A 103,696-nucleotide genomic window follows, 5' to 3' on the forward strand; every position below is an offset into this window, starting at 1 on the left:
CATATTCAGGATTGTCCTTCACATTTATTTTTTAAAAATTCAAAAACATTAAAAAATGCTTAATCTAAATTAAATGAATTTTTTACTTTTTTGATTCACTGAAAAATTTTCTTTTTAGGTTGACCCAAAATGATTTTTTCCCACAGTTTTTCAGAATTACCAGCAAACTGTGAAATCTATTATTTGTATGGCTCTAAACGTAATTTAGGGAACAATCCTGCCATCTAAAAGGTGATTTCCATTTCTAGAATTATCTGTTGCTTTTTTTTATTTGTGTGGTTTTAGAACTATGCCATGGTGCTTTTTCACAAGATTAAAGCTGCTAATTAAATGTCCTGATGAAATTTCAGTGTGCATTGGTCTAATATTCTGCTTATTAAAATTTAATTGAAAATGTCAGTTGTAGATAGTTTAGATCAGGAGGTGAGACTATCAAGTGCACTATTGATTACCATATTTCACTTTAAAGGATGGTGGGTGAAGTGATCCCATCAGGTCATATTTTACCTTTTGTCTTTTTTTTGTTTAAAAATCTCCTTGACATCAGTAGGACATCTGCATAAAGAACAAGGGTGAAATCATGTCTGTAATCTGTAAATCAAATAGTAAAGTTTGAAACATTTTTCGTGTCCTTAAAAATGCGAGATGTCTGAGTACTTTTATATTATGTGATTTAATTCTACATTCAGATGTGTAATTTACTTATATGGAAGCCACCTCTGTGCATCCAAGGTCAGAATTTGGCCTGATGTAGGATATGAGTGTAAAACATACCTGATTTATAGTGCCTAATTGGGTGTGTCCAGATCGTATGCTTCATATAATTTCCACCCCAAAACCATATAACCCAGGTACCCTAAATGTAGTAATTCTGTCATATGTTCAGCAAAATGGTGACCTGAACTATTTATAATGTACTGTATACTAATCTTTTTAAAATGTCAAATTGAATATTTTTGTTACTGCCAAGGTGGGTAATCTATAACATAGACTAATTTCAGTCCTCACCCTTAATTTACACATGTGCACAATTAGAACAACAAACCCCATACAAAATAATGGAATTAACAAGACGTTTAACTCCACCATGCAGTTACGCTGCTTTTTATTTCTCCGAACACTCTATTACTTACTGTTCTGTGTTAAGATTACAATTTATTTGTTTGAGACCTTCTCTTTATTTCTGTCTGAAAAGCACCTAGAATACTATTGATACTATACATAAAATAATAATTTAGTTATTTTTATTGTAGTATGCAGGTGGCAAATTGCTTTGATCAACTTCACTTTTTAAAAAAAGCACTTTTGACAAGCTGAATGTTAGAACTGTGTGAAACTGCAATCATTTTCAGAAAAAAATCATCACAATTTCATTTGAGGTGATTTTGTATGTGTAAAATGTTTTTGTTGCTTTTTTCATAAAATTTCACAAAATGGAGTCTTCTAATGGAAACATAGAATCTGATCGTCTTCACACTGCATTTCAAAAACATTGGAATTTTCACTCAAAATAGTTATTTTTAAAGCAAAAAAAAATCCACAATCTTTTCCATGATTTTTCACAATGTTGACATTTTCACAAAATCATAATTTAATGAACAAACATCAATTCTGATGTTTTGAAATATTGTGCATAGTCCTACTCTATATTATAGGTGGTGCAGGTTGCCTGACACTTTCCGTTATATAACCCTGTTTTCAGTTGCTTATAACTTTGCCAAATGTAAAGTTTGAGGCTGAAACTTTCTATGCTAACGGTCTGCTTAAAGCTGAATACTTTCGGACAATTTCAACTGAAACAGTATGTCTATTTTCAAGAATAATCTTAGAGGAAAATACATTGGCAAAACAATGTTAAAAATATTCTTACAACTGTTTCATTGATAAGGACTAGTGTCTCCATGCTTTGGAGCAAAGGCTTGAAATTTGACAGGAAAAATTGCCCCATTGTTGGAGAAGTGCCATTTCTCACCCCATGAAAAACTGATCACATTATAAGTCTCTGAAAAAAAATCAGTTTGCACATGCTGCTTATTAGACTTTGGCTGCTAAATTCTCTGAAGAATTCATCTCCACCGAGCATGCTCCAGTCTCTCTCAGATTTTATATGCTAACCAGATTGCACATTTGCCACCCCTGCAGAGTGAGTGAGCATACTCCCTTCCAGGGCTGCAGGGGCCACGCAGGACTTTCAGTGTCACTGCTCCTCCTGGCCGCTGGGGGGCTGCTGTGGTGCCAGGCACTAGAACTGAGAGCAAGCAGAGAGGCTGTCCCTCTTGTGCTTTCAGTGTTCCCCAGCTGGCTCCCAGGTGAGGAGAAGAAGAAGCTGCCTGATTTGAATGCAGTGGGGGCAGGGGGAGAGAGGTTGGGCTTGATGGAGGGAGTATAGGAGCCTGAGGGGGAGGAGAGGTGTTAGGAGCAGGAGCTGGGTGGGTGGGACAGAAGCAGAGGGCAGAACAGAAGACAGAAGAAATAGGAACAAAAGAGGGGAGTGGAGAGAGGGACGGGGTGAGAGATGGACAGGAGTGGGAGATAGGGACGGGCAGCAGCTGGGAAGATGCCAACAGAGAAAGGGACTAGGACTGGAGCTGAGGAGGGGGGAAATAGGAGCAGAAGCTGACAGAAAGATACTCAGCAGGACAGGAATAGAAGAGTCTGTAACCACTACACCACACTCCACTCCAGAACTTGGAATGGAATACATTATTCCTAAGTCTTAGTACTCCTTTGTTTCTAACAAATAGGTGTGAAACTCGCTGGCTAAGTGTGTGTGACTCTATCCCTCTCTAATGCCAGTCAGTATGGAAGATAACAGTCTTCTACTGCCACTACTTGCTCCATTAGTTTAAGTGGTAGAGGACTGTGCTGTGAATCTAATGATCCCAACTCTGCTGATGATCCATGTGAAAAAAAATGTAATCATCATGCAATTAAAGACTGTGTCATAATGCAGACACACAAGGAGGCTGCATTAAGGTTTGACAGGCAAGCTTAATTTTGGCTTTCCTACCTTTTGAGTACTTGTCTGTGTGACCGTAACTTTCCCTTAATGTAGGTTGCTTAGATGTAATTTAAAAACAAGTTACACATTTTGGCTCATGATACCATGATGCAATGGTATGGTTACATATTTAAATTAATTGTGTTCAGTATACAGCACTAATGTTTTTGCTAACTAAAGGGTATAACTTACTGGTAGTGTTATCCAGGGAAAGCTATTAATTAATTAAATCAGGCCAGAATTTGAAAACTATACAGAATGTACGACATGGCTACAGCCAAGAGCACAATTTTTACATTTTTGTGAGACTCTACTAAAAGATGTGGAAGAAACTAGATATTGAAATTTGATCTGGGGAGAGATATCTTTTTGTGCCCAAGTGTAAAAGGCTTATCAGATGGCCTTATAAAAGTTGTTGTTCAGGCAATTAGAAAGTTAGTTATGTGTTGTACCTTCTCTATATGCAGTTTTCAATCTTCAGTGATTGGGAGTTTGGGGCATTTCCACTTCCTGGGCACTATGTGTTTTGGCTGCTGATCTGAGAATGCAGATCTTATAATGATTTAAGAGAAGAGTTGAGAATAAGATCTGTGGAGCTTTGAACAAGACCCCAACACCAATACTAAGGTGCCAGAGGCTCAGTCCAACAGTCTTCTTAACATTTTGGCCCCAGTCCCTCAAAGCATTTAAGCATATGCTTAAATTTACCATGTCTTTAATGGGATTACCCACATCAATAAAGTTATGCACATTTTAAAGTGTCTGCAGGATCAGGCCCTAAAGATTTAATTTGGGTTTCTCTAAGTGAGTACTATTTTACATAACCCCGGTCCTTATTTTTTCAATGTCAGATTTCATAATTAGTATCCTTTTCTCAAGCTTCATAAATATTTAGGCTTTTCTTGACTGTAACAGTCAATTTCACTTTGAAAATAATATACTGTAAATTTGTAACTAGTGAATTTTTATCTGCTCTTAAGATTGGAGAAGGTATATTCATTTTATTAATTATTATTATTTGGGTCTCTTGTTGCTATTTTACTTCTCTAAAAAATCTTTTCTTTTAACGCTCAACTGGATCTTTGGTAAAATCAGCAAAACAGAGAAAGAATCCCTCTCTTCCTAATGCTTTGTAATACTAATTTCATTACTTCTGCAATTGTCATTATTTTTATAAACCTACCACTTCATGATGATAATTCATATAGATTTGTGTCCTTCCCTTATATTGTTTTTGTTGCACAAAAATGCAGAATCCTACAAAAACAGAAGAATGAGCTCTCCTGTGACTTGTGGTAAATCTATAGAAGTGATGCCAAAAAATACAGCACGAAAAGATTTGAATCCTTGCTATCATTGTTATTGCATTGAAGTTAATACTGGTTAGTTGTTCTCTGATCTGACAAACAAAAGTTTCCTTTACTGTTTAGCACAGTCTGAGGGGAAACAAGTGTAAAAACTGAAAAACACTGAAATTCTCCTGTGACAGTGGGAGAATCGCTGGAGAACTTACTGAACTACTAGGAAGGACACTAATGTTTTCTTCAGTCCTGTGTTCCTGCAGTATCTGGACAGTACGTTTCAAACAACTACAAAAGAGTACATTACAGGATGTGTGTCACATAGCAGCCTTTTGAAATCAGTTCAGATTCTTACTACTAGCTGTACTTAATCCAGTGCAATTATTTTTTTTAAAAAAGCCATTTGTTTCATTTGTGCACCACACTGCACTAATTTTCCTATATAATGGCTTTTATTTATGACTCCCTCATCTGATTTTTTTGTATTTAATGGGCTTGCTGGAAATGCAGCTGCCCAAGACACACATACTTTGCACATTCTTTACTTAAAAACCTGGCCCAAAGACACTAGACTAATCTTGCTTCTGCAGTATAATTGTCTCAGTAGTGACTTGCCATAATTTTCCCTTAAACAGAAGTTGGATTAGCAAATGGATATTTAGCCTTCTGACCCAAATTCATCTTTATTTTTATTTCTGGACCTCAACTCTTTGATCCCCTTGCACATGACACATTCTTTTGCCTGTATTTTGATTCAAAGCTAAGGAATACTGAGAAGTGAATGTATTAGTTTGAAACATCTATAAGCATTGTAGAAAGTATCAGTGCATCTAAATGCCTTTTGGGATCCCTGTTTTGAGCTATCTTTTACATCTGGAGTAGATCTGAGAAGTGTTTCCAGAGCCTTTGGAAATAAAATATTAAAGTCCCATTAGTTTTCCTCCCATGTGAACAACAAAAAGATGCATTCAGAAGAGTTTCTGGTTTCCTCCAGTGAATTACTCAAAGATATAATTTTCCCAGGAAAAGTAGTTTTTAAAGTCTCAAGGGGGGAGAAACTTCCCTTTGCACAGGGATTACACAGTCAAAGCAAACAAGTGCTATCTTTTTTTCGACCTGAGCGGTTCGTCAAAATTCAGGGTCCTGCAGGTTGTTTCAGTTAGGAGGGGAAATTGATGATGGAGTCCAGGTATTTCTTTGATGTAATCTTGTTTATTTACAAAGAATGTATACAAAAATGGTTACTTACCTGTACTGTAATTGCTGCTCTTCAAGATATGGGTGCAGACAAATATTCCATTCATGTGTGCATGTGCCCAGCATATTGAAGACAGAGAACTTTGTTTAAAAGTACCTAGTGGGCAGCACCTCCTAATGGCCCCTCCCTAGGGTGTTTAAAGGCAGTGCCGCCCTGACCCTCTCCTCAGTGCCTTTGTACGAGAAAGCACGAGTGGGGACTCTGATGCAGAAGAGACAGAGGGTGGGTTATGGAATACATCTGCACCCACATCTCGAAGCACAACAGGTACAGTACAGGTAAATAATTTTTTCCCCCTTCTTTGAATGGTTGCAGGTGTGTATTTCACTCAGGTGACTCACAAGCAGTAACAGAAGGAGGTAGGACGTAGACTCTACTTAAAGAACATCTGCAGAATTGCCTTTCCAAAGTTTGCCTCTGATCCAGACGTAGTCATACTAGCATAATGTTTGGTAAAAGTATGCCCTGAAGACCAGTCATCAGCCCTGCAAATGTCCAATATAGAAACATCACTGAGGATTGTGATTTGAAGCCGCTTGGGCCTTCATCGAATCAGTGACAAGTCTCTGTGGCAATGTGGTGTGAGCTATCCATATGCTGTCATCATGCAGGAAGTGATCCATCTGGAAATCATTTGTGTGGAGACTGCCTGATCGTTCATCTGATCCGTATATGAGACCAATACTTAAGGAGTGACCAAAATGGTTTAATTTTCTCCAGACAAATGCCAAGCATCATCTCACATCCAACATATGAACACACTGTTCATTTGCATTTTTGTGCGACTTAGGAAAGAATACAGGTAAGTATATTGTTTGATTAAGGTGAAACTGTGAACTCACCTTAGACAAACATTTTGGATGTGGCCAGAGGGCCACTTTGTTTTTGAAAACCTGCACATATGAAGGCCCTGACATTAGGGCATGCAGTTCACTTACTCTCCTTGCAGATGTTATGGCAATCAAAAAAAAGCTGTCATTTGGCAAAGGAGGGACAGAGAACAAGTTAGTAGGGGATCAAACAGAGGTCCCATATGGGTGGGCAATACAGTGCTAAGAGCCCACAATGGACAGGGTGGATTTGATTTAAATCAAATTGATTTAAATCACTAGACAGGAAGACTCGATTTAATCATAGATTTCTAATAAAAGTGCATTCTTGTTGGTTGTTATAACCTTAATACATATTCTTCACAACTCAGAGATAGATGTAGGTTTCATTTTTAGAAGGTACACACTACACATTTTTTTAAGTGATTTATTTTGAAAACTTTTCAGATTAGTTTTACAGCTATATCAGAAAACAAATGATTGTTTGGTTATTTCTTTTGCCAAAGGTAATTAATTGAAGCAGATATTTATGAAGTCATTGGGAGGTGAACTATCTCCAATTCAACAGGTTAATCATTAATATTTGGAGAATTTTCTTGCTATGCTGTGTTAGGAGGAGAACATCACCAGACACACACTTATATTGTTTTATTTAACTAAAACAACAACGTTATGTATTCTGGATTTTTTTCTTCAACAGCAAACATATAATATGTTAACAAAACAAGCATATGAATTTTTGAATTTAGTTACACATTCAAGTTTTTTAAAATCAGGTTTGTTTTTGTTAAAATTGTTTTTTATTAAAATAGTAAAATGAAATATTAAAAAAAATTAAATCTACTGTGTCAGCCAGGTCAGCATGAGAAACTTAAAATATTGGCTTCTGCAGCTAATTCAGTCATCTTCACCTTCATTTTCCTGTTTGTTCGTAATCCGGAAAAGGAAAAACAAGCTTTCCTGTGTTTTCAGGTCCCAAATGAAGATGGATCCCTGGATGTTGCTCTTCAGAGACCACTCATGATTCTGGGAGAAATTCCTGTGAGGTGATCAGCCACGTGGTTCTAAACAATTGGTAAATCATTGGCTGTTGGAATAATGCCTTCCTTGATACAGAAAAACCACAACTTTGTTTCTTCCTGACAGAGTTGGTTGGAGTAGACCACCCCTTGCGTGTTCATATAAATGTGGTGGTATTGTCAGCAAGTATGTGGACAGCAGTACCTTTGATTTGAGTGCAAAAGGCCCTGCACACCTTTTAAATTGCTCGGAGTTGAAGTTCCAGCATGTTGATATGAAGTAAGCTTTCCGTTCTATCCACATGACCTGAACTTCCAAAGTCTGTTGATAGCAATCCTTCCACAATAGGTTGAGGAGTACAACTATAATCCTGGTGGGTGAAGAATGGATGAAGGGCACACCCTCACAAACATTGTTTTGAAATGCCAACCATTGTAGGGAGGCCAGGATTGCTGATGGCATTCATAGTAGGGTGTCCAACAACTGACAATTTAGGAGATAGACCAACTTTGAAGATTGTGAAGATGCAGTCTCGCATGCTGGACTATGTAAGTGCATGTAGCTATATGACCTAACAACTTCAGGTATATACAGATCATGGTTGAAGGCTGTTAGACTAAAGGCAGAGACATAAGTGCGAACTCTTTGAAATCATTCTTTTGGCAGAAGAGCCATCAAACTCAGAATCTAGCAGGAGCCTCAATGAACTCAACTTTTTTGTGTTGGAATTAAGGTTGACTTTTCCTTGTTCAAAATTAGGCACAGTTGATCAGAGACCTAGTGTAAACTGAATGTGGCAGAGGAGCTGAACTTCAGACTTGCCCCTCACTAGTCAATCCTCCAGGTAAAGAAAGACATGAATCTCCATTTTCCTGAGAGAGGCTGCCAATACAATCATATATTTGGTAGATACATGTGGGGCTGTACTGTGTATTAATGATGTTGACATGCCACTACAAATCTCAGAAACCTTGTGTGACTTGGGAAAATTGCTACATGAACACAGGCATTAAGAAGATTGAGGGCAGCAAATCAGTCATTGTGGTCCAATACGGGGAGAATTGTAGCTGGGTTACTGTCTTGAATCTCATAGTTGATGTACTTGTTGAGAACTTGGAGGTCAAGAATAGGTTCCACCTCTCCCTTAGAGTTGGGATCAAGAAAAAAACAAGAATAGAATCCCTTTCCCCAGTCCTGAAGGGGAACTTCTTCTGTGACTTCCAAAACACAAAGTCTGGATCTGCTGAAGTGACTTGTGAAAGGGGTCCCTGCAAAAAGATGGAGTGGGAGGGTAAGGAGAATGGATGGACAGGAATTGGATGGCATAACCCAATTCCCACAGTGCTTATGACCCATTTGTCTGTGGTTATCATTTCCCAAACCCTGTAGAAGTGGGATAGCTTGTCCTCAAACAGAGGAGAAAGGGCCTGGCTGTTGACAACTGGCATGCTGTCCTCTAAAGGAGAGTCAAATTTACTGCTTGCCCAAAGCTGGTGGAGGTGTGACTTTTGTCTCCTTCTGGAGTTTTTCTGCCTAGTGGACCAAATCAGCTGTCTAACATACTGCTGGGAGTATTGGCAGAATTGTTGTTGCTGACCTCAATAATGATACCTCTTAATTGCTAGGGTATAAACGTCCAGTGACTTTAAAGTGGCCCTAGAGTCTCTAAAAGAATGCAGCATCTGATTAGTTTTTTCAAAAAAACAAGAACTAACCATGAAGAAGGAGGTCTTCTGTAGTCTGAACATCAGGAGCAATCCCAGAGTTCAGCAACCAAGACACTCTTCTGATTGTTACTGCTAAAGCCATACTCCTGGAGGAGGTGTCCACTGCACTGAATACTGTTTTCAGTGATGTCTTAGCCACTAGAATGATACAGTAGTCTGGAAAGGTTGAGAACTGCTACACTAGATGACTCTCAGTAGGAAAGCCTTAAATTCTTTCCTGGCATCTTGAGGAACTTATCAGTAAATTTAGACGTTGTGTTCCAGTTCACAAAGTCACACTTAGTAAAAGTGTCTGCTGATTAGCAATACACATATGTAATGATGATGGAGAATACATTTTTCTCCCCCATAAAATCCAATCTCTTGCCGTCTTTCTTTAGGTGTCGACTTAGCTCTCTCCTTTCTCATTAGCAACAGTTACCAAAAGAGAGTTAGGGGCTTATGAGTGTAGAAACATTCAAACCCTTGCCTGGGGACATAGTATCACTCATTGGTACATTTTGGAGTAGAGACAAAGAAGCTGGCATTGCCACAAGGACTTTGCAGGTCCAAACAAATGTCATTTATATGGAGGGGTATCTAATGGGGAAGTTAAATTAGTGGACATTCTTCATGGGCATTCTCTTGGACAAACTCAGTTTGAATGACCAAGGCTGCAGCTTAGAAGGTCCTGGTAAGACTTAACATCTTCCAAAACTGGAGAGGATGAGCCTAGGATTGTGGAATCATCCTGTGAAGAAGACAACAAAGGAGAGCATGGAGCAAAACACCTTCTTGAGGAAAACCTTGTTCCTGCTGCAGTGTCAGAGAGTAGGAGCAATATCAGTTTGTGTCTCCAGAGCAAGTGGGGTGGGAGGTGAAATAACTGGAGGGTCTGGTGATCTTGGTCAGGAACTAGCAGATGACTGAGATCTTGAAGAATGTGGCTATCCCACGGATTCCAAGGAAGCCAGTGTGGAAATGAGTATGGCACCGGAGCCAATAAGCACTGGCCTAAATACTCCTGTCCCTAGAGTGGTTTTGGTACCGATGATGATCTTCTATAGGAGATCTGGGGGACTTCTGAGACCAGCACCTGGAAGGAAAACTATGACTCTAAGTTTGAGTGTAAGGAGCTCCTCCAATAGTCTGCAAGCAGCAGAGGGCCAAACCTGTTGGGATCCCCAAATGCCACGATCTGGCAGACCTTCAGTGAGCAAACTGTATCTACACCACAGATGGTCCAATAGTTACTGCTGACACCAGGTGTAAAATTGAAGCTGCACTAACATTCAAAAAGGGTATCTGTACCAGCGCTGAGATCAGTACTGGGGCCAAGGTTGATCTTGCAGTGCAGATGTCAAGATTGGTACCGAGGGAAGGATGTCTTGATGCTGATAGTAGAAGCAGATTCACCTCTCTGGCAGGTATTCTCAGCGGTACCAAAGAAGGCAACTGTTCTTAATCTGAAGCAACCAATCTGGACTGTGTTGGTACGACCAGAAGTGTGGCCACCACTGAGAACTCTTAGGAGAGGAGAGTTGGGACTGGAAAGGCAGAGTAGATCAGCTGCTGCCTGATATGCCACTTGGGTTGATACCATCAGGGCATAAACAGATGTTGGTACCTGACTCAATGGACATCTGACAGATGGTGCTGGAGTCACAGTACGATGTTGCTCTGATCCTGTTTGGGTACTGGGGAGTAGGTAGATGGCCCTGCTCTATCATGAGTACCTGAGAAGATGCTGCACTATCCCACACTCCTCACTGAAGATGAAGAATCTCTCTGAGCCCTGGAGTGGCTCTGATTAGACTTGAGCTCTCTTCCTCAGGGGGCCAGAGGAATGAGACTATTCTCATCTTCTGCATGGAGAAGAGTCCAAATTTGGCAGTCTGTCCAAACTGCATACCAGCTCTGAAATCTGAGGGGCAGGGCAGTCAGAGAAAGGTCCCAGAGTTGAAGCCAGCCTCATAGCTTGTTCCATGGCTCCCTTCAGATATTCCTTCAAGCATAAGTCCCTGGTACCCTCTGTCCTCTTCTTGAAGAAACCGCAAATGAAGCACTTTTCTTTAATGTGCTCCCCTCCTAAACACAACAAACACCAAGTGTGGGAGTCACAATTCAGGATAGCCACTCCAAACAAACGTGTCAAAATCCTGGGTAGGCATTTTATCAGATAATCACTGAAACAGCAACTAACCACTTAACTAACAACTACAAGGGTACTACTAAGTAAAGTAACTCATTACAAAAAATCACAGAGAATTTGTGCAGTAACTGGTGAGATAACAACCCCCAGAGGAAGCTCTGACTTAGGCCACAGGTGGTGAGAAGGAACTGAGGAGTGGCAGTTGGGGTGCCACTGTCCTTAAATGGCCTCGGGAGGGTCCACAAGGAGGTATGAGGGTGCATGCGCTGCCCAAGTAGTTCTAAGCAAAGTTCTCTAGCTTTGGTGCACTGGGCGCATGCTCCTGGAAGTGAAATACATATCTGCAACCACTCAAAGAATAACTCCTATATCCCTGAACACAACAGGAATCAAACAGGAGTTTGCTATCAGATCACAGTGGAAACCCCTTCAGCTTCATGTGGCTTTGTTTTGGGCAAGGGACCCTGTTGTTTCAGCTCTCTCTTCCATACAGGAGCTTAATTCTCTTTTACATTTATCCTCCATGAAAGGCAGCTGTAACACCCACCATCTTACATAAAGTTTAACGCAACACATAAGAAAAGTAAGAATGTTCAGCTAGATCCGGATGCCAGATCTAGGCTTCTAGGCTGAGATGCATCTGGGTCTGGAGTTATTTATTTATTTATTGGTGCATTAGGGGCAACTATACTTGTTCTCTGTTGATGCCATAGAATTTCAAGGGTGGGGGCCAAAAATTGACTGGGTATGGCCAGATTCAGGTAGTGGATCTAGGTTTTTGTGGTGCTGGTATGCGAGGATGTGCCAGGATCAAGTATTTTTTGGTGTTGTAGGAAGGGCTAGACTTGTCCTCTATTCAGGGGTTTAGAATTTGAGGAATTGGGGGCTAAAATGTGCCTGACTTACCCACTATTGTGCTGAAATGCATCAGGAACCAGTTTGTGTGTGTGTGTGAGAGAGAGAGAGAGAGAGCAATCGGAGCGTTTAGATTCGTTCTCAGTTTTTGATGATACACTTTGAGGGCTTGGGGCCAAAGATGGGCAGGATCCAAGTGGATCCGCCTCTCACCTTTTCCCACCTCCAGAGCAAGGGAGCGTGGGGACCTCTCCCCTGCCTCCTGCCTTGCCCCTCGCCGGAGGGGCTCCACCTCCACCCGCGCTCCCAGGGTATTTGTTGGTTGCGCGCAGCCCAGCCCCAGCCGCACTCGCTGCCTGGCTCGGAGAGTAACGGGGCGCCCCTCGGCCGCGCTGTGCTCCCGGCGCCTGCTGCCATGGGACCCAAGGCCGCCTCCGGCTTCTACCTGGGCAGGAAGCCCGCCGCCCTGCTCGCGCTGCTGCTGGCCGCGCTGCTGCTGGCCCTGGCCGTGCTGGGGGCCCTGTACGGGCGCTGCCTGCAGGAGGTGGAGGCGCTGCGGGCGGCAGCGGCTCCCCCCTCGCCCACAGCCGGCCCGAAGGAGGAGGGCGCCGGCTGCTGCCCCCCCAGCCCCGGCCCCGGCCCCGGCCCCGGCCCCGGCAGCACGCGCCCGCCGGGGGCCTGGGACAACTCCCGCCTGCCCCGCGCTCTGCTGCCCCTCCACTACGAGCTGCGGCTCTGGCCCCGCGTGAGCCCCGGCCAGCCCGGCCCCTTTGTCTTCTCCGGGCAGGTGAACATCACGGTGCGCTGCGCCCAGGACACGGCCACCGTCGTGCTGCACAGCGCCGAGCTGGAGCTGTGGGGGGCGGCCGTGCGGGGGCCCCTGCCCGAGGGGCCGGCCGGCGGCGGCGGCGGCGGCGGCGGCATCGAGGTGGCGGAGCTGTGGCTGGAGGAGCGGCAGGAGTACGCGGTGCTGGCGCTGCGGCGGAGCCTGCGGGCCGGCGGGCGCTACGTGCTGCAGCTCAGCTTCAGGGGGCCCCTGAGCGAGGATCTGGACGGGCTCTTCCTCACCCGCTACACGGACCAGGGACAGAGCAGGTGAGAGCGCGCGGGGACAGGATAGCTCGGTGGTTGGAGCATTGGCCTGCTAAACCCAGGGTTGTGAGTTCAATCCTTGAGGGGGCCCTTGAGGGATCTGGGGCAAAAATGGGGGATTGGTCCTGCTTAATTAAAGCAGGGGGTTGGACTAGATGACCTTCGGAGGTCCCTTCCATATGATTCTATGACATGCTGCAGCAGCTGGGCGCCCGGGCAAGCGGGCAGCTAAGCGCTGCCTGGGGTTTAGTGTAGGGCAGGTGCCGGACTTCAGCTCCCGGCTCTGAGGATGTGGCCCCAAAGGGCGCTGTGCGCCGGCCAGCCCCAGAAGAGTTGCTGGCTAATTCCCGAGCCAGTTTCTGAGATGACCGCCCGGGAAAGGGCTTGGGCACTTCTGTTCCGGTCAAAGGCTGGGACACCAGCTCCTCCTGGCTTTAGAGGCCCTTCTTTTTATAGTGCCATCATATGAGGATCAGAGGGCCCAATCCAAACCCACGTAAGTCAATGGAAAGATTGTCCTTGACTTCAGTGGGCTTTGGCTAATCCCCTAAATCAGTGGTTTTCAACCTGTGGTCTGGGAACCCATGGGGGTCCGCAGGCTGACTTCCACTTGAAAATTTTTAGGGGGTCCGCAAATGAAAAAAGGCTGAAAACCATTGCCCTAAGTGCTTGTTTTGGTGGGTTTTTCGGGGGGGGGGGGGCACACAGCCAGTTGTCTCTCTTCTTTCCTCTTTTCCCAAAAAGGAATTATAAGCTTTTTAGAGATGGAGGAAGCTGAAACCGAAAGCTCAGATCTGATCACACCTTGCATTTTAGGAAAATCAATACAAATGTGCAATCACACACACATCTACTTAGTAATGTCCTCTAGTGGTATCTCTATTTTTGTATCTGATCTTAGCTGAAGAAAATTTCTCCTTTGCCGATAACTTAAGTTCTCTCTTTGTCTGTTATGTGGAGTTAAACAACAAAAGCACTTTTGTAGCTACAGAACATATAAAAGACACTATAAAAATAATATAGTCTTGTCTGACAACAGGAATATCCCTCCCCTAACCTCTGCCTTTCAGGTTTACACAACCATACGGTTTGTTATTCGATAATGGGTTAGCAGATCCTCTATGAAGGACAAAAGTCACAGCAACATACATTCATTCACATCCTTAACCTGTTCCATGCTTTTTATTTACCAAGGTCACAAAGCTATTAAATAAGACTCTGTAGGTTCCCTCTGCTGGCTTGCAATTTGTAGGTCTGGTTCTGGAGCCCTTATTCTTGCTGAGTAAGGTAGCACTTATGCAAGTAGTTCCATTGACCTCAGTGTGAGAAAGTGCAACTCAATACAGTAAAGGTTGCAGGATTGGGGCCTTTGGGCCCTATATATTAGCTGTGTTTTATGGTATGTCTCTTCCTTTCTCTCCCTCCACAATTACATTGTGACTCATTATGAAAAACAGATTTGGCAAAAGCTTGTGTCTGTTCAAGTTAGCTGTTGCTGGATTATTGGCACTAGTATCCTCTCAAAAGAGAACTAAATGGTCAGCACTGTTGCAGTTATATAGAAGCTATAGTGGCCTTTCCTGTGATTATCTGATGTTACAAATAAGACCAACTAGTTGATGGCTTGCAAAAAGATGCTGGAGACCCTTATTTATATTAGCCCAGGTGTCCACCATAGAACCAATTATGTGGCCAAAACTATAGTGCAAAATGCAGCTCAAACATCTTTCAGCATTCTGTAGCTAAAGAACTACAGTCCCCATAAAGTACAAGTTTCTCGCACAAATTAGCATAACAGCTCAGAGAAAGTCAATATTCAAATTTTAAAGTGAAATAGATGGGGAGCTGTTTTTCTAGTGTTCATCCATACCTACTCTAGGTCTGCAAAGACAAATCTGAACAGCACAGATTTGCTGGCCACTTCTATTCTCCCAGGCTGCTTCCCCGGTCTCATCTCCCTCCCTAGTTTACTGTTACAGCCTGTACCCTAGTTGCCACAATGCCTTCCCACTCCATCATCCATGATTCTTGTCATTCATGCCTCCTTCCCAGGCTCTGAGTTGTGTTGCCAAGCTCTCCCTTGGCAGCACTATTCCTAGTCTCAAGGAATTCCACAGGCTTGTCAGAGCAGGACCCCCACCCCCCTTCTGGCGAATCACAGGAGGCTCATCCTAGACAGAAGAGCTCTGTAGGGGAGCAACAAGCTCCACATCACTGATGCAATTAGCTTCCCTGATCTAACCCCATCACATGAACAAGTGGTACAGACACATGCTTTGTGCTAAAGATGACAAATGTGGACCTTCTTGGTCTGCTTCCAGTTTTGCTCCCCAGCCTTCTTACAATTCTGCATGTCTCCTTCTCCCCAACCTCTCACGCTTGCTAAGCTTCCCAACGCTACTTCTAGTCCAGTAGACTTTCTTAGGTCTCCCAGAGTGGGGCTCCACTCTGGCAAACCATAAAAGGTTTGTCCAGTGGAGCAGCTGCCTCAACAGAGGCAAGCTATGCTGCTCTGTGCTCTGACTGCTTCAGATCTCCCCTTCCATTAATGTTAATATGAGGGACTAGGACAGCACACACATCCAATGTATCATCGTCAGACTCAAATGCAAAACCTTAACTCTGACCTCAGATGTTTTCATGCACATATGACACATTATGCACTTCACCTGTATGTCTGTCTGTAGAGAATATATCTTAATTGAACTAAGGTTAGAGTTCAGGCTGTGTGTTCGAGTGGGGTTTTTTTGTTTTTGGATTTTTGTTGTTGAGGAATTAGATGCATGAACTGCAGGTGTATGTTGGAATAAAATGGTACTTAGGTGTAGAGTGGAGGAGTCTGTGACTGTTGTTGTTAGGTGGTATGAATGTTAGTGTTTGTTTAACTGCAACTATAAGAGTCAAATCACCAATGACAGTGCTTTACACTTTCAAAACTGTGCACACAATATAGAGACACTATCAACTTCAACTTGGCCCAGTACAAGTTAAATAAACACAGTCATTTTAAATAAATTAACCTGCAAAATTGCAGTTATGTGCTTACATGTTTCATAGACTTTGTGCTGGCAAATTTCATGCTAAGAATCTGGAAACAAAACTCATTAAACAAAAGTGAAACTTAATTAATTGATTTTCATTGTCCAAACTGAGATGCACGAGGTAAACAAAACACATCAGTAAATGGGATTTTTAATTTTTTTCACCTTTACTAGTTTAAGGAGTAGTGAATTGTTCAAGGTCAATAGAGCTAGAATTAGAATCCTGGCATTCTTGGGTCCTAACCAACTGATTAGTTCACTAGATTAAGTTGTCTATCAGCGGGTTGGATATTACAAGAATGTGCCAACTAGATAATATTCATTTTGCTAAAAAAAAAAAATCCATTCATGCATGAACACACACCAATAATAAAAAAAACCTTAATTTTTTTGTTTTATTGAAACAAAAAGTGTCATGTGACTTTCATATAACCAACTCCACTAATACCAAATCTGGAGATTTAACTTCCACTGACTGCTTTTTTCTTTGTTGTTATTTATTTATTTATTTTGAGAAGTTGGTTGGCATGAGAGAAGAACAGTAAGAGTTTTTATTTGGACAAATATCTTCTATTTTTTCCTGCAATCTTCATCCGTTCTTTCATGGATCTCTTTATACAATGGTATTTGTCTAATTATGGAGTTTGAGGAAAACTAGAAGGTCATAGTGGATGCCTTTGTTGCAATGGGATTCCTTAACTGTGATGGGGCCATAGATGGAACCCATATCCCTATCTCGGCACCAGAGCACCAAGCCGGCGAGTACATAAACCGCAAGGGGTACTTTTCAATAGTGCTGCAAGCACTAGTGGATCACAAGGGACATTTCACCAACATCAGTGTGGGATGGCCGGGAAAGGTACATGAAGCTCGCATCTTCAGGAACTCTGGTCTGTTTCAAAAGCTGCAGGAAGGGACTTTATTCCCAGACCAGAAAATAATCTTTGGGGATGTTGAAATGCCTATAGTTATCGTTGGGGACCCAGCCTACCCCTTAATGCCATGACTCATGAAGCTGTACACAGGCAGCCTGGACAGTAGTCAGGAGCTGTTCAACTACAGGCTGAGCAAGTGCAGAATGGTGGTAGAATGTGCATTTGGACGTTTAAAAGCGCGCTGGCGCAGTTTACTGACTCGGTTAGACCTCAGCAAAACCAGTATTCCCATTGTTGTTGCTGCTTGCTGTGTGCTCCACAATATCTGTGAGAGTAAGGGGGAGACGTTTATGGTGGGGTGGGAGGTTGAGGCAAATCGCCTCGCCGCTGGTTACGTGCAACTAGACACCAGGGCGGTTAGAAGAGCACAGGAAGGCGTGGTACGCATCAGAGAAGCTTTGAAACCAGTTTCATGACTGGCCAGGCTATGGTGTGAAAGTTCTGTTTGTTTCTCCTTGATGAACCCCCCCCATACACACACACACGCACTTGGTTCACTCTACTTCCCTGTAAGCTGACCACCCTCCCCTCCTCCCTTCAATCACCGCTTGCAGAGGCAATAAAGTCATTGTTGCTTCACATTCATGTATTCTTTATTTATTCATCACAAAAATAGGGGGATAACTGCCAAGGTAGCCCAGGAGGGGTGGTGGAGGAGGGAAGGACAAGGCCACACAGCACTTTAAAACTTTAAAACTTATTGAATGCCAGCCTTCCGTTGCTTGGGCAATCTTCTGGGGTGGAGTGGCGTGGTGGGGGGCCTCTGGCCACCCAGTTTCTGGGCATCTGGGTGAGGAGGCTATGGAACTTGGGGAGGAGGGCGGTTGGTTACACAGGGGCTGTAGCAGCAGTCTGTGCTCCTGCTGTTTTTCCTGCAGCTCAGCCATACGCTGGAGCATATTAGTTTGATCCTCCAGCAGCCTCAGCATTGAATCCTGCCTCCTCTCATCACGCTGCCAGCACCTTTCAGCTTCAGCCCTCTCTTCAGCCCGCCACCTCTCCTCCCGGTCATTTTGTGCTTTCCTGCACTCTGACATTGTTTGCCTCCACGCATTTGTCTGTGCTCTGTCAGTGTGGGAGGACAGCATGAGGTCAGAGAACATTTCATCGCTAATGCGTTTTTTTCACCTTCTAATCTTCACTAGCCTCTGGGAAGGAGAAGATCCTGTGATCCTTGAAACACATGCAGCTGGTGGAGGAAAAAAAAGGGACAGCGGTATTTAAAAAGACACATTTTCTAGAACAATGAGTACACACTTTCACGGTAAACCTTGCTCTTAACATTACATACATAGGACATGTGCTTTTGTTCCAAGGTCGCATTTTGCCTCCCCCCACCATGTGGCTAGCCCCTCGACCCCCCCCCCCGCCCCATGGCTAACAGCGGGGAATATTTCTGTTCAGCCACAGGCAAACAGCCCAGCAGGAGCAGGCAACTCTGAATGTCCCCTTAAGAAAATCACCCTATTTCAACCAGGTGACCATGAATGGTATCGCTCTCCTGAGGATAACACAGAGATAAAGAACGGATGTTGTTTGAACGCCAGCAAACATATGCTGCAATGCTTTGTTCTGCAATGATTCCCGACTATGTGCTACTGTCCTGGCGTGGTAAAGTGTCCTACCATGGTGGACGGAATAAGGCTGCCCTCCCCAGCAACCTTTTGCAAAGGTTTTGGGAGTATATCCAGGAGAGCTTTATGGAGATGTCCCTGGATCATTTCTGCTCCATCCCCAGACACCTTAACAGACTTTTCCAGTATCTGTACTGGCCGCGAATGCCAGGGAAAATTAATCATTAAACATGCTTGCTTTTAAACCATGTATACTATTTAAAAAGGTACACTCACCAGAGGTCCCTTCTCTGCCTGGTGGGTCCGGGAGGCAGCCTTGGGTGGGTTCGTGGGGTACTGGCTCCAGATCCAGGACAGACAGTTCCTGGCTGTCAGGAAAACCGGTTTCTCCGCTTGCTTGCTGTGAGCTATCTACAACCTCCTCATCATCATTTTCCTCGTCCCCAAAACCTGCTTCCGTGTTGCCTCCATCTCCATTGAAGGAGTCAAACAACACGGTTGGGGTAGTGGTGGCTGAATCCCCTAAAATGGCATGCAGCTCATCATAGAAGCGGTATGTTTTGGGCTCTGACCCGGAGCGGCCATTTGCCTCTTTGGTTTTCTGGTAGGCTTGCCTCCGCTCCTTAAGTTTCACATGGCACCGCTTCAGGTCCCTGTTATGGCCTCTGTCCTTCATGCCCTGGAAGATTTTTTCAAATGTTTGGGCATTTCGTCTTTTGGAACGGAGTTCTGATAGCACAGATTCCTCTCCCCATACAGCGATCAGATCCTGTACCTCCCGTTTGGTACATGCTGGAGCCCTTTTGCGATTCTGGGACTCCAATATGGTCACCTCTCCGGATGAGCTCTGCACTCACCTGCAGCTTGCCACACTGGCCAAACAGGAAATGAAATTCAAAAGTTTGCTGGTCTTTTCCTGTCTACCTGGCCAGTGCATCTGAATTGAGAGTGCAGTCCAGAGCGGTCACTATGGAGCACTCTGGGATAGCTCCCAGAGGCCAATACCGTCTAATTGCATCCACAGTATCCCAAATTTGACCCAGCAAGGCCGATTTCAGCACTAATCCCCTTGTCGGGGGTGGAGTAAAGAAATCAATTTTAAGAGCCCTTTAAGTCGAAAAAAAAGGGCTTTGTCTTGTGGACGGGTGCAGGGTTAAATTGATTTAACACTGCTAAATTCGACCTCAACTCCTAGTGTAGACCAGGGCTAAGTATATAAATGAATACCCTGTGTATGTATTCTTAGTACTCATTTACATTCTGTTCTTTATGTTGTGACTTCATTTTATGGTACAATCTCCCTAAATAGCTTAGCAAAGTGGCAAAAAGATTTATATGAATTGTTCCATTCTATCCTTGATTTACCCTGAAGTAACTATGGCATGTAAGATTGCAGTCTGGTGAAAAGATTCCAGTTATGTCCAGACAGTAGATTAAATCAAAGGAAGTCTATGGGTTGCAGATTTAACATGTTGCTTTGCTTTTCTGCTCTTGTCTGCATTCTTGATGTTCTTAAGTCAATTTTTTGCATATCTTTCCTTATTTTAAATGACTTTCTCTGAACTTGATCCATGCAACACTATTTTGTAACTTCTCCTTCTTTGAGAGTGAAGTCTTCAATCTTGCCATAGTAGCAGTTTCCTAGCTCTGAGTCTCTTGCAGTTGTGCTGCAGAAACTCAAACCTCCTCCTGCAGTATGCATGTATTTTGGGGACATCATTTGTCAGGTCTAATAAGGTACCTGACAAGGTTATTTTAATTATTTTAGAAGACTAATTCTAGTGGATGATTGGATAGCTCAGGCACTATGTAATAGGGCACCTTTCACCTCTAGGTCTTCAGTTCAAATCTAGGTTGATAGTTGTTTTGGTAAAGCCACTGTACAACTTGCAGAAGATAATGGTTTTCTATCACTTGTGCTAACAGTTTCTCCTGCTCAGATGTCCACATAGCTGTTGGCAGCTTAATAGAGGCGAAAGGCTTAATTGGCATTGAGAATGAACTTCTCTGACACTTTGTCAAATCAGAGTTTAGGCACATTGGTGAACTGGTTTGGAAAACCTGTGTCCATCTGTGCTAGAATCCTTATAGAGCGAGAGCTCTCTAGTCCTCTCACAAACACTAAACTCACAAATAAGAAAAAAGCAATATGAATAACAACACAATAACCATTAATGGTCTGTTTGATTATAGATAATGGCAAGTGATCTAAGTTACACACTTAATCAGGTCTTGAAGTGTGTGGGGGAGGCGGGGGGAGGGAGGAAGGAAATGAAAAACGAAGGCACTATTTGTAGCCACTATGGAGTACATTTCTGCAGTGCTTACAGCACCAAAAGGAGTCAAATATAAGCCTGGCCCCACTTCTGGATGCTTTGCACTGGTCAGACAGTACAAAGTAGCTCAAAAGCTATCCTTATGGGGGTCAAGCTGTGGAATCCATGGGTGGCATGTAGCTAAGAGAGTCATTGTCAGGATCGGGGGGGCGGGAGAAAGGTGTTTTAAAGACACTCTTATCTTCCTTCTTCCTACTTCAGTTGTATTGGATTAACTCCGTGGAATTTGGGAGGCATGTTTTACCGTCAGACTACATGCAGAACTTTCACTGCTGTGAATTGAGTGCTGTGTGCTCAGACCAAGAGTAGTATATGTCCCTATAGAATTTATACTAAAGTAGTGGCTTAATTTCATGTAAATCTTAGGAGTTTTGAATACTATCCTAATCAGTGCAATTTTTTTTAGTACCCATTCTGTACACAATACAGTCTTGCCCTCTGATAGCAAATGTAGCTGATTCTTGAAGACTCACCAGTTATTTACTCCTTCTCATAACACAAGAACTAGGGGTCACCAAATGAAATTAATAGGCAGCAGGCTTAAAACAAACAAAAGGAAGTATTTTTTCACCAGCGCACAGTCAACCTGTGGAACTCTTTGTCAGAGAATGTTGTGAAGGCCAAGTCTATAACAGGGTTCAAAAAAGAACTAGATAAATTCATGGAGGATAGGTCCATCAATGGCTATTACCCAGGATGGGCAGGGATGGTATCCGTAGCCTCGGTTTGCCAGAAGCTGGGAATGAGTGACAGGGAATGGATCACTTGATGATTACCTGTTCATTCCCTCTGGGGCATCTGGCATTGGCCACTGTCGGAAGACAGGATACTGAGCCAGATGGATCTTTGGTCTGATCCAGTATGGCCATTCTTATGTTCTTATGTTTTAGATGAACACTGGTAGGTGTAAATGGGCAATCCACTGCCTGTTCTGGTGGTTTTTTTTTTTAAATTGTCTGTATTATGTCAATTGATAAGGACTAGAAACAGGACCAATATGGATTACCGAGTACTAACAGTTACATACTAAAACCTGTTGTCTACCCTAAAACTAAGATGGTTTACACTAAGCTATCTTCAAGATTCAGTCAAATGGTTCAAATGAGTTCAGCATGGTTGTAAGCTTTTTAAAATTTGTAGTTGTGTGTAAACAGTGTTAATGATTTCAAAAATGTTACTTCCCTAAACAGTTGGGACATGGGGAGGTGGAAACTGTCCGGTCTCATCCTAATACTATTATGTTCTAGCAAGAGGGCTGTTAATAGGAGTTATTGCAGAAATGCCAGCTTATCCCCTATAAACATGAAGTCTTTATACATGATGAAAAAGATTTCCAGTGTTTTAAACTTAGTTCATTTCATATGAGGTGAAATACAACTTGGAATAGCTGGAGTAATCATGCCTTATTCTTAAAGAGCCTGTTAACGGTCAGGTTGCCATTATTTGGGAATACTCTAATTCTGATTTTATTTTGCTAACCTCTGGCATTGTTATACAACAGGGATTGGCAACTTTTGGCATGCGGCCCAGCAGAGTAAGCCCCCGGTGGGCCAGGCCGGTTTGTTTACCTGCCGTGTCCACAGGTTCCGCCGATCGCAGCTTCCACTGGCTGCTGTTCGCCAGTTCCACTGGCCGTTGTTTGCCACTCCAAGCCAATGGGGGCTGCGGAAAGTGGTGCGGGCGAAGGGATGTGCTGGCCACTGGTTCCCGCAGCCCCCATTTGCTTGCAGCGGCGAACCGCGGTCAGTGGGAGCTGCGATTGGCCAAACCTGCAGACACGTCAGGTAAACAAACTGGCCCAGCCTGCCAGGGGGCTTACCCTGGCGGGCGGCGTGCCAAAGGTTGCCGATCCCTGCTATACAACATTTCTTAAAATAGTTCATAAAAAGGTTCATTTTCTACAAATTTCTTTGAGCAAAAAAGGAAAGTGGGGGGAGTTAATTTGTCTGCTTATACAATGCTGGGCCTTAGGAAAATAAAATTCCATTTGGACTGATTTGTGTCAAATGTGGTAGATTTGCAATGTGGAATAAAGTTTACTAGCAATTCAGTCACATTAGGATCTTTTAAAAATAAGCAAACAAACAGTGACTCATACCACTGCCTGACCTGTGGTCCTAGGGGTGAAACACCCACTGTTTATGTACAGTAGATGAAGCATTTTCATATATATTTTTTTTTCATGTGGAAATCTGCTGGAAAAACAACCTTTAATTCTTTTTGTAATAATGCCTTGGCTAACATGTGTTGTGCTTTGTAATGAAAATTATTTGCAGGCAGTGTGCCAAATTCATGCAGGCTCTCTGCTAGCTTCAACTGGCACAGATTCTGGCATGGTGGGGAGGGGGAAGGGGAGGAGGGGAATAGAAATTCCACTGGGGTTGGGGAGTTTGCAGTGATGCAACATGCCCACAATATCTCCTAAGACCAACAGCAAGTGCTACCCCAATACTGGGCATTGCTGGTTGGGGAGGGTCATGGTTAGGGTGGCAGATTTATGCATTGATATACTCATTCGGTCCACCCCCTACATAGCCTATGCCATTGCAGCTCCTATGGAATCCATAGAGATTAAAGGTGCTCTCTAACTCTGTGGAAACTCTAAGGGAGGGCTATCATAGTTTGAGTGTAACTCATAGACTCATAGACTCATAGAATATCAGGGTTTGTATTCCTCCTCCGCGCTCTCTTGAGGGCACCCATTTAAAGATTTCTGGCTCCCAGGCATTACCTCTTGGGCAGAGACCCATGTCTCACTCCACCCTGACTGGGGTTCTTTAAGGCTGCACAGCTCCCTGCATTTACACTGTGATATCCCCAGCAAGCCAGACTGCCTAAAGGGCCACCAGCTGTACTTTGTTTTCTCTCTAGAGAGGCTGTGTGTTGCTTGTAATTATAGGTTACCACAGAGCTCTTTCTAAGCAAGCACTTGTATTCTAACAGGGAGAACATTAAAAACAATAGAAGATCTTTAGGTGAGCAAAAATGCTTATCAGAGATCACCACCAACTCCACCCTCAAGCTCTGGTCAGTCCTTCAAAACCCACAACTGGGTTTGCCCTGTTACATGTTCATGATAATCTCAGATTCAGAACCAGACCTCTGGCTGGGCAGTTGAGCTGTTTCTTTATACAAGCCCTTAATCTCCAGTCTCCAAGAAGAGGTAATCAGCAGACAATGACTCCTTCCTCAGGGCTTAGTTTCAAAAGGCTGAGTTTTTGCATAACTGGGGATGGGGAATTTGCATTAACCTCTCCCTAAGTATTCCTTAGGAACTCCACTTCACACTTAGCCCTGGTCTACACTAGGACTTTAGGTCGAATTTAGCAACGTTAAATCGATTTAAACCTGCACCCGTCCACACAGTGAAGCCCTTTATTTCGACTTAAAGGGCTCTTAAAATCGATTTCCTTACTCCACCCCTGACAAGTGGATTAGCGCTTAAATCGACGTTCCCAGCTCGAATTTGGGGTACTGTGGACACAATTCGATGGTATTGGCCTCCGGGAGCTATCCCAGAGTGCTCCATTCTGACCGCTCTGGACAGCACTCTCAACTCAGATGCACTGGCCAGGTAGACAGGAAAAGAACCGCAAACTTTTGAATCTCATTTCCTGTTTGGCCAGCGTGGCAAGCTGCAGGTGACCATGCAGAGCTCATCAGCACAGGTGACCATGATGGAGTCCCAGAATCGCAAAAGAGCTCCAGCATGGACCGAACGGGAGGTACGGGATCTGATCGCTGTTTGGGGAGAGGAATCCGTGCTATCAGAACTCCGTTCCAGTTTTCGAAATGCCAAAACCTTTGTGAAAATCTCCCAGGGCATGAAGGACAGAGGCCATAACAGGGACCCAAAGCAGTGCCGCGTGAAACTGAAGGAGCTGAGGCAAGCCTACCAGAAAACCAGAGAGGCGAACAGCCACTCTGGGTCAGAGCCCCAAACATGCCGCTTCTATGATGAGCTGCATGCCATTTTAGGGGGTTCAGCCACCACTACCCCAGCCGTGTTGTTTGACTCCTTCAATGGAGATGGAGGCAATACGGAAGCAGGTTTTGGGGACGAAGAAGATGAGGAGGAGGAGGAGGTTGTAGATAGCTCACAGCAAGCAAGCGGAGAAACCGGTTTTCCCGACAGCCAGGAACTGTTTCTCACCCTAGACCTGGAGCCAGTACCCCCCGAACCCACCCAAGGCTGCCTCCTGGACCCAGCAGGCGGAGAAGGGACCTCTGGTGAGTGTACCTTTTAAAATGCTATACATGGTTTAAAAGCAAGCATGTGAAAGGATTACTTTGCCCTGGCATTTGCGGTTCTCCTAGATGTAGTCCTAAAGCCTTTGCAAAAGGTTTCTGGGGAGGGCAGCCTTATTTCGTCCTTCATGGTAGGACACTTTATCACTCCAGGCCAGTAACACATACTCGGGAATCACTGTAGAACAAAGCATTGCAGTGTATGTTTGCTGGCATTCAACCAAAATCCGTTCTTTATCTCTCTGTGTTATCCTCAGGAGAGTGAGATATAATTCATGGTCACCTGGTTGAAATAGGGTGCTTTTCTTCAGGGACACTCAGTATAGCCCATTCCTGCTGGGCTGTTTGCCTGTGGCTGAACAGAAATGTTCGCCGCTGTTAGCCACAGGGAGGGGGGAAGGTTGAGGGGGTAGTCACGCGGTGGGAGGAGGCAAAATGCGACCTTGTAACGAAAGCACATGTGCTATGTATGTAATGTTAACAGCAAGGTTTACCCTAAAAGAGTGTAGCGACTGTTTTATAAAATGTGTCTTTTTAAATACCGCTGTCGCTTTTTTTTTCTCCACCAGCTGCATGTGTTTCAATGATCACAGGATCTTCTCCTTCCCAGAGGCTAGTGAAGCTTAGAAAGAAAAAAAAACGCACTCGCGATGAAATGTTCTCCGAGCTCATGCTGTCCTCCCACACTGACAGAGCACAGACGAATGCGTGGAGGCAAATAATGTCAGAGTGCAGGAAAGCACAAAATGACCGGGAGGAGAGGTGGAGGGCTGAAGAGAGTAAGTGGCAGGCTGAAGAGAGTAAGTGGCGGGCTGAAGACAGGGCTGAAGCTCAAATGTGGCGGCAGCGTGATGAGAGGAGGCAGGATTCAATTCTGAGGCTGCTGCAGGACCAAACCAGAATGCTCCAGTGTATGGTTGAGCTGCAGCAAAGGCAGCTGGAGCACAGACTGCCACTGCTGCCCCTCTGTAACCAACCGCCCTCCTCCCCAAGTTCCATAGCCTCCACACCCAGACGCCCAAGAACGCGGTGGGGGGGCCTCCGGCCAACCAGCCACTCCACCACAGAGGATTGCCCAAAAAAAAGAAGGCTGTCATTCAATAAATTTTAAAGTTGTAAACTTTTAAAGTGCTGTGCTTAAAGTGCTGTGTGGCATTTTCCTTCCCTCCTCCACCACCCCTCCTGGGCTACCTTGGTAGTCATCCCCCTATTTGTGTGATGAATGAATAACGAATGCATGACTGTGAAGCAGCAATGACTTTATTGCCTCTGCAAGCGGTGATTAAAGGGAGGAGGGGAGGGTGGTTAGCTTACAGGGAAGTAGAGTGAACCAAGGGGCGGGGGGTTTCATCAAGGAGAAACAAACAGAACTTTCACACCGTAGCCTGGCCAGTCATGAAACTGGTTTTCAAAGCTTCTCTGATGCGTACCACGCCCTCCTGTGCTCTTCTAACCGCCCTGGTGTCTGGCTGCGCGTAACCAGCAGCTAGGTGATTTGCCTCAGCCTCCCACCCCGCCATAAACGTCTCCCCCTTACTCTCACAGATATTGTGGAGCACACAGCAAGCAGTAATAACAGTGGGAATATTGGTTTCGCTGAGGTCTAAGCGAGTCAGTAAACTGCGCCAGCGCGCCTTTAAACGTCCAAATGCACATTCTACCACCATTCTGCACTTGCTCAGCCTGTAGTTGAACAGCTCCTGACCACTGTCCAGGCTGCCTGTGTACGGCTTCATGAGCCATGGCATTAAGGGGTAGGCTGGGTCCCCAAGGATACATATAGGCATTTCAACATCCCCAACAGTTATTTTCCGGTCTGGGAAGAAAGTCCCTTCCTGCAGCTTTTGAAACAGACCAGAGTTCCTGAAGATGCGAGCGTCATGCACCTTTCCCGGCCATCCCACGTTGATGTTGGTGAAACGTCCCTTGTGATCCACCAGAGCTTGCAGCACTATTGAAAAGTACCCCTTGCGGTTTATGTACTCGGCGGCTTGGTGCTCCGGTGCCAAGATAGGGATATGGGTTCCGTCTATAGCCCCACCACAGTTAGGGAATCCCATTGCAGCAAAGCCATCCACTATGACCTGCACATTTCCCAGGGTCACTACCCTTGATATCAGCAGATCTTTGATTGCGTGAGCTACTTGCATCACAGCAGCCCCCACAGTAGATTTGCCCACTCCAAATTGATTCCCAACTGACCGGTAGCTGTCTGGCGTTGCAAGCTTCCACAGGGCTATCGCCACTCGCTTCTCAACTGTGAGGGCTGCTCTCATCCTGGTATTCATGCGCTTCAGGGCAGGGGAAAGCAAGTCACAAAGTTCCATGAAAGTGCCCTTATGCATGCGAAAGTTTCACAGCCACTGGGAATCGTCCCAGACCTGCAACACTATGCGGTCCCACCAGTCTGTGCTTGTTTCCCGAGCCCAGAATCGGCGTTCCACAGCATGAACCTGCCCCATTAGCACCATGATGCATGCATTGGCAGGGCCCATGCTTTCAGAGAAATCTGTGTCCATGTCCTGATCACTCACGGGACCGCGCTGACGTCGCCTCCTCGCCCGGTATCGCGTTGCCATGTTCTGGTGCTGCATATACTGCTGGATAATGCGTGTGGTGGTTGATGTGCTCCTAATTGCCAAAATGAGCTCAGCGGCCTCCATGCTTGCCTTGGTATGGCGTCCGCACAGAAAAAAGGCGCGGAACGATTGTCTGCCGTTGCTCTGACGGAGGGAGGGGCGACTGACGACACGGCTTACAGGGTTGGCTTCAGGGAGCTAAAATCAACAAATGGTGTGCCTGTACATCAAGGAGTATTTCAGGCAGGACTGCACGGAGGGTTCCAATAAGAAATGGTGCACCAAAGTTATCGTTGTTATTGGAACAAGGAGGTTAGCCTGGCCTCTGATTGATACATGGCTAGATTAACCTCGCTGCGCCTTCTCTGTGAGTGACTGCAGTGTGATCTAGACAGGGGAGGAGGAAAATGAGTACAAAACAAATCTGGTCTATTTCTTGTTCTGACCCACTCCATCTATCCTTTACATCTTTGGCTGGCAGCAGATGGTGCAGAAGGACTGCATGCCATCCACATCTCATGGCTGCTTGGCAGAAGATGGTACAATACGACTGCTAGCAATCCTCATCTCTTGCCTGCCTGGCAGAAGATGGTACAGTACGACTGCCAACAGTCCGTATCGCCTGCCCGCTCACCATAAGACGGTTCAATAGGACTGCAGGACTAAAGAGAATGACCTGGTCAAGTCACTCCAAATTTAGTCCCTGCGCCCATGTCTGCCCAGGCGCTCCCAGCCGACGTGGCCAGGAGCACCTCGGACACGACGAGGACGACTACCAGTAGTATTGCACCGTCTGCTGCCAGAAGGCAATGGGTTGCTGCTACTGTGTAGCAATGCCGTACCGCGTCTGCCAGCATCCAGGAGACATAGGGTGACGGTTACCTGAGCGGGCTCCATGCTTGCCGTGGTATGGCGTCTGCACAGGTAACTCAGGAAAAAAGGCGCGAAATGATTGTCTGCCCTTGCTTTCACGGGGGGAGGGAGGGTGGGAACGGGGGCCTGACGATATGTACCCAGAACCACCCGCGACAATGTTTTAGCCCCATCAGGCATTGGGATATCAACCCAGAATTCCAATGGGCAGCGGAGACTGCGGGAACTGTGGGATAGCTACCCACAGTGCAACGCTCCGGAAGTCGACGCTTGCCTCGGTACTGTGGAAGCGCTCCGCCGAGTTAATGCACTTAATGCACTTAGAGCATTTTCTGTGGGGACACACACACTCGAATATATAAAACCGATTTCAAAAAAACCGACTTCTATAAATTCGACCTAATTTCGTAGTGTAGACATACCCTTATTGTCAAAAAGTTTATTCTTTTCTGGCACGTTTGAAATATAGTCCTTTGAACTACCAGACTTCACATCACATCTGCCCTCTAGAGGGGTTACATATAATCCCAGCTCAAAATAATACATAAACTTAATACTATAAAGATTTTCAAGGATAGTGCAGGAAATTGCTATCTGTTGGATCTCCCCTGCCAAAGTGGGTGTAACTAGGGCTATGTCTACACTACAGCTGTCTGAAAAATTTATGTCGCTCATAATATTCCAATCCCCTGAATGACATAAATGACACCGACATAAGCGTTTGTGCACACAGCGCAGTGTTGGTGGGAGAGCTTCTCATGCCGACATAGCTTATGCCACTTCTGGAGGTGGTTTTTTATGCTGACAGGAGAGCTCTCTCCTGTTGGCATAGAGCATCTTCAGCTCGTGCGCTGCAGTGGCTCAGCTGTATCAGTACAGATGCAGCACTGAACATATAGATATGGCTTAGGATGGTTGACCTGCACCCTAGGGAAACCTATTGTCTTATTTCCTGGACAGGGCATCAGCAACCAAATTTGCATTCCCTTTAACACAAGTCATTTCCATCTTAATCTTGGAGCACTAATCTCTATTTTAGCAATGTGGCATTTGTCCTTTTCATTTGTTGTAGTCAGGTGAGTGATCACTGCATGCAATGGTCACATGTCATCCAAAAGAGTACTGCTGTAGTTTGCTGAGGGCCCACACCATAACCAAGCATTCTTTTTCCATTGTTGCATAGTTGTTTTTCCTCAGGGATGCAATTTCTTGGTCCCACACACTGTGGGGTGCCTCTCCTCTTTTCATCAGCTTGCATCAGCACAACCCTGAGCCTGTGTCAGAGGCATCTCTGAATACCATGGAAGCCTTTTCAAAGTTTGGATATACCAGAACTGGATCTGTACTTATGGCTTCTTTCAGTTCACAGAAGTTGCATTGACTCTGTTTGGACCAGATAACCTTGTCTGACTTACTCTTCTTACACACAGATCAGTGAGGGACAACCTCTGCTAATATCTGGCCATCCCAGTAAAGAATTGTACCTGGTTTTTGTGTCTGGGGAGTGGGGCAATTCTTAAACTCCACTCTTGCAGGCTCTGGTTTTATGCAGCCCCTCTCCACTCCATGGTCAGAATAGCCCACTTCGGCCACCCCCATTTTGCATTTTTCCACCTTTACAATCAGGCCTACTGTCTGAATGCTATAAAGCATCTTCCTTAACGGGGTCACATGCTCTTCCCAAATCTGACTGAAAATACAAATGTTATATTTTTTTGCTGGAGAAAGATTGTGACATTTTCCACAATGTCAAACCACTATATGCTCAGGATTTGGCACTGACAGCAAATGTGCAGTGCCTCTAACACTGGAATGAGCATCATAACTTGGTCCCCTGTACCTATGTCAGAGCACATGTGGTGTGATCCTGCCAGGCTTTCTGTTTCTTCTAAGCTCTAGATAGGTTCTCTCAGAGAAAACCCAGAAGGTCAGTGAGTTGTTTTTTTCCCCCAGAAACCCAACAAGGACTCCACCATGGACATTCCCTTGGGAGAAGCTGTACCTTCCCACTCTGCCCTCGTTAGGTCCAGGGAGCCCTGTACCCTCCTCCAATAGAGAAGTTCAAAAGGGGAGAATCCTGTGGATTTCCAGAGAACCTCCTAATAGGCAAATAACAGGTCAGGTAAATATTTATCCCAATAACCAGGCTGTTGGTCCACAAAGTTTTCAATATAATTTTAAGGATTCCATTAAATCTCTCAACCAGTCTGATAGCGTGGGGGTAGTAGGGAGACGACCAAAATTGTGGAACCGCACATTTCTCCCATAGCCCTTCATGTAGGGCAGACATAAGTTTGCCCTGCGATCAATTAAAACCTCAGGGATAACTGCCCTTGTCCCTGGATGAATGTTGTTAGCAAGGTATCAGCCAACTTGTCTGACTCTATGGAGGACAGAGCTACTGCTTATTGATAATGGTACTACCACCAGAATATACTTTTTCTCCATATGGGTAGTTTTGCTAAGGGGTCCCACAATATCCATAGCAATCCTCGGAAAGCATTCCTCTATAATGGGAGGAGGAATCAGGACAGCCTTGCCCTTATTCCAGCCATTTTCCACCCTCTGACAGGGGTCACAGCTCTTTTGGCACTGCTCAAAAACCCCAGCCCCGTAGAAATTCTGGAGTAAGTGCTGTTTGCTGAGCTGTATTCCCAAGTGTCCCAACTAGCCTGAGTAGTCTAAGATGGTACTTTTGTGATACCACCAATTGTCTCTGTATACTCCATGGCTCAACATTGTTAGGGAGCATCCACTCTTTATAAAGCTACCTCTGATCCCAGAGAAACCTTTCCACGTACCATCCTGTCTGGAAGTTGCCTGGGGAGTCTGCTGCAGCCCTAGGTTTTCCTTGAGGGGTCAGTTAATTGTTCCTGCATGATTTCCAAAGCAGAAACTGGGAGAGCTTAGGCTGATCACTGGGGCCCACTTACACAGACCTCAGAGGGGGAATCAGGAGGACTCTGCCTAGCCCCAGGCCATGCATTCACACTGTCAGGCAGCAGCTCAGAGCCGTGTGCCAGCTTTCAGCTTGGTCTGAGGCAGGGGCTCTGGCTTTCTGCTTTTGGCTCCAAGTAACCCTACAAGTGGCGCAGGCCCAGGACTGCAGGTCATTTCCCAACAAGACCTCTACTGGTAGTTCGGATGGTACCCCAGCAGTGCTAGGGCCCTGATTGCCACCCCATTTCAGGTGGATCGGAGCCACAGGGACATGGAAATGGGGACCTATTATTCCCTGAATGGTCATGAGTCTATCTGGAATGATCTATGAGGGGTCTGCTGCTCATGGGCATACCAGTTACTTGGGTTCCAGTATCCCGCCATCGTTGGGCCATTTCCCATCCACCTCCACTGGGAAACAGTGTTTAATTGATTCCCATTTGGAGTCTGACAGAGTCATATTCACTGATGGGACTAGTTTTGGTTCCACTGATGGTGGAGTCATTGCCACCTGGACCTGCTATGTGCTACAACTAGCCTCTGATCAGCCTAGCACCAGGCAGTATTTTGTCTTATGACCACTTTTATGGCAATAAAAACGTATCAGCTCCCCAGGTTCCCTTTTTGGGCCCTTGTTATGATTTGCCTCCTAGCCATGTCTGGATTTAGCCCATTCTCCCTTGGGGGGGGGGAATGGGAGGGGGAGAGCTTGATTGGGTGGTCAGATTTGTGCTATCTCCCTTGATTTTTTTTTTTTTAACTGCCAAAGGACTGTCTGCATGTTGGTTGGCCATTTCCCAGATACGGTCATGCCTCTAGGATCTTTGTCTATTAGCCATTATTTCAGGTTGGGGTGGAAGAGTTTAAGGAATTGTTCTACGTCCATTAATTCATAGACCTCATCGACCCTGGAAACCGTCCAACCAGTTCCCCATTTTCTTACATAGCCCCTAATTTGAGTTGAAACCACAGATCATGTCCCTTTTTTTCTGAACTCCCCAAATCTTCTATATGCAGGGAGAAGTTTAAACTTTGGCAAGAAAGCTTGTTTATGTTGCCCATGATCTTTATATTTCTCTCTGTCCATAGGGGGGAAAATGTCTAAGTCCTTTGTGATAGTAATGGAGCCAGGCACCAGACCATGTCCTCCTGCCCTATCTTATTCAATTCGCACCTCATTTTAAAAGCATTTAGAAACACATCCATGTCATCCCCTTCCTTAAAGCAAGGAAATAATTTGGAATCTCTGCCACTCACTGGGACAGGTGCGTGGGTGTCTGGTTTCACGTACTGGATTAGGGTTTTGTGGGTGCACTCTGTCATTTTCAAGATGATGTTGACATTCCACGTCCTCCTCTCTTTCCTCATGCTGTCAGTGGCACTCCTTGTATTCTCTCTCACCTGGGTGATACCCATCTTCAAGCATCTGGTTTTCAAAACACAGGTGGTTCATCTCCAGCTGTATCCTCTCATGGTCTACCTGTAGATCTGCCTCCAATCCCTGTTACGTGATGCATTTGGTTTGTACAGAGAATGGAAATTGCCTCTGTCAGCATCTTCCCTGCTTCTCTCCAGTAAGGATTTTCGTCAACTGTCTCAAGTTGGGCACCCAAAACCAGTGGACGCTTTTGAAAATTTGGCCACTGGGTCCACTGGCTTCTCCCCTGGCCCGCTGCACTCTGCCCCAAAGCCCTCATCCAAACTACCACAAGCAGCATCTTGGAGCAGAGTTCTGCAGCATGCAGGTGCTACAGGGTCCCCATAAGCATTCTCTCCATGGTGTTCCCCAGTGCCATGGAACTGCTGCTGTAGGGTTCTTCTGTGCCTGGTTTGGGTGGAGATGAGGGGCACGTTTTACGCATAAACACTTCCTATAATTCTTAATCCTTTAATAAACTCTACCTTTTTTAAAATAAGAAAGTTTGGATTAGAGAGAAAAGCAAGCATCCGCATCGAATCTACTTCTGATAAAATATGGGTGGCTACATAATTTCTGAGCACTTGACTGCTGTAAGTGGTCTGAACTATGCGTGAGACTTGAACACCATATTAAAAATCAAATAAGAAAAACAAAACCAAATATATAAAAATGTGAACTCTTAGAACTCTTAGTTAGAAAAGAAAGACATGGAAGAAAAGAATTAGCCATTAAAATGGTTAAATTAAACAAGGCGCAAATCTGCACATGGATCTCTGCGGGGGACAACGGAGTCATAAATTTCTCTAAATAATGACTAACCCTTTTCTAAATCCACATATGTATATGATTTACCTTTTCTTTTTCTAACTTGGCAGATTTTGTGCACTATATAATGGTTTTGATCAGCTACAACATGCTGGATTAACCATATCTGTATTTCCAATTTAGTATGCTGATTGCATCACAGCTTGAACCAACATATGCCAGGACTGTTTATCCCTGCTTTGATGAACCTGCCATGAAGGCAACCTTTAATATCATAATTGTCCATCATCCCAGTTACGTGGCCCTTTCCAACATGCCTGCTATAGGTAGGTTAAAAAATGGACATCTGTATTTCTCCAAGTTACCTTAATAAAGGTTTGAATTTACTTGAACAGTGTATAATCATAACACATTATTTTACTGTATCATCCTGTACTATAGTGGTCTGTTATTGATGGGCTAAAGGCTCAAATATATGAAAATTCTGTTCAATTAACATGTTCTGTCCTAGCAATACAGAGCAATAATACAGAGCATTGAAGGGAGGTTAACTGTAAAAAAAGAAATGTAAGTGGAAGGAGGTTAGCAGAACATGACGTTGCAAAGACCAGGTTCTTAGGTATGTGTGGGAAGACTTTGAATGGTCCTATGGTAGTCCTTGCTGGTCAAAAGAGTAATTTTGATACATTACTGGAGGGAGACTCCTTCTCCCAAAAGGAGGCGGTTGCTGCTCCTGTTTGGGGACAGAAAGGGTTAGGGTTTGTCTACATGGGGAGTAGGGTGGGGAACACTGCTCCCTGGAGTTCCCCCCTTGCATAATGTGACTGGTCTCCTCATTTCCAGTGCCTTTTGCAGGCATCTGACTCTAACAAGATCTTCCATGGCTCAGCCTTCCGGCCAAGACACAAAGTTCAAACCCTTTCTGAGCTAACCGAAAGGTCCAAATGAAAATCAAAACAAGTCTGAATAGATTTTTTGCCCCCTTGGGCTATGTAAGTCTTCTGCTTCCACTTACAAACCCTATCTCAGGGTTCCCTGACACAGCAACCTACTCTACTCCCTGTGGGCTTTTCTCCAAAGAAGAGTCCTGCCACCTCTGCAGTCTCTCCCTGGATATTGCCCCCATTTCAGGCCCACCACAGGGATTGATTCTATTTCTTCTGCCTTCCTCGTGAGAGTGAACTCCCTCCCTCCCCTCTCCCAGGTCTTCTTCCCTCAACTGAGCTCAGCTCCATTTAAGTTGTCCTCTGTGGCTGGGGTCAGTCATTCTAACTCCATTACAACCAGCTGGGATCACTAATTATCCCTACCTGGCTAGATCAGAGGAAAGGTTGAAGGGTAACTGCTAGGTCATGGGCAAGGCTCAGTCCAGCTTACCTTAAAGGGCCAACCAGCCTGAGAGAGGGACTTATTTTGGAATAATTATTCCTGATTAACTCCATGTGCAAACTCCCCCCAGTCCCCAGAATATGAGTGCCTTATTTTGGAATGAGCATCTGCACATTGGGTTAATCAGGAATACTTAATCTGTTTTGAATTCATACCCTACTGTTGTTCCAGATTAACTTTCGTGTGGTAGGCAAGCCCTAAGAGACAAGGGTTGTTGAGGCAGGAAGATTATCTAATAGGTCTGAAAAAAAAGTCAGAGAGGGTTAGTAAAAATCTATAAATTCACAGGCAAATATGCACAGTCACAGTTTTGAGAGGTGGGTGGTGGTGGTATTGGGTCACCTTTCAATGGTGACATATCCATGTCTGGTAGCTGTGATTGATTGCACAACAGTTCATGTTCTGAGTCTTACTATACAGTGTTTACTCAGTATATTTTACTACATGACTTTTACTTACTTCTGAAGTTGTGGTGTTGTATGTGTGAGAGCTATACTTCCGTTATTTAAGGACAGGGGTGGGGGAGATTGTGTGTATCTTAAAAAAAAATTCTTGGGTGCTTATGAAAACTGCCTTAACAGTCACATAATTGAAATCTTCTGTTAATCCACAGAATAGACATGACAGGGTCAGCAGCCATGCAAGCTATTATATACTGCCCTGGCAATGTTTCTCACCACTGATTCTCACCTGATGTGGGATGCTGTGTGTGACAAAGACGCCACATGAGGGACAGATAGTATTCATGCAGGAACCCTAAAAAGCTGTGGGATTCCTTCCTTTCGTGTGTAAATATCTCTTTTAATATCCTTATTGTCATGATTCTTTATTTCTCAAGTACATAATTTTAAGTAGTAAAAGTCAACGGTTACCAAATCTGTGAGGCATGTAATGTAACTTTGGGACTAAAAGAGGGGAATATCTGTGAAGGTAGTCTGCAAATATTTCCTCTCTCAGAACCTCCTTCCATGGGTTTTTCTCTGGAGGGTCTGATTGGGCCCTTTATTTGAAGCATGTGAGATTTAAGCATTTGATAACTCTCAGGCATGTTTGATATTTACTTGAGTGATATTATGAACATACATATTATAGAAGTGTAGCATGGGAGAATATTTATGATGCTTGTCCACATCCCAAAACCAATTCACAGTTTGATGTGCTTCATAGATTTTGATGAAGAAGCTGAGGAGTGGAATAGTAGAGTCTTTGTATTTTAGGTAATAATTCAAGTACATGGAATGAGCTAAGTGGGAAAGTTGGCATGGTGCTATTGCCAAAATATATGTAGCCAGTGCTGTCATACAGAGTATAAAAGACTGGTTTTAAAACACAAACTCTTGTTTTATTGTATAGTAGTGATAGTTTGTTTCTACACTAAAATTGTGTTTGTTCTAGATACATCTGAAATGAAAGATGAGAATGGAAGCCTATGGACTGTTACCACATTTAACACGACACTGAAAATGTCAACTTATCTAACTGCTTTTGTGGTTTGTGACTTTGATTACATCACCAGGACTGAAAGGGGCAATGAGGTAAATAAGAGTACTCATAACTCATTAGAGCAGCTAACAGAATAAATTGGTTCTATGGTGCACCATATGTTTGATAAGATGTAACTTGTATTGAATATATGTCCTATTTTGAAAGTATTTGATTACATGGCAAAACTGTTAACATTTATCCAATAAATACATGTGCAGAAAAATCTCCTTCATAACAATTAGTTTATATACGCTGTACAGATCACTACATAAATAAATTCTGCTGTGAATGATGAGCAGAGTAAAACCTTCTGAGAAGTTACTACCCTGAAAGTATTTTTTGTAATTCAAGATCTCCTTAGCCCTTTTCATTTAAAAAGTGTAAGTCTGTTCCTGCTCCCACTGAAATTGGTGACAAGACAATAGGAGCTAGGTGAAAATATATATATATATATCCATATAGCCATATGTCAGCGTATTTAAAGTTAAAGCTGTCACTATTATTTTAACTCTATCCTTTGTGTCTGGGTATTAAAGAACACAATGGTGTGCTGATTTGAGACTCTTACAATACATTGGCAGAAAAGGGGAACTCAAGGTTGGAGAGACTATGTTAACTGAATACCTGTACCTTTTCACTTTAAATTAAAACCTGGAGATCAAATGCCTCTAAAACTGTGCCCATAAATTTTGCATTTACAACCACTTGCATGTGCAGAACTCACATCTGGGTTCAATTTTGCAAACTGCTATGTATTCAAAACTTGCTGGCTAAATTTTCAAAGGGTCTCAGATTAATGCGTGCACCCAAGTGGACATATAGATGGGGTAACAGTATATTTAATTTATCCATTTATTCATGCAAATACCTAAATTTTCTGTCCAAAAGCTCATTTCTGACCACAGACTGGTGCACATGCATTTTGCTGGTACAAGTTAAGATATCACTTTTAAAAATGTGGTCTTCAATGTTATTATGTTTTAAGGTGGTGTTTCATATTTAATAAAAGAACAACTAGGAAACTATCTATATACATTTAGACTCAAATCTTGGTCCCTTTGAAGTCAGTGCCAAAACTCTCAATGACTTCAATGGGATTAGGATTTGCCCATTAGTTTGTTCGGACAAGTGATAAATTGATTTTTTTTTTCTTGTATGAAAAGTTTAATTGCAGGATCTGATACGGACAGACAGCATTTCCAAAACAGCTATTCAGAAATGTTACCCTCACAGAAGAGAGGTGAAGAAAGTGAAAATTTAAGTAGTCTAAAGTAACATTTCCTTGCTTTATTATAGATACGTATTTGGGGTCGGAAAGAAGCAATTAAAAATGGGTATGCTGAATATGCTTTAAATATCACAGGCCCACTCTTTTCATTTCTGGAAGATTTATTTAACGTCAGCTACCCGCTTTCAAAAACAGGTGAGGTACCTTCCTTTCATTTAAACACAAATGGTTGCTGATGATGTAATATCTACAGAAATACTGGGTCCTGTCTTGCCAGACTCTTACTTTAATCAGTGCAGGATTCAGAGAATACTAGCCCTAGGGTTGCCTACTTTCTAATTGCACAAAACCGAACACCCCTGCCCCACCCCTTCTCCAAGGCCCCACCCATCCACTCACTCCATCACCCCTCCCTCCGTTGCTTGCTCGCTCTCCTGCACCCTCACTCACTTTCACTGGGCTGGGGCATGGGGTTGGGTGTAGGGAGTGAGGGTTCTGGCTGGGGGTGTGGGTTCTGGGGTGGGGACAGGGATGAGGCATTTGGGGTGCAGGAGGGGGTTCAGGGCTGGGGCAGGGGGTTGGGATGCGTGTGGGGGGTGTGGGCTCTGGAAGGGAGTTTGGGTGTGGGAGGGGACTCTGTGCTGGGGCAGGGGGTTGATGTGTGGGAGAGGACTCTGTGCTGGGGCAGGGGGTTAGGGTATGGGGAGCGGGTTTGGGGTGTGGGGTCCTGGTGGTGCTTATCATGGCTCCCAGGAAGTGGCCACCAGGTCCCTGCAGCCCCTAGTCCCATGGGCAGCCAGGGAGGCTTCACATGCTGCCCTCACGCCAACAGGCGCCGCCCCTGCAGCTCCCATTGGTCGCGGTTCACAGCCAATGGGAGCTGTGGAGCCGACACTTGGGCAGGGGCAGCGCGCAGCGCCTCCTTGGCTGCCCATGCACCTAGGGGCCGCAGGGACCTGGCAACTGCTTCCGGGAGCTGTGCAAAGCCAGGGCAGGTTGGGAGCCTGCCTTAGCCCCGTGCCCATGCTGCGCCGCCGACCAGACTTTTAATGGCCCAGTCGGCAATGCCGACCAGAGCTGCCAGGGTCCCATTTCAACCAGGCATTCCAGCTGAAAACCAGATCCCTTCTTTCTGTGCAGCATCTTTCATTAATCTGTAAATCAGTGACCTCTCCCCACACTGATCTTGCTTTCTCTGAAATATCGTTCCTAACGTAATTAACCCACACCTCCCCAAAATTTCCTTGCTTCCTGTACTATGTCCCCATCTAACTTGTAAATTACCAGCATCTCTTTGCACCTTACTAGCTTTTGGTGCAGTGTCTTATCCTAATTTGTAACTCACCAACATCTCCCTGTATCTTCCTTCCTGGAAAAAAGTCCCCTGTAGGCAAACTCTATTTCTGCTTAGAAGGAAACGTGCAATAGCCATTTCTTAAACCTCATTATCTTAGTTTTATGTATACCTTGTGCAAAGGTTGTAGACATCATTATGGGTCCTGACTCACCACTGAATTTTTCCAGTTTTACACCAGTATAACTTAATTGATTTCAACAGAGTGACACAGATATAAACTAGATCAATGGAGTGGTGACATAGGCCTCTTAGTAAAAATTTCAGCCTTGTGATGACATTGGTTACTAAGCAGACTTCCTTTAGACTTCATTTGAGAGTTTGGCTTAAAAATCCATGGCATGATGTGACCCATTGTGAATGGTTTCATGTAAACACTGAGCACATTTGTTATGAGCTCAAAAACAGAAAGTTAAAAATCAATACATTTCAGTTTAAAAAATTGGGCTCTTCTTAATATATAAGAGCTAAAGAAATCATTTTTAACCACCAGTTTCCTTTTATTTTGTACTCTGACAATTTAAAATACCTAAATAATTTTTTAATAGTCTGGAAGATGAAATTTGCTCATTAGTTACCACCTATATAGTTTTAAATTAAATATCCCTTGTTGATATCCTTGATGTCCATTCAAAATCTTTCTTCATTTTCTTCAATGTCCAAATCCAGGGTGGATAAAAATTAAAGATCTTTTTTTTAAAAAAAATTGAAATTGGATTTTTTATTTAAATTTGTATTTAAACTTTTTTATTTTTAAATTTTATTGAAATTATACTGTTTTTCTTTTTAAAAATAAACCTGTTTAAAATGACATCTGAATTTAATACAAAGGCCTAAACTTATTGTAATTTAGTTGTAAATGTGAAACATCTTTTCATAAGAGATGTTTATGAATCCAAAATATTTTGTTTAATAAACATTTTATATGCTGTGTTTTGTGTTTAATTAAATCCCAGTTACCATCCTAGACACAAATCATGAGCAAAAAGTTAATTAACTAGTAAATAAACAATATATTATTCACCATTTTCTAACATACAAAAATATACAATTAATAAGAATCTGAAAATATTAAGCTATATAATTCCTTAAATAAATGTTTATAATTATAGTGTACCTCCTCGGTAGCAAAAAGATACCAAATCTAGTGTAAAGGCTCTATTTAGTTGTAAATCAACATATTCTTCAGATAGTGTCTCTGTGCTCCATTTTGCGTACGCCTGAGCTCTGTGCCTTCAATCTAAGATTTTTTCGTAGGGGTGCTCATCTGGCCCACACATGTGCCACACATATCCTCGTGTCTAGCACCGAGACTATATGAGGCTGCATGGGTGAACCACCCTCATTCCTTCACAACCGCCATTGGCTTGAGACAGTGTCTACTGTGTGCCTGTTCTTTGATATTTAGCTTTTTTTCTCAGATAGTTAGTTACCTTATGGTTGGTTACCCTTTTGTGTTATAGTTACTGGAAAAATTATTCCATTTGTTTTGCTTTTCTTTCTCAAAAAAAGCAAAAGCAAACAAAAACCTCTTTTTATTCATATAGTTGTGTAGTTAGGAGATTTCCTCTCCTAGGGGTTAAATTTTCATTAGTTTTGCTCACGAATGCTGGGATCCCCAAGATTCAAGAGGTGTCTCTCCTGTCATGAGGCTATTCCAAAAAGTGACAGACGCTCCCAGTGCCTCCGCTGCCTGTGTGGTACTCATATCCCCAGTATGTGCAAGATCAGCACTTCCTTCAAGGGTAGATCCTGAAAAAATAGAAAAATTAAGTTTAAACTCCTAATGATGGAGCAAACTTTATGTTCCGCTTCAGATCCAGGGGTACATAGACCTCCCAGTACAGCTAGTACCCCATCCACACTGAGATCTTGGTCACCAGAGACGGGTAGCAAGGCAGGCAGCACCATGGAACTGAGTACATCTACGGTGCTGAAGTTCTCATTCATATCTGCCTATAAGCAGAAGGAGGTAAGGAGTAAATCTCCAAGAATCTCTCGGTCACCATCTCACAAGAAGGCTACAGGAAACCTCAGGTCACAAGGGTAGTTCCATGTAGGCTCCCAGCGAGGCTGGTACTGCAAAGGCAAAGAGAAGTCAGTCCTCTAAGACAGACTCCATATCAAGTTCAGATTCCCATACCCAGAGAGCAGAGACATGGTTGAAAAGACCAAGCCGATCCTGGAACAATACTTGGTACCGATAACAAGAAGATAAATAATACCAAAGACTGCTTGCCTACCTGTGGTACTGAGGGAATCGGAACCCAACTCACTCCCATACTAAGTACTTGGTACCAGCTGCATCAGTACCAAACCCATCCTCCACAGGTTCCCACTAAGCCCAATCTTTGATACTGTTGGTACTGCAAGAGTTTAGGTATCCTAAGGATCTGATAATATCTTGTGAGCTGGAGTATTTTCTGTGAATGAGTGGAGGTTTGTCACTGTCAAGATGCTTTCAGTGACCAACCCCTCTATCACCTAAAGCACCACACTCACCTTCATCTACTCTGCAAGTGGAACAGCTGTCCCCCCTGTCCCCTTACAGTATATGGAAGAGAACATATCAGATTCTCAAATTTTGGTGCAGGTTCCCCTATCTGTTCTGGGACACATCACTCTCCCTGCTATACTAACATATTACATATTACAGGAGGATAGACTTCAAAGGATGCCCATGTGGCAGGAACACAGATGGCTGCCTCCACTTTTGCCATTTGGGCCCCCTCAGTGCCCTTGCTGAGATCTGTGGGCCTTCTATCACTAACAATTTACATCAAGGTCTTTGTAACATCGGAGGGAACAGAGAGGGACCCATTCTTCTCAACCCCCTTTACCACCACATATGCCAGAGGAAGAGACCTTTGAGGAGCAAGAGGCAAGGGCTGATAAGGAAGTGACACCTCTTAATAATATTTCCTCCACATCTCATGATGAAGTTGTCATGCCTCCATCACCTTCTGTGGCAGATGACTTCAGGCAATTTCAGGAACCAAGGAAGTGGATTTCTGACATGCTGCAGATTCCCTTAGTGGAGGTTCAGTAGTCCTACCATAAACTCCTATATTTTACACACTTGATATCTATGAAGATTGCCATTCTGGTCAATGAAACTTTTATGGAGCCTGCTAAGATGGTTTGGCAAACTCCAGCTACCACACCGCCTACCTGCAAGAGGGTGGATAAAAAGTATTATGTTCCAGTTAGGGAATTGGAGTATCAATTTTCTCACCAAGTTCCAAATTCCCTAGTAGTGGAGGCCATTGATGAAGGCAGACAAACATAGCTCAAAGTCTACCCTGTACACGAACAACCACAAGAGGCTTGATCTTTTTGGTCAATAAATCCTATGCTTCAGTCACACTTCAGTTCAGAATACCAAACCATCTGGTGATCATGACCAAATCCAACAATTCTTTTATTGAGCATTGAGCACCCATAGTTCTTTATTTTCTAAAGAAAAGTGCCTTTTCATTGGTTGATATAAGGAGAAGTTACTCACCTTGTGCTGTAACTGGAGTTCTTTGAGATGTGTGTCCCTGCAGCTATTCCACTACCCATTCTCCTTCCCCTCTGCTTTGGAGTCTCCCTTGTGGGTCTTTGCAGTGGAGAAGGAACTGAGGGCGGTTTACTCATGCAGCCCCATGTAACCTCGGTGCAGGGCGCAAGCATGTGTGGGGCACATGTGTGGGCTGAATAGGCACTGCTACCAAAAACCTCCCTTCATAGACACAGGTGTCCCTGAAGTGGAGCACCCACAGGGACACCCATCTCGAAGAACTCCAGCTACTGCACAAGGTGAGTATTCTCTCCTTTTTATGGTTATATCAACCAGTGAGAATGGACCTTCCTTTAGAAAATAACTGACACACAAATGGTGAAGTTGATTAAAATCAAAGATTTAAATCAAGGCCTTGATTTAAATCAACCCATCCTGCCAAAATTTATCTGAATCATAGATGTGATGAGCTCACTGCTTATCAGGCACAATGGGGAATACAGGGAAAACAGTCATGGTGGAGTGAGACTTGCTGTGAGGCGAGAGAGAAGGTGTTTCTGGGGCAACTTGATCCATGCAAAAGAGTGGAAATGAGCCTCTCTGCTCACCCAGGGATACAGAGTTTGAGAAGGAGCCTTTCTTATCAGTAGCCAGGAGCCTTTCTTATCAGTAGCCAGGATGCAAAAAGCGGGGGAAATTACACGCCTAAAAGCCATGAGAGAGAGAGAGAGGAAAGATGTCTTTTTCTGCTCCCTCCCTCCTGCATGCTCCCATAACTGTGGCAAAAGCAAGACAGAGAGAATGGAGAGCCAGAAGTACTTAGGAGTGAGGACAGTTGACTCTACTCTCTCTCAGCAGCTGGGAGGAAAATCCCTTTATCAAATATTTTAGTTCAGAGTGTACTTTGGTACATGAAACTGTTGATGGGTTTGGCTTGGACTTAGTTGATTTTTGTTTTTCTGACGGAAAGGGCAGCATCACTAGAGAGGCATAGCAGTCTCATAAGCAGTTAAAGACATGAAAGAAAACAATTCCAAAAAGCGTTTTCTAGTTTATTGCAATGGTACAGCAGAGAACCACTAAAATATATATCTTGTAATTGCACATTGAGTAAACATAGAACAGTCATGTAAGCCTCTTACTCTTGAAAATTTTAAAGATTTTTTTTTCTGTTTAAATCAATTTAGATCTGGTTGCACTGCCTGATTTTGGAGCAGGTGCTATGGAAAACTGGGGGCTAATTACTTTCCAAGAATCATCCTTGATGTACATCCCAAGTGATCAATCCGGAGGCAAAAAGGCTATGATTTGCCTAATTGTTTCACATGAGCTAGGACACCAGGCATGTGGTAAAACATTCTGTATATGTGTTTATCTATGAAGTTGCTCTTTTCCAGTTTATATAGATGCAAAGTCACTATTTAATATGGGAAAATAGCAACTTACATGTAGGGGTGTAACAGTTTTGATGGTAACTAGAGGAAGGAATGCTACAGTAATAACCAAAGCCATTGTTTCAGTTGGTTGGAAGATACTTTGGTTATAAATTAACTTGGCAGATCAATATAAAAAACAAATTTCAGCATGACACAGGAACTTCCACCCAATATCTGTTTATCTTGAATGAAATGCTGATTTTGGAAATACTGATGACAGTATTACCATTATTTGAAAAGTTGACTCAAAGGGGTCATGGATATACACGTCTACTAATGAACCATTTGTTTATTTTCTTACGAGATACTTGGCTACCTTCCAAGAAAATACTCTACCCTAGCAATGAACATGATATGCATATCGAGATAGAGTAATAATTCCCACAATGCATTGATGGGAGAATAGACTCCATAAACAATGTTAATTTTTAATGGGGATAGATGTAGCTATCGAAGAAGGTAAATAGTGAATGGGCTATGGAACTATAGAATGAAGGCAAAGTAAACACATTTTTATCTGTAGCTGGAACTGTTTACATAATGACCTTCAGAATTTAAAATTATTTGGTTTGGAATGATAAAATAGTTTCACTTCATTTTTTAATATACTTCATTTAATAGTACTTTTGTCAAGAGAAAGTATTTTAAACAATAAAGTTAGCAAAAAGAGTTTAACTTGGCTAGTCCACATGTACACCCTCCTGACTATGTCTGTTCATCTGACGGTCTGAAAAGTTAGTGTGTTTATTGAGGGCCAGTAAAATAAATATTACTTATTAAACATAGTTTTTACATAAGGTAACAGAGCTTAAGGATCAACAAATAACATATAATGAAATCACAAATCCCCAAATGATATATCAGATTTTTGTTAAATATAAACTGCCAACTATTAGTACATCACAGCTGTTGTGGAAGTTTTATTGCTCATCAGGATATGGATTTGCTGATTTTGGAAGTGGCTGTTTCCCCAGTTCTGTTTATCATCTACTTGACAATTTCCTTTTGTTAAGAACAAGGAAAAACAAAATAATATTATTTAATTGGAAAGAAGCTATTTTGAAAATACTTTTGTGTATTATTTGAGAAATGTCATATTTTCAAATTGTAGTCTGGCTTTCTCTGCTAGATTTACAAATGTATAAGTGACTGCTTTAATTTAAATAGAATGGCGAACTGTTTAAAATCACTGTATATGCTTATGTTATGAAATCTGAGACCAAGGAATTAAAAAATATACAACCACTGACCTGCATCTGTGTGGCTTTTCTCAAGTTGTATCTTTGCACTACTGAATTTCCACCAACTGGAAAAAATTATAGCATTTGATTTGTGAAAATGTATATACATTAAATAAAGTCACACTGTTCTCTTGATCATTCATGTCTGTTTAACATATAGGAATGAAAGCAGCAGTTCAAAGAAATGCAATCTGAGACATTTTTTCTTTTCTATTTAAGTGGTTTGGAAATCTGGTTACCATGAATTGGTGGAATGATCTATGGCTCAATGAAGGATTTGCATCTTACTTTGAATACGTTGGTGCTAGCTACATGGAACCCAGACTACCACTGGTGAGTACCAAAGCTGAATGTTAACGCTTTCCCCTTACAACCTATATTATTGTCCTGATCCTACACCAGGGAGGTGCAGTCAATGGGAGCTTTCCTGTTGTCTTTAATGGGCTCGTGGTCAGTTCCAGTATAACTTTAAATGAAAATAATATAGATATTGTGTATAGAGTGGTGTGAATAACTGATTTTTCGGTTCTCTGGCTGTTCCAAAAAGTAAAAATAAAATTAATTTAGGATCAAACAAAATATTTAATTTGACCTGAAACCTAATGTTTCATTTCATTTTAGTTTTTAGAACATTTTAAAATAAAATTGAAAAATTTTTGAATGAAAAGTCATTTTGAATCAAAAAATCAACGTTTCATTTCAACATTTTCTAAATGAAACCTTTCAATTTTTTCAGATTTTTTTTTTTTAACCAAAATAATTTGGCACATTCAGCATGAATGCACAAAATGTTTCTGCTGACCCAAATCTGCATTTTTTTTTTGTTTGGGGGAAAAAAAAAGTTTCAGCCAAAACATTTCACCTATCTCTAATGGTTTGTGCATATAATATAGAGACAAATGTTGGCTCACAATTGCATCTGCTCTTTCAGCAGCACAGAGATAACATTTCAGTATTTGCTTTGAATCTGTCTGTTACTGTACATTCATTTTGAAATGATATTCACTATACCTAATTGATATAGGTGGGTTTGGTTTTATGTACTCTGTTTGTACATATCTGTGCAGCTTGTAATAATCTTTCTTGCACTCATGTTATATTAAGTCAGATAATAGGACATAACTTTTTAGAACGTGTCTCATTTATTCACAATAATCCAATATGATTAATCATGACTGTCAAAAATGCAAAACTGTAAATGTAATGTAAATTTGTAAAATGTAAATTTTTCTTTACTGTGTGAGGTGGGGGTACTCCACATACATGATTCCTGAGAAGCTGTTGCTTGTTTAGGTTAACTATGGGGTACAATGAATGTAATTCTCTCTCTCTCTCCTAGTTTAGTATTCTATATGTAAATGACTCCACAGCTGACAATGTAAATGTAAACTTCTTGTGTTTGAGACTATGGAGACATTGATGACAACTCCATAGTTAAGCTTGTGTTGAGTTTTTCTTTTTAAAACAGGATTTCATTCTCTGCTAGGGATGAAAATTAGTGTTTGTGATCACCAAAATTACCACTTGCTCTTTAAGCTTGTGCTTAAATTAATCCACCACTTAAGTTCTTTGCTGAATTGGAAACTACTACAGGCATGTCAAATACATTCTTGGGAGGATCAAATCTGATTTTTAGGCCATGGAATCTACTAGTGTGCAACTTTGGATGTCCAGAACAGTTTACTGGTTCTATATAAAGCAGAACTTAATACCACAGGAACGTATAAAGGACTAAATTTTAAGAATGAAGCCTTTGCCTCTCTTTTTGTAGCTGCAGTTTGCCTTGTAAAAGTCTGCGCCTGTAACTTCGTGACACAAAATGTATTGCAAATCAAAGCACTTAACATCATTAGTTATATGTACAGCTACAGATTTGTGTCTCGAATCCGGTAATTGCAGATACCTGCACTAAGGGTTTTCACCTACAATTTAAATGCAGTTAAAAAATTACAAGCACAAATTGCATCTGCAACATTTCAAAATTTGGCTCCCAAAATTGTTTGCAAAATACAAAATAATCTGTAACTAAATAAGTTGACTACTCTTAAAAACCTGTCTCCTCCTCTTTGGTAGTGCAGGTGTTCAAAGAGACCTGCAGTGTTTTAAAAACACATTAAATAAAAGAACACCTACTTGCAGACCCACATTAGTAGCTGAACCTCCAGGTAGACTTAAAATGACAAATACATGTTCAAAGAAATCAGATGAACGTAAGTTTCTTCTTTACTTTCCTGAGTATGAGGCTTGGCTTCAGGTCTCTGGAGTGACAGCTGTAAATTGTCACAATTTCATTAAAATTAAGGGAACTAAGCTGATTTACACCAGCTGAGGATCTGTCTCTCCACATTTGCTATCCAGGGACATCTGAAGCACCTAAAACTGCACTCCTTTGGATGGCTATTGTGTTATTTAGTCTTTCAATATAGGAAACAGAGAACACTGAATGTGTCTTGCCAGATAAGTGAAGCAAGAACTGATTGTACTCGAAATGTAAATATATAATTCATTTTTACATTTTGCAATTTTTGTTGCATTTAATAATTTTTAATTTTTTTCTTAAATCGTAAAACTTTAGTGCTCTTCATGAGACCCAAACCTGCCATCCTTCTGTGTGCAGAACTCCCACTGCTTTCAATGGTAGTTCCACCTGTGGAGGATATGCAGGATCAGGCCCCTGACGCCCTTTATTCGGCGGGGGGGGGGGAGTTGCTTCCTTTTGAGGGGGAAAAAATGAGCGGAAAGGAAAATGTTAGCTTGTATGTAGTCTGTGTGGTTTATACAATTGGAATTAATTGAAATGAGAGTCTATCTTTTAATTTTCAGAATAAAATCTTTTATTATCACATGTTACAACCTGTCTTAAGGGAAGATAAAGAAATAGCAGCTCGGTCATTATCAGCAAGAGAAGAAAAAATCAAAGGAACGTTTTCACTAGTTGGCCTATTTGATATCTTCACTTACAGCAAGGTAAAAAAGAAAATCAAATATTTTGCTTTTATGTACTTTCCAACAATTTTGTAAAACACAGATTTAAAAAGAACCAGCAAAATATTTTATTGCAAAACTTACAATCGTTTAGTTATCTTTTCTTCTAAGATTTAATTTCCATAGTTCCATTTTTCATTTAGTTATAAACACAGGTACATTGGGTGTTGCAAAAGTGTTCATCTACAGGAAAGCATGAATATGAATGCATTTGCTATCTATCCTAAGTATTCAAAGTCAAAATAGAAATGATCAGTGTCACTTATGAAAAATATGGCTTGAATATCAGTCATTGAATGGTTAAAGTTTATTTAAATAAACTCATGTGTTCAAACATCTTTTTTGTTCCATAGGGGGCCTCCATTATCTGGATGCTTTCCAGCTTTCTGACTGAGAGACTGTTTAACAAAGCACTCAATGTGAGTTTAGAAAACTAAACTTCTTCATCTGGGTTTATCAGTTTGAAAATAACAATGAGCATGAATGAGTTTCTCTTTTTCTGATTTTTTAATTAAAGCTTAATGAACTCTGATGTTTATATTTGTTTCTTTGCAGTCATACCTGAAAGCATTTTCGTTTTCAAGTGTTAACCAAGATGATCTGTGGACTCACATACAAATGGTACTTACCATGTCTTGTTAGTACTTTTGCTTTAATGGTTGGAATGGGCCAAATTAGGCTCATATACCAACTGTGGAACTTTGAAGTGGAATTTCCCTACTCCTAACCTAGTTCCTACACCCCACCCCCATCCCCTGAACTCACTTTGCAGGCCTTTTGTGGCAGGAGATTTGATGGGAGAGATGAGGGACGAAGGGTATGTCTACACTGAAATTAAAAACCTGCAGCTGGCCCGTGCCAGTTGACTTGGGCTTGTGGGGCTTGAGCTAAGGGGCTGTTTAATTGTGGTGTAGACATTTGGGCTCATGTTGTAGCCTGAGCTCTGAGACCCTCCCACCTCACAGGGTCCTAGAGCCTGGAACCAGACTGAGCCTGAACGTCTACACTGCAATTAAAGAGCCCCTTAGCTTGAGCCCCACAAGCCCAAGTCAGCTGGCAGGGGCCAGCTGCAGATTTTTAATTGCAGAATAGACATACTCTGAAGGGCCAGAGAGGAGGTCTGTGCACTTGCCTCTGCCTACACAAACTCGCATAGATTATTCTTGCTCTGAATACATTTTGTCATCTTTCACTTGGCCATTTAATTGGATAATCTTTTCTTACAGAGAGACAAGGTGGGTGTGGTAATATATTTTATTGGACCTTGTGTTGGTGAGAGAGACAAGCTTTCAGGTTTACATGGGGCTCTTCTTCAGGTCTAGGAAATGTATCACAGCTAAATACCAGGTAGAGCGGGTTTTTTATCATAAGTAGTAAACATATTTTAAGGGACCATTCAAGGTGAAGTGGCTCATTAACAGCTCCCCAGTCATAAAGGGGAAATAAAAGCTGGGCAGTGGGGGTTTAAATGGGTTATAAATTGTTGTAATAACCACCCCTCAGCTTTTTTCTCTCTCCAACAGAAGTTGGTCCAATAAAAGATATTACCCCAACCACCTTGTTTCTTTCATAGAATATCAGGGTTGGAAGAGACCACAGGAGGTCATCTAGTCCAGCCCCCTGCTCAAAGCAGGACCAATCCCCAATTTTTGCCCCAGATCCCTAAATGACCCCCTCAAGGATTGAACTTACAACCCTGGGTTTAGCAGGCCAATGCTCAAACCACTGAGCTATCCTTCCCAGGCTCTAACACAGCTATGGTGGCACTGCATATAAGCTTTTCTGATCTTTATTTCTGTGTAACTTTGAAATCTTTTTCTTTTATATCTTCACTTTTATACACAGTAAATATTTTGGCTTGGACAATATTTTAAATTTAGTTTATTTATCATAAGTCACTAAAGGGTCAGGATTTATCCATGGATATTACTATGAGGGCCCAACACTTCAGGGAAACTCCCCACCGTCAGCACCTTTAAAATTTGATAAAAGTTTGAATAAAACTGGACCCTAAAAAACAAATATTAATAATGGATTTTTATGATAATGTCTGTACCAAAATTACTATGGAGAATGATTCCATCATGCTACAACAGAGTCTTACCTTAAGAACAGAGGGTCATATTCTCATATGGCATAAATTGTTGTAGGAGTATTGAAATCAATGGAGCTATGCCAGTTCCCACTAGTTGAGAATCCAGCCCAGAATCAGTTGTCAGGTGTTACATTATTTATTTAATTAGTTAGTTAGTTTTCATAGTGTCTATCTTATATTCTAGGTGCTTTACATGAATTGAATAAACATCCCATACCACAAATTGTGTCGATCATTAACCACCCAAAGGTGCGGATATATTGAAATGAACAAGAGAAAGGTAAAGAATCAAGTTACAAAAATTAGAAATGTCATTGCAATTCTTTAGATTTCCCTAAAGAGTTGGGTCCTCTATAGGTTAGGGACAATAATGCTTTTTTTTGGTTAGTTACAATGATTCTCAATATAAAATACACATGAATGAAGATGAAGTCGTTATAATTTCTCAAATACGTTACTACATCCCCCAGTGTGTTGCTGGGATCAGTATAAATAAACGTTTCATAAATGTTTCTAATTCAGCCTTTCTTGAAGGTTGTAGATGCACAGAATGAAGTTCAGTTGCCTGCATCAGTAAAAAATATAATGGACTCCTGGACATGCCAAAATGGGTTTCCAGTTTTAACATTGAATCTGTCCACCGGCATTATCAGTCAGGAACAATTTTATAATAAAAGGACAGAAAACAATACTACTTACAAGTATGTTTAGTTCATATTTTTACCATTTAGCATACGTTTACCTTTTATTGCAGAAAAATATTGCATTAGTACATTATGTTTTGAAGAGCTGTTTGTTTTTTCCCCTAGAATTGTCAAATGAAATCCATTTGAGACATGAGTTTGAAGTGGTATTGCATGCAATTCCCTTTTCCAAGGAATTACTTCCCCCCTGGGTAGCAATTGTGCAAGGCCATTATGTGGCTGCAAAAGACAGACACGGAGACCAAGATCTTCCAAAATGGGTGACTAACTTTAGTAGCAGTAGCTTTGGTGCCCTTTTGCAGAAGGCTGGTGTGCTGCTCAGTGAGCACCCGGAGTCTCTTGTCTGCACAGAACTCTTTTGATCAAACATGTTTCTGAAAAAAGGAGTTTTACAGGTGCCGGGAAGGGAATGAAGAGTAATGAAAGGAGAGAATGTAGGAGGATAAAATCACTGTTAGAAGAAGGAAAGTAATCCACAGAGAAAGATTCTACTATCTGAGGATCTGCCAAAGGATTATAGGCTAAATCTTGGCCCTATTGAATTTAAAGCCAAAACTCCCTTTTATCTTCAGTTAGACCAGGAGTTGATCCAACTTGAGTACTAACATCAGCAAAGATACAGTGCATCAGATAGGGGAAAGGAGCAGCTGGAATTTTAAGAAATTACTTGCAATCTTATTCAACATCAGTTTAGAGCTTGTTTCCTTAACTATAAGAATTAATTAAATTGTCCAATTTTGTTTTTTGTTAAGTAACACATGGATTGTTCCTATTTCTTGGATAAGAAATGGATCTGCACAACCCTTAGTCTGGCTAGATAAAAGTAGCAGTAAGTAATGTTTTTGTTCATACATGTAAAAAAAAAAAGCCTATAAGCTTTTATAAACATGAGCTATATTTGAATTAGATAAGAAAGGATAAAAAACTCAATAAAAAACTCCACATTAATCTGCTTTAGTTATATCACATGTTAAAATAAGTACATTTTCAAATAAAGAAAAATGATGTGCAAAAATCTGTTGTAACTGTAAAAGTACTATTTTAATCACACAATAGACTGGACATCGTGAGATAAGATTTCCATAACAACTTGAAGTCTGCTGTTTTGTACAGAGAGACAAATTCTGAGGTCCTATTCAGGTTTTACTCATTCCTTACTCAGGCTGCTTCCACTGACTTCAGTGGGAGTTTCTCCTGGACTGAGGAAGGACTTCAGGATTTGGCCATTATCAAAGGGTCATAATCATATAATACCTAAATACTGTAAATAACTCGATGGTGTAACTCAAAATGCCACATTTGTACATCTAAGCAAACTGAAAAGGTGCAGTTTCAACAATACTTAATTTAATTTGTTTATATAATTTTAAAGAAGGAGCAGAATTAAAATTAATCTTAAAAAATGAAACTACACATGCATCCTCAGTCATAAAAAGGTGCAATTCCTTTTCATTTTACTATTCTGCGATAAACAGGTCCACTTAACCAGAGATAAGGGTGTAATCACTGCTACTTTAAACAAAAAGAAGCTTCGTTAGATTATTGCCATTCTAAAAACCTAAATATTTGAAAGGTTGGACATTTTGAATTAAGGTTCTAGAAACAGCCTTCATTCTAACCTTTACTCCACCACACTATGAACCATCTATATGAGGCAGACACATGCTTCTTCAAATACTTTTTTCAGTTCCTCAGTACATAATAATGATAATGTAATACACTGTATACCTATGTCAACTCTCCTCTGTCCTGTCTTTGGAGTGGGTGTGGTAAGGTCAAAAGCTGTTAATCTATTTTGTATAATGAGAGATAGGGCTATCATAGAATATCAGGGTTGGAAGGGACCTCACGAGGTCATCTCATCCAACCCCCTGCTCAAAGCAGGACCAATCCCCAATTTTTGCCCCCGATCCCTAAATGGCCCCCTCAAGGATTGAACTCACAACCCTGGGTTTAGCAAGCCAATGCGCAAACCACTGAGCTATTGAAATGAGTATCTAGCCACAGGTGGGTGGAGGAAGCAGATAAACAAAACAATATTTATTCACCCCAGAGAACACTTGTACTTTTCAATTTAAAATTCAATAAGCCGCTGCATGAGTGACAAGTTAGCAAATTAGGGCTGTTGCAGGAAAGGGGTGCTAAGCAGTGGTCACTTTGAAGGTGCTATACTAAGTTCAGTGCTATGGATTAAACTTGTTGTAGGGTTAAAGAAAGACTCCACTCCCTCACCCATCAACCTGTCACACATTCTCCTATGTGCAGCTCTTAGAATGACCAAACATCCCCATGAATTAGCATTTGGAGCATCTGTCTGAAGAAAATAAAATACTGCACATATTCAGTAGTTCCTTTAAAAATATTGTAACTTGTACTTGAAAACCAAATGTCTTCAAATCTATCAAAGTCAATAGGCCTCATTCAAGGCTACTGACACACCAAGTCTAAAGTTTTAAAACAAAGCCAATTCTGATTTGCTGTGCCAAAGTACAAAAGAAAGTGACTGAATGTTTTCTTAAAAGATTTTCTTAAAAATACTTTTTCGCACAAAGCACTCAGATAGCTAAATTAATTATTATGAAACTTATCCCACACTTACTCACCTAAAATAGAAATCACTTCTGGGTGACACCAACTATAAAAATTTCAGCTGAAAAGTGTTTTGTGGAAATAGTTTAGGCAGAGGCCACTCAATACAATCTGCTACTCTAGGTAACACTTCTGTGTGCTGCCCCCCACAATACTTAAATTTGGCCCAGCCACCTCCCCATCATGACAGGGGGTGGGGAAAATTTGAGCAAGTGGTGTTACAACCTGATACATGGAGTCACAGTGCTGCTCAAATTTGGCTCAGACACCACTTCATCATGATAGAGGAGCTATGGCCCTAGGCAGCTGCCCAGAAATCTGCCACCCTATGCAGCTGCTTAGGTGGTCTATAGCTAGAGTGGCCTCTGGGTTTACACATGTGAAAGTAAGGGTTTAGGATGGAAGTGAAGTTTCAACTTTAATTGTAGCACTGTTTACTGTAATGGCATAACTATGTATTAGGAGTAAACTTTTAAAAAGCACTTACTTGACTTATTTCAGAGTAACAGCCGTGTTAGTCTGTATTCGCAAAAAGAAAAGGAGTACTTGTGGTTAGTCTCTAAGGTGCCACAAGTACTCCTTTTCTTTTTACTTGACTTAGGAATCTGTTCTAAAATCTTTCACATGCTTCTTTCCATCCTTTGTGTTTTGTTTAGTGACAGTGTTTAGGGCCCAATCCTGTATTCCCCACTCACTCAAAACACCCATTTAAAACCTGATTCTGCCGTCCTTATTCCCGTACTTACTCTCATACCACTTGCATCAGTACTACTCCATGATCTTATCTAGACGAGGGGAAAAGATTGGATTTTTTGTTTTGTTTTTGTTTCTTTTAAATCAGGTTAGCTTAACTGCAGTTGAAACATTTGAAGCACCTTGTGTAGGTGCAGTTTTAACACCTTTTAAAATTGTTTTAGCTGCTTAAGGTCTACCCTAGACTCCAGCTAGGTAACTAGTTAGGTAACTCAGTTTTTTAAACCACACTTTTTTCCTAGTCTAGGAAGACCCAGATGAGTACCGTTGGCAGAATCAGGCCCTTGATGAGTGATCAGACTGTGTAAGAACTGAAAGATTGGGCCTTGTATTTACAACAAAACTATTTAGTTGGATGTTTGCTACGGCTGCATAAGTTTACCCATTCTGATGCCCCCACAATTGTTTGGATTTATATTTGAACGCTGATAGGGAGGCAATTCTAACCTAAGATAACTGTGAGCCCTGTTATGGCTTGAAGATAGAGGCCCACAGTGGGAGCAGTGTGGAAGCACGCTGCTCCAGGGAAAAGTCCAGAATGTATTGAGCCTCAGGTGGACAGAGTTTCTCCCACAGATCTCGGCACACAGGCAGAACAAGTCTCCATCCATTAGGAGGATGAATCATTAAGTCCACAACACTGTCAGCCAGCCAGCTCCTTTAGTCAGTGAAGGAGCAAGGTGGGTCCATGGCTCTGCCTCCTCCCTGCTTCCTTTGTGAAATTCCTTAAAGGGATAAGTTTTTGTGTTCTGGAGAGCACAGAGAGTGCAACTGGGCCTGGTGCATGTGGGGGTCTCCTTGTGCCCCCGCCCTCCGCCACTGTACCAAATCAAGGGACGGGCACAATCTGGCTCCACATGTGAGCTTGTGACTCATAAAATCTTGAGAAACTGGGTCAGCTTTTTTGCCTCATGTATAGTAGCAATATAGTTTAATGGTGTGGTGATGCACATACACATATATCAGATTAAAACTGAGCCCATATTTCATAGCAGTGTATAACATTCTACATACCTGCATTAGTGATTGGTAAAATGATACAGCCTTTCCATTTTCAAATGTCCCCACAGAAATGTTTCCTGAAATGCAAATATCCGATTCAGAACATGACTGGATTTTGTTAAATATGAATATGACTGGGTACTACAGAGTTAATTATGATCCATTACATTTGAAGAGATTAGCACAACTGCTTGAAAAAGACCCAAAGGTAAGATAACTTGTTTATCAATGATGTAAACAAATTCTATACAACCAATTTCTTATTGCAATCATTACCAGTAGTTACTTTAACTGATAATTGAAAACTAGTGCATCACATGCAAAGGGGCCAAATCTGTGCCCATTAAAGTTACTGACAAAATTCTCTTTGACTTTAGTGGGAACAAAAGTGGGACTAAAATAACTTTTCATTTCAAGTGTGTGCTGAACATTTTTTCATTAACCTAGGACCAGATTCTACCTGTAAAGCTGTCTTAATCAGTCCTGGAAGGATCTCCCAGTGTAAGGAGGTTCTTCCATGACTTCAGGCCATTGCAAAGCCTTACCATTGTATGGGTGTTGCTGGGATTTAGCTGCACTTAGAGCTGATGGAAAACATTCGGACAGAACACTTTTCCCATCAGAAAATGCTGATTTGATGGAACTGAATCATTCCACCAGAATGTATTGATTTCATCAAAACTTCTGATGAAACTCTCCCTGACTCCCTAGTCAGTGGTCTCTGAGTCTGCTCAGTTCGCTGTGGACTTGGGCAGACCTGAGAGGCAGCAGCCTGGGGAGTTGGGTCGCCAGGAACAAGCTGAAAAATTTCCATTGGGGTTCTCCCAAAATGGAATTATTTTCAGAGTTTTTCCTCCTATGAAAAATTTCAGTTTTTTTGCAGGAGGAAAATTCCGTTTTCCAGTCACTTCTACCAGTGTTCTGCTAATCCCTGGTTCTCATTTCAGCACCTTGTGACCAATGACAGCCAATATAACTCAGAGCAGTTTCATGCTGCTCTAACTTACATCAGAGAACTGGCTGAGCACAGTTTGGGCTCAGGATAAAGGGAGCATAGAGATGAGCTTTAAGGCACCTTTACATTCTGCATGGTGTAGCCCAACCCAAATGGATTGCTTTTTAATTACACAGTTTTGAAAATGTAAAGACCAAGGCCACTTAAAATAGTTCAGTAGGGCCAAATCAACCCCTCTGCTTCTGCTACAAAGTATAGGAAACAATGGCTAATATTGGCATGGAAAGGGGAAATGCCTCCTATTGGTATCGCTTTCTTGACTTTATGGAAACTGCTCTGGAGGAGTTGCAATCCAGGGGTGTGGCAAGATTGGTGACAGCAGGGCTGAGAGTACAGCCGTTCTAAGCTGCATACTTTTCCTTTCCTTCAAACCTGTATGGATTTCCTGATCAAGCAAATTCTGAAAGTCAGCATAAATTTATGTGGGCTCCCAATCCATGCTTTGAATCCTCTGTTGGCAGTCATCATTGAGAGAAGCCATGGGAACACGACAGAACCATTCTGCTATGCAGGCAGGAGAGAGATAAACAGGGGCCAGGAGTTTTGACACAAATGGACCTGGACTCTGGTAAATGCTAGATTCACCTGGATTTCAGGGAATTCAGATTCCTTGGACCAATCCCCCACCCCCACACAAGTTCCTTTGAGGCTGTTGGAGAAACTCTACCAAAGGAACAGTGTGAAAGAAATTTGCAATTTAATTCCATTATATAGGTTTAACCCACAAAATTGCCCAATGACGTTTATGCTAAGAGATATAATAGGCTTTAAATATCTAGACGCTACTCCTGTAACTAGAAATAGGGAGGAAAAATGCATGTGTAGAGGAGAATCATATAGTAAGAGGGTGGGCAGGTTGTGCACCTACTCTGCTTCCTGGTTGCATAATTTGCATAATATGCATAAATGATGGCGGGATAGGTGTCTTTTCCACAGCTGCTGGGTGCATAGTCTGTTTTGCACCAGAATGAGGAGCCTGTAGTTCTTTTTACATATTCTGGTTACAACATAAATAATCTTTGCACTCCACATAATCCAGTACAGGATAAGACCAAAGATTTATTCAATGGAGAACAAAATTACTAACTGCTTATGGTCTCCTGTAGCCAGAACAAATGAAAGACACTCTAGTCTGGACTGGTGTGAGTACTTGATTATGAATTGGAGTCTCAAAAAGGAAAAAACTCATTGTCAAGCTGAAGAAATCAGGAATTATTTTAGATACTGTAGAGCTTCGTTACTTTAATTTGCAATATTGCACATACTTAAGAGGATTTTTCATGCTTAGCAGTTCATTAGCTGTTGCAAATGGGTACCAGATGTAGAATTTTTTAAATCTACATACACAGAAAAAATTTTTCTTAAAGGCACATCGAGTAAATTATTTCAGCTCAAAATATGGGACCAAATCCTGCCATCCTTACTCGGGCAAAGCTTCCATTGAAGTCTATAAAGTTTGGCTTGAGAAAAGACTGCAGCGTTTGTCCCAGACTTTCAAAATGTAACTAAGTATGCTTTCCCTCAAAATGATATGTTTAATCTACTAATACCACATGAGTGCTTTCTGCAGGCTATTCCAGTTGTCAACAGGTTACATTTGATAGACGATGCTTTTACATTGGCACAGTGAGTATATTTTGAGTCTATGATAGAAAATTATTATTAATACACTATTACATGACACTGTTATACTTCACATTCCTATTTTGACTTCACTCCTTTGTCTCCATAAGTACCCTGTAAAGAAGACAGATTTCACCAGGGAACAGTTTAAAAAAAACCATTAGGTCATCGTCCATCCCCTGGCCGGTGCTGAGTAGTTCCTTGTGGTATCTTTTCTAACCATTTGTCCCAGCTCATGTGTTTCAAGCAGTGAAGCTGCCATAACTTCCATCAGGAGACTTTTCTACAAGCTAATATAGATCCCCATTTGGAAAATTTCTTGATGATATGCCTAAATTTCCTTTTTCTTACTTCATCTCATTGTTCCTAGCTATTCCTCACTGTATTCAACAGTTCCTTTCTGTTCCTGATAAGTAATCTTCCAACTACTTGTAGATATCCCTCTTTCATTATTGACACTGATAGAAACAGTTCGGGGGGTGTGATTGCCCTGACAAGTGTTGGGATTCTGCAAAAAAAATAATAAAACTTAACTTACCTGCACAGCTCCCTACTCTTCCACTCCCCCTGGGAAAACTCCTTTAAGGGATATCCAGGTCCTGCTTCAGGTGGGGGCATAACAGTTTCATTGGAGCCATGCTGCCAGGGAGCTAGGGAAAACAGTAGGGAGCCCAGGAGTCAATGGTTGTCCCTGTGCCTCCAGCAGATACCTGAGATCCACAAAGGTATCAGAGTCACTGTGGTCTACAGGTGGGCAAAGCACCCCCACAACACTGGAGGAGTTTGGAGGGAACCCTGCGAGGGGAACCTTAGAGTTCCCCCGCCCCCCCACTTTCTGTAAGTTTTCCCACCAGAGGGCACAGTCTGGCCTGTAGTAAGGAATTTGTAAAATGTGCTCCTCATATATAATTACAGACAGGGCTTCCCATGGAGGGTCTTGGATGGGCCCTCTGCAAAAGAGTGAAGTTTAGCCTAGTGTGTATTGGTGACATTCTAATGAATGAATAATTAATTAATTAATAATTAAAAAATATCCCTGAATTACCAATTGTTTATACTTTTCGGATAATGGTTATTCCCCAAAGCATTTTTTAATGAAAATCTGTTTGAATATTTTAAAAAGACTATAAATAATGTATCTCCAAAATGTTATTACATAAAAATATAGAGGGAATCTTCACTTTATCCTGGTGAGGATGTTAAGTGGCGCGATCCTGCTAACACACCTTAGTGTAGTGTGCTTAATGTTTTGAGTTAGTTGAGTAGTCCCATTGACTCTTGATGATAACACTTGGCTCAGCAGTATGTCTTTGCAGGATCAGACTCTTAAACTGGCCACTGTTGTATTATATTTATTCTTTCATAGACCCCACGGTATCTAGATGTTTATTCATCCGTTATCTAAATATACTGCTGTTCAAATGTGTGTTTGACTTGAATACCTATGCTCAGTTCTGTATTTTTTTTTTTAAATAGGGCTGGATATATTGAGATTGAGTCTGTATTTGAACTAACAAAGTACCTTGCCAAAGAAGATGAAATGTTTGTGTGGTATACAGTACTGTCAAACCTAATACCTGACAATTTGGAAAATATTCTGAACAACTATGAATTATATCCATTTTTAAAGGTATCATCTTCCTTTGTTAAATATTGAACACTTTAGACCAGTGGTTCCCAGACTTGTTCTGCCGCTTGTGCAGGGAAAGCCCCTGGTGGGCTGGGCCGGTTTGTTTACCTGCCACGTCCGCAGGTTCGTCCGATCGCAGCTCCCAGTGGCCGCGGTTCACTGCTCCAGGCCAATGGGAGCTGCTGGAAGTGGCAGCCAGTACGTCCCTCAGCCCACACCACTTTCCATCGGCTCCCATTGGCCTGGAGCAGCGAACTGTGGCCACTGGGAGCCGCGATCTGCCGAACCTGTGGATGCGGCAGGTAAACAAACCGGCCCGGCCCGCCAGGGACTTTCCCCGCACAAGTGGTGGAACAAATTTGGGAACCGCTGCTTTAGACCATTTAAATGACAGGATCCCACAAATCCTTTATAAGTGTTTAAGGATACACAAGGTACATTAATTTTGGGGAAATTTTATTCAGCCTTTTTTTTTCTCTTAAGAAATGGAAGCTAATTATTTGATTTGTCTATTAATCAGTCAAAAGTACATGCACATGCCCCAGTTTTTACAAAATGGGGGCCTAACAGCTGTCACTAGTCATATAGAATGTAACTGTTCGCTTGCAAAGCAGTGCTTCTCCTAGGCGCTGACTCTGTGGGTGCTCTGGGGCGGGAGCATCCACGGGGAAAAATTGGTGGGTGCTCTGCACCCACCAGCATCCAAACTCCCCCCCCAGCTCACCTCCGCCTCTTCCCCTGAGCATGCCGCATCCCCACTTCTCCTCCCAGGCTTGCTACCGCAAAACAAGCTGTGGAAGGGAGGCGGGAGGAGCGGGAACTTGGCACGCTTAGGGGAAGAGGCGGGGAAGAGGCTGGGCCAGGGTGGGGATTTGGGGAAGGGGTCCAATAGGGGCAGGGAGGGGGCGGAGTTTGGGCGGGGACTTTGGGGAAGAGGTTGGAATGGGAGCAGGGAGGGGCACGAGCACCCACTGGCGCCAGGAGAACTTGGCGCCTATGAGCAGAGATTTTCAAACTATGGTCCATTAACCACTAGTGGTCTGTGAGCTCCATCAGGTGGTCCGTGGATAGTTCCCTCTAGGGTACACTCCTGGGTAGCTGCACACAAGAGCGTGAAGGGCCACCCACTTAATTAGGCATGGCATATTTTATTCATATTTTAACTGATATTAAAATATGAGTTATGTGCTTTTATTTGTAGAACAAAAAAACCATTAATTATTTTTAAGGTTTTTTTTTAATATAGCGCTTTTATCCAAAGCGCTTTACAGTAGTTAGCTAACGGTACAAACAACATTTGGAAATATCATTAAGTGGTCTGCCGAGACCCTCAGCAATTTTCAAGTGGTCCATGAAAAAAGAAGTTTGAGAAGCTCGGTTCTAGAGAACACACTACACCTGTGATTTGTAACGGCTTCCAGTTTCTTGTAACCTGTCATGTCCTATATAGTTTAGGTACAAAATACTTCAGACTGCCACTCGCCCTGTATGGTAACCAGGTGAGATCATTTGTGGAAATTGAGCTAACAGTTCCCTTATTTAATCCGCAATTCAGCAAGCACTTAGGCATATGCTTACCTTTAAGCACTTGAGTAGTGCCATTGACTTCAATGGGTCAAATTACATGCTTAAAGAAAAATGTGATTTAGTACTTTGCTGAATTTTTAATATGGAGGAGGCAGGGAATTTTTCCAGTATCCTCCTTCTCTGGGACTTGCTTTCTTAGTTGTTCTTCCAGAGTCTGAGCTTAACCTTCATGTCAAGTTCCAAAACTCATCTTTTCTTCCAGGTCTAAGGGAGCTGTAATGGGAACACCTCTATGTGAGTGGTTCAGGGAGAATTTTGTATTTTGGACATTGATTCCAATTTTTATGTTTTATTTAAATTTTGCACCTGTACTAGAGTTCCAATTTTAAAATGACGAAAATAAATAAATAAGTAGAGAAACATACAGCAATATATCTAAATGCAAGTAATTTCTCTTTCTCTTCTTTTAAAAGAAATATCTGTTAAAGAGAATGTTGCCAATATACCATTATTATGCAAGTATTATTCGTCAAAATGTTGATGCTTTGGCAGATGACTATTCTGATCAGTAAGTATTTTTTTAAAAAATTCAAATTTGAAGTGAATTGATTTGATAAAGACTATAATGCAAATTGAAAACAGTATACAGGAAATATTTTAATTAATTTCAGTGTAACTGAAACATTATTATTAATAATGCAGTACCATAAATGTGCATGATATGTGAATTTTAAATGAAATAGCAGCAGCAAGATGGGCTGCCTGTTTTGTTATCAGGATTGGGGGAGGGGGTTAGTAAATTTAGTACTAGAGAATGATAGTGATTTAACACCCTGGAGCATGATATCCCTGATTTATCCATAGAACTTTTGCACCATAGCTATTAGCAGGGCAAGTAGGTCCCCCTGCTCCTTTGTACCTCAGACCTGACCTAAAGGAACGACTTCTAAAGATTAAAGGTAATTCAGTTTGCATGGCCACTGAATCCTTAACATCTCTGCTGAGACATGACTGTTATAGCAGTAGGGTCAGATCTCACAGTGGCAAGTGCAGTGTAAGAACATGGATAGATAGGTTTATGGTGGGACTAGAATATATTTAAACCTTGCTAATCCCTACAAACATCTCTGTGCCATCTCTGAGACTGCTATTTGGTTATGTTTTTATTATTGAACCTGCTGTTATTAGCAGAAGACTTCCTGAGATGTAATGTCATTTGATAAAATTATGTTATAGTTAAAAATTACTCATTGGGATAATGCAAAATGTGTAATATGTGTCCTTTTTTTACTTCCCTTCAAGAATTTATTTGGAAAAACTTATTAATACAGCATGTTGGCTGGGTCTCCAAGACTGTTTAAACCTATCTTCTGAACTTTACACTAAGTGGATGGAGAACCCTGACAATGAGTAAGAATGACAATGTAATATTATAGATATGTATATATGGATGTGTAAGTCAGATTTAAATTTAACAGGCCATTACATGGGCAGGTAGTGTAGGGGAGGTTCCTTGTGCAGCGGAGGTTCCTTCTCTTCTTCCTATACAGATTGGTAAGACCTAAATTGTAAAAACGTAAATTGATATAATATTTAGTGCTTTTTCAGGTAAACTTGACTTTCATGAAGGATGCAGTTTGACGGCCCTGGAAATTGAACTCTGTCTAAGCACCAAAGAGGCAAAGTGCAGATAAGGCTGTGGAAGTATCCTCAGCACTCTCTCAGTTTGCCTCAATTCTAACCTCTGGGTATTGTCTATACCCATTTAATCTTTAGCTGAGCCAAACACTGCTAGTTGTGGTGGTGGTTTGTGACGTGGGCACTTGCCCATATCAAATCATTTCATATGTGCTACTTAACAACTATTCACTGTAAATAGCTTTTAGCCATTACAAACCCAGGGCCTGATCAGGCAAAGGTTACTCTAAATTGAAGTGTCCTTGATTTCAATGAGTCTCTAAGAGGGCGTGTAAGCAGCACATGACAGCTGTTGGCAGGACCAAGGTTCGAGGCAGGATTTTAATAAGCAATGCAGAAGTACCAGTCTGCCATGACATCCATTGCCCTATACAACATTAAGGTTGAAAATGTAAATGAATAAAAAGGCAGGCAATTCAAAAAGCAGGTTCCCACAGAGACATTAACTTTGTTACATTGCATATACTGTATATGTTACCGTATGACTTTCACAGCTTCAACAGTAGTGTAAACTGTGACATACAGCATCACTGTGGGAAATTTTACAGTTGCATATGGCATTGTTGTGGGGGGAGCTTGACAGTTACAATGTTTTATTTTGATAGGTTTTTATTAAGGCTGTATAATATGGTAAAAACAAATAAATCCACAATTAGAACATATCCAGAAGCACCCTAAATGGATTTCACAAACTGAAATCAAAAGTGCATGTTGGACTTTTATGTAACTAAAGATGGCCTATATTTGTCAACAAAACCATGTTAGAGTATTCCATTGCAAGAAAAGCCCATATGGCATATTGTAATTCTCACTTCTCTTTTCCTCCCTCTTTTCTTGTTTTTCTATGCAATTATGATAGTTTTGGCACCGGTGAGTCTATGTTCTGTTTATTATTCTTATCCTTTTTATATTTTTATTTTACCTGTTGTAGTATAGTTACTAAATGTGAACAAAAATGTTGTTGGCTCTTATTTGAATCTATGTTCATAAAATCGATGGCTAAGTCAGCTGAACTTGTAGTATTTATAATAAAGTTGGGGGGGGGGCTTAGTAGCTTTGTAATGACTGAACTCATAAAACTTCTTTTAAAGGTAAACTGAAAAGCTTTAAAATGTTAATCACTATTTAGTATCCAAAATAGAATATTCTTATTATTGTGTAATGTCAGCTGTAAATACTGCAGTTAAGGAAGCAAGGTGATTTTCATCATTATCTCCTATTTTCAGTTGTTCATAATTAAGGCTACAATTTTGGCACAGACATTTTTAGTAAATTTAACAGCAGAGGTGTGTGTGGGGGGGAATAAATTATGGAAGGATGAGGATCACCAGTAATTTATTTCTTGCTACATGCACCTACACAAAAGCTTTTAAGTAGCAAAAGCAACTGTTGTTGTTAATAAGGGTGAGGCTAAGGTTGGGGATAAATTGTAGAGTGAGCCTGCCCCACCCTTAATCTGGAGTGGAACTCCTGTCCCACTGGGCTGGTCCTGGCTCCCCACTTCAGGCACTGCAATCTGGTGCCCCTTGAACCCTTCACAGATGGAGACAAAAATTGGATGGCTCAAACCTAGTGGCACTGCAACCCATATATCAGGTCACAATGCTACTCAGTTGAGGAAGCGGGGGAGGAATCAAATCTGTTTTAATAACCATTGCCAAGATTTCACAGACTTTATTCAAATTCATGATTGCCATGACCTCTCTAACAAAATCAATGTCTTATTCATAATTTTTTTGAAATATTCATCTTCCAGGCTGAAACTTTCCATGCTTAGTCTGAGTCCAAAATTGCACTTTTTCAGAAGTTTGAGTTTCTGTTTTTGAGTTACATGGAAAAAAATATACTTGTTCTGATTTCATAATGAATAAGACCATTCTTTCTTTGCATACAGTTAGTTCACACAACAACTAGTCTTTAAAACTTCACGTGGCCAGTCCTCACTAAGGAGTGGCTGCCATCTATATTTGAAAAACAAGTGCAATTCTGAAGCTATAAGTGATTCAAATATGTTCACTACTAAGTTTTTAATGAGAAAAAATAGCATGGGGCAAGGAGGCTCCCTACATTTCAGTTCATGGATTTTTTTTCCCCACAGATTGATCAATATATAGGGAGGCACAATTTTTCTACACACTGAACTGGAAAACACACCAAACCTGTAACAGACACAAGATCTGCAGAGAAATCCTTTTGGGTGCTGAAACAGTGCATTCATGCTACCCCCCAAGTTCCTTTTCTCCCTCCTGACAGCACAGTTCACAATGCAGTCATTCTGTCATAGGCTGACAATGTCATTATCTTCCATAGTGACATCCCCACAGGCTTGAAAGGGGATATTGCTATGGAGAGCGACCATCCCCCGATGGTTACTGCCTAGGTGCACTTACTGCCTAGGCGCACTTCCTCCTGACCCATGAAGCTCCAATCAAGTGGACTTGGGGTAATGGGTTTTTATAGGATCTGTGGAAAGAACATGCTGTGGAGCCCCTGCTCCCCTTTTCCCACACCCACCAGCCAATATCTTCCAGGTTTTTCTTCCTTTTACTCATGGGAGCAATATGGGCCTAACCTATTCCCTGTGGCATTGGGAAACTGTGTCACACGACAGCTCTACAGAGCTGTGTGTTGCACATGTGTATAGTGCTTTAGATAGACTCCCCTCTCCCCCTGCATTTTCAGAATGGTTGAGGTGCAAAGCCATGGAGCTGTGTAAAACAAAATGATATAACCCTATCATGCCAGAACTAGGTTTCCTGCCCCATTGTTTCTCCTCAATTATTTTCCTGTCCATGGTGTTCCTTTTTTCTGTTTTGCCCTATTCTTTTAGAACAAGGAAATGAAATTTTAAAAAGCCTATGCTAGTTTTAATGGTAAGTAAAGTAATGGTAAGTTAATACAGAGACATTAGGAAAATAGAATGTTCAGAGTCTTATAGCAGTGGGTCCCTTCCTGCCATAGGGAATCAACCAAAAAATCCAGTTGATATAAAATGTTTGTAAAGTGCATAGAGATCTTCACATGTATGATATGTTATTATTTCAGTAGAATAGTTAATATTGCTAACAACAAGAAGATTTAGCACCCTGTGCTGTTTTAGTGTTAATGACACTTTTGACTGTTGCAGAAGAAACAAATATTTTCACTCTGGGCTCAGCATGTAAAATGTAGCAGTAGACGAGCCTGAAGGTATTTTGGATTTGGGTTTTGTTGCAAAATACATCACTTTGTAGGTACCATCCTCTGAAGTGTGAGTAGTGGGAGACAATCTGCTGCATGGAGAGGCAACCATTCTCTTTCTTCATCTTGCATTCTCAAAACATATGGCTCTCTTCTTGAAATGGATAGTGTTTTCCTATCACCTGCACTGCTGGGATAGGCCCTTCTCAGAAAGGCCTTTTGGGTGGTGTTTTCATGCAAATGTCATCACATTAGGATGTGATATCACCATATTGTGATGTGACACAAGGATGTTAATTATGTTGGCTAATATGAACTGTTTGCCCAGCCATATTAAAAAAGCTATTCAGTTCACCTTCAAGCATCTCTGTTGTGGTAATGCTTGAATAATAAATGTAAAAATGCAGTCCTCAAATCTAGTTGCTTTTCAGATTTTTGTTCTGTGTTTAGTGCTCTTTTGTGATTATTTTATATTGTAATTGGTGAACATAATATATAATTTTCTGCCATATTTTAGCTGCTTGTTTTCATTTTATAGCAATATGATGTCAACAACTATTATTCTATTTTACAGGATTCCCTTTACTATTAAAAGAACAATCTGTTGTTATGGTGTTGCAATGGGAAGTGATAAAGAATGGGACTTTGCATGGAAAATGTTTAATCATAATAATTCCAAAGAAATAGATAAGGATATAATGCTCTTTGCCATGAGTTGCACCAGAGAGTCCTGGTTGCTTTACAGGTGACTTTGCTCAAATCATATTTTTAATGTATTTAACAGTAAATCATTAATTTCTTGGTTAAGGGTAAAAATAGATATTAATTCAATAATAAGTTATCCATTGTTTAAAGTGCAGTCCTACTCCTAAAAATAGCTTTATAAACATTGCATTATTGAGTCCATAATTACTATAATTATCATTTCTCAATGGCTTCAAAGAAAATCTGCTTAGCTTATAAGTAAAAATATAGCGAAGCTGGATTCTATGATTGTTTATGTCCACTTTGCACCACTGAGAAGCATAAGATAGACAGGCAAGCAGAGCATCTCTCTCTTATTGGGGTAAACTCCATTGGTATAAAGCTTGCTGTGGCAAGCCACTCCTCCGCCATGGGGGGCATGTCAGGAGATGGAAGGAGTATATCGAGGGCGAGGGTGGGAACAGAAAAGACATGATAGAGCAGAGCACTGCTATGCTGATGCTCCATTGTTCTGTGGTCATTTAAGGACCTTATGGCACTTTTTATAAGTTAGAGCTTGTCCTTACCAGCTCTAACCAGTTCCGGGAACTTCCCCTGGCTCCCTGATGGCCCTCTCCTCCCTTTGCCTGAGAGAGTGAGAATCCAATGCGTTTTTCCAAATGGCAGTCTGCAAAGTCACTTAGGAAGAGGAAAGTCAAGATGGGCTCGTTCTGTCTCGCAAACAGTAAATATTCTACAATTAGAAATTAGTTAACAATCCTGTCTCTGTTGCTCAGCCAGAAGAAAATTTAGGTGACCTGCACCTGCCTTATGCATGTGGCAACTACCAGTGGGGAGCCTCTGAGAACACAGCTCCTTTGGCAGCCCCCAGACGTTCTGGTTAAACTTGGATTTAAACTTGGAGAGTGGTCAGTTTGGATGAGCTATTGCCAGCAGGAGAGTGAGTTTGTGTGTGTGTGTGTGTGTCCCGGGGGGGGGGGGGGAAGGGGGTGTGTGAGAGAGCCTGGATTTGTGCTGGACATGGCCCACCTTGATTACCATGCACATTGTAGGGAGAGTGGTCACTTTGGATGAGCTATTACCAGCAGGAGAGTGAGTTTGTGTGTGTATGGGGGTGGGGGGGGTGAGAAAACCTGGATTTGTGCTGGAAATGGCCCACCTTGATTATCATGCACATTGTAGGGAGAGTGGTCACTTTGGATGAGCTATTACCAGCAGGAGAGTGAGTTTGTGTGTGTGGTTTTTGGAGGGGGATGAGGGGGTGAGAGAACCTGGATTTGTGCAGGAAATGGCCCACCTTGATTATCATGCACATTGTGAAGAGAGTTGTCACTTTGGATGGGCTATTACCAGCAGGAGAGTGAGTTTGTGTGTAGGGGGGTGGAGGGTGAGAAAACCTGGATTTGTGCTGGAAATGGCCCAACTTGATGATCACTTTAGATAAGCTATTACCAGCAGGACAGTGGGTGGGAGGAGGTATTGTTTCATGATCTCTGTGTGTATATAATATCTGCTGCAGTTTCCATGGTATGCATCCGATGAAGTGAGCTGTAGCTCACGAAAGCTCATGCTCAAATAAATTGGTTAGTCTCTAAGGTGCCACAAGTATTCCTTTTCTTTTTGGCAGCCATGTTGCTCTGGAGGGTGGGAAGCATTCCTTAGGCACTAGGGACTTACCCAGGAGATCTGTGGCATTTCTGTTATCTCTATTTTTCACTAAGAGGGTGGTGAAACACTGGAATGTGTTACCTAGGGAGGTGGTAGAATCTCCTTCCTTAGAGGTTTTTAAGGTCAGGCTTGACAAAGCCCTGGCTGGGATTATTTAACTGGGAATTGGTCCTGCTTTGAGCAGGGGGTTGGACTAGATGACCTTCTGGGGTCCCTTCCAACCCTGATATTCTATGATTCTATGATTCTATCTTGACATACCCCATTGTGGCATGAAGGGTCCTGCTTCCTGCTCACTCTGCAGCAGGGCAAACCGCAACCTTGCTCCTGACAGGATGAGTCCATAGAAACTAAGAATCTATGGATTTTTTTTCTGTGGAAGGGATAATTTGCCCCTAACATTTTCTGAGTAGTGCAAACATAAGGAAAATGAATATGCCCATACTCTGTGAAATGCTTTTTCTACATTGAGAACGTAAACCCAGTAAGTAATGAATGGTTAATGTTTATATTAAACATAAAAAGAAAAGGAGGACTTGTGGCACCTTAGAGACTAACCAATTTATTTGAGCGTAAGCTTTCGTGAGCTACAGCTCACTTCATCGGATGCATTCAGTGGAAAATACAGTGGGGAGATATATATACACAGAGAACACGAAACAATGGGTGTTACCATACACACTGTAAGGAGAGTGATCAGGAAAGGTGAGCTATTACCAGCAGGAGAGCGGGGAGGGGAGGAACCCTTTTGTAGCCCCCCGCTCTCCTGCTGGTAATAGCTCACCTTTCCTGATCACTCTCTTTACAGTGTGTATGGTAACACCCATTGTTTCATGTTCTCTGTGTATATAAATCTCCCCACTGTATTTTCTACTGCATGCATCCGATGAAGTGAGCTGTAGCTCACGAAAGCTTACGCTCAAATAAATTGGTTAGTCTCTAAGGTGCCACAAGTACTCCTTTTCTTTTTGCAGATACAGACTAACACAGCTGCTACTCTGCTATATTAAACATGATACTCTAATGATACAGGCAGCTCATAAGGTCAATGTTTGTATTCTAAATAGTTATATTTTCAATGTATTTTTCCAACAGATATTTGCAGTACTCACTCAACAATTCATTATTGTCTTCTAATAATACGGCCATAATCATTTCAAATGTGGCATCTACTGAGATTGGCCAACGCATAGCTTGGGAATTTGTAACAGAAAATTGGCTACTTTTAAATGAAAGGTATGGTGAGCAACCAAATGATGTAATTCATCTTTATTTCTACAGTTGTTTCTCTGACTCTCTTCTCTACCTTAAGTTTGAGCTGTAGAGCCCAATTGCAGATGTTCTACTCCAGAAGTGCCTGCATTTCCATGGTGGTCTAAGTGATTCCTACATAGAAAGGATAGAATTATCAGAAGGGCTCAGTTTTCATTAGGGCACCAAAATAAGTGCCTGGAAGAGCTCAACAGAAGTATGCTTGTGTCCCCGTAAATGTTTCAATGGGAGCTAAGGGGTGCTGACCCGCTTTGAAAAATCTGGACCCTATTTTGGTGACTAAATGGGAGCTGAGCTTTTCTGAAAATCTGGCCCCAACTGTAAGATGGTGAGCATTTAAAAATCTGACTCATAGTGCTACCTTTTAAAGTGCTTTGTGGCGAAAAACATTTAAAAAATGTGAGGGTTTACTGTTTGTTAAATAGCATGCAAACTGGTATACTCCAGAGTTCCATACACTCCATACAGCACAAATATTTAAATTGGAAGCACTGGAAGGTAGTTGGATCCTATAACTCATTGGTAAGAGTAGGAAAGGGTATGGTCCAAATGTTGTGGCAGGAGAATGGCTGGTCATCTATGAATGAGATGTTGGGGGCAGATTAAAAAGGAAGGATTGGTATATGTGTAGTATGATTCCGGAAGCAAGGAGAATGAACAGAGGAGGTTTAAAGAGTGGTCAGACATGGTGGGGGGAAGGGTGAGTGGGCAGGAACGCTTTTGGATCAGATGGGCATCCAAACTTTCAGATGGAAAATGCTATTGCTCTTTCGTTTTATCCATCATGAGTTTATCAAGGCTATCAATATAATGGTTTAAGACAATACAGGCTTCCTGTATATAAATATGAAACTTTCCAGTTCAGCCTCTTTACCGAGTAAAGCCTGGGACAAATTGTATGGCAAACATGCAGTCAGCTTTTATATAGTAGGAAAACGCATTCTTATTTGGAAATGTTAGATGCTTGCATAGGGGAGTCCTGCATGGCATAAAGCTGGGATAGCCTCATTTACACCATGTGCTACTAGCCTCCCCAGCACAGGAGGTGGAACAAAAGTGGGATGGGATGTGGTTGTATCCTTTTGCACTCCTGCTATCCCTTGGCTGGCAGAATGGTCCCAAGAGGACCATTACTGTGGTATAACGTAGAGCAGTCATTTGATCTTGCGTGTGTGCAACATAACTTAGTCCCTAACGATAACCCAGTGTAGGGCCAGTTGTGGCATCTTTTGCCACCACCACCTGTCCCCTGGCAGAATTTTTGTGCCACTGTGGATCACTGCACAATTATACTGATGTGAAATCTGTTGTGAATCTGGTCCCCCACTTTCAAATGAAAACCCCACCAATAGGAATATACTGAGATATCTGAAACTACATTTTAATCCTACTAGGGCAAATGATGAAAGGGGCATAACTCCCATTGAATTAAATGATTATTTAACCTTGCTTACTCCAGGGCTGGATATAGTCCCTAGTATCTTTTATATCATAATATGCCATGGCTCTGATTCAATACACTGGTATTTCTCTTCCTCCTTCAAACTCTTGCACCTGATTATTTGCATGTGACTGACAATGGATGAGCATACTATTCTAGTCTCTTCTAACTTGATTATGATTTTTAGCTGTGTATAAATGGCAGAGTTTACCCGATTAGAAAAGTCAGATGATTCCTGTCTATTTACCCTAGAGTGAGAGCAAATCTTTTATAGAAAGGAAAATTATTTGTAAACTGCACTCTGCATCCAGCATAAATATTTGCCTCACAAATTTAAACTCTGAGAATATTTCTTTAAATGATGGGGGGGAGGAGAGAACTCAGACTACTAAATTTCAGTTTCAAAGTTTCAACATAATAATAGATTAGGCTTGGCGAATATGCTTGCAGAAGAGGAACTCAGGCTGATGGCATATTTACCAACATATTATCAAAATGCTTCTCTTCCTGACTGATATTTATATTACTTTATAGGCATGGGAATGGAATACTACAGAGATTATTGAGAATTATGGAAAACTTTGTCAATACAGACTTACAGATCCAAGAGGTAAGTTACTTATATGCCATTGGATAAATAACTAATTTAAATCTTGCTGTCAATTTGTAAATAGTATTTTTTAAAATTACATATTTCTTAAAAAGAAATGGAAAACATGAATTGTATTGAATAAATATATGGAAACTCATTGTGGTTTTTGTTGAGACATAGAGATAGGGGTGCAACCAGAATTTTCCTAAGGATGGGGCACAGAGCTCTCCCTCCCATGCCATGTACCCAGACCAAATCCCCCACTTTCTCTTCACGCAGACCTGTTTCTCCCCCGTGCACCTAGCTCTACACACGGACCCCTCCTGCTGCCCCACACCCAGCCCTGTGCTTTCCCCCCATATTGCCATGTCCCCAGCTCCAAGTTCTCTCCCCTGCACCCAGCCCCATGCTCTTACTCAGTGAGACATCATCCTCATCAGGAGGCAACTGTCATGGGAACCCTTGTCCCCATCCTCTTCCTTCATATCAGCTTCTCAAGGAAGCACCAAAAGCCCAGATTTAACCCGCCAACATTCCTCCCTCTGGCCCCCAGTCCCAGTCTCCTTGCCTTGCTCCCCTGCCCACCCCCCAGCTTCCAATCCTAGCCTCCCTGCCTAACCAATCTCCAGCTCCCAGTCTCATTGCCCAACCAATCACAGCATCCTCCCCTGGGCTCCCAGGCTCCCCATCCAACCTGTCCTTGCCTCTTCCAGCTCCTAGACCCAGTCCCTTTGTCCAACCTCTTCCAGGCCCCCCACCAATTCCCAATCACAGTTTCTTTTCCTATTCCAGTCCCAGTCTCACCAGACTCCTTGTGCCAGTCTACTCCCTTTCATTCCTTGGGTCTGGGTTTTGTCCCCTGTGCATTTGGATAAGATGGCTTCCTGGGCCCAGTGGAGGTCCATTGATACCAAAAGAGAGACAGGTTTCAGAGTAGCAGTCATGTTAGCCTGTATTCGCAAAAAGAAAAGGAGTACTTGTGGCACCTTAGAGACTAACAAATTTATTTGAGCATAACCTTTCGTGAGCTACAGCTCACTTCATCGGATGCATTCAGTGGAAAATACAGTAGGGAGATTTATATATACAGTGAACATGAAACAATGGGTGTTTTTATACACACTGTAAGGAGAGTGATCACTTAAGATGAGCTAATACCAGCAGGAGAGCGGGGACGGAGGGGGGGCGGGGAACCTTTTTTAGTGATAATCAAGGTGGGCCATTTCCAGCAGTTGATAACGTCTGATGAACAGTGGGGGGGGGGGGTAAACATGGGGAAATAGTTTTACTTTGTGTAATGACCCATCCACTCCCAGTCTCTATTCAAGCCTAAGTTAATTGTATCCAGGTTGCAAATTAAGTCCAATTCAGCAGTCTCTCGTTGGAGTCTGTTTCTGAAGTTTTTTTGTTGAAGAATGGTCACTTTTAGGTCTCTAATCGAGTGACCAGAGAGATTGAAGTGTTCTCCGACTGGTTTTTGAATGTTCTAATTCTTGACGTCTGATTTGTGTCCATTTATTCTTTTGCGTAGAGATTGTCCAGTTTTACCAATGTACATGGCAGAGGGGCATTGCTGGCACACAATGGCATATATCACATTGGTGGATGTGCAGGTGAACAAGCCTCTGATAGTGCGGCTGATGTGATTAGGCCCTATGATGGTGTCCCCTGAATAGATATGTGGACACAGTTGGCAACGGGCTTTGTTGCAAGGATAGGTTCCTGGGTTAGTGGTTCTGTTGTGCAATGAGAGTCTGCTGAATTGGAATTAATTTGCAAACTGGATACAATTAACTTAGGCGTGAATAGAGACTGGGATGGGTCATTACACAAAGTAAAACTATTTCTCCATGTTTATTCCCCTCGCCCCCCCCCCCCCACACTGTTCCTCAGACGTTCTTGTCAACTGCTGGAAATGGCCCACCTTAATTATCACTACAAAAGTTTCCCCCGCCCTGCTCTCCTGCTGGTATTAGCTCATCTTAAGTGATCACTCTCCTTACAGTGTGTATGGTAACACCCATTGTTTCATGTTCTCTGCGTATATAAATCTCCCCACTGTATTTTCCACTGAATGCATCCGATGAAGTGAGCTGTAGCTCACGAAAGCTTATGCTCAAATAAATTGGTTAGTCTCTAAGGTGCCACAATTACTCCTTTTTTAAAAGAGAGAGAGGTTCCCTGCTCTCAGTTGTAGTACCTGATCATTAGAGGGAAAGGTCAGCTTGGCCCCTGTAGCCCTGGGCTGGAGCATGCTCATTAACTCTGTGGGATGGCACATGCTCAGTTTGGTTACAGGTAGGAGCTGTGAGAGGCTCGAGCAGGCTCAATGAGGATGAAATATTTGGAGAGTTAACTGTTATAATCAAAGTAGTATCTACTGAGCAAATGCCAACTGATTCCCTCCTCCCCTAAAGGCTTATAACTTGGCCTTATCTAAGTGGATTTTCATGGAGACAGCAAAAGGCACATCCCTGATACAAAGACCCCTCTGCCAAATTTCAAGTCCCTGCTCCAAAGCATGAGGGCACTAGAACTGTTCAAAAAAAGGTTGCTAGAAATTTTTAACATGGGCAAAATAATGTATTTTTTCCTAACCTCGTTCTTTGAAATGGCGAAATGATTTTGGACGAAATTTTCCAAATAATTCAGTCTGAGGCAGACTCAGAACATGGAAATTTTCAGCCTAAACTGTTCAAGTTTTACCAAGTTGTAAGCAACTGAAAACAGACACAGGGAACCTTTTTTAACAGGTGGCACTAGGAACCTCCCCTATAATGTATTTACCTGTACAGACAATACGATTTCACTACGGAGGAATTTTAAGATTGCAGTTAGCTTTTCAGTTAAAACTTTTGTTAGGCATAAAAACAAATATTGATTATTACAAAAATGACAGCATTTACTCCCAATCCTTGTCTACTGTAGGATTCCCCCAAAATTTCCACCAATGCTAACTCCAGTGCAGCTCGGTTGGTAGGAACAATTCTGGGAGCAATTGTGATAGGGTGACCAGACAGCAAGTGTCAAAAATCAGGACTTTTTTTTTTCAAGGGGTATAGTTGCCTATATAAGACAAATCCCCTAACATCAAGACGTCTGGTCACTCTAAATTGTGTAGTCAGGGCACTAGTAGCTGCTGCTATTTTTAACAACATGTTGTGTAGAGCTGCTGTGAACAGGCTGAGATGACACGATGGTTAAAGTGTCAGTGGCTGCCAGAAGCCGAATCTAGGATTGTGCGGCCCGTGTTACTGCCGCCAGTGGAGCTTCTGTAATGGTAGGAAATTATTCCAGGAAAAAATCCTAGAGTGGACAAACTCATAGAGTAAAGATTGTATTTTCCAGAAATGTACAAGTAAATCCATTCAGGAAATTAGGAGTTCAAAGAAATTGACTCCATCTTACATTCATGGCTGCAGACTAAAGCCTTTTCAGATCTTTTTAGCCTACAAATGCCCCCCCCCCCCTTTTGCAACATTTCTGTCACTCTTTAGGTAGATGTCCATAGAACTTGTGCATAGGCTAGTCTGAAAAAAACAACCCAAGTTATTAATCATAGCTGTTTCTAGTTGTACCCTGGGAGCAATTATTCATCAAAAGCTGATGTCTAAAATTTTATACATCTGGGTAGAGCTCCTTGCTCTGGCTCCTTCATGCTGAGAAGTGGTGGTGTGGTGTGAAGGGGACCCCAAAGACATGTCTACACTGCAGCTGGGAGCATGCCTCCCAGCCCAGGTAGACAGACTTGCACTACAAAATTGTCTGGAGGTAGCTAAAAATAGCAGTGTGGATGTTGCGGCTTCAGTGGAGACCCGAGCTCAGACCCAAGGACTCCAAACTGCAATGTCCACACTGCTATTTTTAGAGCATTAGCTCAAGCTGAGCTAGCATAAAGGTCTGTCTATCCATGCTGGGAGGCTCGCTCCCAGATGCAGTGTAGACATACCCTGAAAGTTCTGGTTCCAGCATGGGGGCAGATTTCCCCCAGAGCAAGCACTGTGAAGACAGCCATAAAGCTGTTTCCGAGGATCCTCTCACAAACCATACTGTAGAGGGCATGTTGGGCTGAAAAGGGCATGTGAGGGATGAGACTACAGCCTGCACCAGGGAGGAGTTTGGGGGGCAGTGTGTGGCCCAAAGGGCAGCCCTTGGAGGCTACCATAACTTAGGCCAGGTGTTCTTACAACAAATTTTTGGTGGCCTCAAAATGCGGCCACCAACTCTTGCTGGTCGCTGGCTGCTCTGACAATTTTTCCTAAAATACTTTAGGAAAAACAAATAAATATGCACATATTCATGTCCAAAGCATTGTGATTTATCTATGTGGGTTTTTTTTTTTTGCAGACTCGGTAATAAAAATAATGTACAGCTGTCTGTTCTTTACTGGACCTAAACAGAATAGAAACACAAATAAGGTCCTTTGAACATGCTTGTCTTTTTTTTTTTTTTTTTTTAAAGACTTGCTAGCTATAAGTAAGTCTGCTCTGAAAAGTGATATTTGTATGTTTGTTAATATCACTTTTCACAGCAGACTTACTCAGCCCCAGCAAGCCCGGGGACAAAGTAAGCCCTGGATGGGGAGGTGGCTACAGAGGCAATGGGGCACTGGAGGAGGCAGCTGGGGCCAGAGGTAATGGGGGAGGGGGGTGAGCTCAGGGCCAGAGCCCGCCACTGTGCAGCCAGGGAACAGAGTCCAAAGCCCCACATCCAGGGGACAGAGCCTCAAGTCCCACAGCTTGAGCCTGCTGTCTGCCACCCCAGGGCTGAAGCCCAACTCCACTATCCTCAGGAACATGGAGAACTCACTGACTGCCTGCTCTTCCAGCTTGTGTCTCTCCAGAGGGGGGCGGGGCCCAACCACTGCTGGTGGCCCCTGGGGAGGGGTTGCTGCTCCCCCCCAATCACTGTCCAGGAAGCTGTGGCTGCAAGAAAAGCCCCTGGTGGCCACATTTGAGAAACACTGACTTAGGCTATGTCTTTTCTGCAACAAAGCTGGGGGGTGGGGGGGGGGGTTTACAGCAGGATGACTAATGCTCTTTAGCTATCCCACTGTAAAATCCTAGTGGGGACAAGGCACTGACATTTTTACCATGAGGAGCTAGGCAAGATCAACACTACGCCCCTGCCTCTGGTGGACTTCACCAAGTTTACCTAGTGGTAAGACTACAGCGCCTTGTCTGTGCTAGGATTTTACAACAGGATAGCTAACATGCATTAATCCTGCAGTAAAGTCATGCCTTTTTTGGCAAGCCTATAAGTTACACTGGGTGCCTCTCCAGCCCTCAGATTTACCCAAGACCAGGAGGGCATAAAAGTGCTTTAAAGCCATCTTAACCCCCTTCCTCCTGGGCTATGTTCTATGCTATGCCTCTAAGAGGCACAGCACAGAATCTCACCCCAGAACTCTGCTGTCTGTAACTGTAAGTGTGAACTACTTTGAAAAAGAAAAGGTGCCAGGCCAGTGAAGCCTCAAAGCTCCGCAGATGCAGAGTTCCTGCTTTCATCTTTAAGGGGCTCAATTTTCAGCAGTGCAGGGCACTCCCACTCTGAAAATCATCCCCTTTAAGGTATCCCAATCTGGGCCCCCAAAATCACTTTTGAACATTTAAGCCACAGTATAGGAGCTTTGCAGAGCAAGCACCTTCGTAAGCTAAAGTTTTAAGTGTCAAATTCTGGCTCCATTGATGTCAAATGCAAAACTCCCATTGATTTCAGTGAGATCAGTATTGTACCTTTAAATGTAAATTTAAACCCTAAATGTAAAAAACAAGCTCTTATCTAGACAGTTATAAGACATCTGTCGAAAGTGCATTCAATTTTTCAACTCAAAGTACTCTGTAGACTAACTTTATGTATCTATATTTTTTTAGTTGCAGCTTTTTTACAATACTACACTGGACGAGGATCTACGGACTGCTACTACTGAAACATTGCAGTTTGCAAAGTTTGCAAATAAGGAAAGGAGAAAACTCATAGCCAGATTTACTGATTGGTTACGGAAAAATATAGATGACTGACTTCTGAAATCTGTTTCTCACATATATTCTATTAGAATATAGCTTGCTAGCATTTTTATACTATTTTATGATTTAATAAAGAAATGAAGCACATGATTTATATTCGAAACCAAAGATTCTAACCACAAACCAACCTGATTCACAATGGAAGGATAAAATTCTACAGAAAACATGCAAGAAAACTATCTGCATATTACATCTATCTTATTTCCCTGGACAGTGATGCTTGAGAGACTTATTCTTAAATAAAGTCAAGAAAAATCTGCAGAAACATTTTTAAAATATGTCAGCACTTTTGGGGAATCAGCCCTGTGGTTAAAACACAGGACTTGAAGTTAGAAGACTTGGGTTTTATTCTCTGTTCTGACACTGGCTTGCTGTGTGACCTTTAGGCAAGTCGTTTAATCACACTGAGCCTCAGTTTTTGTATTTGTGAAAAGGGAATGGGGACGATAATATGTAAGTTAGAGCAGCGTTATGGAACTTTAACTCTTGAATGTTTGTTTGTGAAGTGCCTCTTGATCCTCAGAGGGAAGGCACTACAGGAATCCAAAGCTTACGTTTTTATATATTGAGTGCTTTTTCATCTACACTAAATTTCATTAGAGAATTTGTAGAAGTTTTACTTTCTTCCTGCCTATTATTAGGCTTAATGGAGATGACTGACAGCCAAATAAAACTCAGGCCATTAGTATTAAAGCAAGTCTATTAGCTTTTGGTTAAAGTGTATTAGTTTGTGGGTTTGTTTATTTGCACAGTTAACAAATTATGAAAAAATGAAGTTGCACCACTACCCCAATAAACAAAGAAAGTAATATTACATTACCTTAGGGAAACCCAGTGAGGAAGTAACAGGCAGTGTTATAAAGGAAATAAAGAGCACAAAACAGAGCAATATCCAGGATTTCAAAATCAGAGTTTTCAATGTGGAAAATTCTTTGTTGGGTTCCCAGTGCGCATACGAGGACGCCGACAGCCACATCCTTAGCCCCAACTAAGGGTATGTCTAAACTTGGAGCTGGGGGTGCGATTCCCAGCCTGAAGAAACATGTAGCTGTGGCAGCACGGGCAGCAGGAAAGGCTGGCCACCCTGAGTACGTGCCTATGGTCTTGGATGGGTACGTACGCCGGGTGGGTAGCCCCTCCCACTGCTCCTATGGCTGTGGCTACACTCTATTTTTAGCACACCCGCTTGATCAGAACTAGTGCAGGAGTGTCTCCTGGAGCTTGGAATCACACCCCAGGTCAAAGGGTAGTTACACACTTAGTCTCCTCTGCACCTCTCCAATGGTGCAAAGTATAATTAAAGCTGCCTTTAGGCAGTACTGGAGAATTCTGTCAGCACAAGGGACATATCTGATGATGTAGCCAGCTCTATGCTAGACACTCCTGGTCTCCCCAGCACCCATTCCAGGATGGGGAGAGTTTGGGGGCGGAATGCAATATGTTCCACTGATCATGGATCGCAAAGGAGCTGCTCCCTGCTAGCATGACTTAGAGCTTCTTCAGATAGATGCATGACTGATTTGTCCCCCTGCAGGATTGGTGCGAGGTGGAAAGGAATGGAATGACACCTAGGCTACCCCAGGTGGGCACAGCTCTACACAATCTCACTGCAGGATTTATGTACCTAACTTTCAGCACCCAGCCTATCCAAACCATTGTCTTTCTCAGCTATCTGTAACCATTCTCCCCTTTTCTTGTTTACAGAAATGTCAGGTTTTTTCCTGAATAAAAATATGTTAATAATTTAATCACCAATCTGTAAATATTTACAAAAGCAATTGTAAATAAGAAAATATTTCAAAATCAATTAATTGTGTGATTAATTGTGTGCTTCTTTAATAACATACCCTTTATATCCTTACAGCAACAATATAGTGATTGATTTTCCTAGAGTGTATGCCATATTGTATGTCTCTTTTCAAGCCTGCGACTAAATAGCAGGAAGAAACCCAGAATTACTTGGTGCCTAATGTTGGCAGCCACTCAAAGAAAAGGAAGGCAAAACTTTTACCTTTTGTTACTGCTTCTTGCTCTGCTGAGAATAGACAGTTGAAAACATGTCTAAGAACGTATCCCTTTTCCAGGTAATTCTGTCTGAAATAACAGAATAGCAGGGAGAGAATTACTTAGATTTGTTCAAGGATGAAAATAACAATATGGTATCCCTAGTACTAGCCCTGCCCTTTCAGCCTGCTGTCATAAGCAAAATTTTCTGTGAGAGAAAGAGAGCCTCAATTACTGATCCCATTATGGACCCAGGCATGCTAAAATTCGACCAGAACAAAGACAATTGATTTAAAAATATAATTGTATATAAACATTCGAGGCTGATCCACAATTAATGTCAGATCTCTCTCATACTATAGCTGTCAAGAAAAACTACTTCAGCCTGCTTGGTGTAATTCTTTTTTGATGCTAACTTGCCCTTAGTTTGTAGCAAGACAAGTCATCATGGAACTAATCTCTTTGGTCTGTTCAGGTCAAGAGAGAAGTAGCAACTGGGCAATCAATATGTAAAAAGCAATTAATATGAATTTCCTCTGTTATCTTTCTGAGGGCATGTCAATAACACATATATAGTTTGTAGTATTTATTATTTCCTCATTTATTACAGTTCTCAATTCAGTTCAGCTAAAACCTAATTTATGTTAAGTGCATTAGAGAAAACAAAACAGATCACAATCAATGTATCAATTCTCTTTATGGAAAAGGATATGTGTTATGAGACTTAAGTTTTGGACTAGAAAAATAATGACCCTTCACCCACACTTTACATTCAGTTTCTGTGAGAATGACGTCTACAAAACACATTTTACTGCATTCACTTAAATAGAGGCTGAGTCCTGCTGAGAGTGTTCTTTTGCCAGGCCCAGCATGAAGAACTGTGTGCTCCTTGTAGGCTGCAGGGAGCAACAGCTAGTTAAGGGAGGTGGATGGGAATGCCAAAGGAATGCCAAGCTTTGACTGGCATGGGTGATTCATTGGCAAGCTGCCTAAGAGTAGGAAGTAAAGCTGAGTAAAAATTTTTGACCAAAGCTTTTTTTCCAGCAAAAAATGCAGATTAGTGACACCAAAACATTTTGCAAATGTGTCAATTTTGCAGAATTGTTTCAGTAAAAACAAACCCCAAAACCAAAACAAACAAAAACCCTAAAAAACTTCCAAAAAATCAAAATGTTTTGGTTCTCATTTTCTATAGGAAACATTTCAATTTTTCAGGTTGAAATGAATTTTCATTTTGAAGTTTCCTTTAATTTTAGTTTTAAAAATTTTTAAAGTTTTTTTTGTGTGGTTTTTTTTAAAAATTCAAAATCAAAAGAAAACATTTTGTTTCAGGTCAAATGAAATATTTTGTTTGACCCACAAAGTGATTTTTGTAATATATATATTAATTCACCAAATTTTGTAACAAATGTTTATGGTTTGATGCAAAGTTATTTTATTTTTACTCAACTTTTTTTGGAATTTTCAGCAAACTGCACAGCTCTACTTGGAAGTGCCAGGGAAGTAAGAGGTTGAGAGGGAGCCCAACCAAAATGGACTATCTCACACTGCTAGTGGCCCTGCACTCAGACTCCGTGGCCAATAGTAGGGTGACAAGTAGGCAGGAGTGACAATGAAGAGTAAAGGCTCAGAACAGGGAAATAGATGATGCAGCCAGGGGAAGAGAAGTGACTGGGAGAAGTTGCTGTTACTGCAGGGGGATTGTGGTTGGCTGGAGCATGGTGGAGGTGAAGGGAAGGCTGCTGACTGGCAGCTTGGTGCTGAAAGTGACTTTAGTGTGAAGGATTCAGGACTAGGAAATTATGGGGTTTGGCAAGCAAATCACAGGGTGTGTGTAGGTGTTGAGGTGCATATAGCTGTCAGTGTGTATGTGTGGGGAAGATGGGTGAGGAAAGGAGGTTGTAGATGACAACGTGTGAAGAGCGGAGGTTGTAGATAATGCGAATGGACAGAGGAAAAGTGTTGGGTAGGAAAAAAGGTCAGGGACTTCAACTGGCATAATTAGTGTAGCTCCATTGAGAGAAGCAGTTATAGTTGCTGGGCTGTGATGGGGGAGGCGGTAGGTAGTGGGCTGTGAGGACAAATTGTAGCTATCGTGATGCAAGGTTTGAGATAAGGCTCATCATTGCCTCCCCACCTGCTCTTTACAGTTGTCCCAAACTCAGCTCCTTGCCCCACGCACATTTCTCTGATTTACTGCTATGCTGTCTTGCAAACAGAGGTTACTGTGCTGCTGCAGGGGACGGTCTCTGGAGGGCAGAGTCAGAGAAAGCTGCTGTGGGTGTGCTAAGGGTGAGGTGGCCATGGGGGCAGGAAGGAGTTGCTGAGGTCAGAAGTGAACTGGCAGGAACTGCAAGGAGAGAGAGAGATGCAGGGATGTTAGTGATAAGGGAGGCGCAGAAGAGAAGGTATATTGGGAGGGAGGGCAGAAAAGAGGCACGATGGAGGAGAAGCATGAGGAACCGGACTCAAGGGGGGGGAGACTGGGGAAGAAAGTGAGAGGAACTGCAGGAGAAAGGGGAGACCTAAGAGAATGGGAGGAGGAGAATTGGTCAAAGAACTAGGAAGGAAGATGTGATGGGGTGTACAAACACCACACTAGGCAATAAAGGGGTAAGGAACTACTCTGGGCTCAGCCAGCCCTGCCCTGCCCTGCCCCTAGAAAATGCACCAGCTGGAGGAGGAGTTAAAAGGCAGGAGAACAGCTCACTTGGTGGTAGACCAGGAAAGAAAGCAGACCTGTAACTTCAGCAGAGGAGAGCGGAAAGAACGGCAGAATTTCTCCCTAAACAATTGCCCAAAGATCCTTCCCTGAGAGAAGGGAGGTCCTGCTACAGAGAGAGCCTGACAGGGAAGCATCCCCTACTCCCTCTCATATGAACTCTGGGTTGTGCTAATTCCCTTTGTTTTGTTTGGACTACCCTGGCAGGGGAAAGCTGTAAACCTGGTCTGACTCAGGAGGGAGGCCCACACCACAGGAGGAAGCAGTTGCCGTCCCGAGAGAAAGGAAGCTCCCATGTTGCACAGCTGCTGGAAGACCTCTTCTGGTGAACGGACACCCTTCACACCATCTTACCCTTGGGACAATTGCAGGGAGGTGGTAGGAAGTGGCCCAGGGAGGGCAGCCTTAAGTGCCCCTGGCTGTCAGATCACTGATTGCCCTCAAAGGGCTCTGGGTTAGAGCCTGATGGAATGGGAGTGCCTGGGCTCCCCTATCAGCCTTACTACGCATTTTACTATGCCAGGGGATCAGAGCCGGCCCACAACATTTTGGCACCTGAGGCAGGAAGCAAAAATGACATCCCCATGCCCCCTCGCTTGGGCCAAAACTTTGAAAGGTCTCAATTCTGCCTTCTTCCTGTTCTACTCTGCCACCTACCCCAATAAAGGAGAACTTAAAATGCCTTGTTCAAAAATTCTAAGTAACATTTAACTTTCAGATGCCTGAACAGCAAATGTAACTTTTCTTGTCTGCATAGTAAACACTGGCATTTTTATCTGTTTGAATAATCAAAGTGGTGCCTTCCGTGCCTCCTTGGTTGCAAAGATGTGAACTGCTCCCTGCTGAAGGTGCACAGTCTGGGCCAGCTCAATCTCTATTGAGATGGTTGCGAGGCTGACCAGCCTCTCCTGAGTCATTGTGGAGCGTAGATGTGTTTTTATTAACTTCAGCTTGGAGAAGCTGCGTTCTCCACTGGCAACGGTTACAGGAAGTGTTAAAAGTATGTGCAGAGCAACAAAAGCATTTGGAAAGAGGGTGGTCATCTTATTTGTGCACATATATTCCAGAACAGTCTTTGGAGTTGATCCTGCTGAAATGTATCTTGAAAGTTCATCGCCTAAATCACTCACATCAATATCGCACATGTCATCATGTGTCAACACTGTCTCTAGTGTCCTGCATTGCTGGTGATGGTCTTCTTCAGGTATAATGAGGAGTTTTGGAATATCATACAACATCCCAAATATACGGCTGTGTTCCTTGAGCTGCAGGAAATGTTCAACTGACTGTATTACACAATCTAGCACCTGGTTAAAGAATTAACTTTGAATTGTTGTTTGGGGTCTCTTATGGGATTATCCCGTGCCTCGTAATCAAAATGTCTTCTTCTTCGGTGATGCTTGTATTCTTGAATGGGTGGGAAAATAGCTTCAGTGTGAAGTTCCTCTGCCAACTTCTGTGCATTCTTCAGAATGTTTTGAAATCCCTCATCTGATCAGTAAGACTGTAGGTATGACTTTCCTTTGTCCAGTTGTTCCATTGGTCCAGATATATCAAGGTCAACACCTTGGAGTCTCTTGCTTACAACATTTATTTCAAACAGTATGTCATGCCACAACACTAAGCCACACAGACATTTGAAGTTATGTATGTTTCTGGTGATTCCATTTCCCTCTGCCACTGTTTTCCCATGAACAATTCCTGTCATAGCATTATCCTCCATAATGGCAATTATGGCATTATCTATCTTCCCAATTTGGTGTTTGATAGGCTTTATCGCCTCCACTTGACTTTCCCATCATGTGGCACTCAGTGGTTTCAGTGTCAGAGAGGATGTTCCCAGATGCTGCTTCAAAATTTGCTATTGATGAGTTGATGCAGAGAAAAATACACAGATGCTTTGAACTACATTAAAAAATTCAGCAGCCTCACTAGGAGCTGATGCTGCATCACTGACCACCAAGTTCAATGAATGAGAACTGCATGGGACAAAAAAAGCTCAAGGGTTTAACTCTCGGATTCGTGTCTGCACTCCTCTCTTCTTTCCTCTCATGTTGGCACCATTATCGTAGCCCTGACCGCCCATGTCAGCTATCACAATTCCTGTATCTTCCAGCTTTTTAAGAAGCACATTTGTCATACCAGCTCCTGTAGTATCATCAATGTCAATAAATTCTAGAAAATGCTCTGACAGTCACCATTGCAGGGACATTTTCACTAGGTTCTGTTGTTGTTACAAACCACACCATTAAAGTCATTTGTTCCATATGGCTGATGTCAGGCGTGCAGAATAACAGAGTAATATCTTGCTGACTTCAGATCTGCCACAATCTTCTGTTTGACTTTTGTTGCCAGTAACTGTATGATCTCATTTTGAATTGCTTTTCCAAGGTAGTGGTGTGTGTACATTTCTTGGGTGGTGACTCTTCTTAGATGCTCCTGGAGTACAGCATCAAACTCAGCCATCAGCTCCACTATTTTAAGGAAGTTTCCATTGTGTGGCACGTACAGCTGATCTGAAGTGCCATGCAGTGCTAGGTTTTGGGTAGCAAGCATTCTCACAATGGCAATGAGCCTTTTCAGAACATTTTGCCAGTAAAGAGACTCTGAGGCAATCTTCTCTTGATGCTGATCATCTGTGGTGGCCTTTAACCTTAGTCTCATCTCAAGCTCTTTCCACCTATGGAATGCTGTCTGGTAATTTGCTGCCTTCTCATGGCATGCCAGATTTCTAGCCAGATTTTTCCAGACATTTGTTCCTGTAGAACCCAATGTGGCTGGAACATTAGACTGGAAGAGTTTGCAACAAAAACAGTATGCAGCATTTTGGGTTTTTGAGTACATAAGCCATGGCCTCTCCACTTTGTCACCTTGGGGATTTCACGCCAGTAATGTGTTGGATGGAAACTTCTATTTTCATTGTCTTTGGGGAACATGAAGTTTTTCACTTGCTGTGATCCATGCAGTACAAGGAAGTCCCTTAGGCTACTGCTCAAGTGGGTCCACAGTCCTGGATCATCTAGACTTAAGGAACTAAACTCAGCAGCAGCTGTTTCTTGCTCCTCCACCACACTCCTCTCTGAACTACACTTTTCTTCAGGAATGTGCAAGGTTACATCCATTTGAGATGGAGATAGAAAAGCTTCTTTTGCTTGCTTTCTTTTTCTGAATGCTGCCCCAGAGGGGCATTTTCTTCTTTCACTCATGACTGCTGTTCTGTGCCAGCTATAGTGGCTCTCAACACTCAGTTGAAGGGGACAAATAAGCAGGCTGGTAGCAGGGCCTGAGCGAGGGAAGATATCAGCATCTTAAGGGCCTAACTGGCTCCTACTACTTCAGTTGACTGCCTGTTCTCCTCAAGTAGGTTCAGGGAAGCAGCAGGAAACAGGAAGCTTCCTGAGAAGCTGGTGTTAATCTGTCCAGGCTCCTGGGGGTGCTAGAGAGGTGCATAAGAGGCTTCTCTTCCTCTCTCTCCCTGCAGCTCCTGCTGCTTTCTGTTATTCCCTCTCACCTTTTCTCCTGCCTGCCTGTTATGTCTCTTGTGCCCGCCTTCCTCCAGCACAGCACTCCACCATCTCGGTGCATCTAGAGCAGAGAGAATACATATGCACCAGCAGGAGACACAATTTTCTACACTCTGGGTCCTAGTGGCGCCCTCCCAGTCTGGCACCTCAGGCAACTGCCTCAGTTCGCCTCATGGTAAGGCCAGCCCTGCAGGGGACCCAATTACAGCACAGCATTACCGGCTTGCCAATCCCAAAGATGAAAAACTCATGAGTCAGACCATGAAAAGCATGAGATGGTGTGTTTTGGGTTTTGATCTTTGAACGCCCCCTGCTCACCCCCAGTACTTGTGTGGCTCTCTCCCATGTTTATAGAGGAAGCTGATTCTGGCCCCCACTTCAGGTGCTCATGCTGGCAGCCTGGTGATGTGGAGCTTCCAGTTTCTTCCAAAACTCTAATTAATTAATTCTGTATCCCCCAGCCCAGCAATTAATTTGCACCTTCCCAGCCCCCAAGGTTGTAAGTGAAAGAAGAAATTGTAGGCATCACAGTGTGAGTGGAGAGGCTAGAGGTACTGGGGTGTGCGTATGGAGGGGACTGTAAGTATAGAGGTAGCAGGATGCTGTGTGGGGAAGGGATTGCTTGCGGCTAAAGGTTGGGGAAGTTTAGCTTTTCATCACAGAGAGACAGTAGGGAGTGTTATCTTCCTTTTTACTCCTCACAGCACTTGGTTAAAGCGAGCAAGCTTTGCAAAAATGACCATGGGTTGCTGGGCAGTTGCTTCCCCCACACTACAGGCACAGCAGCAAGCTCTTCTGTTTACCATCCTGGTTACCTCCTCTCCCTGTTCTCAGTGCAAAGAGAGATGAGCAAACACCAGGAAGAGACAGCTCTTGACTGGCTGAGTGTGTGCCACGGAGGAGCTGCCTGGGGGTGCAGGTTGCAGAGGCAGATGGGAAAAGGCTGTATGTATTTGTGTGTGGGCGTGCGTGTGGACTACAAGGGGACAGGTAGCTATTTGGGGTCTCCGTGGGCCGAAGAGTAGGTAGTTGTGGATACAAGAAGGAAAGTAGTGGGGAGAAAGGGGAACAGTTCCCTAAAGGAGAAACGAAATGGGATATTTATTGAGAAAGGGACCTGAAAAGGGCAGAGAGACAGACATTGAGATCAAGGAGAATAAAGACCCAAGGGAAGTGAGTCCAGGAAGAAAGTGAAAGGGAGGGTGCTCAGGCCACTGAGAGTGAAAGATTGCAGAAGAAAGAAGAGATCCAAAAGGGAAGAAAGCAGGAGCATGAGAGGTTATGAGGAGAGGTTATAAGCAGGTTATGAGGAGAATGGAGCAGTGAGTGATAGAAGAAGAGGGATCCATAGAGGGAGGGCAAGATGTTGGTCCCATCTATGCTATAAAATGTACCATGCATGTTATCCAGTTACAAATCAATCATACCACTGTTAGTAATCCCAAACAGCTCAGTGTTGCAGAAGACATGGGACCACACCATGTTGATTAACTTTGTTGGAGTTTTGATTTTCTGCAGAAGTCATGAAAACTGCTAAACATGGTTCTGACTTGTCTTCACTTCAGAATCAAATCTATTCCACTATTCTGGAGGAGAATTTTGTCTAAACATGGATCATTAATACAGAACCCTTTAAGGTCAGTCAAGCTTGTGCCAATCAGCATTTGATTGTCAGTGATAGTTACCAAAATTTACTCTAAAATTAGAAATTTAAATAATCAAAACAACTGCTTTTTATTTAAATGTCCCAGGTATTAATAACATTAAAATCATAGACAATTTTTTCTGCATCACACACATCCACTCCAAGGTATAGCATATTGTGAATCCCAAATATATGTTCTGCATGATTTTTAAACTGCTTTGTGATATCTTCTGAAATTCAGTTTAATTAGGTATAACTGTATGTGTTGGGATGAGATAAAGAGGAAAGTTACAGAAGGGTGTGTGTCAGAGCGAGAGATTGTAGGAGTCAGGGTATGAGTAAGGAAGGGGCCATCTTATCTATACTTTTTAACCAGGATCATTTAAAAGAATTCTGGCATGCTACCCTACTCAAAATCTATTCCCCATCCCAAAGGAGTTTCTACCAAAATGATCAGCAGAGAAACAGTTAACATTTTTCACATGGAACTTATCTTTGGGTTTCAGATTCAATATGTCATTGAAATAAATGGTGCATTCATAGCAATCTTGGTGCTATTGATTCAATCTGTCTATTTACAGACTCACACTATTGGTGCAAAAAACCCGAGGAGTACTTGTGGCACCTTGGAGACTAACAAATTTATTTGGGCATAAGCTTTTTTGGGCTAAAACCCACTTCATCGGATGCATGCAGTGGAAAATACAGTAGGAAGATTATATATAAACACACACAGAGAACATGAAAAAATGGGTGTTGCCATACCAACTGTAACGAGATCAATTAATTAAGGTGAGCTATTATCAGCAGGAGGAAAAAAAAACCTTTTTGTAGTGATAATCAGGATGGCCCATTTCAAACAGTTGACAAAAAGGTGAGAGTAACACTAGGGGAAAAATTAGCATGGGGAAATAGTTTTTACTTTGTGCAATGACCCATTCACTCCCAGTCTTTATTCAAGCCTAATTTAACGGTGTCCAGTCTGCAAATTAATTCCAATTCTGCAGTTTCTCATTGGAGTCTGTTTTTGAAGTTTTTTTTGTTGAAGAATTGCGACTTTTAGGTCTGAAATTGAGTGACCAGGGAGGCTGAAGTGTTCTCCCACTGGTTTTTGAATGTTATAATTCTTGATGTCTGATTTGTGTCCAATTATTCTTTTGCATAGAGATTGTCCGGTTTGGCCAATGTACATGGCACAGGGGCATTGTTGGCACACTATTGGCACATTGTTGGCACTATTGGTGCTCATTCAGAAAGTTTATTTGCAACCCTGAAGTCTAGAAGTTTAATTTTTTAAATGGAAAATTAAATACTACACCAGCCCTTGAGGCCACCAGAGAAGTGGCTGTGCACTGGGCCATTGTATTATTGTCTCACTGCAAGTCTTGAACTTCTGTGCTTGTGTTGCTTCAGTAACTCTTCCGTAACTTTTGGACTTGCATTTTCCAATCTCACTGGAACATTAATCAGCTGATCAGAAATTATTTTAGATGTTTTTTTTTAAACACAAAAGTGTATTCACACTGTACATAATTCAAAGGGTAGTCATGTGTCTCAAGCCTTCATCAGAAGGGCTGAATCTGATGAAAAGGAAAAAACAAGATGTTTGTAGCTGCTGTTAAAGATAGTGATGGCAGGGGAGAAGCAGTGTCTCTTACTGGCTCTCTTATGTCTCACTGGAAGAGACACTAAAATAATTTTATGAGATTTGTGATGTGCAGATCTGCTTCTAAATCTTGTTCCTTCAGGAGGAACAACATGTCTGCATGTTGAGTTGATTTTTTTAAAGCGGAATTAACAATCTGCGGGTATAAAGGATTTTTTTGCAACAAGTCATTTACAGTCTCTCCAGCTTTGGAAATCAGACTCATTAAAATTGTCCCATGGCTCTACAGGTGCTAGAGTTTTTTCTCCTCTTCTTTCTCCATAATGAGTATCATTAATTTGGGAGGAAAGACTTTGGAGTCAGAAATATGGGGGAGGGGAATTAGAGCAGTAGGGAGTGAGGACAAGGGGAGGGATATATTAGAAAACAGAGAGAACTTAGTTTAACGTTCCATACAGTGTTACATCTTCTAATTTTTCACATCCTATAATGAAAGCTCAGTGGATTATTTGATAATGAGAAAGGAACCTTACAAACTAACTTTAAACATTAAAAACTGCTGTTTAGTTTCCTACAATGCCCATTTTGTAATTGCTCTGGAACACTGTGGTGCAGACTATGCAGCAATGCTTATTAAAGCACACCTCAGCTGCACCAGAGGCATTAATTGGCAAAACACCAGTCAGTTGTGTCCTGTTGCTTTATCTAAGAATAACCAGGCAGCAGAAACAATGAGTGTTTCAGGTGCACAGCCAAGTTATTTTTTATTTCTATTTAATTTTACTGGGGAGGGTGTTTGCCTCACTTTTCCCCATTACAAACTGAAAGTGAAATTAGATAGTTCCATGTACCTGCAGAATAAATTCCTCCCAGTGTAGAGTGACCATATTTCCCTATGCTGAATACAGGACACCTGGTAAAATTGCTCGTATTCAAGTGAGTTCAACAGCAATCAATCAGAACTATGCAGTAGCCATCTCCACCCACCCACCCCCAACAGACTATAAGAACTCCAGGGCCCAGCAGGGAAAGGGGGGCCTCCGGCATAAGCGTAGTTTGACTTCTATTTTGGGGGCAGGGGCTAGCGGGGCTCAAGCTAGCTTCACATGATGGGTCCAGGGAGGGAATGCCATCTCCACTCTCTGATTCACCTCAGCAGGCCACCCAGCCTGTCTTGGTTGGAGATACAACCAAAAATTATAACTCAAAGGTGGCGGGCTCAACTCAAAAATTTTCAAAAACAGCTCAGGATGCAGGGAGGGAGTACCTAGGGGCTGTGTGTGGGCATGGGGATAGTTCAGGGAGCAGTAAGAGGGGTAGCTAGGGGCTGTGTGTGGGCGGGGATAGCTCAAGGTGCAAGGAGGGAGTAGCTAGGGGCTGTGTGCTGGGAGGGCTCCCCTATGGTCCCAGTTCCTGAGAACTCTGCCAGCCATGGAGCCAGGTCCCTGACTCCTGCAGCTCTTACCAGCTATGAGAGAAAAGGGGGCTGGGAGCTGAGGAGCAGCTTCAACCCCCTGCACCAGCAGCAGGAGAGGAGACACCAGCCCAAAAAGCAGCTGCTCCACACTGCCCGGCTCCAGGTTTCCGCCTCTGAACTGGCCAGGAGGTGGGGAGAGAAGGAGGTGTCGGGGCTGTGGACCTGTCCCCAGGACAGTCCTGCACTTGCACTGCAGTTTTGGGAGCCAACATCCTTGTCGTCCACCCCCCCAACTCTGCCCAGGAGCTTGGAGGGCTTCTACTCCATAAGGAGCACTGAGGATCTGGGATTCAGCTCTGCCACTCCTGGCTTCAGCCCCGGAGGGGGCAGGTGCCCATCGGGGATTGGGGCTTTAGCCCCATGGCTCCTGCCTTCAGCCCCGCGGAAGCTGACAGGGCTCAGGCATTCAGCCCTGCAGCTGCTGGCTTCAGCCCAGTGGCAGGCACAGCAGAATGAGGCTTCAGCCTCACGGAGGGTGCTGGGGCTCAGGCTCTGGGTTTCAGTATTGGTGTACAGTGGCCCCCATTGAGAACCCCTGTCAAGGTTCCTTCCCCAATCTGAACTCTAGGGTACAGATGTGGGGACCTGCATGAAAACCCACTAAGCTTATTTTTACCAGCTTAGGTTAAAACTTCCCCAAGGTACAAACTATTTTACCTTTTGCCCTTGGACTTTTTTTTGCTACCACCAACCATCTAACAGATATATAATAGGGAAAGAGCCTGCTTGGAAACGTCTTTCTACCCAAAATCCTTCCAAACCCTACATCCCCTTTCCTGGGGAAGGCTTGATAAAAATCCTCACCAATTTGCACAGGTGAACACCGACCTAAACGCTTTAATCTTAAGAACAATGAAAAAGCAATCAGGTTCTTAAAAGAAGAATTTTAATAGAAGAAAAAGTAAAAAAAATCACCTCTGTAAAATCAGGATGGTAAATACCTTACAGCGTAATCAGATTCAAAACAGAGAATCCCTCTAGGCAAAACCTTAAGTTACAAAAAGACACAAAAACAGAAATATACATTCCATTCAGCACAGCTTATTTTCTCAGCCATTTAAACAAAACAGAATGTAACGCATGTCTAGCTAGATTACTTACTAAGTTCTAAGACTCCATTCCTGTTCTGTTCCCGGCAAAAGCATCACACAGACAGAGAGAGCATTTGTTTCTCCCCCCCTCCACCTTTGAAAGTATCTTGTCTCCTCATTGGTCATTTTGGTCAGGTGCCAGCGAGGTTATCCTAGCTTCTTAACCCTTTACAGGTGAAAGGGTTTTTCCTCTGGCCAGGAGGGATTTTAAAGGTGTTTACCCTTCCCTTTATATTTATGACAACCCCTGCTTTAGATTGTCACCCCTCACCATGTAAAAACACCCCTACTCCTCCCACACACACATACACATGGCTGCCTCTCCTCCTACTTGATGTGACCTCTTTCTGCCTCTCCACCAGGCCTGAGGCCACCATGTGCTCTCTCTTATGAGTCACTGCCTACCCACACTCACCTGACAGCCGCAAACAAGGCGCGCCTGGGGCTGTGCTGACTGCTGACTGACCAGCAGGAGGAGTGGAAAATATGGGACAATTTGCCCGTTTTTTTTTTAAAAAGGCAGGACACCTGCAAGAGGGCTTAAATACGGGACTGTCCTGTTAAAAATGGGACGGATGTCACCCTATCCCAGTGCAAAGTTTATCTTTTAAATGTCATACTTACATGCATAAACAAGACAAGTAAGGTGGTAGCAATCTAGTTTCTCATCAGAATGATGTTTAGGTTATAGCTCTAAATAAAATAAAATAGAAGAGGATAGCCTGTATCCTTTAACTTAGCTTGGTAGTTAGTGAGCCTGCAAAACTCCCACCTACCGTTGCTGAAATGGCCCCAAGAAGACTTGTTAGACCATGGGTCATCCAAGAGGGTAGGGAATTTGACCAGTGATCTGGCCAACAGAAGGCCTTGGAGCACTTTTGGCAGTTAGACTGTGCCAGCACTAGCCAGGAAAGGAAAGCTGCCTCCTCATCCTGTCTGAGTTACCTGAAAGCCTAAGCCTCATTCAAAGATCCAGGAGATATGGGGTGTCGTTGTGTGGAAATTGGGACTGGAAATAGGTAGATTGGAGTGGAGAAAAGTAGTCCCGTGGCTGTTGGAGGAAAGCCAAGAAGCTTAAAAGAAGCTTAAACCTTTAAAGCCAAGAAGCTTAAAACTTTAAAGAACCAGGTATTTAGAAATATAGCTGCTTATGTATTAAATAGTTTCTGTACTTTCCTCCCTTGTTCTTTATTATTATGGACATCTGTATCACATCATACAAGACATGTTCATAATCCCGCATGCTCTTGCACAGGGGGGAAAATCCTGGCCCCCTGAATTTAAAGGGAGTTTTGTCATTGGCCTCAATGGGGCTAGGATTTTACCCAGGATTTTACTTTGTGTGCACCCATACCTACAGGCTGACGCAGACACAAAGAAAGTACTTGTGTTATTTTCAGTGGATTGCAGGTTGCTACTTAACATGATTCGCGTGTCATAATTCATGATCACTCACAGTCATGCAAAAAGTTAAGACTCGTGTGCTGACTGGCACTGTGTACTTAGCAATAACGGAGTGGAAGAGGCTGAATGAGAGGAAAATGATCAATCTGAGATTTTACACATAAAACACTAAATTCAGTTTTAATTGTTGCACTAATAGACACGATAACTATTGTTTCTCCTTACTCTAGATCCACAGAGAAACCTTCATTTTCAGATTCAGGCAACTTGAGATGTATTGTGAAAAATGAGAGAATAAAACCAACTGGGGGTAACTCTTTTTCTCTCCTGCTATTGTAGAAAGGATTAAATTACAGTCAGGAGTGCCTTGGAGATTTAATAATTTTTCCCCTAGAGAGATTTGTGATTTATTTTTCAAGACAAAGGAACCTGAATGCAATACACTATGACTATCCACACGGTGTCTTTTAAATGTGTTTGGTAAACTATTTCCTCTAAATTTTATGTCAGCATTTGATTTTAATAATGGTCAGAGGAAAAGAAAATAATATAACCAGGAATTTACAATGGGTTAAATTAGCTTCTTCTAAGGCTGAGCTGTAGCAAATGCTTTAAAGAGGGAATGGAATGAGCTAATGAAGATTCCAGGATTTGTGCTGGACTTACCAGAAGTATTTGTTTGCACACAGAGGAGAATTTAGTGTGATGTCAGTACACTGACTAATCGCCAATCTTTAAAATTTATGGGGTTTTGATCATCTTAAACTTGTTCTCTCAAAGTGACAGGAAAAAGTGATAGGAAAAGTCATCGATGATCTTAATATACTGGAGATTTGAAAAACTCCCCAGTGTCAGAATCAGTGTGAATTGTTTCTTTTGGTCTTATGGTAAAATAAACTACAAATCAAAGGCAATCAATGAAAGTGTGATGGAGTTGCAACATTTTAGAGACTTGGGAAAAGTCTGTTTACTTAATTGATGACTTTAAGCTGCAAGAGGTGGCTGTTAGTTTGTATGATATTTTATGTAACTTATTTCGTGTGGTAAAATATTGTCCTATTATTACCATGTTGTTTTCTTTATAGCAACCTTTTTTAAAAGTGTAAATATGATTGTGGTCTTATTGGTTATTTTCAGTTTTAAAAAAGGCCTAAAAGAGTTTTGCATAGTATATATACCATAAAGAAGATACATGCACACAAGAAATGAAGTTTTAACAGATTTCTCAGTTTTATGTGTTGTATGCTAAGTATTTAAAAGGACTATAAATAACGCGGTGAGGATGAGGTCCTTTAAGACTTTTACCTGGCATTGTCTTCAGCGCTGTCCTCCTGGGACCATTATTTTGATGCTTGGTCTTCTGTTTCAGTCACTCTGGGGCTGATGTCAGGATCTCATTATCAGAGCACTTTTGCAGCAGTAAACCTAGAGTAATCTTTCTTCTGTGTGCCAGGCTGTTTGGTTGGTAAGTACAATTTTAAAATTTTGGAAAACCTTTTTTTCCTCAATAACTGATTTGAGTTGGAAATATAACCCTTCAAACTGCAATTTTTCATAGGAAGAATTTAGCACGCCTCTCCTATTTGTTAGATGAAGCCCAGAATGAAAAAATGATTGTTTGGATCATCCTGTAGAATTCAAACCCAATGAAAAGGCCTATCATATCCTGCTATGGCGGAAATAACCAAGAAAAGGATGTATGGGGGACAAAATCTCCACAAGGAGTCTATTGCAGAGTGTCTGTTTTGTTGTTCTGTTGGGAGATGGTGAGTGTTGCTTTCCCCATTCCTCCCATAGAATGGGCCATTGTTCTGTCTCTACATCTTATTGAATCTCCAGGATACTGGCAGAACCTCAGGAGGCAGGGGCTATCCCTCCATATGTTGTCTGCTTCCATGCTGGCTCTGGAGTCTCCTCCTGCTCCCAGAAAGCACAACTCCATTTGGAACTATGCTGCCAGGGAATCACTAAATGGTGGCTCACCCCCAGAACACCATCCCCCATCACATTCACATAAAGCATTTCCAAGTGCAAAGAAGGGCTGTGGAAAAATTCATTCATTCTCATGCTGGATTAAATTTATGTCCAGTTTCCTGCAGAGTTTTAGAGAGGCGTGACGTATGTGTCATAACATCAGCTGCTGATCCCTGGGCCCACAGAGCTCTCTGCAGGTTTGGGGCCAGGAAGAAGATGGTACTACAGAAACAGCTGAGCCCAATCTACCTTTGTGGGGGATGGGGGTAGATCTGTGAGGAGAGTCTTCTCTGTACTGGTTCAATGAAAGGAGTGATCAGGCTTAAATAGTTTAGGCTAAATTCAGCCCCTGTTTACACCAGTGTGACTCTAATGGAGTGTACTAATATTATTAAGAATCTTGTAATTATGTAAAAGTAATTTAAAATTAATATGTACTTTCACTGTGAAGATACCAAGCAGCCTGTAACGATGAAGAACTCTGTTCACTATATCTTCTACCAGCTGAAGTATTTAGACAGCACAGTCTGCAAGACCCATGAATAACAAGTAACAATAATAAATCCTTGAAATAGCAAAGAGGAACATTTTCCTTTGTAAAAATCATAAATTAATGTTATGCCTTCCAACTCCAAACATTTCCTGATGCAATGCTCTTTCTGACCAGAAACATCTGCCTCTTTGACAACATCTCCAGATCTCTTTTTACATTACTTCTCCATTCTGTCTTCGGTCAGGTTAGCACTGTCTTCCGTCTTTGTTTAAGTTAGCAAACATTATATCCTTTACAGAGGTCACGTTGTCTGGTAACATTGAGAAATGCATGTTCACAGGAATGAAATACTTATTCACATCAAGTTGTGTGCAAAGTCAGTGTTTCGAGAGGGAGGTGGAATGGAAGGAGGTGGAATAGAACTGACTGCTTTCCTTGTACACACAGATTTCAAAATGGAAATCCAAAGGGACATTAATGCTGCTTGAAGGCCTGGCTAGATTGGAGGGATGTCGTGAGGGAGGGAAAAGAAGGGCCTGGTATGGAAAAAATTGAGATTAGAACCATTGAATTAGAGATCTGGCTAAGGAGCAGATTCTTTTGTTCTTCTCTCCTCCCTTTCACTTCACTGCAAGGCAGCTTATTAAGTGCTTTTCCTGCTATGCCTCAACTTCTTCCTCTTGCCCTGCAGGGGTGCTATAAGCAGGGAATCTGAAGGCATTCGCCTTCTTAGCTGGTTCTTTCAGCTCCCTTCCTCTCTGCAGTCACTTATAGGAGAAAAATAAGGCAGGTAAAGTAGAGAGCGTCCCCTGCCCCCCACCCCAAGGGTCCCAAGAGAGATCCCTGAAGGGGAGGGACTTAAGCAGTGTGGAGACAACCACCCCACAGAGATGGGGTCCTTGAGAGACCATTGCCGCAGGATTGCGGGAAATCTGAGACACTATCCACCACCAGGAGGAAATGACCAGAGAGACCCCAAATAGAGGACTTAAAAAACCCTCCATGTCAAAGTGTCAGAGACCCCAAGTATCAGAGGGGTAGCCATGTTAGTCTGTAGCCACAAAAACAACAAGGAGTCTGGTGGCACCTTAAAGACTAACAGATTTATTTGGGCATAAGCTTTTGTGGGTAAAAACCCCACTTCTTGTATCTGTAATTTTCACTCCATGCATCTGAAGAAGTGGGTTTTTTACCCACAAAACATATGCACAAATAAATCTGTTAATCTTTAAGGTGCCACTACAGACCCCAAGTGTGGGACACTCTGAGAGATCCACGAGCAGATGGGGAAGGCTCAAAGCTCCTCAACATGGAGGAGGCCCTTGGAGATGCCCCTAGGGGGAAGTGAGGGGCAGAGAGATCCTCAGCCGACTGGGGAGAGCACTGAGATGTTCCCCAGCAGGCAGAGGATGGAGGAATGAATAGGTGATTGATGGGGAATGGTGGGTGCGAACTGTGTGTGCCGCACGGGTGATTCTACTGTATTCAGATTCTTATACTGTGCCCATCACCCTGATTTCTCAGCACTTTCCAAAGGTGCCTTAAGTGGCAAGGCCAGCATCTGTCACCTGCAAGTCTCTCTCCCTTTATCCTTCTGGGGGAAAGCTGTGTGACAGTGAGCGATGGAGGAGTGGGGAGAGAATGAGTGAGTGAGTGTGTTGGTTGGCTGATTATGTGAGTGAGTCCGTAGGTGTTTTATTAGCAGAGGGAGTGATGTGGTTTTTATGTTAATCATAAAAGTAGACTCCAAGTATAAGCAAAAATAGTGCAAAATGAAAAAGTGTGGGTTTAACAGGCAGAGTTTTCACCTCAGTTATCGTTTAGAGCCTCCAGTACGTTGGTGAATTGTTATGCTGCTGTCTGGAATGATAGAAATGCAGCATATATTATTGCGACACATCTTTTGGAGGTCCATAAAATATGACAAACTATAGCACCCATACCAGTTAATTTGCTTACACAGTGAAAGCTTTTAAAAAATTGCTTGACCATGACTTTATATTGCCTGTGTAGAACAACAGTGACACCGACTGGCAAGTTAAGTTAACGACCTGTACATGTATTCTCCACATCCATAGGATATCACTGATGGCTCCTATTTGCTTTGTGAAAATGTTGGTCTGTGTTTTTATATTCCAGAGAGTAATTTACTGTTTCAATAGCTTAGTGACAATTCCTTAAAATGGTTATTCTTTGATGTCTTCATGTAACGATTTACCCAAAATGTGTTGGAGTGTCTGGAGATCATCATTTTGCGCTTGAAAATATGTAGCTTGGCTGTACTGTAACATTCCTGCTCCTGAATAGCAAAAGACGAAACTTAAGACTTAAGTATTTATTAAGATTATACAGCAGAGACCCTGGACTTATGCAGCACTGCCCTCAAGTTCTCTCTTCCTCATCGCCCGTTCAGCAGTCGTCCAACCAGTACAATATGCCCTGATGTTATTTATTTATTTAAGTTGATACTGAACTAAACCTATTTTAAGGGGACACGTGGAGCTTTTGAGACACAGGAATATATGGGAAGCAGTTTTGGTTTTTGGCATCCAGGAGGCAGTTGAGGCTTTTGGTACTGCAAAGGGAAAGTATCTCTTCTTACTTTCCTCCTTTCCTCCTTACTTTCCTCTCACTAGGGAGATGACTTTAAATTTGGGAGAGGGGTTTGAATTCCTTGTTCCTCATCTCTTCAGCTAGTTGCCACTCTATACTCTGCCCCAAAATCTGCCACTACTTCCTGCAACAATGGATGAGCACATTAGCTTCCTTCTGCTTTAAAGATTAACAGGAAATAGTTAACAGTGTTGTCATTTAAATTGTGGTCACTGGGCTTCAGAATCAACACCCCATTGTGATGAAGTGGAATCTTCTTTCAAAGTTATTGTTTCTGGCTGTCTTTAGCAGAAGGCATTACATCTGTAGCACCTGGTTCACATCTTGAAGGTTTTCTTCACAACCATATTAAGCTACAGACTTTTTATGATTTTAAGTGAAAGGTTCAGCTGTGGAGCTCAATTCATCTGAAATTTCAAAAGAATGCAGAATTATGTGATTATTTATGCAGCTGCATAAACATATTAAACTTAGGGTCCTGCTTAAACATTTCAGATAGGAAAAATGTAAATGACCATTGGTAGTTCAGGAATCATTTTAAAAATGTGAGCCCAGAACAATGGCCTAAGTATCTTTTGAGGAATATTATTCTTGCCCTGCAAAATAGCCTTCTTAGTTTATTTCAGTAAATAAAAGGTAAAGGAACTAAGGTCAAACTGTTCAAATGTTGGTGCCTAAAATCAAACACTTACAGCCATATTTAGTTAACTAGATAAAATAGAAATAACAAGTAATTTATAATAAAATTTAATTAACAGCTGATAGGTGCTCAGCACCTCTGAACTTCTGACCATTTATTTTTGTGCTTAAACATTGATTTAGGTATCTAACTTGAGGCACCCAAGTTTGAAAAGTTTGGCCAAAATTTTAGAATAAAACTAATGTACTACAATTACAGTTCATCATATATACCCTATATGAGATGACTAGCTTGTATGAGTAACAAACCTTATACAACATTAAAAATTCCGTATTTTAAATGGATTCTATCTTAATGAGCAATAGAGTAACTTTTCTGTATCAAGAATTAAGATTTTAGAAGATAAATTGTCTCACCTGTAGCCCAGTCCCAAAATAGGAAGATTGCAGCAATTGCTTTGTTTCCAAAAGAATAAGAACAATTGTCTGTTTTGAGATTAGATGAGGAAAAAGTGGAGTTGATGACATTTATTGTAAATTTGAATTTATTTTTTGCTGATGGACTGTTGAGTAACTCCATTTTGTTGTGTCAGGGTTTTTCCCATTTGTTGTGTTTATAGGAGGTTTATAATGAATTTTCCAGTTTCCATAATGTCCTTTTGAGACATTGAATCCAGATAAGACCACGCCAGTTTCCTCAATAGTGGTCTTATGTGCCTGAATTTTTGATATTATGCGGGAGGGTCACAGACCAACAGTCTCTGTAATATGGAAAATACAAAATATTTTTAAATTGCTGGCTTAAGCAGGACTTTTCCAAGTTGGTGTTTACTAACAGTAACCCAATACAAAGTTGATTGGATCAAGTTGCATAGCACCAAGGTAGGCTTTGCATCTGTTTTGTCTAAAGACCTTGGACGGAAAGTTTCAAGGCAGAGTGATTAACACTATAAATGGTTTGAATTAAGGGTTAGGCTGAGAAGCCTCTGGTTTTTTTGGGGTCAACAAGACATCAGAGGCAGACTGTCATTTCAGAATCTTCAGGGCTTCGGAGAGCAAGTCATGGCATCAACAAACAGACCAGCTCAGCCTTTGACCAATCTCTGCCAGCACCCAAAGAAGTTCTGTTAGTGAGAAGTGTTTTGCCAGCAGAATATCATTGTCTGCACTCCTGCTCAGTAAAAGCCCAGAAGACTGAGAGAGCTGAAGCGTTTGCAAACATTTTAAATACCTTATTTTTCCCTTTTCTGTTCTTTGTCTTTTGCTTTTATTAAGTGGGAGAGGTCTTAGCCTTTTTATTTTCTTTATTTTTAGGGTGTGGAAGTGAAAGTGTGGCTGTGTGCATGCACATCCACATGGGGAAAACACCAAAAAGAAAAGTTCCCCAGGTCTAAACAGCCCTAAATTTTTTGATAAAGACACTCATTACAGTGTGCTCTGTATTTAAAAGTCTTGAGAGACTTTAGATTGTCACCTGCAATTTCTAGTACATAAACTTCTGCTTAAGGAGAGTGTTCTGTTAAAGGTTTGTATTATAATATTGGTGTTGGGGACAGGGAAGGAAAAGATTAGCTTCCACATGAGAACTGAAGTCTAAAAACAGGAGTACTTGTGGAACCTTAGAGACTAACAAATTTATTAGAGCACAAGCTTTCGTGGGCTACAGCCCACTTCATCGGGTGCATTGAATGGAACATATAGTAAGAAGATATATATATACACATACAGAAAAGGTGGAATTTGCCATACAAACTGTAATAGGCTAATTAATTAAGATGAGCTATTATCAGCAGGAGAAAAAAACTTTTGTAGTGATAATCAAGATGGCCCATTTAGACAGTTGACAAGAAGGTGTGAGGATACTTAACATGTGGAAATATATACAATATGTGTAATGACCTACTACAGGACAGGTCCAACAAAGAAAATAACAGAACGCCACTAGCTGTCACCTTCAGCCCCCAACTAAAACCCCTCCAGCACATCATCAAAGATCTACAACCTATCCTGAAAAATGATCCCTCACTCTCACAGATCTTGGGAGACAGACCAGGCCTCGCTTACAGACAGCCCCCCAACCTGAAGCAAATACTCTCCAGCAACCACACACCACACAACAAAAACACTAACCAAGGAACCTATCCTTGCAACAAAGCCCGATGCCAACTCTGCCCACATATTTATTCAAGTGACACCATCATAGGACCTAATCACATTAGCCACACCATCAGGGGCTCATTCACCTGCACATCTACCAATGTGATATATGCCATCATGTGCCAGCAATGCCCCTCTGCCATGTACATTGGCCAAACTGGACAGTCTCTATGCAAAAGAATAAATGGACACAAATCTGACATCAGGAATCATAACATTCAAAAACCGGTAGGAGAACACTTCAACCTCTCTGGCCACTCAGTACAAAACTTAAGGGTGGCAATTCTGCAACAGAAAAGCTTCAAAAACAGACTCCAATGAGAAACTGCTGAGCTTGAATTAATATGCAAACTAGATACCATTAACTTGGGTTTGAATAGAGACTGGGAATGACGGGGGTCATTGAACATATTGAATCTATTTCCCCATGTTAAGTATCCTCACACTTTCTTGTCAACTGTCTAAATGGGCCATCTTGATTATCATTACAAAAGTTTTTTTTCTCCTGCTGAAAATAGCTCATCTTAATTAATTAGCCTCTTACAGTTTGTATGGCAAATTCCACCTTCTCTCTATGTATATATATATATCTGTATATATCTATCTTCTTACTATATGTTCCATTCTATGCATCCGATGAAGTGGGCTGTAGCCCATGAAAGCTTATGATCTAATAAATTTGTTAGTCTCTAAGGTGCCACAAGTACTCCTGGGTTTTTTTTTGTGGATACAGACTAACGCGGCTGCTACTCTGAAACCTGAAGTCTAAAAGGAAGTTGGGTAATAGCTCTGAGATTGAGATTCAGACATTAGGTAATAGTTTACTTTCAATATTAGGCTTTTTAACCAGATTCAAATTACACATTTGATTGACCATGGTAAAATTATTTAATTGGGATATATACCCAGCTGCACAGCCACATTCTCAGGCTCCTTAGAATTTATATGAGGATCAATTATTTTTTATATTGATTTGATGATCTAACTCCAATCCAGTATTTAAACTACCTTGCTTGATTTGTTGATTTGATCTTTATTTAATTCTGATTTGGCAGTGTTTTATTTTTAGTTAGTTTATTAATACCAGCTTACCTTTGGTGATAGGTTTCTAGGTTTTATATTAGTTTGTTTCAGAATTTTAATAACATTTCTAAAATAGAATCTGATACTGACACACTTTTTTCAGTAAGCAATGTGGGTCCAGAACCTTTGAGGGTCTGAGATGGATACCAGCTGGTCAATTTAAAAGTTTGACCAGCTCCCTGTCATAAGTCTGTGGTTCTCATACCTGTATATATCTCTTTAAAGTGTTCAGTTTTTGATGTTTCATTTTTTTAGTGTCTTGAAATGAGCGATCATTTGGAAGAAAATTGTACTGAGAAAAGCAATTCTGCCCATGAGGAACCTGCAGAAGCACATGCCCCTCCTGCTAAGGATTGTCAAATAGCACAGAAGCAACTGGTATGACTTCTGAAGTACTGTGTTACTGATCAGGGCATTGGAACAAATGTGCAATTATAAGTAAAGGCAAATAGTGAAATGACAGTAATACATGTGCAGATACTTAACAGAGTGTTTAGAGCCATTCAGAGTTCTGGCATTAGCAAGGGAGGATGCAGGAAAGTGGGACAGTCCTCTCAACAGGAAGTAATCTTTGTAATTAATTTTACCCTGAGTTCTGGAAGGGATTCCTTATGTTTGGCATTTCAGCCTCCATTATTGTCTGTTATTTGCTTCCAGTTGGAACGTTTGTAACCTATGAGTAGGGACTGCATTTTAACAGTAAAACCCAATTTCTACCCACAAAATTTAAATGTCTACATGTGGCCAGCTGATGAGGGTGTCCCACTGCTTATCAGAAGTTGATGTTAGCCAGCTTGCAAATAAAAGTTGGCTATTGGACATGTGCCACAACAACAGAGAATCTGCTTAAGCTCCCATTGCTACCACCAGTGTGGAGTGACTGGAACCCGTCCCTGGGAGCACATTGTTGTTAAAAAATTAATATAGACTGTGATTGAAACAATATGGTGGAGTCTGAAATGAAGATGATGGAAGCTGATTCACATAAATTTATGTTTGAGAAGATAAGATTAATTTATAAATAAAATAATCTACTGTTACAGAAATCTTGAGAATCCCAAATAAATGTTACCACCTTGCACCTTGTGTCATCATTTATGACATCATGTGTGTAGTGAGTGAAAAGTAGGTGTAAAATGCTACTGTTCTGACTGGTAACATTTTATGCTTACTCGCAATTGCATTGTACTGGTGTAAA

The 103,696-nt window shown here is 42.1% G+C and overlaps 2 protein-coding genes across 2 annotated transcripts in view; both read left to right on the forward strand.

Moving 5' to 3' along the window:
• Window positions 1-12,466: 12,466 nt before the first annotated feature.
• LVRN (laeverin) lies at window positions 12,467-79,835 on the forward strand. The gene is made up of 20 exons (XM_084628624.1): window positions 12,467-13,218; window positions 34,110-34,252; window positions 36,711-36,850; window positions 38,097-38,223; window positions 44,072-44,226; window positions 45,781-45,894; window positions 48,385-48,528; window positions 48,900-48,965; window positions 49,102-49,167; window positions 51,176-51,342; window positions 52,098-52,174; window positions 55,758-55,897; window positions 58,275-58,330; window positions 59,804-59,957; window positions 61,958-62,052; window positions 62,787-62,894; window positions 66,937-67,107; window positions 69,831-69,971; window positions 71,983-72,058; window positions 77,914-79,835. The coding sequence occupies exons 1-20, from the start codon at window positions 12,539-12,541 to the stop codon at window positions 78,058-78,060; spliced, it is 2,967 nt and encodes a 988-aa protein (XP_084484750.1). The 5' UTR covers window positions 12,467-12,538; the 3' UTR covers window positions 78,061-79,835.
• Window positions 79,836-95,250: 15,415 nt separating this feature from the next.
• ARL14EPL (ARF like GTPase 14 effector protein like) overlaps window positions 95,251-103,696 on the forward strand; it is a 10,724-nt gene continuing 2,278 nt past the window's right edge. Inside the window, exons 1-2 of the mRNA XM_084629587.1 lie at window positions 95,251-95,305; window positions 102,754-102,876. Coding sequence (XP_084485713.1) covers window positions 95,303-95,305; window positions 102,754-102,876 — 126 coding nt within the window. The 5' untranslated portion in view covers window positions 95,251-95,302. The remainder of the gene's footprint in view (window positions 95,306-102,753; window positions 102,877-103,696) is intronic.

Source organism: Lepidochelys olivacea (assembly GCF_965140295.1).
Source record: "Lepidochelys olivacea isolate rLepOli2 genome assembly, chromosome: 5".
Classification (NCBI taxonomy): domain Eukaryota; kingdom Metazoa; phylum Chordata; order Testudines; family Cheloniidae; genus Lepidochelys; species Lepidochelys olivacea.

What these genes read in the sequence shown, in the direction of transcription:
- LVRN (XM_084628624.1), top strand. Translation starts at nt 12,539, where the DNA reads ATGGGACCCAAGGCCGCCTCCGGCTTCTACCTGGGCAGGAAGCCCGCC. An exon ending in TGTTTAACAAAGCACTCAAT is followed by an intron (nt 48,966 to 49,101) that starts GTGAGTTTAGAA and finishes GTTTCTTTGCAG; the next exon opens with TCATACCTGAAAGCATTTTC. An exon ending in GAGTCCTGGTTGCTTTACAG is followed by an intron (nt 67,108 to 69,830) that starts GTGACTTTGCTC and finishes TTTTTCCAACAG; the next exon opens with ATATTTGCAGTACTCACTCA.